This window comes from Oncorhynchus mykiss, chromosome 3, assembly GCF_013265735.2.
Source record: "Oncorhynchus mykiss isolate Arlee chromosome 3, USDA_OmykA_1.1, whole genome shotgun sequence".
Lineage (NCBI taxonomy): Eukaryota > Metazoa > Chordata > Actinopteri > Salmoniformes > Salmonidae > Oncorhynchus > Oncorhynchus mykiss.
Genome location: NC_048567.1, coordinates 45705100 through 45830602, shown reverse-complemented (window position 1 = coordinate 45830602; position 125503 = coordinate 45705100). Strand labels below are relative to the sequence as shown.

The following is a 125503-nucleotide window of genomic DNA, read 5'->3' as shown; positions in this document are numbered from 1 at the left end:
CATTTTACAATTGTTGAATGTTCGTGGACCCCTTTTTTTCGAGTACTCAAATAACCCAAATCCTAATTGCCCTATATATTAAAACAATAAAAATGGAAGTGCCATTTTAAAATTAATTTATTGAAGCCGTAATATCAACTGGTTATATTATATCATGGAACACAATCTTCAAAAAGGCAGTAACCTCCGCATTTGCGCTTGCTTGTTAATTTAGCAGACAATACGCACTTATTTCCCGAGCCCTTATCACAGTCAAAACACATATTTCATAGTTTAAAATACATTTTAAAAACGATGTAATATAACAGAATAAAATGGAACAGAATATTTTTCCAAATGGGAAAAAAAGTTGCCCGTGCAAAGTGATGCGCATTGCATGTCGAACAGTTATCACCAGTGATCATTTGACACGTTTCTTAATGGATGAACACTCCCATTGAACACTGCATGGTGATGCATTATGGCCACATCTGTTTGTCGAGTAGGCATATACTTGTTTATTCAGATGAAAATACGCTCTTTGTCATCAAACTAATGTTTTGCAGATGTTAAGTGTGGAACCTGTATGTTTAGGGGGGGTTATAGGCAAGGCTAACAAATTCTAAATGGCACCAACAGTTCGCAAAGTAACTTAAGCGGAAATAGTCAGGACACAACTATTCCAAAACTGCAGCTTGTTCCTGGAACACATTGTCCAACTTCAATCAACCAGTCCATTTAGAATTTGTAACTGTGTTCATTTGGCATGGAATGTAGCTTGTGTATCCAATCCGTTAGATACGTGTTTTATAGGCATTTGTTGCTGTGGGCCCAACGGGAGCTTGTGTGATCCCGCCACACACGAGACATGGAGGGGAAAGGGAATTTGGAGAAGAAATGTGTGACGCTTGGCTTGGTTTCTTTTTTTTTGTTGTACCCAGCAAATGCACATGTTCATATGGAACACAAGAGTCGAGGCAAATTTGAACGTTGTCTAAAGACAAAATGTCACTTGCCTTAGTTTTACAGTGGGCTATTTGGAGAGGAAAAAAAGTGATCTCTGGTTAAATATAGAGCTTTTACGTCCGTTGCAGTACTAATTTACTCATGCCTACTCGGTTAACTCGGTGGACTGGTGTCTTAAGATTTCCTGTCTCCAAGTCCTCTCAAACTTAATATAAACCATGATGTTAGCTATATTACTGTGCAACGTATGTTATATTTTTTCCCCCCGAGATTGCAAATAAATCTGTACATTGTAGTGCCCATCGGTTATGAATGTTTCAACCTCTGTGTCGAGAAGGGACACTCTAAAGTGATTTTCGTACCAGGTTAGGAGAGCATGTTCGCTAACCCGTCTCCTCAGGCTCCTTACTTGCTACCTTAAACCTCCCACCCTGCTGTGTAAGTTCTCCTAACCTGCTACGAAAAAGTAATCGAAGTGGCGTAAGAAGAATTGCCCGTGTTGAGAAGTTGTGTTTTTGCCGTCTGTTCCGGGTTTCAAAGATCACCAAAAACGACTAACCATGAGCCTTAGCGTTTCGGCCGCCACAGAAACAGACCCTGGGTCTGTTCTAACGTGACCAACAACCTGCGTGCCCATTTCTCCCGACAGGGGAATAATTGCTCTTACGCTCCATGAAACGGATACGCTCTTCACCCGTTCCGCGCCGAAAGAGCGGCAGAAAAGTCAGACGGAGTGGCAGGTAGCCTAGTGGTTAGAGCGTTGGGCCAGTAACCAAAAGGTTGCTTGATCGAATCCCCGAGCTGACAAGGTAAACATCTGTCGTTCTGCCCCTGAACAAGGCAGTTAACCCACTGTGCCTAGGCCCTCAATTACAATTAAGAATTTGTTCTTAACTGACTTTCCTTAAATTAAATAAAAACACAATTTCAGATGGTACTCCATGCCCGCTCTTCCATGGAGAAAGTGATGTATTTTTTTTGTGCACCGATAGAGCAGTGTTTGAACTTGGGCTAGCTGTGACTGGACTAGTTCACAGTAGTTGTTGGTTTCGGTGTGTTACACACATGTAATCTCAATATTTAAAGTAGGTATTTGAAATCAGTTGAACAAGACTGCAGTTATTAAAAATAAGAATTTGTTCTTACCTGACTTGCCTAGTTAAATAAAGGTCAAATAAATGTAATTGTGGTATGTACTGTAGAAGTTGGCAGTCAACATTGTTACATTACATTTCTATTACATCAGAATATACCTGAATATACACTACCAGTCAAAGTTTAGAACACTTACTCATTTGTACTATTTTCTACATTGTAGAATAATAGTGAACACATCAACTATGAAGTAACACACATGGAATCATGTTAAACAAATCAAAATATATTTGAGATTCTTCAAATACCCACCCTTTGCCTTGACAGTTTTGCACACTCTTGACTCTCTCAACCAGCTTCACGAGGTAGTCACCTGGAATGCATTTCAATTAACAGGTGTGCCTTTGTTAATTTGTGGAATTTCTTTCCTTAATGTGAGCCAATCAGTTGTGTTGTTGGGGGGGTGGTAATACAGAAGGTGGCCCTATTTGGTAAAAGAGCATTCCATGTTATGGCAAGAACAGCTCAAATAAGCAAAGATAAATAAACAGTCCATCATTGACTGACCTTCGTGTCTGAAAGTAATCTGGAAAATGTCAAGAACTTTGAAAGTTTCTTCAAGTCCAGTTGCAATAACCATCAAGCACTATGATGAAACTGGCTCATGAGGACTGGCAAAGGAATGTAAGACCCAGAGTTGGCTCTGCTGTAGAGGATAAGTTCATTAGTTACTAGCCTCCGAAATTGCAGCCCAAATACATGCTTCTGAGTTCAAGTAACAGACACATCTCATCTCACATCTCAACATCAGCTGTGAATCAGGCCTTTCATGGTCGAATTGAACACCAATAAGAAGAGACTTGCTTGGGCCAAGAAACACAAGCAATGGACATTAGACCGGTGGAAATTGGTCCTTTGGTCTGGAGTCCAAATTGGAGAATTCTAGTTCCAACCGCCTTATCTTTGTGAGACATGGTGTGGGTGAACGAATGATCTCAGCATGTGTATTTCCCACCATAAAGCATGATGGCGGAGGTGTTATGGTGTGAGAGTAGTTTGCAGGTGACACTCTGATATATTTAGAATTCAAGGTACACTTAACCAGCATGGCTCCCACAGCATTCTGCAGTGATACACCATCCCATCTGGTTTGCGCTTCGTGGGACTATAATTTTGTTTTTCAACAGGACAATGACCCAACAAACCTCCAGGCTGTGTAAGGGCTATTTGACCAAGGAGACTGATGGAGTGCTCCATCAGATGACCTGGCTTCCACAATCCCCCAACCTCAAACAAATTGAGACGGTTTGGGATGAGTTGCACTGCAGAGTGAAGGAAAAGCAGCCAACAAATGCTCAGCATATGTGGGACTCCTTCAAGACTGTTAAAATCATTCCAGGTGAAGCTGGTTGAGAAAATGCCAAGAGTGCAAAGCTGTCATCAAGGCAACGGTTGGCTACTTTGAAGAATCTCATATTTTTTAACACTTTTTTGGGGGGGTTACTAAGTGATTCCATATGTGTTATTTCATAGTTGTGATGTCTTCACTATTCTACAATGTAGAAAATAGTAAAAATTAAGAAAAACCCTTGAATGATTAGATGTTCTAAAAATGTTGACCGGTAGTGTACGTAGTTTGAAATTACATTTGATATTTCCCTGCAACATTTATGGAAGTTTTTTTAAATTTTTTATTTCATGTTGATAAGTATTATTATTATTATTATTATATGTATTTAAATTGTATCACATTGTAGCCCTCAATATTTAATGGTTTGCTATCAAGCACACCCCAATTCCCACTCAGTATTGTGCAACCAGAGGCCTTTTGAGTGGATGCAGCAGGTACTAGAAACCTGAGTTTGAAATGTGAGTTTAAGTAAAATATGTGCAATACTGTATAGATTACAACAAAAAAATTGACTGTCCAATCAAGAACAAGGATTACATTTTTGTGACGTGTTGCAAGTTGAATACATGCTCTAAATTATATTTATTTAAAACTTATACCAAGGAAATATCCTGTGTAACAACACTGAATGTGACATGAACTGCTTTGACTTAACTTGCATTACTGTTTTGTGTGTTAATACACCACATTAGATTTATATTGTATTATACTGACAAACAAAATGGACACAGTCTATCATGACATGAAAACCTACTTAAAATAAATAACGTAATTCCCTTAAGTCTTGATTTTTTTTCCCCCCCCAAGTGGTTTTGTAATTGCGTCCACAATTCTTAATGCGTGTCTACTTCACCAGAGACTGAGGTTACATTTATGCAAATTCAGAAGGCTGAAGCTCAAATAGAGATCTCAATTTGTTTGCTTTGTATCTCTGTGTGTGTGTGATATAATTTGTTCTGTTATTAGCTTTGTTTACACATGGTAATAGTGTGCGTGATCGACGTTTCCTATTTTGTATTTTACACAATGTATTTGCTTTTTACTGCCACTGTAATTCCAAGTATTGGATTCAGAGTTTGATCAATCCTTTTATTTACCAGCAATTTGAAGTGTCCAGTGCACTGTAGTATGTTTCTAATGGTAGTGTTAACCAAAGCCATTACTCATTGAATTGAGAAACTCTGGCAGGTTAGAAATTCAATCCATATCCTCCCTTTTTAAAGCAGCTGGCCCAATGCTATCCAGATATATATCAAAGGGTCCTATTTACAGTACAAACACTGATGTTTTGCCCCCATTTTAGGACATTTGTTACACAAATGCAGAACAGTTCTTCCCTACCAACAGAAAACCAAAATACTCATTGGTAAGTCTTCTGTTACAAAGATTTAGCATGTCATATTAATCCAAATGAGTCATTATGTAGATAAAACACTCAATGGTATACTGAAATCTTCAATGAACTGTGAATTATTGTAATTTTGAAATAAACTATTTCAGTATGAACATTTTGTCTTATTTCCTTTTTTAAAAATGTGTAGTTTGGTGATGACCTAGCGTGGATAAATAGTGAGCGGAACATCAGATTGAGGCAGTGGAGCCAACAAAGCCAAAGTTGTCCTTTAGGTGTCAGCAAAAGAGCACATAATCATTCAGCCACAGCCAAACGTTGGCTGTTTGTCAATATTGCGAAAAGTGTGTGAAATCACACTTTCAAACTTTGGCAGTACACTATATTATATTTGGTATATTCTCAATCTTATTTGTACTTTGTCTTGTATCACATGTTCTTTTAAAATTTGTTTGGGAAAAATGTGAAACGCTAAATTATATTTATGGTGGGTGTATTTCAAGGGCCCAATGCATACCACCCCCAGGCATGCTGTGGAACCACCTAACTACATGGCAGCTGGGATCAAATTGTATGTCATTATTGTTGCACTCCATTTTGGACTTTCTCCTCCCGCAAGGAAGGGTTCATTTGAAGAATTCAGACTTGAGGGTTCGTCCCAAATGGCAACCTATTACCTATATAGTTCATTACTTTTGACCAGAGCCTTATGGGTAGTGCAATACACGGGGAATAGGTTGGCCATATGGGATGCACCCTTTTTAGGTGAGCTGTTCAACTTTCACATTAGTTACACCAACTTGTTATCGAAAATGCTCGTTTGTTTCACGTTGATGCTTTGCAGAGAAACGGTTGAGTCACACTCAACCTGTTGTAAATGTATGAGCAACGTAAGTTGTCTTCTCCTTTCTCTCTGAAATTATTTTGACAACCGTCGCAGTGAGTATTAATACAAATGCCTGACGGCTGAAGCTCCTTAAAGCTCAAGAACAAAGTGACGAAGGCCAAGAAAAAGTGCATTTACAATAGATCATATGAGGCATTTTAATGTACCAATCTAAACTTTAATATTTGTACTTAACCATAACATTTATAAAATGTGTTCTAACAGAATAAACAGTTACAATAGCAGACTTCTGAACAAAACGTCTTCAGCATTCTCCTGTAAATCTTAGTGAATTTCCATTGGTGTCATACTGTTTGATAGAATTGCTCTGATCCGTTCTTCATCTTGAGCTGTCGACAGTGTAACGGTGCATGCCGCAATGCCATTTCACTCAATGAAACCCCTATTGCTGTCATGTGGAACATTCAGACCAAAATGAGAAATTTCGCAATACACAAATTTGTTATTACAGAGAATTGATTTTGATTGTGTGAATATACAATATGTCAACAGTATTGCGAACCTGAACAAGCAGAGAAGAGCGAAATTCAGTGAACGAACGAGCAGAGTGGCAAATTTAGTAATGGTAATGTACAGAATGCCGTCAACTGGGGAAATCAAGCAAGGTCAACTCCAGCTCCACAGCCACCATTTAGTTCCACTGTAATATGCACAGATGTCATTTGCAACTACTATTTGTAATATTACATACCAAATTATTTCAGAATTCTATGGACACATTCTCAGACGAGCCAAACATGTATGCTATACACACAGCAAATCACAGACCGACTCTGAGGCTTTCCTGTATCTATACATGCATGACCGCCTATGTGTGACTGCAACAAGCGAAGTCGAGCTTTACATTGATCCTTTGACCCCACATTCACCTTAGTACAGCATCTCCTCAGTGTGCGACCTGTCCTTCAGTGTTGTTGATGACAGAGGAGAAACCGGGTATAGGGTGCCATCAGGGACCATGATTGGGAACTTTTGAAAATGATGATGCTTGGCCCCCGTGATTACTTGACATGGGGCAAGAGTAGATTTTATTTACGCTGATGAATGGGTCATTTCATTGTGGACTTGTCAAACAAAGCACAGCACAGAGCACTCAACAGGGTTACAGATATTAAAGGCCCAGTGGGGTCAAAAATGAGAGTTTCCTGTGTTATATTTCCACACGGAGGCTGGAATAATACTGTGAAATTGTGAAAATGATGATGGTTCCCTTTTAGTGTAATAATAGCTGTTTGAAAAGTCCGCCTGAAACGTCAGCCTGTTTTGGTGGGATGGAGTTTTGCCCTGCCTGGTGACATCACCTACTTCATAGACTAATAAGAAAGAGTTCCAAACCTCTCTGCCAATAACAGCTAGTTTCCCCCTCTCCACTCCCAGACAGTCCTAGCTAAATTCTTGATTGAGAAATTTCTCTTTGCTAAGAACATTTTTTCTTCATTTTTGACCATTTTAATTTAAAACAATCACAGGAAGGTACTTCATTGTTATCCAAATTATTTGATATTGAGATAAAAAAGATCCATTGCGGCCGTTTCTAAGATCACAAGCAAAATAAAAAAATAACAAATAGTTATATTCAAACATATTTATCTATTTATGTGATTGTGTGCTGTAATGTGAGGTATAAATGAATAACCCAGCAAAATACAAAATCGTATACCTACAGTCGATTTTCAGACAGTAGTCAAAGTGATAGGTCTTTCACTGAGGCTGTTCTACACTGGAGTGGACAGCAGTTTTAGTCCAGGATAAACTTTTACTGTAACAAATTCACTATCTAAGCCAAGAGATTGTGCAGGAGACATAAAGCAATTATTTTGGAAGCAACTTTGCTTCCAACAGGGATTTATGGGAAAGGACTCTTCTGGCCCTTTCTTTAAATAGAGGCGCTCAGCTACTACAGACTGTGGAATGTGCTCAATTGTGTGTATTCTGATTCATCCATGTCAAGGGGATTCACAGCACAGCTTGTTGCTTGCTATTCATTGCCTTTTTGAATGATGACCCAATATGGACACCATAATTGTTGTAAGAACTTCACCCAAGTCAGTAAATAAAATACAAATAATGACAGTCATACTAACCATATCTATGTGCATTTTGTTGCTTGGATGGAGCAAGGCAATTCCAATCATCTTTCTGACTGGTTTTGCTAATAAACAATATGTCAGTGTGATTACTACAATCATAACAGCTATATATATATATATATATATATATATATGTATATATTTTTAAAATAATTTTCTCTAAAATATATAAATCAATTACAAAAATTAGTATTAGTGTTGAATTAAATTAATAATTATCCATTTAAAACAGTGCTTTCTCTTTGTGTTCAGGTTGAACCTATGTAAATGTATAATGCTACTCTCTAAAACACCTTTCCCATAAACCAGACATGTCAATCTCTCCTGGCTCAAAGTAGAGGAGAGATTGACCTCCTCACTGCTTGCCTCTGTGGGAGGTATTGACGTGTTGAAAGCACCAAACTGTCTGTTCAAACATCTAATACACAGCTCAGACACCCATACATACCCCACAAGAAATGCCACCAGGGGTCTCTTCACAGTCCCGAAGTCCAGAACAGACTCTGGGAAACTCAGTACTACATAGAGCCATAACTACATGGAACTCTCTTCCACACCAAATAACTCAAGCGAGCACTAAAATCAGATAAAACAACACCTCATGGCACAACGAGGACTGTGAAGAGACCCAAACACTTACACACAATCTAACACACTCACTCTCCACACACACACACACACACATTTGTAATGTGGTATTGTGGATTTTATATTGTACATTTGTAATAAAAGAGCAATAATGTAATATATTGTATGATGCGTTGTTTTATTTATGATTTCGGCTGTTGTGTTTGGTTGTGATGTAATTGTTTTAACCCTGCTTGGACCACAGGAAGAGTAGCTGCTACCTTGGCAGCAGCTAATGGGGATCCTAATAAATACTAAATAGTGTATAGCTGGTACGCAGTATGGGCCCTATCATCAAAGCGAGGATAGTATGGTTTTAACACGCCAAAAGATCAATGTAATTCCTCTGATTTTGTTTGATATCTCTGTATAATGGTTCGATTGAATATGACCACCTGTCTTATACTCATCTTGTATACAATATAAAGGGGAAATGATGTCTCATCAAATAATGACATATTTTACAATGATTCAAAAACAGTGAGCTGAGTGAGAACTTATTGAGAATAATAATAACAAATTAAGAAAGGTACACAAATCAAGATACTGGAGTTGAGTAGAAATGAATCAAGATGGCTCAAAATGACATGCAGTCCTTGTCTTGTTCCCATGTGGTGACCATGTACCAAAATAACCAGTATAGAAATCGCAGAGTGGCCAGCTGTCAATTGTAGGAAGATTGAAGGTGGGCGTCTCCAGCTGGACAGTAATGTGGGGTCCAATCTGTGCTTACATACAAGTGGTCTGTTTGCAGCACAGGTTTGGTGTTCAACTTTGGCTGTAGCTTTTTCACTGGTGACAGCAAGAAAGGTATAGAACTGAGGTCCCAGGGTCTGTTTTGATGCCCGATCCAGCCCAGAGAGGACACAACTTTTGTTGTCATCAGGATGGAAAGATGGCCGCCGGCTCTAGCAGGCAAAGTCCTCAAACACATGTGGCTGTCCTTGGTGGTGGGGGAGATGGTGGTTCGGTAGAATCGTATTGGCGTAAGCTCCTTCAGGATGACTTCTGATCATGGTCATATCACTGGACTCCTGGTGGCCACAAAGACCACAACACAATAAGATATACAAAATGGGCCAGTTTCCCAGACACAGATAAAGATTAGTCTTGGACTAAGGGCTCTATTCAATTCGTATCGCCGAAGTATCGCGGAAGATCAATGTATACATTTTAAGGTAATTTCCAATTGAGCCAAAATATGCAGCGCTTACTGTGAATGCAGTCTCAGCGACCGTGGGTACATTGAGCATCTCTACTGATCAGTGTCCCACCCACGGGACGGTTGAGCTAATGTGCGCTAATGTGATTAGCATGAGGTTGTAAGTAACAAGAACATTTCCAAGGACATAGACATATCTGATATTGGCAGAAAGCTTAAATTATAGTTAATCTCACTGAACTGTTCAATTTACAGTAGCTATTACAGTGAAATAATGCCATGATATTGTTTGAGGAGTGCACAGTTATAAACTCAAAGTTATTAATATTCCAATTAGGTACATTTGAGCAGTCTAGATACAAAATTTTGAACAGAAATGCAATGTTTCATTGGATCAGTCTAAAGCTTTGCACATACACTGCTGCTAACAAGTGGCCAAAAACTAAATTGTGCTTGGGCTGGAATAATACATTATAGCCTTTCTCTTGTATTTAATTTTTTTTTCTTTGTTATTATTTTTTACCAGATCTAATGTGTTATATTCTCCTACATTATTTTCACATTTCCACAAACTTCAGTGTTTCCTTCCAAATGGTGTCAAGAATTTGCATAACCTTGCTTCAGGTCCTGAGCTACAGGCAGGTAGATTCGGGTATGTCATTTTAGGCAAAAATTTAAAAAAGGGGAGGATCCTTAAGAGGATCAATCGCGCTACAAAGCAGATCTTCAGCGCTCAGGGTTGAATAGAGCCCTAAGAATGTTCAATGGAGGCTTAGTCTGTGTCCTGGAAACTGGCCCTAACTGATGTACAGTTTAACGTTGGCTCAATAAACCAAAATTACAATGCCTTTGAATAAACCAAAATGATAATACCTTTGATGTAATGGTAGATATTTCATGTAGATGATTTTTTTACATCTAGGGAAAATGGATGATTTTGGATGATTTTATATGAACTCGAGAAGTAAATTTGTTCCTCATGAGGGAGGGACCTGGGAATTGGAGTTGCCTCTGGGGGGATGTAATCCTGTACAGTGGGATAAAACAATATTTTTAACAAGAGACTACCCTGATGTCCTTGAGAAAGACATGCAGTGATATAACTTGTAGTGATATATAAAGATGTATAGTGATATAGCTTATAGTGATATATAAAGATGATACATAAAGATTTGTTGTGACACAAAGATTTATAGTGATATATAAAGATTTATAGGGATAGAGCTTATAGTGATATATAAAGATGTATAGTGATATAGCTTGTAGTGATATATAAAGATGCATAGTGATATAGCTTATCGTGATATATATAGATTTATAGTGATATATAAATATTTATAATGATATAGCTTGTAGTGATACATATTTATAGTGATTTATAAATATTTACATTGATACTTAAAGATTTATAGTGAGATAGCTTATAGCTTATATAAAGATGTATTGATACATAAAGATTTATAGTGATATATAAAGATGTATAGTGATATGTAAAGATTTATAGGGATAGAGCTTATAATGATAAATAAAGATGTATAGTGATATATAAAGATGTATAGTGATATAGCTTGTAGTAATGTATAACGATTTATAATGATATAGCTTGTAGTGATATTTAGATTGACAACCGTTGTGCCCAAATGGTACATCACGGCTAGAGTGAACTGAACAACCCCATTTTTAGGAGGTTCATTCTCCCTTCATGCACATACTGTGGATGTGTAGGCCCGCAACATGCCTGATGCAACATGCCTGCCCTCCACAAGCAACACGCTCACCTTACTGGCTTTCATATCTTGCAGATCCACAGTTGCAACTGTGGTCGTCTGTTGTTTCTTCTCATCCTTCTGTGGCCTCAGCAGACGCTGCAGCCTGTGCTTGATCACCTGCATGAAGGGAGGGAAGAGAGAAAGTCAGGAGTCCACTCCATCAGCACATCTGACATATCCCAGTGCTCAGCGAGCGGGGGCTATCCATATCATTAGCCTCGTATAACACGAGTGAAATCATTCACACTCATAATTGACACATAAGCAGTGATCGTAGTCCTCACGTAACAGTTGAAAAGGTCAAAGTCCCACTGACACTGATTAAGGCTGCCATTTTAGAATGTTGTCCTTGGGGTTTACAGATTATGAACAGCTGAAATGTGTGTAGGGTTGTAAAATTCCAGTAACTTTCCCAAAATGTACAGGTATTCCAGAAATCCCGGTTGGAATCAGGTGGGTATAAGCAGGAAATCCGGAATCCGCCAACTAGAATTTCTGAGGAAAACTAACAGAATTTTGCAACCCCGAATGTGTCCCCTTTTGTGAGCTTCATGCACATACACATATGAGACAATGTACCTCGTAAACATAATCCAAAATTTCTAAGATTGTCAAAATACTGGCTCCAATGAACAAGCCCATCTGGCCTCCAATGTCACCTGAAAAGGAAGACATCATATTAAGATTCCTCCTGGTATGGTTCCAGGTGATGTCAATGATAACTCATTATACTCATAGTTCAAAAACCCATTATCTCGAGTCCAAATTCCATTTAGTACCATTTATTACTAATTTACTACAAAGAACCACAGTCAGGCAGTTTCTATATTAAGACTCATCTTTAAACCACATGATTGTGGTTGAGAAACACCAATTGTTGAAAAAAACGTTGAATTGAATGTAAAAAATGGCGTAGAGAGAAAGGGGTCAGGGCCGAAAAGAGGAACACTCACCTAGTAAACCTGCAACATCGTACGCTTTTTTTTGTTCAATTGTTTCGTAGTTAAGAGCCTCGAAGAAGATGTCCAGCACCAGAAAGTTGTCTCTGGAGACGGAGGAAAATGTGAACATGAATAAAAGATAACTGCATGTGTTTATGATACGTTTGTTATAACCAATAGTGAAGTGTTACAGAGACAACAATACAACTTGCACTTTCCTTTTAAACTCAAAACACAGCACTGCAACGTCAACCGGATAAGACGTCAACACATATACCGTACCATGTCCTTTTTTTATGGTCATCATAAATTGTCACGGTGGCACATTCATGCCTTAAAAAGCAATTAAAAGTAATCAAGTTAATGACTGTCAGATTATGCGGCCTTTAAGATCTTAACAGCATTGAGCAGTGGACTTGAAAAGCACAGGCCGCATCTGAAAACGCAACCTAGTACACTACTTTTGACCAGGGTCCGTAGATCTCTGGTCAAAAAGTAGTGCACTATATATGAATAGGGTGACATTTTCTCATGATGTGTAGCCAACCCCTGAGGGTGTCTCCATTTTCCAGCGCTGATCTTTTCCAGGTCATAGTCATATAAGTCGTCAAGTTAGATCTACCTGATATACTCCTCAGACTTGTCGTACTTCCTGGACAGGTAGCGAGCGGAGCCCTTGCTGGGGATCTTGACCATGGAGAGTTCCTTGCCGTAGCGGGTCAGGTTGCATGGTGTCTCACAGGGACAGGTGTCCCCAGTGCTCTTCTGGAGAAGGGCTGGGAACACAGAGCAGATTGATACATCCTGGGTTTGCGACAGCCTGGAACACAGAGCAGAGTGTTATAGCCTGGGTCTGGAAGATAGCCTCGAACACAGAGCAGTGTTGTTAGCCTGGCTCTAGGACATAGCTTGGGTCAGTAAGGCCAGTCTAAAGCCAGGTGATCCTAAATGAGCTATAGACTCCAGTGACGATGGAACAGCTGCCATGCACAAAGTGAGGCCCTTGTTCTCCTGCATGGGCACCATCAAATAGGATACTGGTGTGTTTGGGTTCCATCTTTGCCTCCCTAATAACCACTGTTGATGGATTTCAGTTAGCAAGTTAAAGGGGAATTCTGTTACTGTTTTATCCCCATATTTATTATCTCCAGTGCCTATGTGCTGGAGATAATGAATATGAAAATTGGTGGGATTTCCCTTTCTTATAAATTCAATGTTTACTAGTTTCTAAGTTTTTATTGTCAAGTGCACTGTACTGGTGCCGTGAAATGCCTTTCACGCTCTCTCTTTCCCAACGATGCAGTAGTTCTAGAAAAAATAAAATAAAAAAGAAGTAGACCAAAAAAAGAAGTACACAAAAAAAGTAACTCATCTATTTACAGGGTTAGTTCCAGGGTCAGTGCTAATATCCTATTTACAATGGGCAGGGATACTGGAGTGATACGATTAGATATGTATAGGGGTAAGGTGACTTAGCATCAGCATATATGAGAAACAGAGAAGCAGCAGCGTGTATGATATTTGAACGTGAGCGTGTGTGCGTATGTAGAGTCAGTATGAATATATGTGTGTGAGTGTGTAGAATGTGCATAGAGACAGTGCAAAAAAATAAAAGAGTCCATGCAGATAGTCCGTGTAGCCATTTTGTTAGCTGTTTAGCAGTCTCATGGCTTGGGGATAGAAAGATGTTCACGAGCCTATTGGTGTCATACTTGATGTTCGGATACTGCTTGTCGTGCGGAAGCAGAGAGAACAGTATATGGTTGGGGTGGCTGGAGTCTTTAACAATTTTCCCAGAACTTCCTTTCAACACTGCCTGATATAGAGGTCCTCGATGTCAGCGAGGTCAGCCCCAGTGATGTACTGCCTGTCCGCACCACCCCTTGTAGTGCCATGCGATTGAGAGAAAGGTGCCGTTGCCATACCAAGCAGCGATGCAGCCAGTCAAGATGTTCTCAATGGTGCAGCTGTAGAACTTTTAAAGTATTTGATGGCCATTGCCAAATCTTTTCAAACTACTGAGGTGAAAGAGGCTTCTTCACGACTGTTTGCATGTGATATGTGGACCATTTTAAGTCCTTAGTGATTTGGACACAGAGGAACTTGAAGCGCTTGACCCGCTCCACTGCAGCCCTGTCGATGTGAATGGGGGTGTGCTCGCCCCACTTCCGTTTCCTGTAGTACACGATCAGCTCCTTGCTCTTACTGACATTGAGGTAGAGGTTGTTTTCCTGGCACCACACTGCCTGGTGCTGAGGGTCAGTGTGGCAGAGGTAATGTTACTACATGCTTAATATACTTACTGAAATCATGGCTATTTCATTGGGTGCACACACTAACACATACAGTGCATTGACTTTTTCCACATTTTGTTATTCTAAAATTGATTAAATTGTTCCCACTGTCAGGTTGGATGGGGAGCGTCGCTGCACAGCTGTTTTCAGGTCTCTCCAGAGATGTCTGCTTGGGTTGAAATCTGGGCTCTGGCTGGGCCACTCAAAGACATTCAGAGACTTGTCCTGAAGCCACTCCTGCATTGTCTTGGCTGTGTGCTTAGGGGTTGTTGTCGTGTTGGAAGGTGAACCTTCACCACAGTCTGAGTTCCTGAGCACTCTGGAGCAAGTTTTCATCGAGAAACTCTGTACTTTGCTCCGTTCATCTTTCCCTCGATCCTGACTAGTCTCCCAGTCCCTGCCGCTAAAAAACATCCCCACAGCATGATGTGGCCACCACCATGCTTCACCGTAGGGATGGTGCCAGGTTTCCTCCATATGTGATGCTTGGAATTCAGGTCAAATAGTTCAATCTTGGTTTCATCAGACCAGAGAATCTTGTTTCTCATGGTCTGAGAGTCTTTTAGGTGCCTTTTGGAAAACTCCAAGCGGGCTGTCATGCACCTTTTACTGAGGAGTGGCTTCCGTCTGACCACTCTACCATAAAGGCTTGATTGGTGGAGTGCTGCAGAGATGATTGTCCTTCTGGATGGTTCTCCCATCTCCACAGAGGAACTCTGGAGCTCTGTCAGAGTGACCATCAGGTTCTTGGTCACCTCCCTGACCAAGGCCCTTCTCCCCCGATTGCTTAGTTTGGCCGGGCGGCCAGCTCTAGAAAGAGTCTTGGTGGTTCCAAACATTTTCAATGTAAGAATGGCGATTGTGTTCTTGGGGACTTTTTTTTGGTACCCTTCTCCAGGTCCTGTATCGGAGCTCTACGGACCATTCCTTCGACCTCATGTCTTGGTTTTTGCTCTGACATTTACTGTCAACTGTAGGACCCTATATAGACAGGTTCGTGCCTTTCCAAATCATGTCCAATCAATTGAATTTACCACAGATGATGATCAAGGGAAATAGGATACACCTGAGCTCAACTTCGAGTCTCATAGCAAAAGGTCTGAATAGTAATGTAAATAAGATATTTCTGTTTTTCATTTTTAATACATTTGCACACAAAAAAAAAACCTTGTGTTTGCTTTGTCCTTATGGGGTATTATGTGTAGATTGATGAGAAAAAATAATAATTTAATCCTTTTTAGAATAAGGCTGTAACGTAAGAAAATGTGGAAAAAGTCAAGGGGCCTGAATACTTTCCAAATGCACTGTACATGCATAAACAATTTCTCATTCACAGCGATAAAAGCAAATATATGCACAATCAGAAAAAAAAACTCACATACTACATAAACATAGACCACAATACATGGCTTACTCAATCATCCCTCTTTTCAAGACAAATTTCAATTCAGTTGGACAAAATGGCCAGTGTCTATGACCTGATAACAGTAATTCCAATTTTATAACTCTTATAATGAGGTTATTTGTATGCAGGGGCAACACATAATCTATTCTTGGACTGAGGCACACAAAAAAAAATCAACTATATAATACAAATATATAAATAATGTTTTAAGTTATTACCTTTCACAATGGCTGAATTTATTCTGATTATTTGAGTGGAAAATGTAACCGATATAAATATGAACAGTTCTTGTAAGATATATCTACATTTAGCTCACCCACCCATTAAATGGGCTTGGATTCTTTTTGAAGAAGATGATAATTAAATGTCTGGCTTATTAGGCTTGAAAATCCTAATTGTACTAATATATCTCTCATCACATAATAAAGCGTTTCTTTTATGACCGTCATAGTATCTTTGAGACAAATCACCTCTGCACAGAGATAACCCGAACCAGACAGTGGGGAGTCGGCCGCACCGTATGGAGTTGGTTTGGTGAAGGAATATCAATGTACTGTGAAAGCTCCAACGTGAAGTCGAGTAAGGAGTTGGGTAACATCGTTGTCACTCACAGCATGCGCATTTCCTTCTCCTACAATTGACATATCAACATGGAGGCAATTTCATTTTGAAATCTTTACCCAGGCTATCTCCACCCATACACTGAAACTCAATATTTCCTTATAAAGTGAGTCAACATTCTGAGTTACTGATTTCACTGTCGTTTTACTCTATTATAATAGTAAATAAAAATGTTTCTTACCAAGCGCCTTGTCAACACACTTGATGTTACTGGGAGTGCAGATATCGGCAGTTCCTGGAGTACAAAACATGAAATGAGTTTGATCAATCAAAAACAAAATGGTCGCCGCCTGTATGTCTGCCAACATGGAAAACTCTCATTGAGAACAGAACACTAGCTTATCATTCATCTACGAACGCAGACATGGGAAGATGAGTTCCAGGGATAGGGTGTCCGCCTCTGATTGCATCGAGAAATGGAGCACCGGGGCCCCACCCCAAAGGCATATTTAGAAAGTCTAAAAACCAATCAACGATTTACCTTCTCACCGTGACAAACACAGAGCAGGGGGCACTAACGATAGGAATTCATCAGGAGCACAATTAATCGCGGGAAATATGTGTGGCAACGCAGACGACAAAATGTTCTTTGAGTTAATGTTTTGAGAACAGTCGCCTTTCCAATTTGCATTAGGGAAGATTGATTTGGGGACATTAAAGTCGGGGGCACAGAGGAGCAGAGTCGTCATTATGATCAGGGTAGCAGGAATGCACAGGAAATCTTTCACCATATTTCCAATGGAGAGAGGTCAGGTGTGTCTGTACAGGGGATTTTCATCAAGGAATGAAAAGAAGCAGATTGGTATACCACATAGGACTCCAGCCGTGCCGAGACGTACATATTGACAGTGTGAACATGAAATGGTTGAAACAGGGACAAAATGATCTAATATCAGTGAACCACTGGTTGAATCAACGTTGTTTCCACGTCATTTCAAGGAAATCAGGTTGAACCCACGTGGAATAGATGTCGGATGGATGTCTGTGCCATGTAGGGAGTGCGGTTTACAGTAGACTACTTACCTGGCATGTGCACCATCCTGCAGTTGCACTCCCGGAGCACCTCCCTGGTCTCGCAGCGCAGGCGGCAGGCACTGATGCTGTAGGTGTCGTATCCCGGGATCATCTGGTCGCTGGTGGAGCGGCAGTTCCCCCAGGGCTGGGGCAGGTAGGTCAGCTAAGCACAGAGTGATTGATTAGAGCCGTGTCTGAGCCACAGGGAGGAGAAGTGGGAAAAGTACTGAGGGGTTGCTAATCTGGGAGAAAGCAGTGCCGGGGCCTACCCTTTGTTCCTGACATGAAACAAAGGTCTGGAATCCCGGGGAGACTCCGAAGCCCAGCTGGTGGATGTAGGGAGGCTCATCCTGGCTGTGGATCTGCACGCGGATCCCTGCCTCTAACGACGTCTCATCTTCCGGGATAAAAGAGGCACGCGCAGGCAGTACAAAGACACACATACAGAGTGGATTCATTCAGCCTTTTATTCATCAATCCTAGGGGAGGGCTAATTTTCACTACGCCTATCTCAGTCATGAGAAAAATGAGACACTGACAATGTGTGTGTGTGTGTGTGTGTGTGTGTGTGTGTGTGTGTGTGTGTGTGTGTGTGTGTGTGTGTGTGTGTGTGTGTGTGTGTGTGTGTGTGTGTGTGTGTGTGTGTGTGTGTGTGTGTGTGTGTGTGTGTGTGTGTGTGTGTGTGTGTGTGTGTAGTATATGACTAACAGTGCTGTCAACAGATGTATCCCTTCCAGTAATCATTTTACAAAAACACTATTCAGGATGGTGATGCCATTGCAAAAATGTATCGCTAGGGTCCCCTCACAAACAAGATTCAGAGATTTATGACAACAGACACAGGAGCCCGCAACATCACGTAAGATTTATGGCTTACTTGTCTCTTTCCAGATGGGGAGATACTCGTCCTGTTGAATATCCAACATAATCTCCAGGCCATTTCCCATTCCACCTTGCTTGGTTTTCCTGGACGTCGACTTGTTCCCGTTGAAAGTGTAACATTTTCCGTATCTGGTGTAGACCTACAGGAGAATATGTTCGTATCAGAAATGTCATAATAAACATGACAATATCCATCTCCACTATGACAGACGTACTCGTGAGGTGTCGTAATGAAGTTGAAGATATGGCCTGGAAAATGAACAAGATTGTCTACGTGGTTTCACATTCTCTGTCTGTAATAAACATAGGAGATGTGTTTTGAGGGGAGAGTTACATACCAACAGTCTTGATCTTTACTGATAAAAACATATCAAAAACACAACTTGTAACATATATCTGTATTTGACATACTTACTGTATGACTACGATAAAATTATCCATTCAGGATTCCACAGATATCCCCCAAGATCTTTTTAATCTACGTTAATAAGAAAATATTTTAAAAAAAACAGAAGCATTTGAAACTGATGTACAATATCATTCGAAAGCTTGACAGCAGCCTTTTAAGGAAGTGAATTTTCTTTGTTTATGGGCCTTATCTCACTACAGTACAAGCCAAAGTGACACATGTCTATTATTTTGACTTGACACCATGAACCTTGTGAAATGAAAGAATGAAAGATGAGAAAATCACATGACAAACATAATGAGCAGATGAGACAGCGGGGTTGACAGTAAAATTACAACAGTGTCAAATCCAGAATGTTTCTGTAAAAACAAGCCTGTTTTTACTTCAATATCACCCCACTTAGAGTTGCATAATTCCAGTAACTTTCTCAAAATGGCCTGGTCTTCCAGAAATCGCAGATGGAAGATTCCCGGAACAGGTCGGAATAAGCAGGAAATCCAGAAATCCTGGGAATTATCAGAATTTTGCAACCCTAAGCACAAGCCTTAAGCCTTAATGACTGGTGTGACGGATAAATTAGGGACAAAAATGAGACAACATTGATAGTTACACACAAATTAAAGCCACGGTTGAGCTATAAAACCCGTACACTGTCATCTGGCTCTGCTGGCTGTTGTACACCGTCCATAACAGTCATTAAGACCAGTTTTGTTGTTGTTTGATTCCCAGATTGCCCCTTTAAGCCCAAATCAAATTGTTTTGGTTGCCTACACAGATTTGCAGATGTTATCGCAGGTGCAGCGAAATGCTTATACAGACGCTTACAGTTGAAGTCGGAAGTTTACATACACTTAGGTTGAAGTCATTAAAGCAAATTTTTCAACCACTCCACAAATTTCTTGTTAACAAACTATTGTTTTGGCAAGTCGGTTAGGACATCTACTTTGTGCATGACACAAGTAATTTTTCCAGCAATTGTTAACAGACAGATTATTTCACTTATAATTCACTGTATCACAATTCCATTGTGTCAAAAGTATACATACACTAAGTTGACTGTGCCTTTAAACAGCTTGGAAAATTCCAGAAAATGATGTCATGGCTTCAGATGCTTCTGATAAGCTAATTGACATTATTTGAGTCAATTGTAGGTGGACCTGTTGATGTATTTCAAGGCCTACCTCCAAACTCAGTGCCTCTTTGCTTGACATCATGGGAAAATCTAAAGAAATCTCAGAAAAATAATTGTAGACCTCCACAAGTCTGGTTCATCCTTGGGAGCAATTTCCAAATGCCTGAAAGGTACCACGTTCATCTGTACAAACAATAATACGCAAGTATAAACACCATGGGACCACGCAGCCGTCGTACTGCTCAGGAACGAGACGTGTTCTGTCTCCTAGAGATGAACGTTCTTTGGTGCAAAAAGTGAAAATTAATCCCAGAACAACAGCAAAGGACCTTGTGAAGATGCTGGAGGAAATAGGTACAAAAGTATCTAAATCCAGAGTAATACGGGTCCTATATATCAACATAACCTGAAAGGACTCTCAGCAAGGAAGAAGTCACTGCTCCAAAACTGCCATAAAAAGCCAGGCTACAGTTTGCAACTGCACATGGGGACAAAGATTGTACTTTTAGGAGAAATGTCCTCTGGTCTGATGAAACAAAAATAGAACTGTTTGGCCATTATGACCATTGTTATGTTTGGATGAAAAAGGGGGAGTCTTGCAAGCCGAAGAACACCATCCCAACCGTGAAGCACTGGGGTGGCAGCATCATGTTGTCCCCACAACAGGAAGGACTGGTGCACTTCACAAAATAGATGGCATCATGATGCTTGAAAATGATGTGGATATATTGAAGCAACATCTCAAGACATCAGTTAAAGTTAAAGCTTGGTCGCAAATGGGTCTTCCAAATGGACAATGACCCCAAGCATACTTCCAAAGTTGTGGCAAAATGGCTTAAGGACAACAAAGTCAAGGTATTGGAGTGGCCATCACAAAGCCCTGACCTCAATCCTATTGAAAATGTGTGGACAGAACTGAAAAAGCATGTGCTAGCAAGGAGGCCTACAAACCTGACTCAGTTACACCAGCTCTGTCAGGAGGAATGGGCCAAAATTCACCCAACTTATTGTGGGAAGCTTGTTGAAGGCTACCCGAAATGTTTGACCCCAGTTAAACAATTTAAAGGCAATACTACCAAATACTAATCGCGTGTATGTAAACGTCTTCCCCACTGGGAATGTGATGAAAGAAATAAAATCAGAAATAAATCATTCTCTCTACTATTATTCTGACATTTCACATTCTTAAAATAAAGTGGGGATCCTAACTGACCTAAGACAGGACATTTTTACTAGGATTAAATGTCAGGAATTATGAAAAACTGAGTTTAAATGTATTTGGATAAGGTGTATGTAAACTTCCGACTTCAACTGTTTTACCAAACTGGGATGTTTACTAAAACATAGTACACACCTGCAATAGGGTTCCTTTGACAGAAAAAAAAATAAACATTTCAAATCGACTGTGTGATCGTTCAGTAAATGGGTACAGAATATGTAGCCTAGTATGTAGGAACAAAACAATGTTGTCAAATGATTCAAAGGCCTACAGTATAATTGTGGCTAAACCAATAGCGTATGAAGAGGACAATGGTGTGCAAGCCGCACTCTTTGACTGACATGTGCTGTTAGTGTAAATTGGTTTAATCTGTGGAAGGCTGGCACAGAGCAAGCAGAGAAGGTAAGCTGTACCTGTCATTGATTTAGCCTGCTTCATTGACATACTTAAGCCTCCACCGCTGCACTCAATCTGATCCAGCAGGCTACAGCGGTAGAGGGATTCAAGTTTAGAAATGAAAACAAAAAAAAGGAAAGAATACTCTCTTACAGAGAGTCCCCGAGTTCTGCTCTAAAAGTTTGGCTGTTTTGAGAATGCCGGGGTGTTCACAAATGATGTCCCCAGAGAGCAGGGGAAGTTTTCCCATCATCTCAGCCTGGAAATCGTTGCTGGCAGAGCCTCCACTGATTCATTTCTCAGCTTTAGAGCCTCTCTCTCTCGTCGCTCCAGGAGTCTGTGTGATTGATGGTGCATTTTCTCTGCGTTTCATCTCGCACCAAATTTAGCAAAGTAACAGCTCTGACTTTGTCAATTCCAAGGAGGAACAAAGTATCCTCAAATCACACTAAGGGAGTTCTAGAAGAATCCCTCAAAGGCATCTATAGCTATACACCTTTCAGGTAAACCATGCTGTGGACTAGTGTTCTTGGTAACTTTTAATGAATGTAATAGATAGGTACATTCATGACAAAACTTCTACGATGTTCTCTGTCAAGGTATTGGTTATATTTAACAGGTAACCCGGTAAGCCAGATGTCCAGTGACACACATTTCCTAGGTGGCAAAGGTCCGGGTGGATATCGTCCTTTATCGGCGTTGTGGTACAGCGTAGGAACAAACACAGTCGTCTACGACTTAGGAAAGATGTTGTTATATAAAATGTACACTTAAAAACATGAAATCAGACAAGACACATTTGAATTAATTACAACGTTTTTCTTCAGAATGTTAACATGTGCATCATTGCGTCAACTTTGCTGAAGAACAAAAAGTGATAATTGAAAACGTGGCATAATTGTCTATGCAAAAAAAGTGTACTGTGAACCATTGCAGATGGTCCTTGAATAAAAAACAAACAAATGTAAATAAAATAAAACGCATGTTTTCTGGAGAACAAAGGAGAGTTTAACACAAATAACAATTTGAATGTCTCTGTGGGCCGTGCAAACTTAATGTAGAAGTCACTCTGGGCCTTGCCCTTGCATCAATGAGAGAAATTACACTTTTGGTCTCCTGCCAATGCCTTGAACTTTGGGACAAATGGTGTGAGAGCAACTCTGGGACACTGTTCATTGGTGAGCCTGGTGCATTATTTGTTTTTAATAAAGTTAACTGTGGAGAAAGCTGATTCACAGCTGTATGTGGAGCAAAACATGGTCAGGATGTGTAGTGCCAGTTTCTTGAGAACAGGGACATCAGCTGCAGGCACCATCTTTCCCCAGAAAGTAACAGGGTCACAGTCACCAGTCTGCTCCTTCAAGGACACATTTTCTTGCAGCTCAATCAACTCCATTTGCAGTGAGTCAACATCTACCCATCTGAAGATCTGTTTTGCTTCTTCTGACAACTTTGTCACATTTGTGACCAAGAAGGGGTTCTGAATGAGCAGCAGCAGTTCTCTCCCAACAGTGAAGTCATCAAAGCGAGCCTTGAAGTTATCCTTGAAGTTATCCATCAGCTTCTGGATGAAATCAACATGGTTGGGAACATCTTTGTCTCCCTGCGTTGCACCAGAAGATTGGGGAAGTGGACAAGTTCTCCCTGGAGATCATTCTTGAAAAGCTCCAATTTCTTCTGGAAAGCCTGGACTGCTGTTATCATATCACACACTGTGTTGTGCCATCCCTGCAGCTTAACATTCAGTTGATTAAGGTGTGATGTAATGTCTGTCAAAAATTCTACTTTTCACATTTTCTTCTTTATCTTCCAAAAACTCCAAAAACTGAGTTGGCTTGTCACTCTTTTGCTCTGATAACAAAGCTTTGATTTCTTCCTGAATGGCCCAAAAGTGTTCCAAAACCCTGCCTTTGCTGAGAAATCATACATTGTTGTGCAGTAGTAAGTCAGCAAAATTGGCATTGGCCTCTGTCAGAAAGCCTCATAGCAGGCAGTGTTGTAGGGATGATGTTGCTCTCCAAAAAAACTGATAAGTTTCATTATCATTGTCATGACCTCAGGATACTCTTTCTCTTTCAGACTGGCACACAGAACAGATTGATGGATGATGCAGTGGTATGATGTCAGGTCAGGGTGGTCCTCTTTTAAACGTGTAACCAGTCCCCTCCCTCTTCCTACCATGGCTGGATCTGTGATAATGGAGACCACAGACTTCAGATCTCTCCTGCTTTTTGTCAGCATCCCTTTGATGACCTCATGGGATATCCTCTCCCCGTGTGTGTGTGTGTGTGTGTGCTTCTAGATTTGTTAAGCCCAACATCTCCCCACAGAATTCCTTCCTTGTTTCATTGTAAAATATGAGAAACACCAGAAGCTGGGCATTATCAGTGTCTTCTGTTGATTCATCCACAGCAAATGAAATGCGTGGTGAATTCTGAATGGCCTCATCGAGTTGTGAAGTTACTAAATATTCAGCTAATATTTCAGATTGCTGTGGAATCTGACAGTGAGCTCTGTTTGATATTTTCCCTGAGCTCATGTTTATGTTAACCTTCAAGCAGAGTGTCAGCGACTTCACACATGTCTTCTTTAACCATCTCAGCATCAGATATTTTTTTTTGGGGGGGGGGGGGGGTTCTCCCAAAACCCAAGATATTCCTCAGTGAACACTCCATTGCACGTTGTTGGGCTGTCACGCAATTGACAAGGACTTTGGTGGGCCTCTCATATTGGGATTTGAGTTGATCTTGTTCGTTCTCACCTTCGTGTTCAGGGGATGCATCTCATCCAAATTTCTTGGGGACATAATCTCGTTTAAGGTATATGCACTTTTCACGAGGGCTATGGACTCGCTGCATACCAGGCACATTGGTTTTGTGCTAGTTGCGGTGAGAGTTAACGTATACTTTTCCGTCCACTCATCTTTGAATATACAGTTTTCAGCGTCAACTATTTGATTATTTATTTAAAAAAGATACTGGTAACTAAGCTCCCGCCATCTGTGACATTAACAGTTGAACCGCGGTCAAATCTTTCTGTTTCTTTCTGCCTGCTTGTCCCAAGTTTCTGCAGAGGATATTTGGATTGAAGTTATTGGCGTCTTTGTATTAGCATTTAACCATGCGATTGGATTTAGACGGGGTTGTGAGTTAGAAAGGCCGGTTGATTTTTAAAAGCTGTATAAAAATGATTTATTTACTTTTATATAACAAAATGAAATGTTGTCCAGTCCGTATTGACCTGTCTCTGGGTCTGGGCGAAGACAGCGGTCCGCCAGTTGAGTTTGGCTGCTGTTAGCCAATTATAGACAAGTACATAAACAGATGTAAAGGACACATTGCACCCAGAAGGTGCTGAATACTGACCTATGCAGCTGCTGCTGTGCTATGCATGATGTGACATGTCTATTTTCTCAATGAACAAGTGAACCTGGTCCCGGACGTTTGACATGCTGTCAGAAGCAGTCCGGTAAAATGGGAAGAAGCTGGACAAAATAATAGAATCCGGAGTTTAATCTGCCATAAAAAGTTGACTTTGAGCGTCCAGCGGACTGGCCCACGTGGCGCCAGCAATTTCACGTGTTACAGAATAGCTACCAAGCTAAGTGAAGAAAACAGTGGCATTTAAGTGAGCAGACTCACATACTCTATGCCCCCATAGGCCAAAAATATTTTGAAGACACTCACATTTGATGAAAATGAAAAAGAGGACTGGAATACAAATGCTAGCTAGGTTTGAAGAGTATTTAGTGGCTACGAAAAATGTCATACATGAGAAGGCATGCTTCTACTAGCGAGTCCAGCAACTGAGGGAAAAGCTGAAATGTTCATCAGGAGCACTCTACAATTTCACAAAGAACTGTGACTTCGGTGAGCAGAGAAATGAACACATCGGGGAACACACAGCGTGCAGGAGGTGTGCCACCGACGTTCGGCACGGAGGAATGACAGACTTCTGTAAAGAAAGAGACACGACAGAGGCAATAGGAGAGAGAATGCCTAGTCAGAGCACACGAGCAGCAGATGCGTAAAATGTGGTAAAGCTCAGCACAAGGTGGCATCTAGGTGCCCAATGGCAGTTTCGATGTGCAGGAGATGCAACAACAAGGGACACTGGGAGCCAACTGGGATGTTGCAAACGATTACGAGAGTGAGAATGCATACTACCTAGGTGCCGTTGATACAGAAAATAATGTGTGAAAACAACATAATTGAGAAAGTGACACAACCCACAGACTTGTTCGCACCGATGGTGACAGTGATGAAACCGAACGGTGAAGTACACATTGGTCTGCAGAAACCTAATGAGAATGTGAAAAGAGAGCGATTCAAAATGCCTACTACTGAGGAAACACTAGCCAAACGAACAGGTGCCATTGTGTTCTCATGAAAACCACGCAGCAAGTGGTTTTTGGCAAATACCATTACACAGCGAGATGCTAAACACAATGCTACAGCTCAATGGTGACAGCTGGAAACCTGTTGCATACTGTTTGGAGTTTGGGGCATGTGAACATTTCCAAAAGTTGGCATTGACACATGCAGTCTAATAACAGGCCGTAAACCCCCAATTTCTTTGATAGACAGCGAAGACTTAGATGCAGTGCCGATAAGATGTCAGAGACTTTTACTGAGATTGATGCGATTCGGGGCAACAGCAGAATATGCACCTGGTAAAACATTGGTAGTGGCAGACACACTATCACGCAGCCCACTGTGCAGGGAGCAGAGCACAACTGATGTCACTGGACACGACGAAACACTGTGATTGACAGCCTACCCTGTACAGAGACTAATAAGTCAAGGCTGTCCAGAACATTCTAAAAGCATACCAGCAACCGTGTTAGACTACTATCCGATGAAAGATGCTTTATCAGTCATAACTGAGGCACTGAGACTACTAGATTCTGTTCATGTTAGTCATGAGGGACTAAATGCAGAGAAAGAGCAAAAACCTCAGTGTGGTGGCCAGGTTTATCATCGGAGATATCAAAAGCAGAGTACTGTCATGCAAGTTTTGTTGTGAGACACGCAAAACACAACAGAAAGAGACACTCAGTCCGACCCCCACTCCCAGAGCGACCAGGCAGCCTATAGGCACAGACTTGTGTGAGTATAAAGGTCAAAACGACCTCGTAGTGTCAGACTAATATTCTCGCTACTTAGAGATACGGCGTCTTGTCTACCACAACAACAGGGCCGGTTATAGCGAAACTGAAAGTGACATTCGGCAGGTTCGAGGTTCCGACCCAAAGAGTCGGTGATAATGGACCCTGGTATACCAGTGAAGCCTGGAGAGTTTATTAAACAGTCAAACTTGGAGCACAACCTCACAACCTGCATTGGAATGGACATGCTGAACTTGCAGTCCAGACAGCAAAACAGATCTTACAGCAATATGACCCACTGTTGGCTCTCGTGTGCTACAGAGCGACCCCAGCTACATCTACAGGTGCAAGCCCTGCAGAGCTGCTGATGGGACGGAAAATCCACACAACACTACCTACACTGGAAAAATAACCTACATCCGAAATGGCAAAACAGAGCTGTTATCGGGCAATGAGATGCGGCAGCAGAACAACGCGCATTCTACTCTTAACAGACGTCACGGAGTACGAGACCTATCCACTTTGAGACCGGGGAATCCGGTACTGGTCAAGCTGGAAGGGGGGAAAGATATGGAAAGGCCCAGCGTTGGTAGTGAGAGAGAATGTGACCCAACGTTCTTACCTTCTGAGGTTGTGGGAGAGAAGAGGACAAATCGCCGGCATCTTCAAGCACTGCATGTGTCGGGCTCCCAAGAAATGGAACAGAGACTAGCTAGCCCTGAGCTAGGTTCGCAAGAGACGGTGGTGCGGTCAGCCCAACGCTTCACCCCTGGGGCACACTGCCTCCAGGACATCTACAGCACCAGGTGTCACATATTGGCCAAAAATATCATTACGGACCTCAGCCACCTGAGCCACGGCCTGTTCACCCATCTAGAAGGCGAAGACTGTACATGTGCATCAAAGCTGGGACTGAGAGACTGAAAAACAGCTTATATTTCAGGACATCAGACTGTTAAATAGTCACCACTAGCCGGGCTCCATGCAGTACCCTGCCTTGAACTTTAGTCACTGTTACGTTACTAGCCGGTGCTCTGCCCTGCACCTTAGAGACTGCTGCCCTGTGTACAGTGCCTTCGGAAATTATTCAGACCCCTTAACTTTTTCCACATACATTATATATTTTTTTCCCTTATCAATCTACACACAATACCCCATAATGTCAAAGCAAAAACTTTTAAAAAACATTTTTGCTAATTTATAACAAACAAATCAACTTAAATATTACATTTACATAAGTAGACCCTTTACTCAGTACTTTGTTGAACCACATTTTGGTAGTGATTACAGCCTCGAGTCTTCTTGGGTTTGATGCTACAAGCTTGGCACACTTGTATTTGGAGAGTTTCTCCCATTCTTCTCTGCAGATCCTCTCATGCTCTGTCAGGTTGGATGGTGTCGCTGCACAGCTATTTTCAGGTCTCTCCAGAGATGTTCGATCGAGTTCAAGTTTGTGCTCTGGCTGAGCCACTCAAGAACATTCAGAGACTTGTCTCGAAGCCACTCCTGCGTTGTCTTGGCTGTGTGCTTAGGGTTGTTTTCCTGTTAACAATTATTAGGTTACTACATGATTCCATATGTGTTATTTCATAGTTTTGTTGTCTTCACTATTATTCTACAATGTAGAAAATAGTAAAAGTAAAGAAAAACCCTGGAATGAGTAGGTGTTTCCAAACATTTGACTGGTACTGTATGTAATGGTGTGCATAGACAGTATGGACAGTATATATATAGAAAAGGTGAGTACAGCAGTAGTTATATGGGAGATGTCATGACTAGAATACAGCATATATATACAAAGTGGGTAAAACAGTATGTAGACATTATTAGAGTGACCAGTGTTCAATTACTTTATGTACATAAGGAAAAGCAGCCTAACAGGGTAGAGGGTAGGGTGCAGGGTAGAGTACCGGGTGGTAGCCAGCTAGTAACAGTGACTAAGGTTCAGGGCAGGGTACAGGGCGGAGGTTGGCTAGTGGGGACTGTTCAACAGTCTGAATAATAGTCTGAAAAATGGTGGAGCTACAAGCAGGCAATACAAACAAACAATGTACAAAACTGTTTATTGTGTTACAGTAGTTCAAGTTGATTTCAATGAATGATCCGCAGAGTATGGAGAGGTCAGTTAAACGAATAGAAAAATGTCTCATGCTGACAGGCTTGCTTATTTTGGAAGTTACTATAAGCGACTTGAAGTTCGAGTTGAGGTGATACCTCAATGTTGACATTACAGATTGCATAGTATGGTTGACAAAGCAGGAAAAGGGTAATTATCTTCAAGGAGGAGGTGTCAAGGTATTAGCCAAATCTATTAACAGACAACCCTGTAAGCCAATCATAGACAAGTATATGAACCGATGTAAGGGACACATTGCACGTGTAAACCAGAAGGTGCTGAATACTGACCTACAGTATGCAGCTGCTGCTGTGCTATGCATGACGTGACATGATCTATATTCTTAATAAACAAGTGAACCTTATCTCGGGTCATTAGTTCATTTGACATTCTCATCCTCTGCTGAGGGACAGAGGTTAGAAAGTAAAAAAGGATACAAATTCATAGGGCAACACCCGCATGAACAGCTGGATAGTTACATATTATCCACATTAAAATGCAACCCAAGTCCGTAGCAGTATCTTTGCTTTGGAAAGATGCCTAGCTACGTCTCATTTGCATAAATCTATCCTGTTCTAGCACCCAACTTAATTGGGCTTAATGTCAGGCCATTAACAGTGTTTTGGCATTGTTTTATCCTTAAATTGCTTTCTTTCTCCCCTTGTCTCTCCATTTTAAATACATTAAGAGGCTCACCACTTGCTTTATGACAGTCATCGGACACTTCCCGGGCGCTTTCCTTTTAAATAACCCAAAAAGAATCACTTGCTTCTCCAGAGGACATCCATTTCCTAGCATGTGGCCGTGTGTCAGCGGCCTCTTTTCGTGTATGGATGAGGAGGAGGATTGGAATTAATTTCAGAGGGTAGTGGAACATGCCGCATGGCTGATTGGCAGTTGAGTCCCATTAAGGGCAGCTCACGCAGGTTTAAGGGTGAGACGGAACGTTTTCTCGTTTAATGGCTTCATTACAGACCTCTGGCAAAGTGCTAGGGATCACACAGTGACATACATTTATGGAATACTTACATGAGAGCTGCACAACCCTCGGATACATATTTTGTCTTTTGGTTGGTTGCTCTCGTGTTAAATTGCAAATAAGGGTTGCAAAACACTGGTAACCTCCCAAAACTTTCCCCGGTTTTCCAGAAATCCCGCTCGGAAGATTCACGGAATCAGGAGGGAATAAGCAGGAAATCTGGAATCCTCCAACCAGGATTTCTGCGTAGCCTGGGAATTTTGGGATAATTTTGTGGAATTCTGCAACCCTGTTTGGAGACGTGTCCTGGTTGGTAGCTTTTGTGTTGAGTTGCAAGGCAGGGAGGATTAAGTAAGGACTATCTATGAAGTCTCACAACCGCCTGAATAGCACATACAGTAGCTAGGTGCCAGAGGAATTTAAGGAACTAAGGGAGACGGTTCTACCTCACTGCTCAAGGTGCAGTGGCTGCAGTTTAATCACTTAATTCTCAAATAATCCCGAATCAAAGTATGCTATTAGAGTCTATCAGAGGCAACATGAAACATATGAGATTTGTCATGGGTCAGACACCCAGACACTGGTTAAAAGGGAGGAGACATCGAAACATGAAGTCTAAACAGTGTGGATAGGAATGTGAGGCACGCAAGGTTCTGCACCATTAGCTCCTGTCTCAGGGGTAAGCCACTCCACTCGGCGTCTAGGGCACCACTTTGGCACACTATCAAACACATTACATTTATTGTATATCAATTCCTAACTTCATTAAACAACTGACTGGCAGCATCTCTTGAGTGGTGGCCTATCCCTCTCGCATTCACCGCAGTAAGTAAGACTTGTCATCAAGGACTTGTTTGCACCACTTTAAAATCAGAGTGGATTATGACGGTATTATAAATCGTTATTTGAATTGGATATTTGTAGTAAATTATGTAGTTTAAGGACAGACGCCACAGCGGTGAGATGATCCTTTATCAAACTATCGAGTCTATAATCACTGTTGAAGAGAACCAAGAGGAAAAACCATCTATATTCTCAAATGTTTCGTTATGTTTTCTTTTCACAGTTTGGTTAATCATCAATATCCTGGTAAATATACAGTATATTGGGGGGGGGGGGGGGGGGGGTTGGAGGTGGGTAATTACAAATATTTATATGTACTGAAATATCAATTACTGTATTGTTCAACAACAACAAAAATTCTGGGACTTTTGTTTTTTTCTTATCTCCCTCACTCAATCCCAAAAATAGAAATGAAGGGGGAAAAAATGCACTATACTCCTTAGAATACACATATTGGTAAAGGGCTATTTTCGGATTTTAGCAATATTAGGCCCTTTACTTACTTCCCCAGAGTCAGATAAACTTGTGTATACAATTTTTATGTCTCTCTGTCCAGAATGAACAAATTTAGAGTTAGTTTCGCAAGCCAATGCTAACTAGCGTTTAGAGCAATGACTGGAAGTCTATGGGTATCTGCTAGCATGTTAGCAGATACACATAGACCTCAGTTAGCAACTGCACTAGCGCTAGTTAGCAACTTCTTTCAAACTGCACGGCGGAGACAATAAAATGGTATCCACAACTTCATCAGAAACTAGCAGGCTGTATAGCCCTCCTTCCTCTCCTCATGTTGGATTATAACAGGCTAATGGAGCAGCACATGAGCACTTGACAAAGTCTGCGTCCCAAATGGCACCATAATGCTCTGATCAAAAGTAGTGCACTATGGAGGGAACAGGAGGTCATTTTGGGACGCAAGCAGCAGCTCAGACAGATGGGGGTAAATCTACCTTGACAGTGTTGACAGAGTGTGCCAACATCCAACAGCGTACACGGGCACACAAATGAGCCATTTGGAAATGTGATTAGATACCACTAATATAACGGAGATCTATTAATTTCTATCACCAGAGGCATACAATTCTCTAAGCAGTCTTTGCCGGTAATGGAAATGAGTCCTCCCTTGCTTGTAAAGCTTTGTTAAATGTCTTGGAGGACTGAAACAACTGATTGGGCACAGAAACGATGCCCCCTGATCTCCTCTATAAATCAAATGATTAAATCTTCCCACTTTTAAAAACACCCAAAGGCTTCTATAAATGTATCATCGGGAAGCATTTGATGCGGTATGCGCTTCATTTCTACGTACTTCTGTAGTCATATCATTCTTTCAGATCTGTATTTAAATTAGCACATTTGTTTACTGGATTATGCATCATGTGTCTAAACGACACTAACCGTTTGTGACAGTTGACTTGTGTGCCTTTTCTTGCCCACGGCATTATAGCTACAATCTCTGGCTCTTTTTTCCCCCACTTGGATGGTCAGGATCATAGAGTGGATGAAAGGACTGGGAAAGATTAGTACAGCAGCACTGCTGACTGCATGTTATCATAGGTCACAAGGGTCCTCACCAATATATAGAATCCACGTTTATCAAATATGTGCCCGGGCTATTCCCTTCGGGTCAATTTGCTCTTTGTTCTTATCAGTGATTCTGTTTGGTAATATTTGATAGAGCTTGAAGGGGAGAGGAGGAATCGGCCCTGGGCATAGTGCGCCGAAACGGCCCTGCCTGAGGCATTCGTCTAACTGTCGACTTTGTTTTCTTGCTGCGGTTTAGATTTTTCTGTTTTAATTAAGGCACCTCTCTCGTTAACATAGACCTTCATTCCCCCAGCTCTCAATCTTCCACCTCTCTCTCCTCCAGACTCCCCACCTCCCCGGTGCAAACGCTAGAAAACTACTCCCGCCACGGTCACATTTTGCCTGGCAAACGTTCTGTTTGGTGTTCATCAGGTGTGAGACGCTTTCACGTTTGTTTTAATTTCTCTGGGAAGGAAGTCTGGGGAAACAATATTTGTTAAGGACTGACAATTCCACGTTGGAAGAACGGCAACTATCAAATTACCACCTCATAACTCATCAGAATAAAATATATGGTGTTCGTGGGTTTAGAACGTGTTTTTTCCCGCTCATCAGTCAATGGTCCTTTTAGAGTCTACACCTAGACTGAACGCATTCATTATAAAACGTAAGGATTGTGATCATTAGGGGGAATTACCTCACCCAGCATTATTACACATCTATTGCAAATGTTGTGAAATATGTTATACATAGAATACTTTTAGATCACCATAGCCCATGTTGTGATATTCCAAATGAGACATGCAACACTACCTTTATTCACAAGGTGGTGCAATAAGCGCAACATATCAGGCTTACCCAAACCTCTTGTTTTGGTGGGCTTAACACGAACAAGGAAACAATGTTTACCTTGTAATATTGATGATCCTGGGGACCGGTGTGGTACATGGTCTGTGAGTCAGCAGTCTGTGCCTCCGAGCGGCGTCTTAACTCGGGCCTACACACTTGTTCTTAGAACGTGTGGAAGTTAGTGGAAGACACACACTCAAGCACACTTGAATTACTTTCTTTGGTTAGCATGATGGTGGGGATCAAGTGCTAGCCACCACTGTGATCTTTGTGAACACCATAAAGGTAGATGGAGGGCGCACTTTCCACGAAGCCTGGCCCAATCCCAAATGGACCCCTAGACCCTAAGAGGATTTGATTGGTATAAGCAATATGGTGGAACTTCAACCTATCAGAGGACAAGTTGGAGCTATTACCATATTGATTGCACTGGTCAAATCCTCTCAGATCTCCACAAGTGCATAGGGCGAAAGGTCTAGGTGTATATTGGGATTGGATTCCTGTTTTAGCATGGCCAGCGCCATTGATTACTTTCATCATTTTGAAGTAGACTGCTGGGTGGGACTTCCTCTGGGTTTAGCCATAATGCGAAAGATGCAAAGACATGCCCTCTATCCAACTCTATGGGCAACATATCAAAGAGTGGTGGAAGAGCTGTCCAATCCAACCAGGTCCAGATATATGATGGGCTATTATCAGCAGCTCTGGGTGCCATTCTCACAGATGTTTGGCATGTGGACTCTTGAGCTGCCAAATTGGGTCATGAGACACAAGGATATTTTCCAAGAGGCCTGTGATGCTCCCAAGATGCTCCCATCAAGGGTGAGTCTATGGTCAGTCAATAACACCCCAAGGCAGCTAAGATTCTGGGAAAAAATATACTACTTCTTACTGGTCAAGTCTCAGAAAGCTCACCCCAAAGCTGTTGGACTCAAATATAACCAATGCTGTTTGGTTTTCTGTGCCAGACTTCTCTGAAAGGATTAGTAAGGTAAATATGTGTGAACTCTGTATATTTTGTTGTAATGGCAACCCCATACTGGTATGAATGTTGCCACAAGTGAGTAGACTACTAATGTCAGGTGAAGGACTCGTTTGGTATACACAGGTCTACACATATTAGAATGGCTCCTGCGGTTACAGCGCTACCTGTCAATGTGGATTTGATCTCGCTGGTGTTGAGCAATGATGACACACATTTGCTTTTATTTACAGCCAAACTCAAGAGCTAGCGCTGATGTTATCCTGCTCTTGGGGGAAGATGAGTTGGAGGTCAAACTGATGCCAATGCATGGGTCAAGTGAGGGGAAATTACTTCTGAGTGAAAAGGATCCACTGTGTTGTACCAGAGATGATGATCAGTGATGATGATACAAACACATAAGCAGTGAGACACTGCATATAAGCAACAATTATTTTTACATTTATTTTTCTCCCCGTCGTTGGATAGTTCCCTCAAGGTAAATAGGTGTAACATTTTCCGTCAAATCCATTTTAAACAGGATATTAGGGTCGAACATTTTTGGTGAGCAGTGGAGATGCTATCAAATCCCATGCAGGGAATAAAACAAAATAGCCTTGTCAGAATAAGCATTCAAAACAAAAATGGTCAACGATTTTGTATTATTTACAGTATAATGTCATTGGCAAACCCATTTGTAAGCGGTTAGCCTCTGACTTAGACTACGTCCTGTGGATTCAGACGGCTGAATTTACATGAATTCCCTAGGAAATGCGAGTAGTCTAAATCCCTGAAATGTATTTTTCTATAATAGACACCAAGGCGAGAAGGACATTACTAAATAGCACTAGCGCAATTGCTAACTAGCGTTAGTGCAATGATTGAAAGTCTATGAGTATGTGTAGCTAGCTCTGCCTTCCTTCGTACTGGACACAGAGACATACAAATGGTATCCACAAGTTCATCTGACTCTGGGGAAGTAGATAAAGGGCATCATTGCCAAAATCCCAAAGTATCCCATTAAGAGGGTTCATGTCACATGTGACTTTCTCCCTCTCCCTCCCTCTCTTCCCTTTACTATTATCACATTGCTAGTCACCATAGGTCGAAAAGCAAAAGTCAAACATTGTTGTTGTTGCTAACATAGACCTACTATATGACCAATTTGGGTCCCAAACACCTTCCTTTAGTCTGAGGAAATCTACAATCACTCATTTACAAATCAAGATCATTTTAAAAGATGGAATGAAGAAGCCTGAACAAAGACAAACGACTTATGTTGGCCTTGACGCTTCATACGAGGATGGAAAGTCTTCAGCTGAACTTGTCTGAATAGCAGACAACTGATATTGAGGTTTGAAGGGTGTTGGGTATTAAGAAAGTCCCTTAGAAATGCAACGGTAATGGATTACGTAAGCGACCATGCCCCTCTGCTCAGTGAAACACTTCGGCTTCCTCCTTTGGTCTTGTTTAAACAAGGGTAAACAACAGTAAACATGCCGTCCCCCAAGGCGCATCATTCACCCAAGTCTCGTCAAAATTGGGCCAGTGGTGTCTGAGATATCGTGTATGACTGCCATACGCACAGTTGATTACTATATATGGCCCTTGGGCCAATCCGTGTAATTTTGTAAATGCCAGCTCTATCCAGCCAAGTTTCGTCAGAATCTGACCAGTGGAGGCTGTGATATAGCATGGGTAAGTTAGACTTATCCCAGAGTCAAACAGATCAAGCGATATAAACATGTGCCCGTTATAACGCCACCATAAGGTTGATATGAATGTTCTTGCATATGTTGAGCCTTGACAGTGTTTGGCTGAATGATGCATCTTGCCATAGAGATCTGGCATTTACAAAATACAATATGAATATCCTTGACTGACTTATATGCATCTATGTGCCAGACCACGCCCACGTGAATGTTTATTTGTCGATAGCGTCTATGCTGTTTTAGGTACTAGTCTGGCAAGACACGTCATTCACCCAAGTTTCGTCAAAATCGGGCCAGCGCTGTCTAAGATATCGTGTGACTAACAAAAAAACTTACTAACGGACAGAGGCAGATCCACAGTCCACATCGTCTGGGACAACAAAGCAAGGGATGGACAAACAAGCGGAGGAGCTGTCAATGACCATTCATTAAACTCACACTGTTACCAGGCACTCTATTTACTGGAAATCAGTGTGAGCTACACGTAGGGTATCTTAACTGTGTGTGATCAAGCAAAAAAAAAAAACTATTATAATTGAAGGAAAAAAATAGCCACAACTTCACAATGCAGATATAGGAACCGATTTTCAAAATGGCCACCGTACATTCAACCGATTTGCTGCACTTCAAGGCACGTTTTTGAATGTTGCCTTATTTCCACAATTAAATGAGAATAAGTGCTGTGTAATGGCTGATTAACAGGTGTCAGGTTAATAAAGTAATATTAATGCTTAGCGTAGGGTAAAGGCAGACGTTCATTTTTTAGAGGTCAAAACGCTTAATAAATCAATTAATCAACATGAGACAGACCACGACGGCCATGTGCAGTAGATCACCTGCTGGGTGTCAACGAACGTGTAGAATCGTCAGGAAATTAAGATACAATGAGGGCCGATGTTCTGTGGTTACAGGCGATATAGGACATGCCTGCTGTGTATGGCTGATGTTTGTGTTGGTCCTTCTTGACCCTAAAATCAACCCTGAACGTATGCTTCACAGCAAACATACTGTAGAGATCAAGAGGATAATTATACCTGATTATACAGTATGTAATTATTCCACACACACTTTCCTCCCACTATCATTCGAGTATTATCCTGAATGTTTCCCCACTTTTTGTGCTACGTTTTTTTATTTTTTAACTACCCACAAGCTTATTGTCTAACTTTTGCTCCAAATGTTTAAACTTTGCATAAGAATGAAGAGGTACCTGTGAAATGAGATGATGAAATCCAACGTCGGATGTCCCACGGACCAAAATATTAAATTAGCAGGGAATCCTTTGTGATGCAAGACATCAAAGAGAAAGGACAATGTGCCCCTCCCCCCAAAAAATATTTGTCCGAACCTTTTATGCTTTATTTTTTACTGTACCATCTTTCTTCATCTTATCACCTGAAGTTATTGCAACACACAAATCACTTATTGCACAACCCATGGGGGTGACCAGTCCCCAAAGTGGTGATCCTAAAAGTCTGAACATGCTTTAGGAGTTCTAACAAAGAACATAAACAGTTAGATATGAGAGCTTGACCCGTCCAAATTCCCAGTTTAATTAAAGACAAGCCCCTGTTCAGTCATTTGAAGTCTCCTTTATTAGAAAATGTAAAAAGTCTCCTCCCCAGAGAGTCCCCAAGTCATAGGGAAACTGTGCACAATATGATTTTAATTTCCCAGGAGACCACAGCACGGTAACTATTTAACAATGGGAGGTGCGGCTCTACTGAACGAAACAAAAAGGGGGCGCTTTCTTTTCTTTGTCATCAAATGTGTCCTCCTCTTCACGAAATGTTTGACTCATTTAGCTGACATTCAATTGCCCTTTAACTATCATTCAACTCCAACCTGGGCCTCATTGCATTCATCACCTAACTCAGATATAGTACAGTGTTGGGTGGGGGTGGGCACTGGGTTTGGCACCGTAGGCCTATTACTGAAAGTTCAAATGGACAAACCTTATCTGTCACCATAAACGTTTGTCTAAAAAATATATAATTTGCCATTCCTCCAGAAATAATCCATTAAGTACTCTTCTTGCGGGACTAAAATGTCTATTGAAGGGTAGCATGTAGGGGAAAATGCTGGAGGGTGGAGGCATAGAAGACCAGCAGTCTGCCAGTGGTACCAGGGATTCATTTTCCTATAAGAAAAGTTGTGGGACTGATAAAGTAATCACCAGCATAGTACATCTAACTGTTAAGCACCTGGAGAACCCCAAGCCTATGCTAGACTGTTATTTATTGATTTCAGTTCAGCATTTAACTCGCTACAGCCACATGTCCTACTCAGTCAGCTAAAGCAAATGGGTGTTAAGCCGTACACCATTAGGTGGTACCACTCATTCCTGATTAGCCAAACTCAGCAGGTTAGAGTTAACGGTACACTTGCTGAGTGTAGAGACATTAGCACTGGTGGCCCCGCAGGGTTCTGTGAGTTATCCCATCTTATTCATACATTTTACACAAATGAATGCACCAGCAGTAATCCTGATAACTATATTGTCAAGTTTTCAGATGATTCCGCCACTCTTGGTCTGCTGTATAATGATGCTGATACTATCGTGTACAGGTCAGAGATCCAGAGGTTTGTCCAGTGGTGAGATGAAAATGACAACGCGCCTGTGGTTGTCCGCTATTCCAACATAGCACAGGTTTGTCCAACACCGCCTCTATTTCCTACGTAAACTCAGGGTTTTTGGAGATGGACAGAAAAGTATGCTACTGTTCAACCATGTGGTCATAGAGAGATATGGCATCACAGTCTGGTTTGGTAATGTATCCGTCCAACTAAAATCTCAAATTGCCCACCTAACACAAACTGCCATGAAGGTTATGGGTGTCAGGCAGGAGTGGAGGATCCTCAGAGGAGGAAGTGGAGGACCAGCCTCCCCAGTGAATTTCAAGAAAAAATGCAATACGTGAAAAATGAAAAAAGTTATCCTTTTTAAATAAAACTATACTAATTATATTCACTTAACTACACAATTGATTAAAACAGATTATTTTGCAACGAAGGTCTGCAGTAGCCTCAGCAGCACTCTGAAGGGTAGCTGGAGGACAGCTAACTTCTGTCCTCCTCTGGGCACATTGACTTCAATACAAAACCTAGGAGGCTCATGGTTCTCACTGCTTTCTTTAGACTTACACATTAATTATGACATCCTCCAATTTATCAGAGCTCTTGCAGCATGAACTGACATGTTGTCCACCCAGCACTGCAGAGCATAAAATGTGCTGAGTAGTTGAATCAAAGAGAGAGATAGAAAATAGTTAATGCCAGAGAGAGAGACATCTAGCTATATTTCGTAGTAAATATACTTTCATGTACTTAGCTAGCGTCTAATGCAGCTAGCTAGTTTAGCCTACTCAAACACCCGACTCAAGTAGAGAGGAAGCCTATGTTAGCTAGCTGGCTATAACTATCCAACACTGGAACTCTTCCAAGTCAAGGTAAGCTTTTTATTGCCATTGGAGCCCTCCGGTGTAACTGCTAAACTGCTTTCCGCTGACTGTACACTGTGTGGCATTATTATAGCGGGACTGCTAAAGCGTTAGTTCTAGTATCTACACTACATGGCCGAAGGTATGTGGACACGCCTTCAAATTAGTGAATTCGGCTATTTCAGCCACACCCTTTGCTGACAGGTGTATAAAAGTAGTAGAGTACACAGCCATGCAATCTCCACAGACGAACATTGGCAGCAGAATGGCCCGTACTGACTTTCAACGTGGCACCGTCATAGGATGCCACCTTTCCAACAACTCAGTTCGTAAATTTTCTGCCCTGCTGCCCTGGTCAACTGTAAGTGCTGTTGTTGTGAAGTGGAAACGTCTCGGAGCAACAACAGCTCAGCCGCGAGGTGGTATGCCACACAAGCTCACAGAACGGGAGGTAATATTTGAGGCAATATGTACATGTACTGTAGGTAGAGTTAGTGACTATGCATAGATGATAACAACAGAGAGTGGCAGCGGTGTAAAAGAGGGGGAACGGGGCAATGCAAATAGTCTGGGTAACCATTTGATTAGGTGTTCAGACAGAACAGTCTATGAACAGGGTGGCTGGAGTCTTTGACAATTTTTAGGGCCTTCCTCTGACACCGCCTGGTATAGAGGTCCTGGATGGCAGGAAGCTTGGCCCCAGTGATGTACTGGGCCGTTCGCACTACCCTCTGTAGTGCCTTGCGGTCGGAGGCCGAGCAGCTGCCATACCAGGCAGTGATGCAACCAGTCAGGGTGCTCTCGATGGTGGAGCTGTAGAACCTTTTGAGGATCTGAGGACCCATGCCAAATCTTTTAGTCTTGTTAGTTGTTGGTGATGTGGACACCAAGGAACTTGAAGCTCTCAACCTGCTTCACTGCAGCCCCATCTATGAGAATGCGGGGATACTCGGTCGTCTTTCTCCTGTTGTCCACATTCATCTCCTTTGTCTTGATCATGTTGAGGGAGAGGTTGTTGTCCTGGCACCACACGGCCAGGTCTCTGACCTCCTCCCTATAGGCTGTCTCATCATTGTCGGTGATCAGGCCCACCTCTGTTGTGTCATCTGCAAACTTAATGATGGTGTTGGAGTCATGCCTGGCCGTGCAGTCATGAGTGGACAGGGAGTACAGGACGGGACTGAGCACCCATTCCCGAGGGGCACCCACCCCTGAGGGGCCCCTGTGTTGAGGATCAGCATGGCGGATATGTTGTTACGTACTGCTCCCACCTGGGGGCGGCCCGTCATGAAGTCCAGGATCCAGTTGCAGAAGGAGGTGTTCAGTCCCAGCGTCCTTAGCTTAGTGATGAGCTTTGAGGGCACTATGGTGTAGAACGCTGAGCTGTAGTCAATGAATAGCATTCTCACATAGGTGTTCCTTTTGTCCAGGTGGGAAAGGGCAGTGTGGAGTGCAATAGAGATTGCATCATCTGTGGATCTGATGGGGCATTATGCAAATTTGAGAGGGTATAGGGTTTCTGGGATAACGGTGTGAGGAATGACCAGCCTTTCAAAGCACTTCATGGCTACAGATGTGAGTGCTACGGGTCGGTAGTCATTTAGGCAGGTTGCCTTAGTGTTCTCGGGCAGAGACACTATGATGGTCTGCTTAAAACATGTTAGTATTACAGACTCGGACAGGGAGAGGTTGAAAATCTCAGTGAAGACAATTGCCAGTTGGTCAGCGCATGCTCGCAGTACACGTCCTGGTAATCTGTCTGTCCCTGCGGCCTTGTGAATGTTGACCTTTTTAAAGGTCTTACTCACATCGGCTGCGGAAAGCGTGATCACACAGTCTTCCAGAACAGCTGGTGCTCTCATGCATGTTTCAGTGTTATTTGCCTCGAAGCGAGCATAGAAGTAGTTTAGCCCATCTGGTAGGCTCATGTCACTGGGCAGCTCTCGGCTGTGCTTCCCTTTGTAGTCTGTAATGGTTTGCAACCCCTGCCACAAGCGATGAGCGTTAGAGCCGGTGTAGTATGATTTGATCTTAGTCCTGTATTGACGCTTTGCCTGTTTGATGGTTCGTCAGAGGGCATAGCGGGATTTCTTATACGCTTCAGGGTTAGAGTCACGCTCCTTGAAAATGGCAGCTCTAGCCTTTAGCTCAGTGCGGATGTTGCCTGTAATCCATGGCTTCTGGTTGTGGTATGTACGTACGGTCACTGTGGGGACGACGTCATCGATGCACTTATTGATGAAGCCAATGGTTGATGTGGTGTACTCCTCAATGCCATCGGAGGAATCCCGGAACATATTCCAGTCTGTGCTAGCAAAACAGTCCTGTAGCTTAGCATCTGCTTCATCTGACCACTTTTTTATTGATCTAGTCACTGCTGCTCCCTGCTTGAATTTTTGCTTGTCAGCAGGAATCAGGAGGATAGAATTATGGTCAGATTTGCCAAATGGAGGGTGAGGGAGAGCTTTGTAAACAAGCTCTGTGTGTGGAGTAAAGGTGGTCCAGAGTTGTTTCCCCTCTGGTTGCACATTTAGCATGCTGATAGAAATTTGGTAAAACAGATTTAAGTTTCTTGTTTGCTTATGGCGGAATACAGCTCATTCAATGCTGTCTTAGTGCCAGCCTCTGACTGTGGTGGTATGTAAACAGCTACGAAAAATACAGATGAAAACTCTCTATGTAGATAGTGTGGTCTACAGCTTATCATGAGATACTCTACCTGAGGAGAGCAATAGCTTGAGACTTCCTTAGATATCGTGCACCAGCTTTTATATCGCCGCCCCTTGTCTTACTAGACTCCACTGTTCTATCCTGCCAGTACAGCGTACAACAAGCCAGCTGTATGTTGAATGTGTCGTGGCTGGCCACGACTCCATAAGTGGGAGTTTATTCGATTGCCTACGAATTCTCAGAAGGCAGTCCACCCTCTGGCCCCTTTTTCTCCTCCTCCTCCACGTAAATCACAGGGATCTGGGCCTGTTCCCGAGAAAGCAGTATATAGTTCGTGTCGAGTTCGTCAGACTCGTTAGAGGGGAAAAAAGGATTCTGCCAGTCTGTGGTGAGTAATCGCAGTCATGATGTCCAAAAGTATTTTCGGTAAAAGAGACGGTAGCGGCAACATTATGTACAAAATAAGTTTTAAAAATAAGTTGCAAACAAAGCAAATAAACAAACAAAAAAACACAACCGGTTGGGGACACGTAAAACGTCTGCCTTCTTCTCCGACGCCATTCACTACCGGGTTACAAATTGACTTTGGAAGCAACATCAGCACAATCTTAAGGATTAGCCCCTTTTTTAAAACGTTTTGCCTAAAATGACATACCAAAATCTAACTGCCTGAAGCTCAGGCCCTGAAGCAAGGATATGCACATTCTTGATACCATTTGAAAGGAAACACTTTGAAGTTTATGGAAATGTGAAAGGAATGTAGTAGAATATAACACAATAGATCTGTTAAAAGATAATACAAAGAAAAAAAACAGTTCTTTTGTATGTTCAAAATGCAAGAGAAAGTCCATAATGTACTATTCCAGCCCAGGTGCAATTTAAATCAGTGTATGTGCAACGTTTTAGACTGATCCAATGAACCATTGCATTTCTGTTCCAAATTTTGTATCAAGACTGCCCAAACGTGCCTCATTTGTTTATTAATAACTTTTCATGTTCAAAATGGTGCACTCTCCTCAAACAATAGCATGGTATTCTTTCACTGTAATAGCTACTGTAAATTGGACAGTGCAGTTAGATTAACAAGAATGGAAGCTTTCTGCCAATATCAGATATGTCTATGTCATGGGAAATTGTCTTGTTACTTTCAACCTCATGCTAATCGCGTTAGCCTACGTTAGCTCAACCGTCCTATGGAAAGGACACCGATCCCGAAGAAGTTTTAATGAAAGTCTAAACGCTTTGCACAATCTTCACATTTTGGTGCCTTAAAATGACATCCACATAACCTACTCCACATTTTTTAAGTCTAAGACAAATTATAGAACATTCATGAACATGTATTGATTGCATATGTCTTCACACCCCAGAGTTACTACTTGGTGGAAACACCTTTTGCAGCCATTACAGCTGTCAATCATTTTGAATATAATTCGTCCAACCTTGCACAACTCTTAGGGCAACATATATCCATTGTTTTTGTCAAAATTGCTCAAGCTAAGTACATTTGGTTGGGAATAATTGATGAACATCAATATTCAAACCTTGTCTCTGATTTTTCAAGCAGATTTAAGTCAGGACTATGACTGGACCATTCTGGAATACTTAACACCTCTTGGAATGCCATTCTGGTGTGTCTTTGGCATCACAATTTGTGTAATTGTCCTGCAGTGTTAGGTTTTTAGAAGACTGAGGTGGGTTTTACTTTGATCCTGACAAAAGTCCCCAGCCCCTACCAGTGACAAGCATACCCATAACATTATCCTGCCAGCACAATACTTGAAAATACAGAGGATCAACAACATTGCATTCATGTCACATTACTGGCCTGTATGACAAAGTGAAAAGGTAGCCTGTGTTAAAAAAATCCACTCCAAATCATAATTTCAATCATCCATTATGATAGCAACAAGGCCGTTAAGTAATACTGCAAGACTACCCAGCAAAAACGTTAACTTTTTGGCCTAAATGAAAAACTACAGGTTTGGGTCCAATCCAAAACAACACATCACAGAGTGAAACCTTCTGCATTTTCAAGTATTGTGGTGGCATAATCAGGTTATGGGTATGCTTATCACCGGCAGGGACGGGGGAGTTTGTCAGGATCTGAAAATAGGAAAGAAGCAAAGCCCAGGTAAAAAGTTAGAGTGAAACCCCGCCTGAGTCTTCTGAAAACCTAACCCTGGGATAGAAAAAAAAATGAAACGGGACAATTACACAAATTGAAACGCCAAAGACACAGCAGAATGGCTTTCCAAGAGGTGTTGAGTGTTCCAGTCTCAGTCCTGACTTAAATTTGCTTGAAAATCAGAGACGTGGTTTGAATAAAAATCCCTTTTTTAGATTTAACTTTAAGGAATCATGTGAAGACTTTCACTAGGCAATTACTATGTTGCATGTGTAATATATAGCAGTGTTTAGACCACCTAAAACGAGACCGATTCAAGACCAACACTGGAGCATTTCGACTAGTTTGCAGCATCTGCAGCAGGTGTTATCAAAGAGGATGTTGTTGCTAATTTGTTAGCATCTCCCTTTTCAAGAATACCTTTCAACAAGAAGTTATGCTTCAAATGATCACCATCTGGTGAGTGGAACTGCCTTTTTTATTGCAGCGCGCTTGCTGTTGTTAGCCATCTCTTTGAAAATAACTTATGTGTGTGAAACATTGTTGCATTTAAAGTGGAACTGACCTCATTATAGAAACATGAAATCATATTCAAATCTGTTCATTTAGACCCCCAGAAAGTATATTACACTTAGATATGGTCATTTTCACGTTTTCATAAATTCTTAGAATGTTTGTGAATTACGCATACTAAGGCATTTGTGAAAATTCTATAGCAATATGGAATGGAAAAGCGGCCGTGTGTTTGGACAATTCATAGACACTGCAGTAAATAAAACCGAATAAAAACATCTGTCTTGTCCAGGACTGGAGTCTACACAGACCGGCGCGCTATAGCCAATCAGAGCTCCAGTATGCCTTTATACAAACAGCCAATCAGAGCTACAGTAGGCCTTTATACAAACAAGCCATTTGCCACACGGCCCTAACATCATTCACTTTGAACTGGACTGTGTGTTTACAGGAAGTTGTGACTGCGTGACTTTAGATCATTAGAACGCATTCGCCAAAAGCCACAAAATATTATACAATCCTATTGATCAAATAACCATGAAAAGGCTCTCTCTCCCACAGTTATGCACATCAACAACAAAAAGATCAACAACTAATGCTATCCAGAGCAAGATGAGCTAAAATCTAACATTAGATAAAACCTCTCAAACTTTTTAAGCTAGTTGGCTGTCAAAATTGCACTGATAATCGATGGGGAATTATAGTGTCTTCGACCTTCTGCAGCTTGCTTGCCAACACATGCCTTGTCCCAACCAAGCACCCGAGCTGACTGGCTAAAGTTGGCTAGCTTGCTAGCTTGCTACTTCCAGACACAAATGAGAGAACACCCCACTCTGACCATTTTACTCGCCGTAGCGGAGCTAGTTGGGCTGTTTACATGTTATCCAGAGCTTACTTGACAAACTCATACTTTTTTTGCCTACGTTTACTGACACGGGTCACATTCAGCGAGTGTTGCGCGTTCGTAAATTCATCAGTTGTTCTGCGCTCTGGCACAGTCAGACAAGAGTGCTCTGAAATAGGAGTAGATAGCCAGAGTGAATTTGCGAACGCAAGAGAAACAGTGCCTTCGGGAAAGTATTCAGACCACTTGACTTTTTCCATATTTTGTTACGTTGCAGCCTTATTCTAAAATGTATTCAAAAACATCCTCAGCAATCTACACACAATAACCCATAACGACAAGGCCATTTTTTTTATGTGCATATTTATAAAACATTAAAAACAGAAATACCTTATTTACATAAGTATTCAGACCCTTTGCTATGAGATTCGAAATTCCGCTCAGGTGCTTCTTGTTTCCATTGATCATGCTTGAGATGTTCCTACAACTTGATTGGAGTCCACTTGTGGTAAATTCAATATATTGGACATGATTTGGAAAGGCACACACCTGTCTATATAAGGTCCCACAGTTGAAAGTGCAAACCATGAGGTCAAAGGAATTGTCCGTAGAGCTCTGAGACAGGACTGTGTCAATACACAGATCTGGGGAAGGGTACCATAAAATGTCTGCAGCACTGAAGTTCCCCAAGAACACAGTGGCCTCCATCATTCTTGAATGGAATACATTTGGAACCACCAAGACTCTTCCTAGAGCTGGCCGCCCTGCCAAACTGAGCAATCGGGGGAGAAGGGTCTTGGTCAGGGAGGTGACCGACAACCTGATGGTCACTCTGACAGAGCTCTATAGTTCCTCTGTGGAGATGGAAGAACCTTTCAAAAGGACAACCATCTCGGCAGCACTCTACCAATCTGGCCTTTATAGTTGAGTGACCAGACGGAAGCAACTCCTCAGCAAAAGGCACATCACCACTCGCTTGGAGTTTGCCAAAAGGCACCTAAAGACTCTCAGACCATGAGAAACAAGATTCAAGATTGAACTCTTTGGCCTGAATGCTAAGCATCACGTCTGGAGAAGTCCTGGCACATCCCTACGGTGAAGCATGGTAGTGGCAGCATCATGATGTGGGTATGTTTTTCAGTGGCAGGGACTGGAAGACTCCTCAGGATCGAGGCAAAGATGTACGGAGCAAAGTGCAGAGAGATCCTTGCTCCAGAGTGCTCAGGACCTCAGACTGGATTGAAGGTTCACCTTCCAGGACAACAACACTAAGCAGACAGCCAATACAACGCAGGGGTGGCTTCGGGACAAGTCTCTGAATTTCCTTGAGTGGCCCAGCCAGAGCCTGGACTTGAACCCGATCGAACTTCACTGGAGAGACCTGAAAATAGCTGTGCAGCGACGCTCCTAATCCAACCTGACAGAACTTGAGAAGATCTGCAGAGAAGAATGGGAGAAACTCCTCAAATACAGGTGTGCCAAGCTTGTAGCGTCATACCCAAGAAGACTCGGGGCTGTAATTCAACAAAGTACCGAGTACAGGGTCTGAATACTTATGTAAATGTAATATTTAATTTATTATTTGCTGGTAGATATAAGTTGAAACATATTTCCTACCGATGTCATTCGTCTGTGAGATGCTCCATTCCAAAACCAGTTGAGAGCTGCACGCTCTTGCTGCCTGCAGATGATATTCTGCTGAAACTAAGCTATCTGTGTGACGTGCATGTGAATATATTTCACGTACTTTGTGCATGATTTCTCTGTTGTACTACATAATTGATAAGTCGTATACCTCCACGACACTACTTTGATACGAATCAGTAGGGATTAAGAAGTGAGTACGCGCAATCCCCACTGAAAAAAAACTGGGTACACAGTCTATACCTGCATATACCCTCCACTACACCACTGGCCCTTTGTGTTTGACAAAAAGTGCAATCTCCCACAGGAGTGCGCTGGTAATTTGGTTGCTGTCCTTTCAGAATCAGAAACCTGTCACACACTGAAAGCCTATACTGTAGGTTCGCCACTGGACAAAATGTCTATAATAGATAATGCTGTTAAGATATTCATATTTCAAGAAAGGAGTGTATATATTTGGCCTGGCGAAGCAGTTTTATGCGATGACTGAATGGAAGCTGAAAATTACGATTTTTTTTACTCCGCTGGTCTCGTCTGGTCTCAGGAAGAAATGATGAGTCCTCACTGTCCGAGTCAAGACCGAGATACTCAACATGTGGTCTCGAGTACTACACACTGATATATAGTGTCTACTTTGTATTCAGCAGTACTCTGTGTCTAAGACAATTTTCCCCTTGGGGGTTAAAGTTCATCCTATCCAATCCTATCAACTGCATCATGGTAGTCTACCTTTGATACTGTTTGGCATGTGTGGCACCTGTACTGCGCTTCACTGAGACAGACAGACGGACCTGAGAACGCCTTGGTCGCTCTGCATGGGACAAGTTGTCAGCACTTTGTCAGGTCTCATGATTTCCAATCCCCTACAGGGCCACGGAGAGGACACAGAGTGTGCTGGGGTCTCCAGGACAGGTGGGACTCCATTTGAAGTCAAATCACCCTGACAATTATTGTCATGCATTTCTCATTTCAAAGAGCCTACTAGGAAAAGGCAGAGTGGCTTTCAGTATGTAGTGTCATGAGTGAGACGGTCAAGTTTTTGATCTTTGCTTACGAAACAAAGTGGGAAATTCCTATTAGAGATCTGTGAAATCGATCAATGTAAATGTATAACAACAAAACACTGTTTAATTAATACCTGATTTCCTTTAGAAAGAAACAATTTCAGATCCCTGTTCATCAAACTGAAATAACATCTGCTCAGAGGCAATACATCTCAGAGTAGAATATATTTAGCATTGCCCTGGATTTACCCATGTTTTTTTCTATAGGGCAAGGTCAGGTGGGGGGCAAATCTACCCCCTGACTTCCAAGAAGCCTCCTGTTTGAAGCAGCTGTTTGAGAGACATGCAAGTCCTTGACCACCCTCTTTGCCTTTCATTTAAATGTTGACAGATACTGTCTAACTAATCTGCCTATAATACACTGCATGTAGCTGGTGATGACAGAAATCAATAGACACTTAAAGGACGTTCTAATCCTATTGTATCCAGTCGGGCAGTCTTTTATCCTTGCGGATTTTCACACACTAACTTAAAATCTGTTGAGTGGTCTTCAGGGCGGAATTCTTATTCCTGTCAGCAATGGGGGGGGGATTATGGGTAAGATTTAAAGCTTCTACCTCCAACTTTTGCCAGGAAAGGTGGGCGAAAAAACAAAGGAGAAATGAGGTTTACATTTTGAGTGAGCCGACACCCCCGGTGCATGGCGTAAAGAAACAAACAAAAATCACCCATCAAAGTGGCAGATGAAAAACCATCTGCTATCCTTTATCCCAGACATGTTTCAGTCATGAAAATATAAAATTGTTCTCCCGTGGAGAAGAAGCTTATTCTCCTGTTTCAGGATTCACAACAATCTACGGCGGGATGTACCTTTGACAATAAAATGGAACACCTGCCTTTTTGCCCAAGGATCGCTTGAGACAACATATGCACGTTTGGTGGTGCCAGTGTGATCTGCTGGGTGTGTTTGCATTATTCTGAAGCAATTCAATTAGCCCCAGTCCCCATTACACCTGGCTAATAGCAAGATTCTGCATGCAGGTGATGAACTGGAAAGGCTTTAGAATGCTCAGTCAATTTGGACAGTTACAGAGTACAAGCTATACATGTGGGAGTGTGGCTTTCTGTTAAAATCAGAACTTGCCATTACATTTTCATTGTTTTACGATAAACGTTCCCACTTCCCATTAAATAGTGGGCTACTTTGATTTGTTTAACACTTTTGGGGGGGGGGGGGGGGGGGTTATTACTACATGATTCCATATGTGTTATTTCATAGTTTTGATGTCTTCACGGTTCTCTACGATGTAGAGATAAAATAGTCCGAATTAAAGAAAAACCCTGGAATGAGTAGGTGTATCCAAACATTTGACAGGTACTGTATGCTGAGACCTTCTTTCTGCTCTTTAATGGCATGATAATAATACGTAATAATGACAGAATATGTGTGGTATAATCCACTACTGTGTTTGCCCTAGTGATCCTCTTAGCTAGACTTACTCCACATTAGGGCTATTGTTGTGTCAAAATGTCCCTGCCTGCTCCCTCTTCACATCAATCCCCAGCTCAAACGCTGGTCTTGGCTGCTATTTTTAGGATGAAGCAAACTGGGTAAAAAAAAATAAACATGATTGACGTTAAGTTATTCCCCAATCCTTGAACTGTGTAGCAAGGCATGGAGTTATGACTCAAATCACAACTAAGAGAGGATCAGATTGGCACAGTGGAAAGTGTTGGTGGGTAATTGAATTGAAAAGCACAAAGCCGCTGTAGATCACACTCAAAATTCCTCAAGCCCTCGAATTCAAAACCAAGTCACGACCCTGGTCGCCATAAGTGCAATCCAAGTCAAATCCCAGTTGGTTGCATGTGTGTCTCTCTGTCACGAGCAATCCAAATTCCCCCATCAATCGGGCAGCGGAAGACACGATCCCTGACAACTTTTCACATCAGCCGGGGATTAGGAAGAGGGGTTTACGCTAGCCTTGCCAGAATCACGGATAACATTTTTTGAATCAGCAATTTAAACTAATTTCAAGGCTGGCTCCGCAGCAATTTTCTGGATCAATGGAACGTCATAGCTCACTTGGTCACTAGCCCTCTTATCGCAGGTACCTACAGCAACGGGTTGTAGGGGGGCCTATGCTAATCACGGAGTCTGGAGGGGTGCAGGGGGCATGTTCCTCCAACAGGGCATCTCTGCCCCTTTCCTGCCAGTTCAAAATCCTAAACACATTTGATGTTTCTCTAATTCAGAGTTAACAGCAGCTATTTTATCCTAAAAAGTGGCATTTAGAGACAGAAATATAAACATTTTGCAAACACTAAATGTATAAATTAAAATGTACAAATCCATTTGCTTTATTTTGAACAAAAAATGTGTGCATTTGATCTTTCATTGAAATGAAGGTACTCTTAAATGAGACTTGTAAGAACATTACAGCTACCACTCTCCTTAACAATCTTTGTTAGTCGAAAGTCAAACAATCAGATTATACCACAACTCCTAGCCTTTCCATCCTTGAGCCAGACACTTAAGTGGGTATTGGTTAAAGCCTCCCTGGGCCATCTCAGAATATAAATGATGTAAATACAAACCATTCCATTTTACAGGACGCATTTAACATATATTATTGTGATTGCCATTAAACTAAGCACATCTGAGGGCTGGAGACATACTGTATACTTTGTAGAATATGGTTACGGTGGGGGGGGGTAAAAGTAAGTATCTACAAATAATTTCTGTTGTGTGGCTTCAGGGTGGCACAGCTGAGGACAGCATTATCACAGCCACTATTCATTGGTGCTGCTGGCGCCCCTATTCCATTGAACACGAATAACTCAGATGTGCGACTGAATTTCCAAAGTTATTAAATCTGGCAGAGTGAAAAAAGAAAATCAACAAAGATCATTCCATTGTAATCTGTGGATTACTCTGCAGTGCTTGCACTTTTTCCAATGTCCCCATGTCAAGTTTGGGCCAACGGGAGGGAAAAAGGGGAAATAAAACACAATGAAAGATACTTTGAACTCTCCAAGACTAGCACACCATGCTACTGTTGTGTTTAGTCAGTGTCAGTTCCATTTGTTTCTATGCTTCAATTACCAGAGAGGGAGTGCCGCAAGGGGTTAAAAAGCAATTTCCCCCATCATGACATCTGTACAAATAATGGTGCCAAATGTTGGAGGAAAAAGGGGGCCAGATAAGGGGTAAAAAAAGCAGTGGTGTTGGAGGAGAGAGGTTAATCCGCCTGTTTAATCTGTGGAGGTATGGGGAGGCCTTATCTCTGCCTCCTGCTGCCTCTGCACACTCCTTCAGCACCCAGGCAGTCTGACTGTCTGAGATCACTCAGTACTGAGAGGCGGGTGGGCCGGGGGGAGCTAGGGGGGAACCAGGGACAGCATCCGGGGTACTGCCATCCCAGCCCTGCCTAACTCAGCCCAGACATCCCCCATCCAGCTTTGTAAGGGCCATAGAGACGGAGCGGAGAGTACCATACCACTGATTCTATCGGACACCCAGGGGTTGGCCACTCATTCTTTCCTTCCTTCCTCTCACTGTTTGTTTTATAGAGGGGGTGATGAATCTGGGCCACCGGAGCCTTGGCACTACACTCCAGCTCATTCGCCTGGTTCAGTGGGCTGCAAAAAGACTGCAAATTGTGTTTGTAAACTCAGCAGCTGTCAACTACCAAGAGGCTTAGTACAATGTGGGAAAAGCGAACAAACATAAATATCACTACAGTGATAAAAAAAAAGGCTATGGGCTATATTTTAACAAACCTAACACAATGGTAAATCTTATAGTGGTAGCTATACTGTAGTTCCCGGGGGTGTGTCAGAAATATTTGAGCTATTTTCACAGAGAGAATTGTGTGTGCAATAGTGGGCGGTGGCGTGAAAAAAATTGGGTTTTGATTCATAAATAAGTTGTAGGTATGACGAGGGCTTGACCATTCACTGGCCAATCAGCGTGTTCCATGACGTAATACTTGATGATGTTGTCTCGATGTGTTGTCATCAACTCCAATTCGGCTTGGGGTGCACAAAATATTTGCGTCCTAGTCCATTGTATATTGTTACTGTTTATTAAATATGTTATAGTGACAAATAAGTGACAAATCAAATTGTTTTTGTCACATGCTTCCTAAAATATAGGTGTAGACTAACACTGAAATGCCTACTTCCGGGTCCTTTTCCAACAATGCAGAACGAACTCATTACCAAGGTGTTCCTAATGTTTGTAGGTAGGGGTAAAGTGACTAAGCAACATGATAGATAATAGACAGAAGCAGTAGCGTATGTGGTGAGTGTGAAAGTGTGTGTGTGTGTGTGTGTATGTGGCATCAGTATGCATGTGTGCACGTGTTATGTGTGTGTAGGCGTGGGCGTGGGCGTGTGTGTGTGTGTGTGTGTGTGTGTGTGTGTGTGTGTGTGTGTGTGTGTGTGTGTGTGTGTGTGTGTGTGTGTGTGTGTGTGTGTGTGTGTGTGTGTGTGTGTGTGTCAAGATGATCTCAATGATGCAGCTGGATAACTTTTTGAGGTTCTGAGGGTCCACGCCAAATCTTTTCAGCCTCCTGAGGAATGTTAATTCCTTAGTGATGTGGACACCGAGGAAGTTGAAGCTCTCGACCCGCTCTGCGATGGCCCCGTCAAATGTGGATGGGGGAGTGCTGGCAATAGTAAAATAGATACAGTTTTTTTCTCGAAATAAGTTTGGAGTGTTGCTAGTGAACATTGTTGTAGTTGCTTTAGTTGTAGTTGCCATACATGTCTCATGTGCATCGCACTTCTCCTAAAATAAAAATGTCTGAGGCTCCCCTTAAAATGTAATGTGCTGTGTGTATGAGGCACGTTTGCAATATCCACTGTAGATATGACATTATAGGACTAAATAATTTGAATACGTTTGGAGGAGCACGTCTTTGGTAACCAGACAAGAGGTGGGGATGGATACAAGCGAAATGGAGTAGCCTCTGCAGGTTAGCACATGTGAACTGTGAATAATGCAAAAGCATGAAGGCAAAAGCCTCACAAGTAGACCATTTAGAAAACCGTTTGCAGGTAGGCCACTTTGCTAATGCATAGCCAGGATTAGACAGACACCCAAAGCACTGCTGTTCAGCCACCTTTGTTATATCAAGGTAAGCTACTGAGGGCTCGGTTTTTAATAGAATGAAACGGACAACAAGCAATTGTTACAGAAAAACGACTTGAATGTTTCTAAATATGAGGGTCACAGGCATCATGTCATCTGTCGTTCCATGATTGGTATATATGACATGTAGCCAACATGGAGGGAGTTTTACGCAACATCCAAAATAATAACAGGAGCCGGCTAAAATAATGTTCAACACATGGATACGAGGTTCATGGGGCACAAAAAGCACGTATTTTGTTCCTGTGCAAATGGACACTGTGCGTCACGGCTTGATAAGCTGCACTTCCACTGTCAAAATCTATGGCTTAACCAACCGCGTTACCTCTAAGAGCTGCTTTTGGTGAGTCTAACATCTCCCCATTTGCACTGAATGGAATTGACACATTTGCACTTGTTTTAAGGACACACCTGAAATATTAACACCCCTCCCACTTCAGCGATAGTGCGTTGACGTTAGACAGACACATTCCCGAACCTGTCGCAAGGGATGGAGCGCCAGTTTTAACATGCTGAAATTGACAAATAACGTGCATTTGACACTTGTGCCGCCTTATCGCCAGCCGAAAAATAGAGCCTTACGTCTATTCACAGCCTTTGCATTCTATTTTATTTTATTACAGTCAGGCTCAGTCTTCATTTGTCAAGCATTGACTTTTGAAGAGAGATAAACTGTCGAGTGTAGTGCACTATGTAGGGAATAGGGTGCCATTTGGAATGCAAGCTAGATCTGCCCTCACTCAGAAAAAGCCCAGCCCGCTGAATCAGGAACAGGACTAATGACTATATGATTCAAAAACCTTTGTTTCTTGTCGTTCCTCACTTGACCTTAACATGAGCACTCTGTTTCAGCCTTGGATCGAATGGGTCTTTCTAGTGGCATACTTGCTAAGTGTCATGTCAGAATGCTCCGTATAGCACAGCTTGAGACTGACTTCGCTTACTGCACAGCAGGGGAAACTAGTCAATTACCAAAAATGTTTATCCCAATTATTTTGCAAATGCTCAGAACAGCAACATGATTGTGCAGACATTGATGATAACATCTTATTAAACAATCTAGTCCGCGGGTTATCCATGATGAAACCATACACAGAAGGGCATCACTTCTAGGTAGACACTCATTTAATTCATCAATAGTGTAGATATTTACTAGCTAGCTTGTCTTCTGTTTCATGAGCTGTATCCCAATTGTTCATCAAAGTCTTATAACAACCAAGGGCTAAGTGATCAGCCGTAGAATTGACTGAGCATGACACTGCACCGGGATGGGCTGTATTTGAAATATGTCATTGGTATTTGAAAGGCTTGGAAAAATAGGTTTGTTGTTTTGAAGACGCAGTCTGCCCATCCCCGACCAAGCAGAGCAGAGGAGAGAAAAAGAGGTGACAGGAAATGATTGACAGGTGTTCCTTCTTCCAGAGAGAAGGATAGGCTGTGTTTCCGCTGTCAAATCCCATGCCTTAACCAACCGCGTTGCCGCTAAGACCGACTTTTGGTGACTCTTAAATCGACCTATTTGCACTGAATGAAATGGTCACTTTTGCGCTTGTTTTTAAGGACACGTCTCAACTATTGCCACCGCTCCCACTTCAGTGCAAGTGAGTGGATGTCGGCCAGGTACTTTTCCGAACATGTCGCAAGGGGTGTAGCGGCAGTTTTTACATGCCGAAATTGACAACTAAGGTACATTTGACCGGTGACACCTTATCGGCAGCCGAAGAATAGAGACTTACGTCTTATTCACAACATATGTCATTTAATTGAGCGAATATTACAGTCAGGCTCAGTCTTCATTGGTCAAGCATTGACTTTTGAAAATAGAGAAATTGTGGGATGTAGTGCACTATGTAGGGAATAGGGTGCCATTTGGAATGCAAGCTAGATCTGCCCTCACTCAGAAAAAAAGCACAGTCCGCTGAATCAGGAACAGGACTAATGACTATGTGATTTAAAAACCTTTTGCTTCTTTTCGTCCCTCACTTGACCTTACCATGAGCACTTTGTTTTAAACCTTGGATCAAATGGGTCTTTCTAGTGGCACATTTGCTAAGTGTCATGTCCAAATGCTCCGTATAGCACAGCTTGAGACTGCCTTTGCTTACTGCACAGCAGGGGAAACTAGTCAATTAGCAAAAATGTTTATCCCAATTATTTTGCAAATGCTCAGAACAGCAACATGATTGTGCAGACATTGTTCAATAAGATGTTATCATCAATCTAGTCCGCGGGATCACTTCTAGGTAGACATTCATTTAATTCATCAATAGTGTAGATATTTACTAGCTAGGTTGTCTGCTGTTTTATCAGCTGTATCCCAATTGTTCATCAAAGTCTTATAACAACCAAAGGCTAAGTGATCAGCCGTAGAATTTACTGAGCATGACACTGCGGCGGGATGGGCTGTACAGTACAATCGAAAAGTATTCAGACACCTTCAGTTTTTTCCACATTTTGTTACCTTACAGCCTTATTCTAAAATTGACTTCATCGTTTTTTCCCCCTTCATCAATCTACACACAATACCCCATAACGACAACAGGTTTTTAGATTTTTTTTTGCAAAAAAGTACTTTCTTGAAGCACGTTTAGCAGCGATTACAGCCTCGAGTCTTATTGGGTTTAATCCTACAAGCTTGGCACACCTGTATTTGAGGAGTTTCTCCCATTCTTCTCTTCAGATAATCTCATGCTCTGTCAGGTTGGATGGGGAGTGTCGCTGCACAGCTGTTTTCACTTCTGGCTGGGCCACTCAAGGACATTCAGAGACTTGTCCCGAAGCCACTTCTGTGTTTTCTTGGCTGTGTGGTTAAGGATGTTGTCCTGTTGGAAGGTGAACCTTTGCCCCAGTCTGAGGTCCTGAGCACTGAATTTTCATCAAGGATCTCTCTACTTTGCTCCGTTCATCTTTGCCTCTATCCTGACTAGTCTCCCAGTCCCTGTCGCTGAAAAACATCCCCACAGCATGATGCTGCTACCCCCATGCTTCACCGTAGGGATGGTATTGGCCAGGTGATGAGTGGTGCCTGCTTTCCGCCAGAGGTGACGCTTGGCATTCAGGCCAAAGAGTTCATACTTGGTTTCATCAGACCAGATAATGTTGTTTCTTATGGTCTGAGAGTCCTTAGGTGCCTTTTGGCAAACTCCAAGCGTGCTTCAATGCTGCAGATTTTTTTTGGTAATTTTCCCCTCGACACAATCCTGTCTCGGAGCTCTACGGACCATTTTTCCGACCTCATGACTCATGTTTTTGCTCTGACATGCACTGTCAGACCTTATATACTGTAGATAGGTGTGTGTGCCAACTCATGTCCAATCAATTACATTTACAACAGGTGGACTCCAATCAAGTTGTAGAAACATCTCAAGGATGATCAATGGGAACATGATGCACCACAATTTTGAGTCTCATAGCAAAAGGTCTGAATAATTATGTAAATGAGGTATTTCTGTGTTTTATTTTTAATACATTTGCAAACATTTCTCAAAACCTGTTTTCACTCTGTCATTATGGGGTATTGTGTGTAGAGTGTAGAGTTTTTTTATTTTTTTTTATTTAATCCATTTTAGAACAAGGCTGTAACATAACAAAATGTGTAAAAAGTGAAGGGGTCTGAATACTTTCCGAAAGCCACTGTATATGAAATATGTAATGTGTTTGTTGTTTTGAAGATGCAGGTTGTCCATCCCTGACCAAGCAGAGCAGAGGAGAGAAAATGAGGTGACAGAAAAGGATTGACGTGCTCCTTCGTCCAAAGAGTAACTTCACATTTCAGTTTGGTCTAGTCTAATTAAAGTGGCAGAAGGAACCGGTCTTTTCAAACGATATGCTGAAATGGGCTACCTTTCTCTTTGATATTCAGAGAAATAAACAGTCCTACTAAACGATTCCGCATCTCTGGCCTCCAGCTACAAAAACAATTACCAGAAAATCAATTTCTACATACAGCTACCTATTTTTTTACGAGTCTGTTAATGAGAACATTCCATTGACTTGCCATGGTCCTAACAACACCGAGTGCCATTTTTTTGTTTTGTTTATTGTCCTTAGCTTCAGAGTTGGTCAGAAGAAAATAGATTTTTGTCTTGCCAAAGGTAAGTGTGAGATCCTTAAAAATAGCCATTTTCAATTCCCATTTATTCACACATTGCCTTAACTTGCCTCAAAGTTTCAAACATATTGTAATAAAAATCTGAGGTGTGGCCTATTGTGTTGGATCTCTGAAGCAGGCTTTTGAGGCTGCGGGTGCGTCCCAATACCACCTTCTTTCTCCTAAGATGTACACGCGTTCACTGCTTACCTCACATTTAAACCCATTGGATTGGTGGAGGCGTGGGCTAGCTAGAGGGAGTTTTCACCTTCTCTTACACCAGTAACTTCCTTTAAAATCAGTGAAGGGAAGTGAACAAGTGCACACTTTGGGAGGAAGGAGAGATAATTGGGATGTAGCTGAGGTTTCTATTAAGTTCTGTATTCTCCTGGAGCAAGGGCCCGATGATTTGCACTGTTAATGGACAGCCGATGGCTAATGACAGGTGTATTAAGTGATCATAGGATTTTAATGGGCACTTAGCCCCGACCCTTGAAGACAGAGTCAACACAGAGCTGCTGAGAACCATCGGAGCAGCTGTCGCACTGTCAAACAGAGGGAGCTCACTCAAATGATCTACGTCCACTCTTTTTCAAGTTGTCTTTTGCACTCTTTTCGCTCTAGACTCAAACTTCAAACATTGACGCAATGTGACATTTCTTTCAAAACAAATGTGACATTTAACAACATGACTGCATCGTGTGCATCATGTGCATCATGTATCTACTGTATCTACGGAGTTTCATTTTACAACTGCAAATGTCATTGGCGTCATCATGGATGTTGCACAACTAGAGGATGGGAGTAATATGAATTTATATTCCATTTTGACTCTACTGCCAATCACTGTAATATAAGGTCTGTCAAAATGGACGTCCAAAAAGGTAATGGATCTACTGTACCTTTTTACGTTCACAATCTCGCTCCTCTAAGACGAATCATTTTTGATGCAAACCAAACATCAGGGATGAAATTTCAACGTGATAACAGAACAGAATGGGCAGAGTTGAACACTTTTTTACTTTTTTAAACTTTTTTTAAACTTTTCACATATTTCAAATCAAACAAAGAACATGTTGTGCCCGAATATTAATATGTTTCTCACATAAACATTGAGGACAAATGTTGTGGGCACGCAACAGAAAGAGATTCACAGTAAACATGATTTCCTCTTTGATTGAGTTCTCACACATTTGTATTGAAATTGTCACATCTACCCCCCCCGCTCCGGCGCTCGACGTCACTGGTTTACTAACCAGCGGTCATGGGAACCCGCATTACGCACACCTGGCAACCCTCATTACACACACCTGGCAACCCTCATTAAGCACACCTGGACTTCACCACTACCCTGATTACTTCCCCTTTATCTAGCACTCCCAGGTATCACTCTTTAGGCAGCATTGGTTCAGCTCATGTCCAGACGCTTCTCTTGTTTTGTAACTCTTCATGTTCGTTATTATTAAACTCACCATCTGCACCTGCTTCCGGACTCCCTGCGTCTACTTTACAGAAACATGATGAACACATTCACCAGAAACAAAACACTCTAGGCAATCTACCCTAAATTACCAGGGCATTTTGGCATTGATAGGTAGAGCTAGACATTTCCTATCATCTTTTATTAATTTTGTACTGGAAATTTCAACTCCTACGGGTGGCTCAGCAAGAGACGGCACATGTTTTAAGACGTGACAGGAGCAGGCTGCTTTAGACTAGACTGCAGTAGCGTCATTTGGAGACTTAAACCTGCACCTATCAATCATATTAAAACTTTATTTATACCATCTGCAAAAAAAACTGCACCTCAGGTAAACTACAGGATCCTCTCTCGGCGAATGCTGTTACCACAGCCAAAGGGGATCTCAGTCTGAAAGGTAAACAGTTTAATACCCTGCCATAAAACAATTAGCTAGATTGACATTGCAACACATCACTCTTGTACTTTATACAATAGTTATAAAATGGGGGAAGGTCATTTGCATTGAATTGTATGCTTGAGAGAACAGAGGTAAACTGTGTCGCTTGTCACTCCCTATCTCTCTTCTTGCACTGCTTCACAGGCAGACAGTATTATGTGACTGTCATTTGTCTTAATATAGTGCATTCATCTTCTAAGGTTTTAGCCAGGCACCTTAGGGCAGCGTCTCAAATGGGACCCTATTCGCTTTTATATGTACCTACTTTTGTAGTCAAAAGTAGTGCATTAAATAAGGAATTGGGTGGGCCCCGGGCAAAAGTAGTGCACTATATGCGACAATGGAGTGCCGTTTGGGATGCAAACCAGGTTCCTTTGGACAGCAGTGAGGTAAAGCCTAGGTCACAGAACCAGGAGTCCCACAGAGTAAGCACAACAAGCAGGGCCACGCTGTGACGTTCAGCCGTCAGTGGTCTTACTCTCCCGATCATTCAATTTCCTTTTCTCTTGGCCACTTCACACATTTCATCAAGCCACATTTTAAATGCCAGCGGTTTCATTGATTTCCATTAGAGCAGCTCACATCTCTTGGCTGAGGCCACGGCAGGGATATTTTAGCATTCCACTTTAGCACACTCCGCAGCCTCTGGATATCACTTGCCACAGCCTTCTCCGCCTTACTGAACAGTGTAAGTTGTGTTTAATTGAACAGCTGAAAATGTTCAAATCACATGAAATAGGGCAGAGGGCAACAACAACAACAACAACAACAACAACAACAAAAATCGAACAATTGGATACAGGAGAATAATGACCTGTGTTCCTGCTTCATTCCCCCGTTGACATTTTCACACACCTTTCAGTGCACTCCTCCGCTGAGGTTTAAGCAGTACTCAGTCCCTCTGTCTCGCCCCGGGGCTCGCCCTGAGACCAGCAGACCACTGGTTCAATCCCTGTCTCACAGGCTGTAGCACAGACCAGAGAGAGATGCATCTCTGTTCCCAAACAGGCACTAAAGAGCAGGCCTTCGATCCAGGGGACATACTTGAATGTCACCTTAGATCCCATCACAAAAATCTGCAGAGAAGGTCAGCATCCATGAGCTATTATGAAGAATTCCATACAAGCAGCGCTGGAAATAACATGAGGGTGCATTAGGAACCCAGAGGTTATGTGCCAAATGGCACACTATTCCCGATCTAGTGCACTACTTTTGACCATATGGACCCTGGTCAAAAGTAGGGCACTATGTAGGGAATAGGGGCTCTGATCAAAAGTAATGCACCATCTAAGGAATAGGGTGCAATTTGAGATGCAGGCAGTGACAGAGGCAACCCATTTGTTTCCAGTATGCTTTGCAGGGAGGGAAATGTGTGTGCTTGACTACAGAGGCCACCCAAGGAGAGGCAAACTCAGCCTGTTGCAACTAGTGTAATTCTCAGAGTGAGGGCTTTACCATAATTGGCCTTGGCATTAATAACAAAACAAAAAACTAATCAGAACTGGTGATTAACATGGCATGGTCAAACGTATTCCTCCGCCACGAGTGACCGAAATACTCTCCGACGCAACACCGTCTCCATGGCAACGGACAAAACAGGGCGATAGTGGCCAGCCTCACGAGTCTAGTTTTAATGGGGTCAATATATGGAATATGTACTCGGCTCGGAATTTTGACAAACAATTGCCCATAGCATTGGCCTGATGAGAACACGAACACAGTGAAGGAGCAAATGTTTGTCACACAGAAAACACAAATGTAGAATCATTTCCAAAATCAATGTCTCATTCAGATCGAGGTCTGAACATGTCCGAATCCAAATTAAAGTTAGGAGTTGACCGTAAAAAAAAATATAAAAAAAGAAAAAAACGTTTTTCTTTGGCCTATATCAATGTCGACGGGAGAAAGCAAGCATTGATGTACACTTTAGCAACGTTATCAAAATGGTGAATCAAAAAAAAAAACGTGCTCTGTCAACATAAAACCCTGCTGGATGCCTTTATCTCACCTGCGAGCTCCCACTGACCGCTCATGTGACAGCATTTGTGATGATGCCTCAGAGCTGCACAGATCAAGCGAAACCTTGCCTTGGCTGTGCTACCTTACCTTCCCTATATTAGTGCACTACTTTTGACCGGAGCTCTATGGCCCCTGTTAAAAAAAAAAATAGTGCGCTACATATGAAATAGGTTGTGCCATTTGTGATGCAGACCGTTTTTACAAAATGTCAGCTAACAAAGCTGTTTTCAGCAGACATGCACAATCTCAAAACAAGCTCATTAAGGTGTGCTGTGCTCAAGTATTATCTCCCGGCCCTGCTGCATGCCTCCAGGTCTATCAGTAGATATTGTTATTGGAAGAATTTGGACGTTCGTGAGCGAGAAGGTCAATGAGCTGATGATGAAAATGAGTCCCCTGCTGCAGCTGATAAACTGCTATTGATTTGACCATGAGAAATGGTAAACGGAGGGGAAAACATGGCTGCCTGTGTGAGAGAAACTGTTTACGGTATGGGCCAGGTATATTTCCAGGTGGCAAATGTAGAAAAACCTTTACTCCGTTGTAAAGCTCTGATATCATACAGTATATTTTGAAAAAGGAACTCCGGTGCACTGGTATTCTGATGGAGCAAAACGTTGAACGCAACATTGTAGAGACTGAGAAAAATTGTAGGCTAAACTTAAAGGATATTATAGACCATCCCAAAAATACAGAGTCGTTGCATCCATGTAGGAAGATTGAGACATTGTAGAGAACGAGCATGCTGGAGAATCTTTTACCTCTATGAACTGGGTACTACACCAGGTGTGCCGACAACCCTCTAGTGTACAACACACGTTAACATAGATGCTTGTTAAAAACACCAAAGAGATACTGTAAATGGAGAGGTGTGGTGACCAATGTTCCCTAAAACAAAATTGGGCACTGAGCAAATTTCACAGTTCCGCTGAGCGCAAACTTGAACATTGTGAAAGTTCTGTGCAACTTCCAACGTGCGTTTACTGGGAACACTGAGGCTGAACCCACTTTAGATGACAGTTTTAACAGTGGCCAAGTAGGCTACTGTGGCTATTTGATCGTAATATAGTCCTACCAGAGTGGCCTACCATCAAAGACAATGGAGAAAATGCATCCCATGACATTTTCACAGCTGTTCTACCTTTCAGCCACATTGGCAGTGTAAGGGTTTTCCTGTGGTGAAGGAGAGGCGGACCAAAATGCAGCGTGGTGTTTATTCATGTTCTTTAATAAAGGAACTATACATGAAATAACTAACAAAACAATGAATGTGCGAAAACCTAAACAGTCCTATCTGGTGCAAACACAGAGACAGGAACAATCACCCACAAACACACAGTGAAACCCAGGCTACCTAAGTATGATTCTCAATCAGAGACAACTAATGACACCTGCCTCTGAGAACCATACTAGGCCGAAACATAGAAATACCCCAAAACATAGAAAAACAAACATAGACTGCCCACCCAACTCACGCCCTGACCATACTAAATAAATACAAAACAAAGGAAATAAAGGTCAGAACGTGACAAGCAGCCAATGTGTGGTGTTCAATATAGTTCTACATTCCATGAGAATTTTGAAAAAAAAACATGCAGGGCTTGATATTAACCTATTTTATCCAGTTGACTGAACATATTGTTGTGTTGATTGATGCAAGAAAGCACTTTACAAAATAAAATGCATTATTATTCCGATACATTTACCACAGAGAATCAGACAAATTATGCTACCCTCTGCCTATTGGCTACTTAGCTTATTCAAGCCTGTCTCAAAATACAACACTGCCCCTTTAAGAAGAAAAAAAAAAGCTCTTTACCTGACTCACTTTTCAAAGAGGTCAAGAAGTGTACATGTTCTGTGCTCTTGTAGGAAGCAATCAGTCCCCTATTGCTGACTACAAATGATGCATAACTGGGCTAATAACTCACTAACTAGCAAAGGATATAAACAAAATGTGCACACGTGGCTACATAAAGCTCTCGCTTTGATCTCAAAACAAGCGCATCTACTCACAACCACTCATGCTGTAAACACAGTCCAGTTCAAAGTAAATGGCACAGATTCATATATGGTTACGGTCTATTTGCATATAGGTCTACTGCAGCTCTGATTGGTTATGCTGCATTGGTCTGTGTAGAGTTGTCGTGCGTGTCAATGCAATAGAATCCTAATCCAATGCATTCTTCCTCCAACAAAATATCTTGCATAGTTCATTTTGTTTTGGTATGTTGCATTGAAAGTGGTTAATATTGCGTTGATTAGATCACAATTGCCACAGTATAGGGAAACGTTGATAGTGAAAATGGAAGCCAAGATCTACCTCACAAACTTAAAAAAAACATGAGCCTATGCAACATTAACCAATTAAAAACAGCACTGTAGCAGTGAGGTTTGTGCATTAAGCTATAGGCCAATACATTACCACTGCATATTGGTTTGAATTGCACTGCCAATGCATTGTTGTTCGGGCCATTATATATTTTTAAATGTGAGGTAAGCTGTACAGTATGATCACACAGGTAATAGATCCGTTGTTGTATTACTTGTGAGGCACAGCAGAGTGAACATTCATTAAAAAAAAATTTAAAAGCGTTTTATTTTTATTTTACTGGGCTGATGGTGCCTGCAATCTGATGGTCAGTCTCAGCCTGGGGGTCTGCCTCTCAACATCACTCCATTCTCCCTTTCCTCCACTGACACGGACTAAAAAGGGACACCGCCTTCCAGCTGATGGTGAAACTCGAGGTGCACCACATTATTTTTGCCTCATGTTGTTACTCCTGTGAACAAAGGAAAGTTAAATATTCCTCTATATTAAAAAGGCCCATGCCGCTAATAATAACAACGCAAGCCTATAGATACACTTTCCTACTCTTTCATTACTCTGCAGTGCTTGTTGTGGCGCTGAGTGAAAATAGGAATAACGCTCATTTTATGGCTTATACAAGTGTTGAATACAAAGTGTTGACAGTGCTGAGTAAGAACTTAAACATGAACTCACTCATAGAAACAGCAGCTCTTTCTTGTATTCATTGACAGTCTCTCTCTAGTCATGGTTTTAAACATTTTGAAATCTCACAGCATGAACTCTGCTGTAGCTTTCTTTTATGTCTGCTACATAAAAGTCTTCCGATTGGCCAGCGGTAGGCCTATAGTGCACTTGATTTGGTCTTCGGGCTGGGGGAATGCAGATTTTGTACCTTCAGGACACAGGAATTGGTTCAAAATGGCAACAGTTGCCTACTGGGTTGTTTTTTTTACAGGAATGTTTGGCGATCGACTAGGAATGACCCATTGTTGGCCACTGCTCTTGATCTGTTGAGCTTCTGCGCGGCTGCACGGAAGTCTCGGGCGCAGCATAGAGGCAACTACCACCCCTGCAACATCAAGAAATAACATACATTTTTGTAATTTAGCAGGCGCTCTTATCCAGAGCGACTTACAGTAGTGAATACATACTGTACATTTTCATACTGGTCCCCCGTGGGAATCAAATCCACAACCCTGGCATTGCAAGCACTATGCTCTACCAACTGAACTACACAGGACTAGAGAGCTGAGCCACTCTCCATATTTAGTAATATGTATGAGCAGCTGGCCAGTTTATTTTTCACACGAGTAGGAGAAAGAGAGGGCTGAGGCCAGGGTGTTAGCCGATGAACTGATGGCCTTTGCTGTGTTCTACAGGACCTCAGTCAGTTCACGAGCATCGTTTACCTCCTCCCAGAAGACACCGGTCCATTGCTGCTGCAGGCTAATATTAATTAGTGCTTGTCAGCAGAGCACTCCTTTAAAACAGGTCATGCGCAAGGTCAATGTGTTACATTATAATTACCTTCCATGTTGAAACAAGATCTTCCCTTTGAAATTGGCTGGTACACATACAGTGGGGAGTACAATTATTTGATCACTGCCGATTTTGCAGGTTTTCCTACTTACAAAGCATGTAGGGGTCTGTGATTTTTATCATAGGTACACTTCAACTGTGAGAGACGGAATCTAAAACAAAAATCCAGAAAATCACATTGTATGATTTTTAAGTAATTCATTCGCCTGTCGTCGGAAGGAGTGGACCAAAGCGCAGCTTGAAAAGTGTTCATGATTACTTTAATATAAATTAAAAAAAACACTTGAACAAAGTAAGAAAGCGAACAGTTCTGTCAGGTAACAGAGACTAACAGAAAAGAACTACCCACAAAACACAGGTGGGGAAAAACGCTACCTAAGTATGAATCCAAATCAGAGACAGCGATAGACAGCTGCCTCTGATTGGGAACCACACTCGGCCAAAAACAAAGAAATAGGAAACATAGAATTCCCACCCTAATCACACCCTGACCTAACCAAATAGAGAAATAAAACAGCTCTCCAAGGTCAGGGCGTGACAGAGGGAAACAGTGCCCCTCTGTCTCAGTACGTGTATTCCATGTATGCTGTCTGGACCAAAGAGTATAACATGTTGCCACTGTTGCCACCTACCTTGATAAAAAAATAAATACAAATAATTAGCCAATCAGAGTTGAGGTGAACTCAACTGGGGGTTGTCCTGGTGCAGCAAAACACCCCCCAAGGGATGCCAGTTTGGATTTGACTTCACACAAATCAAATCACTTCTTAAGCAAAACTAAATTTTTCATTAAAACTCCAGAAAAAATGTTCTGAGACTCTGTTTCTGGTCTGGTTGTGTTGATGTGTTGATGTCCTGCAGTAGCTAAATCTGCCATTTCTTAAGCCATGGATGGAGACGGGGATTTGAACTTGTGGTTTTACATGAATTTTCTGGACAAGCCAATGATTATGACGCTGATTCTGATCTAAACATAAATTCATATGTTGTGCCACTGAGACGATTGATGTTCAAAATGTAGCCTAGAACTTTTAGGTTCATGCTAACTAGCTAGCTAACTTAGATGGTTCATTGTTGCCCATGCGCTGAAGTTAGGCTAGCAAGCATTTTAGCTAGGTAGCCTATGGCAACAAAAACTAAAGATTTACTGTATGACAGAGCCATTGACCGTTTTGCCAACATGAAAGAGAGAATGACATTGACGTTCAACTAGTCTACTTTTAAGGTGAGTCAACATTTTTTGTTTTACTTGAGGGTGGACGCACACACACACACACACACACACACACACACACACACACACACACACACACACACACACAGAGAGAGAGAGACAGAAATCAGTAACATGGACAGCCACATGATATTTACAGTGCCTTGCGAAAGTATTCGGCCCCCTTGAACTTTGCGACCTTTTGCCACATTTCAGGCTTCAAACATAAAGACATAAAACTGTATTTTTTTGTGAAGAATCAACAACAAGTGGGACACAATCATGAAGTGGAACGACATTTATTGGATATTTCAAACTGTTTTAACAAATCAAAACTGAAAAATTGGGCGTGCAAAATTATTCAGCCCCCTTAAGTTAATACTTTGTAGCGCCACCTTTTGCTGCGATTACAGCTGTAAGTCGCTTGGGGTATGTCTCTATCAGTTTTGCACATCGAGAGACTGAAATTTGTTCTCATTCCTCCTTGCAAAACAGCTCAAGCTCAGTGAGGTTGGATGGAGAGCATTTGTGAACAGCAGTTTTCAGTTCTTTCCACAGATTCTCGATTGGATTCAGGTCTGGACTTTGACTTGGCTATTCTAACACCTGGATATGTTTATTTTTGAACCATTCCATTGTAGATTTTGCTTTATGTTTTGGATCATTGTCTTGTTGGAAGACAAATCTCCGTCCCAGTCTCAGGTCTTTTGCAGACTCCATCAGGTTTTCTTCCAGAATGGTCCTTTATTTGGCTCCATCCATCTTCCCATCAATTTTAACCATCTTCCCTGTCCCTGCTGAAGAAAAGCAGGCCCAAACCATGATGCTGCCACCACCATGTTTGACAGTGGGGATGGTGTGTTCAGCTGTGTTGCTTTTACGCCAAACATAACGTTTTGCATTGTTGCCAAAGAGTTCAATTTTGGTTTCATCTGACCAGAGCACCTTCTTCCACATGTTTGGTGTGTCTCCCAGGTGGCTTGTGGCAAACTTTAAACAACACTTTTTATGGATATCTTTAAGAAATGGCTTTCTTCTTGCCACTCTTCCATAAAGGCCAGATTTGTGCAATATACGACTGATTGTTGTCCTATGGACAGAGTCTCCCACCTCAGCTGTAGATTTCTGCAGTTCATCCAGAGTGATCATGAGCCTCTTGGCTGCATCTCTGATCAGTCTTCTCCTTGTATGAGCTGAAAGTTTAGAGGGACGGCCAGGTCTTGGTAGATTTGGAGTGGTCTGATACTCCTTCCATTTCAATATTATCGCTTGCACAGTGCTCCTTGGGATGTTTAAAGCTTGGGAAATCTTTTTGTATCCAAATTCGGCTTTAAACTTCTTCACAACAGTATCTCGGACCTGCCTGGTGTGTTCCTTGTTCTTCATGATGCTCTCTGCGCTTTTAACGGACCTCTGAGACTATCACAGTGCAGGTGCATTTATACGGAGACTTGATTACACACAGGTGGATTGTATTTATCATCATTAGTCATTTAGGTCAACATTGGATCATTCAGAGATCCTCACTGGACTTCTGGAGAGAGTTTGCTGCACTGAAAGTAAAGGGGCTGAATAATTTTGCACGCCCAATTTTTCAGTTTTTGATTTGTTAAAAAAGTTTGAAATATCCAATAAATGTCGTTCCACTTCATGATTGTGTCCCACTTGTTGTTGATTCTTCACAAAAAAATACAGTTTTATATCTTTATGTTTGAAGCCTGAAATGTGGCAAAAGGTCGCAAAGTTCAAGGGGGCCGAATACTTTCGCAAGGCACTGTAGCAACACTGATTGGACTAAATAGTTTTTGGTATCCTTAAGTTGTTTTCAGTGTATTAAGCAAGTCAGCCGTATCAGCTATGTTTTTTAAAAGGCAGTAAATGAGGCTGAGTTAACTGTTTCGCTGCCAGACAAGGCTCCGCTGATAGCCAGGTGTAGCAGTGGTAAGGTGTGGGGACTACTGTTGGGACTCTGCTGTTGGGACAGCTTTATGTAGGCCCTTACAGTTTGTGGAAACCGTTTGTCACAGTTATAGTGCAATTAATGTATTGTTTAGTGTTGTAACGTGTGCGCTGGGAGTCGGGAAGCAAGTTCAGGGAGTGCATAATTGAATAAACCAAACAAGTAACACGAACAACGCACAGACCAGAAACAGAAACAGAAACAATGACGCCTGGGGAAGGAACCAAAGGGAGTGACATATATAGGGCAGGTAATCAAGGAGGTGATAGAGTCCAGGTGAGTGTCATAATGCGCGTAACAATGGTGACAGGTGTGCACCATAATGAGCAGCCTGGTGACCTAGAAGCCGGAGAGGGAGCACACGTGACAAGTGTTGTGTTGTGTAGTGGCTTTGCCGGCATGCGTCCCCAATGTGTTTTGTTTCTTTGCCCCACCAAGATGTAAAATCACCACTGTCTCCATATAATGTCACACCCTGCAATAACATTTTCCCGCATGACTTCGGTTTTATGACTCACTCGAAAAATAGAAAAGTGAGGTGCTACTTTGCATTGGGACTTTAGATGGGTATGCTATTGAGTTCACTCTTTTACAACTTGATATTAGATGGTTCCTCACTCTGAAAGTAGTCTATGGGCCAGGAGAAACTGGAATCCTTGCTTCGGTTTTCTTTAAAACATCCTCAACAGACTTCAGCTCACTTTAGCCACCACAATCTAACAATCAATGGAAATGATGGGGGCATGTGAGCATGCTTTTTTTATGGCCAAATCACCTTTAAGTAACATCTAACCAAATAGCTGATTTGAAAAGATTTCAGGTGATTTGGACATAGTTTTTTTTAAACATGCCCCCCCCCATCACTTCCATTGATTGTTAGCTTGTGGTGGCTAAGGTTAGCTGAAGTCTGTAGTGGCTGTTTAAAGAAAACTGAATCATGGATTACAGTTTTTCTTGGCCCATCAAGTTGTAAAATAGTGAACTAATCCTTTAACCTCTTGAATCTAGGGGGCACTATTTTTATGTTTGGAAAAATAACGTTCCCAAAGTAAACGGCCTATTTCTCAGGACCAGATGCTAGAATATGCATATAATTGACAGCTTACGATAGAAAACACTCTAAAGTTTCCAAAACTGTAAAAATATTGTCTGTGAGTATAACAGAACTGATATTGCAGTGCCTCTTATTTTGAAACCCTTCTCTTCCTATGCATGTCTATCCTCCATTTAAAGGGATATCGACCAGATTCGTTTTTCTCTGGCTTCCCTAAGGTGTCAACAGTCTTTAGACATAGTTTCAGGCTTTTATTTTGAAAAATGAGCGTGAAAGATCACATTGCGTAAGTGGATAGGTGGGGGCTCTCAGAGTGAGTTTTTGCGCTACAGAGTAAAGCCTCCATTGTTCCTCCCGCTGTTATTGAAAAACCTACACACTCGGTTGATATTATCGACTATATATTTTAAAAACAACCTGAGGAATGATTATAAAAAACGTTTGACATGTTTCTGTGGACATTATGAAGACTATTTGGAATTTCCGTGTGCGTTGTCGTGACCGCTCTTTCCTGTGGATTTCTGAACATAACGCGACAAACAAATGACGGTATTTTGGGTATAAAAATAATCTTTATGGAACAAAAGGAACATTTGTTGTGTAACTGGGAGTCTCGTGAGTGAAAACATCCGAAGATCATCAAAGGTAAACGGTTAATTTGATTGCTTTTCTGATTTTTGTGACCAAGCTTCCTGACGCTAAGTATACATAATGCTATGCTAGGCTATCGATAAACTTACACAAACGCTTGGATTGCTTTCGCTATAAAGCATAATTTCTAAATCTGAGACGACAGGTGGATTAACAAAAGGCTTAGCTGTGTATTGCAATATTGCACTTGTGATTTCATGAATATGAATATTTTTGTGTAATATTATTTGACTGTGCTATGCTATTCAGCGGTTGCTGACGAAAATGATCCCGTGACAGGGATGGGTAGCGTCAAGAAGTTAATAGCATTGGGCCAGTAACCGAAAGGTCGCTAGTTGAAAAATCAGTCAATATGACCTTGAGAAAAGCACTTAACCCTCATTGCTCCTAAGTATCTCTGGATAACAGTGTCTGCTAAATGACTGAAATGTAAATGTCATATATCTCTACATTACAGCAAAGTTACAGTGTATTACCATGTCTGATCTCTAAGGTATACAGTATGACAGCAGTTGTTACATCCTGTGACTGTGGAGGCTGCTGTGGCCTACACCCTAGTGGCACACAGCTGCCTGTCCCTGTATTGACCTTCTAAATGTGTGTGTCCCTGTTCTAGTTCATCTTCCCTTGCAGTGGCAGACATAACTCTCCAGAGGCCAAACACCGAGCAACGAGTGCATCCGCCTCGTCTCTGATCAAACATCCCTCCTAATGTAACCATCTGAAACCACAGCTCTCTTCTTCCCTCTGGTAAAGCCCCACAGACAGGTAGACAGGTAGGACGTGTGTCCCGCTGCAGGACATTCATCACATTTGCTGTGGATCTGCTAAACAAAAGTCCAAGAAAATAAAGCATTTGTGTCCTCACCATCATTGTGACATTTTGTTACGCCTCAGAGGGACAGGCGCTGATCCAGCCCATGTTTCAACATCACGTCTGCAATCTGTGTAAATGAGTCAAAGGCCAGTGTGGTTTAGGAGTGGTGAAGGGGCATTACTCAGACAAAGACACAGAGGGGAATAGGGGAATATAGTGTATTCTGGAGATGATAGTGTATTGCCATATCATCAGGAAGCAAAACAGTCCTGCCCTCTATTTGCATGTACCTCTACTGAGAGTGCATCCCAAATGGCACCTTATTCCCTATGTAGTGCACTACTAAGGGTATAGAATGACATTTGGGACTTGGTCTAAGCCTTGACAATGCATAATCCAAGACGAGAGTCCTTCTGAAACGAGAAGAGCCCAGTTCAGATCCTCAATCATGGGCCATATATCGCGAAACAGTGTGTGACGTTTGAAAATGACATTTTTAATCTGCAGTCCGTTGCCCCCTGATGTGATCTACAGTACCATCGCCAAGGACTAAGACAAGCCCCGTAAATCTGACATATATTTTACACAGCATCAAGACACCAGATCGATTTGTATCCCTTCCCCTTGAAACCAATAATGAATTCCTGATAACTCATTACCGGTTGGTGGCAATTTACAGCACAAATATCAAAGTGGAAGTTAAATTCAAAGTTACTGTATATTAACGACATGTCACAGGCCGCTGGTTGTAATTTCAAGATGTAAGAGACAACACGCGTCTCTATGGTTCAATCATACAATTGCACAGCTGTTAGGAAAAGATAGAGAAAAACAGTGAAATGATCTGTGAAAAATAGGTACATAAGTAATCTGACTCCATTTCTCTGGAGACTTCCAAGGCGTAATTTATTTAAATCAAAGTCAAAATGGTTTAATCATCCATGCAAGGCTTAATTGAATAATTACGAATGTGACTAAATGGAAAAAAATAACTGTGGAAAATAAATGTTTCCACAGACAATTCAACGTGCAGTAGAGATTTATTTATGCAACTTCATACTCAGACTTAGACACGCTAACAAAACAGCAAAAACATCCAAGCATGATGTCCAAGTTACAGTTGTTCATATTTCTTTGTCCAGACTGAGAAAAATATTGACATACATAATAATATATCCTCTGTACTGCGCTTTCAGAAGTGCGTTTGATTTGTGCGGCCCGGGACAAAACACCATCTAACCATATTGAATTCTGAGTTGAAACAGATTGCCAGTGCAGAAAGAAAGGGCGTTATTGTCCTTACTGCACATGATGTGCCAATGCAGTTCTCAAAATATGTGCATAACGAGGTCGTCGGAAACTTCATGTTCTCATACGCAGAGGGAGACGGAAGAGTCAAGGTATAAAAAAAATCCCTGAGGGCTTTAACATGAAAGTCATTCACTCCCACACCTCAACCTCTACCGCGCTGAGAAGAACACATACACACAATCAGCATCTCTTCTTCAAAAGCAGTCCGCGTGATCTTGTCGCATAGCCCGATCACAATGAGTTTCGGTCCTGAATGGCCCAAACTAGCTACTTTTAGCGATCTTATTGAGCTCTTATGAAGTACTCTTCCAAAAGCACAAAAAATGCCTTCGCCCAGAGAGGAAAATACAACATGCACACAACTTCTCTCTTTTGAGACAGAATTTATGAGCTGCAATATTATTTGCATGGTTTGAAAAGGTCAGGGAACCTACATTTATCAGGCACTTTTCATCTGTCTCTTTGGCAATCGTTGTTCAAAATGGCCTAATTATGGTGATGACAACATCAAGTGTCCCCCTGAGCCCAATGTTCATTCCTCCTAAATTGTGTGAGCACCCTACTTATGCAGAGTCACAGTTGTCCACCGCTGGGCGTGTTCGATCAGATGGGAGACATAGGTCACAGAACACTGGAGCTTAGCCTTGACAGTGAGCTTCTTAATTAATCTCAACCCTCTCCAGGTCCAACATTTCCATGACGACAACAGGTTATAGCTCACACAAGTTGACAGGTCTCCAGAGTGCAATAGCCATGGTGGGTGTAGTTTTATGTGATACTTCTCCATTGAGAGTTCCTCATATTGGTCCATACATCAGAAATCAAATCAAAAATCTTCGTAAACAACAGGTGTAGACTGACAGTTAAACACTTACTTAGGGATCCCTTTCCAACAATTCAGAGTTAAAGATAAAGAGACAACAATGTAAATATAAATAGTGACACAAGGAACAAATACACATGAATGACAATAATGGTTAAAAAATAACCCGGCTATATACAGGAAGTAACAGTACAGAGTCAGTGTGCAAGGGTACGAGGTATTTGAGGCAGCTATGCACACTGCGAAAACATATAAACGCAGCATGCAACAATGTCAACGATTTTAATGAGTTACAGTTCATACAAGGAAATCAGTGAATTGAAATGGATTCATTGTGCCCTAATCTATGGGTTTCACATGACTGGGAATACAGATATGCATCTGATGGTCACAGAAACCTTAAAGAAAAAGGTAGGTGCGTGAATCAGAAAACCAGTCAGTATCTGGTGTGACCACCGTTTGCCTCATGTAGCGCAACACATATCCTTCACATACAGTGCCTTGGGAAAGTATTCGGCCCCCTTGAACTTCGCAACCTTTTGCCACATTTCAGGCTTCAAACATAAAGATATAAAACTGTATTTTTTTGTGAAGAATCAACAACAAGTGGGACACAATCATGAAGTGGAACGACATTTATTGGATATTTCAAACTTTTTTAACAAATCAAAAACTGAAAAATTGGGCGTGCAAAATTTATTATTTTACAAATAGGACAAAAAAATATCAAGTCTCTCTCTCTCTCTCTCTCTCTCTCTCTCTCATATATATATATATAAACTATTCATTAGATGTAGGCCTATGTATTTGCTAACTCTGACTAATCATATGCACACAGTGTACAAACACTAATTACACAGTGCAGTTAAAGCAGCAGCTAAAACCAATACGGGTCCTAGAAGTTATCAGTGTATGTTGATAACCACCCAGACAATTCCGACCATCATTAACCTCTCGACGACCCCAGTTCAGCTCCACAATCCCTGGGATTCTGGGGGATTAATGCTACATTTACATAACTAGGGTCAGGAACGGACAAACAGCGTATTAATAACAACGGGGCTGACATGATCCTCATTGAACTTAATCGAAGTCTCCCGCTACGATTAGCTGTCATCATAATACAAAGCTGGTTCGGAAACAATGTGATAATAACCTCAACAAGCAGTCGACAATGTTGATTATTATGTAGAGAGGCACGTGATATGACACGGGAGTAAAACATGCAGCGCTATTTAGATACAAATTTGATCAACTGTGTACATTGCAGCAACTCAACCGGCACTATAGTTTTCACCACCGAAGAACACGCAAAGGATGCAAAAATCCAACGCCTCATTGATTGAAGCACCACTAAATGTCACATACGTTCTCAAATGCATCTGCGGGGTTGCTTACATTGGTCAAACTGAACCAGCATTGAAACTCTGCATCACAGAACACAAGGCTGCTATTTGCAGTAAAAACACGGACTATGCTGTTGAGCGCCACTGCATAGAAGCCACTGGTGTAATACAGTTTCTCTGGTCACCCGCAGAGTCAGAGTTGCAGACACCCAATTATCACCTATGTATATACTTTATTTGGATATGGCCTATTAGATGAATGAGAAAGATGGTTCATCTTATTATCAGTATTATTTTGTGCTATAATATGCCATTCCATATAATATGCCTTTTCTTACATTGGTGTGTCTCAATGGGCTACTAGGCTATAAATAGGAGCTAAGTGCAATGGTCAGGTCACTGAGGAAGACGTCAGCTTGATGTCGAAACGTCAGTCACCTGTTGTAATCCTGTACAATGGATTAAAGTGAGCTAAAAGAAATCAATCTCTGCCTTTTTTGTTGAGTGCTTTTACTCCTTTCGGCCTCGAATAAGTCCTTTTTGAGGTTTTTCTTGGACAGCCCTTCGCATGACTTTTGTCATTGTTGTTGAGCACCCCTCCTTTCCTTTGTTTTCTGACGTGAGAAGGCCCACCGGAACTCTGTGCATAAGTACATTGAATTTGAGCGTTAGCGAATGGAGTGCAAGACAAATCAAAAACATGAGTCATTTAAACCCAGGATTTTATTCAATTGTGTTACTTGACTGGCCAATGGCCAAAAGTCCTGTGTTAGATGTACTTTTTTGAACATGAAATCACAGCACCTGCTTATGCAAGTCATGTCACTTTTCTTCACCTTGCCTCTGGTGTTTCTTTACACTGCATCTGTTTAACACCTGCCAGTCCCACATTGGCAAGGCATTAGTCAAATGAGAAATGTCAACATTCATATCAAGCCTGAAGCCCTATCCCTGCTTGCAAATAAAGTGCTATTCTTCTTACTAAATTGCCTATTTAGCCAAAAAGGATGGAAAGTGTAGAGTAATTCCACGGGAACGGAATCGTGCTGAAACTCAGACTTTTCACTTAATTAACATGTATGCCAAACAAAAACGATTGATTTCAAAGTTTAAGGCCAGGCACCACTTACTAATAGGGATTCCCCCCCCCCCCCCTTAATTATATCACAATCAACTTTTACCGGTTGACGTAGACACAAATATAATACTGTTTTGTATTACAATTTTTCGCAAATATTGTATTCAAATATCAAAATGAGACTATACATTTTTCAAATACATTTTTCAAGACACTGGATTCAGTCAGCCTAAATGTTTTGGTTATATTTTGTTAAGATAGACCAGGACTGAATTTACTCAGAAATATTTTTTTAAAGTATTTTGGCAAATATTTCAAAAGAAAATGTTATCTAGAATTTTAAAAAATTATAACATATCAACAATTCCCTCTGGGGCTAGTCTAGAGAATATATCTAAAGATAATCACACCATATTTGATGAATGTGGCTGCTTCTGAAGCTAAGGAAATTTAGTTGGCATGTGAGAAGAATCTGACTTTTGGGAAATGGCAGTTAAAGATCCTGAAGTACACTGACTTTAGATTACCAAATGCCAAACACCTATTTAGACCCAATCACAATCTCGTCAGAGTAAGTTACTACATATAGTCCAGTTTGTTACATTTTCTATGAAGTGGGCTTTAGAATGATGTGTAATTCAATGTAGTGAGCTTTGAAATGATGGATGTACTGTAGGTCCATTTTAAAGTGGTTAAAATGAATGAAATATGACAAACTATAGTATGACAAACTAATAAAATACATTTTACATTTTGACACTTACTTTTTTAAAATACTAATGTTAATGGACCAAACGTTTTGTTTTTTGCCCTAGCACTACACAGCTGATTCAAATAACCATCTCATCACCTACCTTTGATTATTTGAATCAGCTGTGTAGTGCTAGAGTAAAAAACATATTAAATACTGTATATGGTTATATATATATATATATATCATTTTATTTACCGTTGGCACTGTGCTGTCCAAACTTGTGAAACATAGACATCTATGATTGGTTCAGATTTGATCCTGTCCGGACAATTGTGGCCTGGACCAAATCTGAACCAATCATGGACGTCTATGTTTGGGCCAAATTAAGTCCAGTCCAGACTTTTGGGGACATTGAAATCAAGGCTGGTCTGGACCAAAAAATGATGTTGTGGACGTTGAAATCAAGGCCAGGGCGGACTGACCACATTTCAACTACTTTTCAACACCCATTGACATCAGGTGTCATTCTGTGCTCGGTGGTTGAGGATGCCGGTTACAGTAAATGGAAATAGAAGGAGAGGGATGGAGGGATGGAGGGATGGAGGGAGGGAGGGGTTTTCCAGACTTTTCAAACTCTTGCTTTGACCACCAGATGACAAAAAGAGAAAGAAAACAGTTATGAGCTGAACATAACAGCATGCCAGTGGAAGGGAGGACAGTAGCAGGTGACCACTCTGTGGTTTATGACTATTATGATTTCCCATTGGAGAAATTCCGTTACCAATTGTTCGGAAATTCTGTTACCGATTTGGTAACAGCATTTTGAGTTTTGATCACTTAATAATTCATAAAAAAATTGCTATAAGTAAAAACACTAACTAATTGATAGGTCTATCTTTACTTGTAACTTCTGTGAACTTTCACTATCCCTCCCTCTTCATGAGGGAGAGAAATTAGGAAATATCTTACAGATATGTGTTTTTTTGGTCATGGTATATTAAGGCACAAGGCAATGTTTCTTCAATTTACAAAAATGTGCAAAAGCATGAGATGAGATATATAACAGCAGCAACAACAAAAATCTCAAAAGTGTAGAATTGCAGGAAATTAGCTTTAAATCTGCAACATTTTCTCTTGGCCTCATGACAAATTGTGTAGAATAGCATTATAAAACTCTCTGCTCTCTGCACATTGCCAAAATTGCCAAAATTTGTTCAAATAAAGGAAGTTAGCCAATTTCCCTAAAATAAAAAATGAGGAAGTCCGGCCCTGAATACAAAAACTCCTTTCTGGCTTAATAATTAATGATCTGCTTAATGTGGACAGCTTTTGGGCGGAGTAAACCCTCTCGCTTCGCCTCTTCCTCTCTGCCTGTAGTAATCTGTTGTTGGGTTAAGACAAAATGATAGCCGGTGCAAAAGAAGATAAGAAAGATAAGTTATACAGTTCCTTCGGAAAGTATTCAGACCCCTTGAACTTTTTCCACATTTTGTTACGTTAAAGCCTTATTCTAAAATGGATTTAAAAATTTTTAATCCTCAGCAATCTACACACAATACCCCATAATTACAAAGCGAAAATAAGTTTAGACATTTTTGCAAATCTATAAAAAATAAGAAATCAGAAATACCGAATTTACATAGGTATTCAGACCTTTTGCTATGAGAATTGAAATTTAGCTCAGGTGCATCCTGTTTCCATTGAACATCCTTGAGATGTTTCTACAACTTGATTGGAGTCCACCTGTGGTAAATTCAATTGATTGGACATGATTTGGAAAGGCACACACGGATCTATAAGGTTCCACAATTGGCAATGCATGTCAGATCAAAAACCCAGTGTATCAAGGCACAGATCTAGGGAAGGGTACCAAAAAAAATAGAGCTGGCTGCCCTGCCAAACTCAGCAATCGGGGAGAAGGACCTTGGTCAGGGATGTGACCAAGAACCAAATGGTCACTCTGACAGAGCTCCAAAGTTCCTCTGTGGAGATGGGAGAACCTTCCAGAAGGACAACCATCTCTGCAGCACTCCACCAATCAGGCCTTTATGGTAGAGTGGTCAGACGGAAGCCACTCCTCAATAAAAGGCACTTGACAGCCCGCTTGGAGTTTGCCAAAAGGAACCTAAAGACTCTCAGACCATGAGAAACAAGATTCTAGTCTGATGAAACCATGATTGAACTGCTGAATGCCAAGCGTCATGTCTGGAGGTGAAACATGGTGAAGCATGGTGGTGGCAGCATCATGCTGTGGGGATGTTTTTCAGCGGCAGGGACAGGGAGACTAGTCAGGATAGAGACAAAGATGAACGGAGCAAAGTACAAAGAGATCCTTGATGAAAGCCTGCTCCAGAGCGCTCAAGACCTCAGACTGGGGCGAAGGTTCACCTTCCAACAGGACATTGACCCTAAGCACACACCCGAGACAATGCAGGAATGGCTTCGGGACAAGTCTCTGAATTTCCTTGAGTGGCCCAGCCAGAGTCTGGACTTGAACCCAATCTAACATCTCTGGAGAGACCTGAAAATAGCTGTGCAGCGATGCTTCCCATCCAACCTGACAGAGCTTTAGAGTATCTGCATAGAATAATGGGAGAAACTCCCCAAATACAGGTGTGCCAAGCTTGTTGCATCATACCCAAGAAGACTCGCTGCCAAAGGTGCTTCAAGAACGTACTGAGTAAAGGGTCTGAATACTTACGTAAATGTGATATTTCCATTTTAAATGTTGAATTTTTTTGCAAAAATGTCAAAAAAACTTTTTTTTTGCTTGTCATTATGGGGTATTGTGTGTAGATTGATGAGGAAAAAAATACTATTTAATCAATTTTAGAATAAGGCTTTAAATGTGGAAAAAGTCAAGGGGTCTGAATACTTTCCGAAGGTACTGTGTATATATATATATATATATATATATATATATATATATATATATATATATATATTTATACTCTGACATTGCTCGTCCTAATATTTCTATATTTCTTAATTCCATTTTTAACTTTTGTGTATTGATGTGCATTATTAGATCTTACTGCACTGCTGGAGCTACATAGGACGACAAGCATTTTGCAGCACCCGCAATAACATCTGCTAAATATGTGTATGCGACCAATAAGATTTGTTTTTAATCATATACTTTTTTCTCCAGGGGAGATTACTTTCATAAACTGACTGGCTGAGCTGTGGGACAGTGGCTGCGCATTGATAAATATAAAGGAATTCTTAACAGGCATTACCCGGAAAATGTGGGGATTGTGGTGAATAATTCCCTGCTATCAACCAATTGGCATCCAGGATGTAAAAAAAAAACTGTTTTATAAATATATACAGTATATCTACACAGTATATAAGTAGGCAACAAAACAAAATCAAGATAACTTGCTATCTTTTCACGTCTTCCTAAAGAACATGGTGGATACTGCTGATGCACAGCAAAAATAAGCAGTGGGAAGCAGTGGGTTAGGGCTGAACCTACACATGTCCCTGGGAGACTCAGGAGCCTTCATTAGCAAGTTACAGGGTGAGAGTTACTGTAGCGTTATTAAGTAAGACACTTCAAACAGCCAATTGATCAGTGAGGTTGAAAATATAATCTCAAACTCTGATGACTACTTTGGGATGCTTTAGATGTGCTAATTAGGATTATTGATCCCATATCATGTCACAGTTTAAGATGATTAAGGAAAACTCCCACATAATTTACTGGGAGTGCAAGGTGTGCAACTTTGCAACTTTCATGAAGGGCACTTCTAAAAAAAAAAATAAAAAAAAAAATTTCTCTGACGGATGCATTTTAATGGCTCGAGAGGAAACAATGAGAGAGAAAAAATACTCTCACTGTAGGATAACCCTATATCATTGGGAGTGGAAGCAAACGAGAGAAAAAATGATCATGATCGGAGAACCTTACATCCTTTACTTTTAGGGAGATAGTCTGGCCACTGTAGAAGTGTCTGAGGTTTAAAATCAGGGCTGCCTCCTAACTTCAGTGCCAAGTGAGTGACAGAGCAGTGACAGAATACAAATGTGAACCTTCATTGCACTGGGCATCCACATAAACATTCGCAACCCCCGGGCCGCACTTTGAATTGCTAATTTAGTTGTGATGAAGCTGACGGGAATGTGTTTGGAGAGGGAACCATGGGATATACAAGCGATCCCGCCTCCCTTTACAAAGTCATCCATTTAGTACGTTTTTCACCTCCCCACAGCTCCCAGACAGAATGGACAGTCCACTATTTTCAACGACATTGATCAGCCGGGGTGTGAAGCCGGGCCTGGGATATTAGAGGGGAAAATGATCAGTTAGGGCCGGAGAAATGACTTACTGCAGGGAGACTTTGATTGACTTCCCTCCGGGAAGACACTGCGTTAGGACTCCATTGGGGTGGGAGGCCGTGGTTTACCAGGCTGTTGAATGGACAGCAGGAGAGTGGAGCTAAGTTCAGTAGAGGGATGTTGTTGTTGTTGTTGTTGTTGAAAAGAGAGTGAAGTCACAAAAGGGAGCAACAACGGACAAGGCCAAAGAGGGAAAGGTGAAGATATGTCTAACCGCTCTCTGTTTGAGATGCACAGGGTTGGAATAATGTATTACATTTCACACACACACACACAGATCCTGACCTATCGCCCTCTCTAAGGAGGCAGCATGAAGGCTTATGTTAGAGCAGGTCACATAAAGACATTTGTAAGGGGTTAACAGATAGTCAACTCCTTGGCATACTTAATCAACGCAATTACATCCGTCTCTTTTTTAAGTAGACTTACACAATCAATGCCATGCAGTGCTCTTACAAAATGATGCAGATAATAAGAGAGGAAAGTGTTTGTGTTCATCTGGTGAAAGTCCTAATGCAACACATCGATAATGAGATATGAACCGCAAATGCAATCAAGGACAACAAAATCCAATTTTGCTGAAGTTATCCATTATCACGTTGACTCCCCCCCCCATCAATTTCTACACACCACCTTTCTTATTCTGCGCTAATGTTAGAGGATCCCTTGAGGTTGAATGTCTTTTCCATCTCTTGGCCAATTGTGTTGAGTATCGTTCACATCTTCTGTACTGCCAGTGTCCCTTATGAGTTGCTGAGGAAAGCTTACTAAATGTGTGTGAATCTCCAGATAAGTCCCTGAACACACTTCTTAAGTGGAAAAACTGGTATGTTGTCTGTATAGAACTGTATATTTCTTGTGCAAAAAATATTTGAACATTAATAAATAAAAAGGACTGGAACTGATTTTTAGTTTGATGGGTGGAATATTAAATACGTATCCATCTGTTCATTTAAGGATATTTTCTGTGTTCTGCATTGGTCACTATCAACACGACGTAATATGAAAGCTTGGTTGAATTTGGGGGGTGGACTGTATTCCTGTAAACATATAGAATATTCCTGCAAATGCACAAGTACAGTGAAATGCCTTTCTTGCGAGCTCTAACGACAACAATGCAGTAATCAAGGTAGCCAGGTGGTTAGAGCGTTGGGCCAGTAACCGAAAGGTTGCTAGATTGAATCCCTGAGCTGACGAGGTAAAAAACTGTCGTTCTTCCCCTGGACAAGGCAAGTTAACCCACTGTTCCTAGGCCGTCATTGTAAATAAGAATTTGTTCTGACTTGCCTAGTGAAATAAAGTTTAAAAATATCAATTAAGAATCATAATGCATGACTCACTTTTACATATTTGGTGTAAAACCCAAGAAGCTTAGTAGTACCTGCATTAAAATAATGTTGTTTTTTTGGTACAATTTTTTGTACCAGTATTTGACCTCCACCGCCCTCAAAATGCCATAATAGCCTGTGGGAAGAAGTATTCCTTTTTGCAGAGGGCTTCTCAGTAGAGACAACATTGCCCCGAATCTTCTAGATCTCATTACCAATGGAGATTATGGGAAAGTGGCCAGGCTGATGTGGTAAAAAGCAATAGAGGTACCCGAGGATGGAGTAGAAAGCTACGTTAAAGAGATTCCGACAGGCATTTCAAGTCTTCTAAGCAACTCCAGGCATGGTGGGGAGAACCAAACAGAATGCTAAATAATCAACTATCCACCCTCTTTCTAATCTCCATGACTTTTCATGCCAAAGCTGCTAAATAGCTTTAGACTGAACTTAATACATTGAGGCCTGACACACGCACAGCCAGTATGCAGCCTCTGAAGTTCAGGCGTTGCAGTTTAACCCAAACAAAGGTTGAAAGGAGGAACTGAACTCTAAAGATAGGCGGAACACACCGATCAGGTAGTTTTATAACATAGGGTGAATTCAGAAAAAGTGGGATGTCATATATACTGGGACAGCTTAATCCTGATGTGTTCAGTTCTTGATCTGACAAGTGAGAATCAAAACTATTGTTACTAAGCCCTTGCAGAGAAATCACATGATAAAAATCACATTACTTCATTGGTGTGTCATCATAGAGGTGGGCAGAACAAGGTTCTAACAGGGAGCTCACGCTGCGAAGCAGACGATAAGGTCAGTGACAAAGTTTCATTTAGCATCAAAACAGGACAAAGCTGTCATAAATAGTGCACAATGAAAAATGGTGATGTAAATGTACACATGTACTAGATACGTACTGGTGCATCAAAATAAAACATTTAAAAACAAAAAATGTATGAATGTATTTTGTAATTCAGTCATTTTTTGTTGTTGTTGTCCCACTTCATAGCTACAGTTGAAGTCAGAAGTTTAAATACAACTTAGCCAAATACATTTAAACTCAGTTTCAAAATTCCTGACATTTAATCCTAGTAAAAATTCCCTATCTTAGTTCAGGTAGGATCACCACTTTATTTTAGGAATGTGAAATGTTAGAATAATAGTAGAGATTTCAGATTTGATTTATTTCATCACATTCCCAGTGGGTCAGAAGTTTACATGCACTCAATTAGTATTTGGTAGCACTGCCTTTAAATTGTTTAACTTGGGTCAAATGTTTTGGGTAGCCTTCCACAAGCTTCCCACAATAAGTTGGGTGAATTTTGGCCCATTACTCCTGACAGAGCTGGTGTAACTGAGTCAGGTTTGTAGGCTTCCTTGCTCACACACGCTTTTTCAGTTCTGCCCACAAATTTTCTATAGGATTGAGGAGAGGGCTTTGTGATGGCCACTGCAATACCTTGACTTCGTTGTCCTTAAGCCATTTTGCCACAACTTTGGAAGTATGCTTGGGGTTATTGTCCATTTGGAAGACTCATTTGCGACCAAACTTTAACCTGACTGATGTCTTGAGATGTTGCTTCAATATATCCACATAATTTTCCTGCCTCGTGATGCCATCTATTTTGTGAAATGCACCAGTCCCTACTGCAGCAAAGCATCCTCACAACATGATGCTGCCACCCCTGTGCTTCACGGTTGGGATGGTGGCCTTTGGCTTGCAAGCATCCCCCTTTTTCCTCCAAACATAACGATGGTCATTATGGCCAAACAGTTCTATTTTTGTTTCATCAGACCAGAGGACATTTCTCCAAAAAGTAAGATCTTTGTCCCCATGTGCAGTTGCAAACCGTAGTCTGACTTTTTATTGGCGGTTTTGGAGCAGTGGCATCTTCCTTGCTGAGCGGCCTTTCAGGTTGTCGATATAGGACTCGTTTTACTGTGGATATAGATACTTTTGTACCTGTTTCCTCCAGCATCTTCACAAGGTCCTTTGCTGTTGTTCTGGGATTGATTTGCACTTTTCGCACCAAAGTATGTTCATCTCTAGGAGACAGAGGTTGTCTCCTTCCTGAGCGGTATGACGGCTGCATGGTCCCATGGTGATTTTACTTGCATACTATTGTTTGTACAGATGAATGTGGTACCTTCAGCCGTTTGGAAATTCCTCCCAAGGATGAACCAGACTTGTGGAGGTCTACAAAAAAAATTCTGAGAACTTGGCTAATTTCTTTTGATTTCCCCATGATGTCAAGCAAAGAGGCACTGAGTTTGAAGGTAAACCTTGAGATACATCCGCAGGTACACCTCCAATTTACTAAAATGATGTAAATTTGCCTATCAGAAGCTTCTAAAGCCATGACATAATTTTCTGGAATTTTCCAAGCTTTTAAAGGCACAACTTAGTGTATGTAATCTTCTGACCCACTGGAATTGTGATGGAGTGAATTATAAGTGGAATAATCTGTCTGTTAACAATTGTTGGAAAAATGACTTGTGTCATCCACAAAGTAGACGTCCTAACCGACTTGCCAAAACTATAGTTTGTTAACAAGAAATGTGTAGAGTGGTTGAAAAATGAGTTTTAAATGACTCCAACATAAGTGTATGTAAACTGCTGACTTCAACTGTAGCTAAAGTAGGACATCACTGAGTAGCTAAGGTGGTGATAATCTTATAGGTTTTTCCAATGGAAAGAGATCCCGTTTACATTAAGGACCCCCTGTACTTAGGTTAGGCAGGGCTCTGGTTATTTTAGTACTGTTATCATGTTCATTTTTGGCACCAATGGCACCAAGCAGAATTTTCTGCGTTTCTGTATTCTGTAACCTCTTTCAACATCCATCCAACATATTAGCCCAACACATGATCACGATGTTTCCTAATCACACACAATGTAATTGAATTATCGTTAGGGTACAATTAAGGCTATCCCATTTTATCCAACCTGCTGTCCCAATTGACCAAATGCAAACTGAAAATATGGTTTTGACTCAGTGTGCCCAAATGGGTGTGAATATAATATCAACATTAGTCCTTTTTGTGTGATTAGGAAAAAAAATCTTGAGGATTTCAGAAATGTATCATGTGTTGGGCTAATATGCTGGATAGATGTCGTAAGAGGTTGCAAAAAGTGTCCCACTTATTCTTAATTCACCCTACTCTATTTGACATTCAGATCAACTAATATCCATTCCACTAACAAGAGACTACCTTTCTGTCTATTCCATCTTCATTTCTGCCATTGATTCAAATTGCACATTCTATGAGTCATAGAACATTCTAGAAAACCAAAGTCCTCTGACATACTATAAAAATGTATGCAAAATATAAACAAATGAATAATACGGATGGATTCAAAACATGCATCTCTGCATTCACAGGTGTGTAATTCAAAGTATGCCTCTCCCACTAGTTACTACCTGGAGTTGAGCGGGACTCTGGTTAACATTCAAATCATGAGGCTGCTGGCTAGTTAAAAAAAAAAAAAAAAAATGTCAGGTCATTATAGATTGCAATTTTTGCCAGAGTAAAATGAATACATTAAATCTTTATTACCCGCAAGACGATGTGAGAGAGGCAGGAAAGACACCTTCAGAATATTTCAGGCTTTTCCTGGTTTACCCGTCAGATCAGAAGAAATGTTTTTTTTTTTCCTTCTTTTTTTTCTTCTTCTTTTAAAACTTTCTGGGGCCTGTCATGTCAGGGTCAGCGTCTAATCACATAAGGGCTTGATCAAAGTTCCAGTATCTAGAGGGAGAACACAAGACCTGATTTCTCAGTGTGGGAGATTAATTCCACCATCAACTAAACCAGCAGCACCCCGCCCACACTACCCACCTCCGCAAACCCACCCACCCCCACAAAGCCTTCTGCTGACTGCTGGCAAGGCCAGACAGACAGCTCTGGAACCTGTTGTAATCAGGAAGATAGAATAAACAGGCAGAATCCAGACTCCATATCCTAGCATAAGATAGATGATCGTAGGGATGATAAAAAAAGGAGGGTAAATCACGAGTTGGACGTCTCCTAGGTTGGGTGATCAAAAGATCTTAAAGTTGAGAGCGTGGGGAGAATGCTGGAGTAATATTCCTCACAAATCCCATCGTCAATATTTTTAAAAGGAGCAGTTGCCCGTCTTTCATACCTCATCAGTCTTTGGGATCTAAAGCCCTCATCGTCGAAATCTAGTCTAGACCTAACCAGGGCTGTAACTACATATGAAGACACTGAGGTCCGGACCGCTGTAATGTTTTCATATAAAATAAACTATATACATATATATATATATATATATATATATATATATATATACACACACTGAACCAAAGTTACAGTATATAATATATATATATATATATATATATATATATATATTAATTAGGTCCTAATCTATGGATTTCACATGATTGGGAATACAGGTATGCATCCTAAAACCAGCCAGTATCTGGTGTGACCACCATTTACCTCATGCAGCACGACATCTCCTTCAGATAGAGTTGATCAGGCTGTTGATTGTGGCATGTGAAATGTTGTCCCACTCCTCTTCAATGGATGTGCGAAGTTGATGGATTTTGGCAAAAATTGGAACATGATGTTATACACGTCGATCCAGAGCATCCCAAACATGCACAATGGAGTGACGTGTCTGGTGAGTATGCAGGCCATCGAAGAACTGGGACATTTTCAGCTTCCAGGAATTGTGTACAGATCCTTGCCACATGGGGCTGTGCATTATCATGCTGAAACATGGGGTGATGGAGGCAGATGAATGGCATGACAACGGGACTCTTGTCACGGTATCTCTGTGCATTCAAATTGCCATCGATAAAATTACATTGTGTTCGTTGTCTGTAGCTTATGCTTTCCCATACCATAACCCCACTGTCATCATGGGGCAGTCTGTTACAAACGTTGACATTAGCAAACCGCTCTCCAGCACGACGCCTTACATGCTGTCTGCCATCTGGCCGGTACAGTTGAAACCGGAATTCATCCGTGAAGAGCACACTTCTCCAGTGTGCCAGCGGGCATTGGAGGTGAGCATTTGCCCACTGAAGTCGGTTATGACGCCAAACTGCAGTCAGGTCAAGACCCTGGAGAGGACAACGAGCACACAGATGAGCTTCCATGAGACGGTTTCTGACAGGTTGTGTAGACATTTTAGGTTGTGCAAACCCACAGTTTCATCAGCTGTCCGGGTGGCTGGTCTCAAACGATCCCGCAGGTGAAGAAGCCGGATGTGGAGGTCCTAGGCGAATGTGGTTACACGCGGTCTGTGGTTGTGAGGCCGGTTGAACTTACTGCCAAATTCTCTAAAACAACGTTAGATTGTACGCTCCCCAAAAACTTGAGACATCTGTGGCATTGTGTTGTGTGACAAAACTGTACATTTTGGAGTGGCCTTTTATTGTCCCCAACACAATGTGCATCTATGTAATGATCATTCTGTTTAATCAGCTTCTTGATATGCCACACCTGTCAGGTGGATTATCTTGGCAAAGGATAAATGCTCACTAACAGACAAATGTATGCTCCAAATTTGAGAGAAATAAGCTTTATGTGCATATGGAAAACACTTTACATGTTGCATTCATAATTTTTGTCCAGTGTATATATATATATATATATATATATATAGAGAGAGAGATTTTCTTTATTTTTACTATATATATATATATATATATATATATATATATATATATATATATATATATATATATATATATATATATATATATACACACACTGTATATGTAAATAGTACAAAATAGAGAAAATCAATTAGCCTACGGGTCAACATCTAAATAGTGCTCCCAGCGTTGTTCGATGCTCAGAACGTTTATATTCTTGATCTCATCGCATATGCCTCTTTGTGAACGAGTGGATTCATGAACAGTAGTTTGTTCGTTATGTTCGCCTGCGTTCCCCGGATTTGCCTTTTTAGCAGCACCTACACCACTCTCTCAAATGGCTAACTCCACCCTTTCGCGGCGCAGACCTCGAGGGCCTGAGACATGAAACGAACTACCAGTTCAGAGCGGGCTCAAGTAGGCAACTAGAGACGCTGACAGTTTGCGAAACGTCGGACAAAAGGCAATTTTTAAACCGTCCCTCGACTTTCTCCTTGTCTACAGCCATTCCTTCAAACCAACAAAAAATACATTCGGAGAAGGAGTGCACAACTAGTAAATAGTCGCTTACAGTCAGGTGGGTATCAGCCGGCAGAGACTTCTATTGCAATATCTTTGAAGGGCTCTGGCTAGTATTACTTAGCCTCTGACGTCCTCCTTCTAGCTGGCTCATGTTAAACAAAGCCTATTTTAGCTGGAGCAAAAAAAATAGGCTGCTAAATAATAATAATAACTTTGCTTTACAGAGAGTAGGTTACAGACATGAATGTGGCGCTCAGTGGTGAGGCTGAGGCAGGCTGCATGCAGGAGGAAGCAGAGGAGACAGATATCCTTTTCATACACCGACCGAAATCCCACTAATGTACTATGCCTGTTTCTTTTTGCCTGTTTTTTTTTTATTTATCTGAAAGGGGAAGGTGGTAAAAAAAACTGTTTGAAAATAAGACCAACCTAAAGACCTAGTCATGATTCCTGCATTTTCACAGGCCCTTTAACCAAAATACTGGTTTCAGGTCTATGTGAATGATTCTCTGCTTTTTTTGCAGGTAAATTCATTAACATTTCCATTGTTTCTCCCTAATTTGAAATGCAAATAGCCCTCTTGGTTAAACAACGCCCCCTGCCCCCAACCAATCATAATGTGACTGTTACCTACTGATATGTATAAAAGGGATATACCTGCAAGAACGTGGCAAATAAGGGGCTGTTTGAAAGGGGATCATTTAAACATTGCCGTAAAACATTTTTACAGGTAATAATACCACACCTTCTGTCCGAAATGGGTAATAGAGAGAGGAAGCAAGCAGAGAGAGAGAGAGAGAACGGTGGTTCCCAAACTTCGGGTCAGGGCCCTCCTGTGTGGGGTCCTCAGAGAAAATATGTAGGCCTACTAATCTTATCAAACGAGTTAGGAACACATTTTGTTTGTTGATGCTTCAATATGAACATCTCCACACGGCCTATGTTCCCTTTAGGCCTACATTAAAATGCAAACGATACAGTTGTAAGAATGTCATACGTTTTTGTTTATATCGGTGGTTGTTTGGCTCATCTCAATCGCCCACTGGAGTTTATAATTTACCCATTACCCACCTTTGACTACTACATCGCTTCCTTTGAGCTCTCGAGTGACGCAGCGGTCTAAGGCACTGCATCTCAGTGCAAGGGGCGTCACTACAGTCCCTGGTGGGATTCCAGGCTGAATCACATCCGGCCGTGATTGAGAGTCTCATAGGGCGGCGCACAACTGGCCCAGCGTCGTCCGGGTTTGGCCGGGGTAGGCCGTCATTGTAAATAACAATTTATTCTTAACGGACTTGCCTAGTTAAATAAAGGTTAAACTAAAAACAAATATATGTATATATATTTTTTAAATAAAATATATTACAGAATTGTAAGTCATATTCTAACAATAATCTGTGTACTCCATTAATTAGTAATGCCTAGGAATACAAATGTGAACGCTATGTAATTTGACAAAAGAGATATGTATGTAAAGAGTTAAGGATTTTATGCAATTCATCATTACAACTGACTGAACAGTAGCTACATGCCAGTGTGAATCATTTCTCATATTTCCCATCTTTCAGGGGTATAACATTACAAATGTGTAGCTAATAGGCTATGCGTTTGTAGATTGACGGAGGTGAATTAACCCACAGCAGCCAAGGTGATAATGGCTGGGGTAATTTAAATAATACAATCTCGACTGACTTCAGCAATATTAATAAAAAAGTGTATCCTGTCAGTGTTTACCAAGGTCATCACCAATATTCTGCATTCCCACACACTAAATGCTAGTGGATTGTCGGGGGATTAAGGAATTATCCACCACTGCAGGTGAACATGTTGCTAGAATGGGAGTTGCTATGGGGAGGAAATTTAAGATGTACAGTGCCTTCGGAAAGTATTCAGACCCCTTGACTTTTTCCACATTTTGTTAGGTTACAGCCTTATTCTAAAATGGATTACATTGTTTTTTCCCCCTCATCAAACTACATACAATACTCCATAATGACGAAGCAAAAACAGTTTGACATTTTTGCTAATTAATAAAATATAAAAAAATGAAATATCACATTTACATAAGTATTCAGACCCTTTACTCAGTACTTTGTTGAAGCATCTTTAGCAGCGATTACAGCCTCAAGTCTTCTTGGGTATGACACTACAAGCTTGGCACACCTGTATTTGGGGAGTTTCTCCCATTCTTCTCTGCAGATCCTCTCAAGTTCTGTCAGGTTGGATGGGGAGCGTCGCTGCACAGTTATTTTCAGGTCTCTCCAGAGATGTTCTATCGGGTTCAAGTCCGGGCTCTGGCTGGGCCACTCAAGGAGACTCCTGTGTTGACTTGGCTGTGTGCTTAGAGTCGTTGGTTTGTTGGAAGGTGAAGCGTTGACCCAGTCTGAGGTCCTGAGCACTCTGGAGCAGGTTTTCATCAAGGATCTCTCTGTACTTTGCTCTGTTCATCTTTCCCTCTATCCTGACTAGTCTCCCAGTCCCTGCCGCTGAAGAACATCCCCACAGCATGATGCTGCCACCACCATGCTTCACCGTAGGGATGGTAATGGTCAAGTGATGAGCGGTGCCTGATTTCCTCCAGACATGACGCTTGACGTTCAAGTCAAAGAGGTCAATCTTGGTTTCATCAGACCAGAGAATCTTGTTTCTCGTGGTCTGAGAGTCTTTAAGTACCTTTTGGCAAACTCCAATCAGGCTTTCATCTGCCTTTCATTGAGTATTGGCTTCCGTCTGGCCACATTACCATAAAGGCCTGATTGGTGGAGTGCTGCAGAGATGGATGTCCTTCTGGAAGGTTCTCACATCTCCACAGAGGAACTCTAGATCTCTGTCAGAGTGACCATCGGGTTCTTGGTCAACTCCCTGACCAATGCCCTTCTCCCACGATTGCTCAATTTGGCCTTCCTCCTGGCTTGGCTTTTGCTCTGACATGTACTGTCAACTGTGGGACTTAGACATATAGACAGGTGTGTGCCTTTCCAAATCAAGTCCAATTAATTGAATTTACCACAGGTGGACTCCAATGAAGTTGAAGAAACATCTCAAGGATGATCAATGGAAACAGGATGCACCTGAGCTCAATTTCGAGTCTCATAGCAAAGGGTCTTATGTAAATATGGTATTTCTGTTTTTCGTTTTTAATACATTTGCGTACATTTCTAAGAACCTGTTTTTGTTTTGTTTAATCCATTTTAGAATAAGGCTGTAACGTAACAAAATGTGGAAAAAGTCAAGGGGTCTGAATACTTTCCGAAGGCTCTGTATACAACAGCAGATAAGTACAGCAAGGTAAGCCATCATAGGGAGAAGACAGACACGGACATATTCCTACATCTCCAATTCTGCAGCTTTGTGGGAGAAAACTCACCCTTACTCTAGTGGTGTATTCTGATCCATACATTATAATTGATGTATCACAGTTACTGATATACCCTGGTTCCATTGTGTACTGGTCAACACAAATATGAGTTGTGTGAATCACAACTCACTCCCCATTCAATGGTGAAAAGAAATTGCTTCGAGTTTTTCAGATGCAAGTGTAACGTCACGTGACCATGCAATTTAACTCACTTTTGTGAAGATCCTGTTTGTATCACTTGAAGTGGTGCAATGGGACGCCGTCTGTCACTGAGGCCATCTAGGATTTCACTCCTACCCTTCCCACACACTGCCCTGAGACATCTGCCTACCAAATCAGCCAGTATACAGGCTAGTGTAGCTCTCATGGGGAGTGGAGCAGCGGAGTCTGAGCAGACCCACTTCCAAGTTTCATCAAACAGTTGAGAGGAATACAGACTGGACGTTTTCCCATAAGCAACTTGAAAATAAGATAGAACTGCATCATTGGGCTGCTTTATCCAACTAACCATAAACACAACACACTACAATATCCAAATTAGGGAGAGCGTATTCGTTGTCCTTCAGAATCAGATGCAGCGTAGCTACTGTCAACGAGTCTTTGCTGCACGACTGAGCGTGTACACTTATCAGTGGGGAGTGGAATCAAGGGCAATTGCATGCTCATGGCACAGAACGCAGACTGGCCAGCAGCAGGAGACTTGTAAGCTTTTTCCAATATATCTCTGTGGCAAACTGTCTCGCCCAAGATAGTGTTTACTCAAACAGCTCACACAGTTTAGGTTGGGAGTTATTGCTGTGAAATGTCCAACCTGGATGCACCACCTCGGACGGAACTAAAGCAGGGAGTGTAATCATGTCTCATAGCAAGTTTGCCGCAATAACAGAACCATTTTTGGCACATTTTCTCTGTTGCGGTGTCAATCCATAGTCAATGCATGTTTATCCAGCGCTCCCGGGAGGAACCCAGCGTCCACGACCTCTTTCGTATTCAGAGAGGGAACTCTCCCAGTCCCCTTTTTTTTGCTCCCTCACGCCCCTTTGTCCACAATTCACAGCACTCCTTTGTAATGAGATGCTAATCCTCTGTAACTTATTCCAGTGTTTGGGAGAAAGAAGGCCTTTATTTATTCAGTGTCTATCTGTGTACATGTTTCGTGTGAAGAGGTCTCAGGTCTTCATCCGACATTATCTGCATTTGAACGAGGCGCGTGGTTAAAGGTGACTTCTCCTGAGCATCATTTTACCTACTTGATACGATGCTGGTTTCAGATTGATTTTCCTTCCTTAACTCAATTGATCCAGCGGGACGTTTAATTATTCAAGCAAAAAGTACATGATGTTAATCTTGTGGACGGCTGAATAATTCATTTTTGATTCGTTGTTCGTTTGCGATCCAAATCTAAAATAAATATTATGCTCCCAAATGTATAGTTTTTAAACATTTGTTTATGAACAGACGTTACATGCCACAAACAGGCCCGTTTTTTCCCCCCTGAAAGATGCCATGCACCTTAACACAGAGATAGAGAGCAGTGACTGGCAGTCCAGTTCTGTCGGTGCCTTGTGATTTCTACCTTACTAAAGGGTGAATCCATTGTGTAAAGGTGCTCTTTCTGAGTAGGAAATCTGCTTGACTTCAATACAAGCGGAGTCAGAGGGGCAGGAAAGGAAAGGCAGATAACGCCCCCCGTTTGGAACACTCCAATAGCATATGGAAAGTTGGCACACGGGGTGGCTCCAATTTAGCTCCCGAACCAACTGGTCCAGCACAGAAGTGGACAGCAAGGGACAAGCGCAATCTCGCTGACCACTCTGTTTCCCACTGAGCACCGCTTTGGGAAGAAAAAGCTGTGCCAAGGGGCGTGGCGCTCATTCAAATCAGCCGTTCTCCTCTCCTTTCTACTATAGCTGGAGTGTATAATCATAACATAGTCATGTATAGTACTCCGCTGATATCGATCCATAGCTGTTGCGCTTCCTCAGGAGCTGTCAAATAATACCCCAAGCTCTCTACAGAAAGTATGATAATAGCTATTAGATCATCAATATTCCAGAATAAAATGGATTCACGAGCATAAATGATATTGTCAAGGCCTCTTTCGGGCACAAGGAGCCGACAATTTTTTTTTTACAATGACAAGTCTCGTTCAATATATCTCCATCTCACTCCTATATCTCAGGTCCTATTGCACATTATCTTCCCTGATGTCCCTCAATGTCGTGGTGATTATTTATATATTAGCGTATTACCTCAACTTGCTAATTAACTGTCAGTTAAGAGATATTATAGCTAATATGGGAAAGAATACACAAGCAGTCTCAGGGGAGAACTTTCATTATGGTACACCTACTAATGAAACATTAGCATCCTGTTCATTTCCCATAGAACTGAGTCGACGGTGAAGGTCACAGACAAAATGAAAAAAGTGTGGTGATTTGTGAGTGAAGCGGCGTGGCATTTATTTCTTCCCTGGACATTGGAGATCTGTTTCCGAAGCATGCTATTATACCGTCCTTCCTTTACTCTAACGCTCTGTAACCAAATGGCAACCTAATCCATGTATGGTGCACTACTTTTGACTACAGCCCTATGGCAAAGGCCATGGGGCCCTGGTCAAAAGTAGTGCACTACCATATAGGGAATAGGTTGCTATTTGGGGATGCTGCCTCAGAGAGAATGTCAAGGACACACGTAAACATGGACAGAAAGGGATGCCATACCTCATTAATGGCCATATTTATTCTAAGTGACGCCCTTATCACGGTGTTTGTTATGAAATGGATGAGATCACAAATTTGAAAAGATCTATCTTTTTTTTGGTGTGTCCCGAGGGCATTTAGAGGAAAAGCGATTTACATTCTTCTCCCAGGAAAGGACATATGATCTTAACTTATCTTTAGATGAGAAAATCACAAACGGAGAAGCTCTAATTAGAGTATTTACATTCAAGTGCTCCTATCAGCTGCACACACACACCCACACACACACACCCACACACGTGCACGTGCACATGCACACACGCACACACACACACACACACACACACACACACACACACACACACACACACACACACACACACACACACACACACACACACACACACACACACACACACACACACACACACACACACACACACACACACACACACACAGTGCTGATCGTCAAAAGTGCTGTGAATTTTGCTGTTAAAATAAGTGCTTCGTTTTATGCATCTCACCATCAACAAAATACAAGGTGCTTTTTCACAGATTCTGCTCTGATTTTTTAAAAGAAAAGTCAGGCAGTCATGTGTATTGGATTTCACCGACAGTATCTAACAGGTGTGATGTTGATATTAAAAGGTGAAAAATATATGATAAAGATGTGAGCCGAGACAAACCAGTAAGCTCTTCAGTTGGCATACGTTTTCAGAAACAGTGTTTGGTGGTGGGCAGGACTCTCCCATGTCCAAGTATCTCTTTTCCCCCTTTTAGACTTCCAACTTAGGTCCTCATGAAGAAGAATGTTCCTATGGTCATGAGGGGAACCCAGGACATGAGGACAGTGTTGCTATCAATGGCCAAAGGGACTTCCCTCTAGGGACAGCAGTGTTAATCGGAGCCACTAGGTCCTCACCCCACTGGATCAATGTCAGCAGACATTTCCTGGTGCGTGCCAAGTTATCTGTGTTTCAACTTTAATAGGTTATTGAACGGAGACGTCATTTAGGGAGCAGGGCCGTATTTCACGTTATTGACAATGAGATGCGCAAAACCTTCTCAACAGCATACATTAGGATAAACAGAGTAAATCTTGACAACACTCTCAGGGAGGAGGAGTACAATAACAAAGACAACAAATAGCCCATCAAACACTGCTGTTAAAGCGAGGAATGCCGCTTATCTGACTCATTAAGACAACAAAAAATGTACAATCAGAAAAATGTGGTACAATTAGTTTAGGTAATAACATACGGGGAGGATGATTAGCAGAACTGAAAAACAATTTCTGAAGGACATGTCCTCCTACTTCAGCCGGGTTCATGTGAGTTCAATCTAAATCATTTCTGAACGTCAACACTGAATTAAAGGCCATCCTCCTAAATGCTGCTGGATGCCCTTGCTCCATCACATACGGTCACAACCTTGGATCCAGACATGATCAACAGCATATCAACAAAAGTCACTTCAAGAGACGGTAATCCAGGAGCAGCATCCTAAATGACACACTATTTCCCATATACTGCACTTCTTTTGACCAGGGCCCATAGGGGCCTATAGGGCTCTTGTCAAATGTCGGGCACGGTTCAGGGAACATGGTGCCATTTGAGACGCACACAAGGTGAAAGCCCTGTGTCAGGCAGATGACGAAAAGGCCAGGAAGAGTAGATCCGACCATCCCACCACAGCCCAGAGGGACACGGTCCGGGCCCTGTCCGGCCAACCCAGGAACCAACCAAGCACAGTAATGGTCTTGGCTCCAGTCGTGTAATCTGCTGCAGCACCAGAATTAAACGGTTTGTTTACTTTAAGTTGTGTAAATGTGTGTATATCCACAACAAAAAGCATTTATTAATATCATATTGGAATCTAACAAGAAGTCATTTGGTTGCTTTTTTAGTGCAGTTCCTTCCACTGTAATGTATTTCCTGCACCTCAAGCACTTCATAAGTGAAATGTACTAGCAGGATGACAAAATGAGAGGTGGGAAATCAAGCACGGAGATAAATCAGGTGGCATTTTTGTGCGTCTGAAGGTCGAGTGGTTTGTCAACATCACATCTCCACATCTGGCACATGGGGAAATTGTCTGTCTGGAAAGATTAGCCTATGTACAGAAATAGAAATATGCCAACGATCGTGAAAATCGTGTGGGCATAACTTTATTCAAGGTACTATAAAAACCTTGTTCAAGTAACTACCTTCAGAAATTCTCTCTTTACTTTGTTTGAATGTATTAAATCCCTTTTTTCATTTTTTTAAAATTATTGTTAGGTATTAGTAACTAAAATACCTTCAAAAGGTTATTTCCATCTTTACTTTGTTGAAATATAATCCCTCTTTTTCCACTCAACGTAACGGATATCAATTTACAGTTACCGTGCACCACCATATAAATCTGATGTTCTAAGTTAGGGGAGGAAGGGACAAAGCTGATGTTAGGGGAGGAAGGGACAAAGCTGATGTTAGGGGAGGAAGGGACAAAGCTAAATTCCCTTCGGAAACTAAAAAAGGGCGCAAACTTTGCACTATAGTGTAAATGCTTATTAAATCAGGCCGTAGTGGTTTCCAGAGTCTAGCCTATATTGCACTATACGCAATTACAAGGAATATTTCAGGCACACATTTTGATCACATCTCTTAGCAAAGGATTGCTACGATGGCAACTGGGAGGCATCCGCGTTACCGTACTGGCATTCTCCATCACGCTCAGAAAGCTTTGACATGACTCAAAAGGGATTTCTATGATTACACAAGACGTCTGTGCGGGGTCAACCCCAGGCAGTGTATTTGCAGTTGGCTCAAATGTAACCGTCGTGAACCATTCCACAATCCGTTAACAGCCATTTCAAATGTAGCCATAACACTATGGTTTTACCAAACCTCTCTCACGGGGGAAGGGGTTCTAGGTTCCGTGTTGTCTTCGGGACACTGTTAGGGTTTAATAGATCGGAGACAGAATGTCACACCTGGCACCCAACGGCACTGCGGGTCAATAGAGGGCATACCTGGTTTGCGGCAATCTTTTGAGCAATAGTGGAAAATATGCAAAGAATGATATACACTCGGCACAGCAATTGAGATCAAATGTTTGCGAAATCCCGCATCGATAATGTATTGCAAGTGTGGGGCCAGGCCACACGCGAAAGATCAGCGAGGGGGCCGAGCCAAGTGACATTAGACATAATTCAGGACGCAAGCCAATTCTCCAGCCAGGCAGATACACCAGGCACGGGCAGTTCCTCATGCAGACACAGATAGCGCTGGGGGTAGATATGCTACCGTGACATTTGTGCTCCTTGCTATTTCCTGCCGCTGAATGGTAGTCCGAGTGATCAATGACATTTCCAATGCAAATCGCAGCCACAATGGTTTCTACAGTTGAAATCTCTTTGAAATGTTCAAATGTGCTGCCTCCTTCAAGGTAATTAAGTGATACTGGTAAAAGGAAATGAGAGGCACACATCCATTATCTGGTCTAAAAGCAGGCTTGATTCGTTTTTCACACGCATTTCCACTAATGTATTTCGGGGACTCTCACGGCTTGCTCCCCTGAAGAAAGGAAAGAGTTTACAGTGCATCTTTGGTCAGCAGCTTTCGTCATCATCACCTAGGCTGCCACCCAAATGACGCCCTATTCTCTATATCGCGCATTACTTAGTGCACTATTCCCTATATAGTGGACTACTGCTCACACAAAGGGAATAGGGAGCAACTTGGAATGCAGCCTTACTGTATTCACGATGGAGACTGTAAGCACGGTTTTTGAAAACATACATAGAGAATGCAGAGTGTATTTTCAGCCCACTATTGTATGAGGTGTGGAAATGGCTGCTCATGGTTCAATGGGTAGCAGTACTAGACCATTGGAGCACCCTTTACATGTAAATGAGGAAAGGTCTGGCGTATTGACCGAGTTTGGCCAACCACTCTGTGTTTCTTCCAATAGAAATGTTCACATCTAACTCGAACATGGGCTCTGGCAGCACTAACAAATGCAGCAGAGGCTCGGCCCAAAACACAGCAACCAGATAATTAGTCACACCAGGCTTAAGGGCTGGGAAGCAATCTGACTGAAGGATTTATCGATCCATTGGAAGGGGGAGGGCCACAAAGTTAGGGGTTATTATCAATCTTGTTGAATCAAGTCCTTCAGCCGGTGATGAAACACACACACACACACACACACACACACACACACACACACACACACACACACACACACACACACACACACACACACACACACACACACACACACACACACGCACACACACATACACACACAACCAACAGCTTGGTGTACTAGTTATCAAAAGGAGACATGTGTATGTGAGTAAAGACTCCCAGAGGTTAGAGGGGGTTAACTGCACCAGAGCATTAGAAGCCTTTATCGTGGAGTTAAAAGCCATCCCTAAGCTCTAGCTTCATCTGATATACAGCCTAGTGCTCCAAACATTGCAGAGGTAAGACGATTTAAATGTGATCAGAAATGATTTAAAAAAAGCCAAATCCCCCCCTTAAAAAATAAACTGTTTGATTTTGTATCATACAATAACTGGTCACAGGTGGGATTTATCTGATTAGATGTTGATGATGCATATCGAGTAAAGCAGCCGACCAATTTTACTGTAATTCATCTCCAGCGAGTGTGGCAGCGTGGAGGAGGACAGTATGTGGGACAGGGCTGGAATAGGTTCCACCGACTGTACTCTTCACATATCCCCCATCAGAGCAGCATGATGTGGGATCAACTGGGGTATTCTTTACACGTGTAGGAGCAATAACTACCCAGACTGTGCATTGGTCTGGCGAGCTGCTCATATCCCAACCGAAGACGGGCTCTGAATTCAGAGTGAGTCTGTACATCAAATGTGGAGTAGCATGGTAAGCTGCGAAGACTGGAGGGAAAGAGGCCCACAGCAGTGGAACTGGATTGGCTAATTGACAGGCTGTTTCAGATGGAGCTCCAGAAAAGCGGTCACTTTCCCTGGTCCCCAGTCCTCTGTCTCTATCAGGGGGCTGGAGGGATGCGGGGAGGGGCGCGGGGGGGGGCAGACGCTGAACCCACTGGGGAGAACTGTCATTCACATACTCCTGCGCGTCATGTGCAGCACTCACTCCAAGACAAAAGAGACATGCCACCCCGGGAGAGAGTGGGTGCCAGCCACACAGAGACACAACACAGAGCACCTGTTCATGGGAAAACTTCTCACAGGACGACACAAAGGAATCAGATCTAGAGAGTGCCTTTTGTTGTTGACTGGGAGTTTTTGCCTATAGGAAATTCACTGGAGCTCGTGTGAACAAAGCCCCCAGATCTCAAGTTAGGCAGTTGTCAGCCTCGGTAAGGATCAACAACAGCATCACCATTACATGCTTGCCGAACACTTCTGCATACTATTGATTTGAATCATCCTTGTTCCAACCCTTAGAATATGATCAAAATAGATGAGGTGGAGATCAAGAATAGTCAACCATTCAGGTTCACGTCGTTACATTTTTTATTGTCTACTAAAACACAGCAGCCACTCAACATAGACTTAACACGCAGGAATGACAAACTGCAGACGGGGGACCTTTAATGGCGACTGCGTTAACCCAGGTTTCATAGGTTGCTGCACACCATTACAAGTCCAACGCCACTTAGTTAACCCCGTGAACATATGCAGAAGGGTTCTGTCCTGGCTGAGAGATAAATCTGATAATGCAGCTGCAAACAGAGCCGACAGAGAGCAAACAAATGCAAAATATCCTGTTTAAAAAGCCAAAGGCTCTCTGCCAGATCCACACGATAGCGCCACACAATGAATGAACAATTATCCTGAGGTTACAAAAATGAACAACAAAGCGTCAAGGCATGTTGAGTTAGCTCTATCTGGTGCTGATGAATTCATCTGAGTCAATAATATGACTTTTTTTATTATAAAAAAATGGCAGAAAATGCTAGTCAAACAATGCTACCAATCAGCAAAGGTATCGAAGGGAAACAAATCATTTTGATGCATAATTATGTACGATCGCATCCTAAAATCGATCATCTTTTTGTTTTTCTATTTGTTGACCAGTCAACACATTCTTAGATTCAATATGAAACAACATGACCTCTATGGAAAACAGGTTGGTGAATTGAATATGGACTGGGAATGGCTAACATTGGGTATCTGTACAAATAAAACAATACGACTATGCTAGTAGCTGCCTTTTTCTTTGCATTTTTCCTTTCAATGCAGAAGAACCGCTCCTAAAAATACACCTATCAATCTTCTGAGAAATAACAACAGGTCTTTGATAGTCCACTTTCATCCAAGGTGTTTCTGACGATACGGTTCCATGGAGCTACTGTGTTTGGATGACAAAGACACAGGTTTTGAACTATGCCTATTTTCCTTCAACAATCATTTCACCAGAATGTATAATAAATTGCTATGTATCTCTATCTTGGTAGGGTCTTGAGTGCCTCGAGCGCAAATGCATGGTTTGAATTCCTTTTTCCCTTTCCAATTATTGCTTTTCAAAGCACACGATTCCGACGCACAGTGACACACTTATTTTTCAATAAAATGTTGTGTTTGTGTCTAACTTGTGACCATTCAAGTGTTGTGAGAGACCATTTCTTAAAAACAGTAGAAAAAGATCAAAACAAAATGGCAGTTTCAAGGTAGTATCTCTTTCCTGCAATCAAATGACCTAGTGGCTTCATGGGTGGAATGTATTCGTATTTTTCATTGTTTCATAATTAATCAACATTATTTCAAAAAATTGCGCTGAAAATCCAATGTTTCTACGTCAAACGGTTTTGTTATATTTCAGTCTTCTTTGATGTATATACTGTAATGTGTAATATGGGGATGCAAACTCAAAATTGAATACATTTCAACTCCATATCTGACATGGCACAGGTTAGCCCATAACCATGTGTGTGAGTTGAGTACACTTTTGTTTCAAAGTAGATTTGCTGGTGATTTGTGCGTGACCCTGATTTACCCGACTGCAGTAAAAGGATAAAGACAGACGGAATGTTTCTTGAGGTAAAAAAAAAAACGAAACGACAAAGGCCTTGTGATGAGACTATTCATCAGACTCTTCTCCTGAGCACCATCTTAGTCATTACCGGAACAAAACATCTGGAGACCTCCAAACGATCCACTGACACTCACGACGCTGTGCAACTAGGCAATCCCGCTAAATGCAAATCAATGAGAAGAAGAAGAATGAATGCGTGTACAGAGAGAGATGGAGAGCGCACGTGTGTGTGTGTGTGTGTGTGTGTGTGTGTGTGTGTGTGTGTGTGTGTGTGTGTGTGTGCGTGTGCGTGTGCATGCGTGTTAGTGTATTAGTGTGCTTGTGATTAATAGCATTTCAACTGTAATAACCATGCTTCCATTGAGTTAGTTTAATATTCAGCCTTAGCTACTGTGGTGCACACTTCTGTTGCTCCACGCACCTCAGAGGCACGCACACATGAAAAGTGGAGTAAATGCCATGTGAAAGAAACTCTGTGGCTGGGCTTAACATCTGTTAGCTAGCTAGAGCACATCCCTCACATCCAATCCCTGTCTGCCCTCACTCAGAGCTCCCAACCCAGGCTGACTGGCTCCTCACACGGACGCTCCCTCCAAGTTCTGCTGCCCTTGGGGGTGCAGTAAATGACATGTCATGCGTGGAAGAAGTAGGAAGCCTGTAACAAATCTAACTGACAGCCCCCCCCCCCCCCCCCCCCAAATGCCGACCACAGAGCTATACAGAGAAAGAACAGCAACTTAAGGAACTTTCTATGGGATCTTACATCTGTGCTGAAGTCACTCCCCACCCAAGAGAACTAGCAAGGTTTCAACAGCTGACACGGGACAGCCCCGTTCCTGGACGTCGCGATCCTCCCCTAATTAATGTACCGCGCGAGAAGTGACTGTCAACGTGTCAGAGGACGTTCTCATCAGCTGGTGTAGAAATACTGTAGCTTGAACCCGAGTGCATAACAAACTGTTGGAATCACATCTCCACAGCTGCCAGTGTTTTGCCATCTTTACCCATCTTTTTGCACCCCTAGGATGCATGGCATTTTCCTTGGCATGTCAAAATGTAAAATGTAAAATCTTACTAAATGTACATGTCAGTCGGTAGTAAAATGTCTATGTGAGTGATTCTTTAGGATCAGAAATACTACGAAGAGGAAAAAGCTGCCTATACATTGCAACAGCCACTGAAATCAGGGAGGACACGTCATTATTTCCTTGGTCCGTAACTTGGCATATCAAAGGTTAAAACGGTGTAATACCACGATAAGAGAGAATCCTTGGGTCTCAGGAAGGTGAGCATATCAATGTTCAACAGACCCTATTAACACTTGACACCAGTACTTTATCATCACTAAAGCAATTGCATATTCCTGTTCCTCCTTGAGAGAGGGAGAAAAAAAATCCATCTCCTATCAGGACTGTGGCTTTAATAAATAGTGCACAACACACACATGCACAACACACACACAGAGAGAGAGAGAGAGAGAGAGAGAGAGAGAGAGAGAGAGAGAGAGAGAGAGAGAGAGAGAGAGAGAGAGAGAGAGAGAGAGAGAGAGAGAGAGAGAGAGAGAGAGAGAGAGAGAGAGAGAGAGAGAGAGAGAGAGAGAGAGAGAGAGAGAGAGAGAGAGAGAGAGAGAGAGAGAGAGAGAGAGAGAGAGAGAGAGAGAGAGAGAGAGAGAGAGAGAGAGAGAGAGAGAGAGAGAGAGAGAGAGAGGACATGACTGGATGTGAGAGAAGCTTATGGAAATGGTTTAATTCCTTTTAGTCAATCTGGCTAATGCAAAAATCATGTCTGTCTCTAAATATTTCATCTTAACAGCAGCGAGATTGAAATACAACATTGGTGGAACATTACTCCTTCCCTCCTGAAAGGTACAAGAGCTGTGAGAGCTAGGGAGCCACAATCCCAGACAGAGAAAGAGAGAGAGGGCGTGAGGGAGAGAGAAGTTAGCTTTTAAAAGGTAATTTTGTGGCCGTGTTCTCTCTCAGTTGCAAACCATTTTTCTCTTGAGAGCAGCCAGAGCCGTTGTTCCATGCCGTTACATTCTCAAACGCTAGGAAATCATTAGAGAACTGTTGCTCCCCTGTATATGACGAAAGATAACAGAGACACAGAGCTCTGAATCCTATTTATTTAAGCTTTTCCCAGTAAAAAGCACATGGCTCTTGAAGTAACACTAAAACACAGAGAATTTAAATTACACTGCCTTTAAAGTATATAGCCGACTCCAACATTATCTTTCATGCCTCCAGGTGCTTTGCAAAAACAAGAAAAGTGTCCAAGGATCCGTGTTTTTGATCAAATTGCAGAATATTTAACTTCCAAACACATGTGTACTTATTTTTCTAATGCCCTGTGTTTTCAGTATCTGTAATGTTTTTTTAGTTCAGAAGAACCCGGAATGAAATGTTCTTTCTCAGAACAAGACACAGGTATGTCAGCTACTTTGGGAAACTTTTCAACTTACCACAGAGAAGTCCTCAGCAGAGCAGTTCTGTCCACTGAAGTTGCAGCTCTTCAGCATCTCGTCCAGCTGATGTCCTGTCCGGTTGAAGATGTCCTGCATGTCCGGCGCAGGATAGTCCAAATCGGTGGGCTTGTGGCCATCCCGGTTTTTTGGTGGTAGACCTGTGAGGTTAGCCAGGTGGTAGATGTCGGCGTCGGTGAGAGCGGAGAAGCGGAAGCGGTTGATGTTGCAGATGGTCACAGCGGGAAAGACCATCTCAGGGCTCGCTTCCTCATTCAGAGCGGTGACGTGAGGGTGCTCCAGGTAAGAGATGGCACACTTTGCCGCCTGGTACAGAAAGAGTGCCAGAGAAGCCAAAAAGGCAAGTGCCCAGAGGGTCTGCCGAATGCCCAGGCGCCCCGAGACAAAGATGTGGTTAATCCCGTGGAGAGAGCTGGAGTTGGCGAAGCCGACCAGGTCCTTAGCTGGAGGTGAGCAGCTCTCCTCAATCAGGCTCTCCTTGTCCCCATCCTGCTTGCCTTTCTGCTTCTCATCCTCCTCTGCAAATTTGATTTTGCAAACAAATTCGATCGGCATGTGGGCAGCCAGCTCTGCGTTTGGGGTTGTTTTGATGACAGCTGTCAGCCCTGATCCACTTGTCCCGTCTTCTCTGGCTGTTGTCCTCAGAACAGATTACAACTCCACAAAGAAGAAGAAAAAGGCACGAGAGAGTTGCTGTTGCTGCTGCTGCTGTTAGTGCTGCTGCTGCTCCTGCTGCTGCTACTGACTGCCACTGCTCGTAGTGAATAGTGCTGCTGTGCTGCTGTTCTGGATGCGTGTCTCAGTACTTGATCATCTCGCAGAGTCTTGCTTATCAGCAGTAATACAGCTGTCAAAAAAAACACCCTTGCTCTCCGCTTCAGACCCACAGATGAAAATGCAGCATTTTGAGTCAAGCTAAAAGAGGCAGGGGGCTACTTAATAATTCATGAGAAGGGAACACTGTGATTATTTCCTCCTCACTGGCGCGGGCTGCAACTTCCCCCGTTGTACGTCACTCTGCTTCCCACAGCCCGCTCCTGCTTAATCCACTTGTTTGAAACGGTCTTACTCCTTGACCGTAATAAGTTAGGGTCGAAGGTTGTTCTGCCAAACATCCGGTGCTTTATGAGAATTGCAGGGTGTCACTAGTTTTTAATGCCCCCCCCCCCCCCCCCACCTCCTCAGATCCCCAGAGAATGCCTAATTAGAACAATGATGAGGAGTGAGAGAAGTGAAAAGGAGCACCAGGCAACTCCTAGCAATCAATCTCCTCTTTGGAACAAAAAAAAAGTGAAAGACTATCGATCCGGCTGAAGCATCTGTCAGAGATTAAGGAAGGCAGTACAACGGTCCTTTCTTATCAGGAATTAATGGCATAGTCACAGGCTCCAGCAAGAATTTGAATTCGGGGATGCCTTCTGATCTGGGACCGTGATGACGCTGGAGATGTTGAAATAAAGTATGGATTTCCACCCACTCCTCCTCTTTGACAGTATGCGCCTTCATGTTATTAACGGCCATTATCAGATTGCCAAACAAAATGATGTGAATGGGAGGCACCAAAGTGGGCTCCCTAATGCATGTTATTCCCCTTTAAATTGGATTAGTCATGTGATTCACATCACACATGGCTGGGACCTTTAGAGGAAAAAGGCATGTTTGAAGATGAATTTAAAACGCATTCAACATACAGTACGTGCCAAGTCCTCTCAAGTGGAGATGGTGAGAGGGTAGAGGATATAGGATGATTACAGATTGAACCAGGAACTACTGGGGCAATGAGGCTTTTAAAAGCTTCATCAAATAGATATTTCCCGCTGACCCTCCCCTTTCTTACTCACTCACTATGTAGACTGGGGGGACTAAATAAAACTGGGAAACAGCAGGAAAGTTTACTTTTGACTTCTGAAAGTTAATAACCGAATAGCATGAAATCTTGTCAAATTATAGAAAGAAGAAATGATCAAGAATGCAGATATTGATTGAAAAGACAAGAACAATCGATATACGCTTAGTTTGCGCAAGCCAAGGAAATTCCCATCCACAGTGAGAGCTGACAAAGTGCCCTCAAGTAGCTGCTGAAGCCATACCCTTGACCCTTCTCCCTTGATCAATGTCATGGTAGTCACTTCAACGAGGGTTTTTACTCCGTCAAACAGAAAGGGATGGACCCTTGATCATAATTCCGCACAGATACATTGAGACACCGTGTCTAAGGAATATTACATTAACTTGGTGGTAATGATGTTTAGATGGATTAACCATGCTTCTGGCAGTGAGGTCTGCTGTACATGAAGTATTTTGTTGAGAGATACCCAGAAGATGCTGAGGTTCTTTACAACAGCCACACAGGGCTGGGCAGGGCAGACCGTCATCCCGGGGGAGGGGGTACAGCTCTCATTCCTGCCTACAAAAAATATAGCAGCCACATCTGGCAAATTCAACAATTCCTCATAATGGAGGGAATTATATTTGCATTTAGCCAAGACAGGTTTATTTCATCTTTACAACCCAAAAAACACAGTACACTAACGGATCAAATATATAAACCGCAACAGTTTAAACGATGTCAATGAGTTACAGTTCATACAAGGAAACTATGCACAAATCTATGGATTCCACAACTGGGAATATAGATACGCATCTGTTGGTCACAGATACCTTAAAAAAAAAGTAGGGGCGTGGATCAGAAAACCGGTCAGTATTTGGTGTGACCACCGTTTGCCTCATGCAGCCAACACATCTCCTTTGCATAGAGTGAATCAGGCTGTCGATTGTGGCCTGTGGAATGTCGCCCCACTCCTCTTCAATGGCTGTGCGAAGTTGCCGGATATTTGCGGGAACTGGAACATGCTGTCGCACACATTGATCCAGAGCATCCCTAACATGCTCAATGGGTGATATGTCTGGTGAGTATGCAGGTCATGGAAGAACTTGGACATTTTCAGCATCCAGGAAGTGTGTACAGATCCTTGCGACATGGGGCTGTGCATTTTCATGCTGAAACATGAGGTGATGGCAGCGGATGAACAACGGGTCTCAGGATCTCATCACAGTATCTCTGTGCATTGAAATTGCCATCGATTTAATTAAATTGCGTTTGTTGTCTGTAGCTTATGCCTGCCTATACCATAACCAACCCACCACCATGGGGCACTCTGTTCACAACGTTGACATCAGCAAACCGCTCACCCACACGGCGATATACACGCTGTCTGCCATATGCCCGGTACAGTTGAAAACGTGATTCATCCGTGAGGACCACACTACTCCAGCGTGCCAGTGGCCATCAAAGATGAGCATTTACCCACTGTAGTTGGTTACGACGCCGAACTGCAGTCAGGTCAAGACCCTGGTGAAGATGACAACCACGCAGATGAGTTTCCTTGTTTCTCACAGTTTGTGCAGAAAATCTTTGGTTGTGCAAACCCACAGTTTCATCATCTGTCCAGGTGGCTGGTCTCAGACGATCCCGCAGGTGAAGAAGCCGGATGTGGAGGTCCTGGGATGGAGTGGTTACACGTGATCTGCGTTTGTGAGGCTGGTTGGAGCTATTGCCAAATTCTCTAAAACGACGTTGAAGGCGGCTTATGGTAGAGAATTGAATATGAAATTCTCCGGCAACAGCTCTGATGGACATTCCTGCAGTCAGCATGCACAACATTTTAGGGAAATAAGCTTTTTGTGCATATGTAAAATGTTTGGGATCATTTCATCTCATTAAACATGGGACCTTTACATGCTGAATGACATTTTTGTTGAGCCTAGATTATAAACAACTTTTTTTGCTGTTTCTATCAAATTATTAAAATATTTTGAGAGTTCAAAAATGAGGAATGGGCTCATCCAGCGGTACTGTAGCTCTAGTATTTGATAGCAGCTAGTAGCTGTAGTCTTTTTATCCCAGTGAAAAGGAAAATGGTGCTACTGATAAGCTGTGAAAGGAAGCACTTGCCACTCCCAGTAGCATGGTAATTCCCTGCCGTGTGTTGTACCTTAGTTCAGCATTTTTGTGCTTTTTGTCATACCCTTCTTTATGTTGAGATGCAAAAAAGACAAACCTTTCAGCAGCCATTGTTCACGCAAAAAGCACACATGGAATATAGGGTATTTCTGATTGGTTGGTGTATTTCAAAGACGTGGGGAGAAAAATCATAACATCTTAAAGAAAGATATTGTGATGATAGGATTCAATAGACCTCCAGTGAAGTGACTGAGTGAACCCTAGAGACACATTTAAAAAAAATCTACACATTAAGACATCACAATATTATTTTTGGACAATATTATATAGATTCTTTGACTCCAAGTATAATTATTTTTAGATTGCATGAGCTAGCGCTAGTCAGCTGTATATGTCCCAAAACTCCGGTGTTCTTCATTCTATAGCTTGTTCTCCATCTACTTTTTAAATAGTGGGCCAACACGTTTTCAGCTCTTTCATTTCCATGACAGATCAAAACCCATTTCCTCATGCGCTCTCTGCAGCAGACATAAAGTGAACAATATGATTGGAACACCAAATATCAATCAAATTGCAGTATCGAATCGCAATACCTATAGAATCGTACGAATCACAGTACATATCGCATCGGCACTTAAGTATCATGATAAGATGGTATCGTGAGGTTCCTGGCAATTCTCAGCCCTGGTAAAAATCATATTACATTTAATATCATATTTTGGTAGCAGCAGCCGAGCAAATGTCACTCGTTGGCTTCAGGCTGTTCAACACCTTTGTCCATTTAAAAAACTATAGTGATGGAAGGGATTACTTGATACTGTATGTGTGACGGATGTGAAACGGCTAGCTTAGTTAGCAGTGTGCGCTAAATAGCGTTTCAATCGGTGACGTCACTTGCTCTGAGACCATGAAGTAGTAGTTCCCCTTGCTCTGCAAGGGCTGCGGCTTTTGTGGAGCGATGCTTCGTGGGTGACTGTTGTTGATGTGTGCCGAGGGTCCCTGGTTCGCGCCCGGGTATGGGCGAGGGGACGGTTTAAACTTACACTGTTACATTGGTGCCATGACCCGGATCACTGGTTGCTGCGGAAAAAAGGAGGAGGTCAAAAGGGGGGTGAGTGAAACGGCTAGCTTAGTTAGCAGTGTGCGCTAAATAGCGTTTCAATCGGTGACGTCACTTGCTCTGAGACCTTGAAGTTGTAGTTCCCCTTGCTCTGCAAGGGCCGCGGCTTTTGTGGAGTGATGGGTAACGATGCTTCGTGGGTGACTGTTGTTGATGTGTGCCGAGGGTCCCTGGTTCGCGCCCGGGTATGGGCGAGGGGACGGTTTAAACTTATACTGTTACATATGCAACATACAAAATCAACAACATGTAAGTACACTGAACAAAAATATGAACACAACATGTAGAGTGTTAGTCGCATGTTTCATGAGCTGAAATAAAACATCCCAGAAATGTTCCATACGCACAAAGAGCTTATGTATCTAAAATGTTGTGCACAAATTTGTTTACATCCCTGTTTGTGAGCATTTCTCCTTTGCCAAGATAATCCATACACCTGACAGGTGTAGCATGTCAAGAAACTAATTAAATAGCATGATCATTACACAGGTGCACCTTGTGTTGGTGACAATAAAAGGCCACTCTAAAATGTGCAGTTTTGTCACACAACTCAATGCCACAGATGTCTCAAGCTTTGAGGGAGCGTGCAATTGGCATGCTGACTGCAGGAATGTCCACCAGACCAGTTGCCAGAGAATTGAATGTTAATTGATCAACCATAAGCTGCCTCCAAAGTAATTTTTGAGAATTTGGCAGTGCATCTAACCGGCCACACAAACTCAGACCACGTGTAACCATGCCAGCCCAGGACCTCAACATCTGACTTCTTCACCTGCTGGATCATCTGAGACCATCCAAATCAAACAAAATTTTATTTGTCACATTCACATGGTTAGCAGATGTTAATGCGAGTGTAGCGAAATGCTGTGCCTCTAGTTCCAACCATGCAGTAATATATAACAAGTAATCTAACAATTTCACAAAAACTACCTTTTACACACAAGTGTAGAGGAATGAATAAGAATATGTACATAAAAATATATGGATGAGCGATGGCCGAACGGCATAGGCAAGATGCAGTAGATGGTATAGAGTACAGTATATACATATGAGATGAGTAAAGTAGGGTATGTAAACATTATATAAAGTGCCATTGTTTAAAGTGGCTAGTGATACATTTATTACATCCAATTTTTAATTATTAAAGTGGCTAGAGATTTGAGTCAGTATGTTGGCAGCAGCCACTCAATTTTAGTGATGGCTGTTTAACAGTCTGATGGCCTTGAGGTAGAAGCTGTTTTTCAGTCTCTCGGTCCCAGCTTTGATGCACCTGTTGTCCTTGATTATCTTTTTGGCCTTCCTGTGACATCGGGTGGTGTAGGTGTCCTGGAGGGCAGGTAGTTTGCCACCGGTGATGCGTTGTGCAGACCTCACTACCTTCTGGAGAGCCTTGCGGTTGTGGGCAGGGCAGTTACCATACCAGGCGGTGGTACAGCCAGACAAGATTCTCTCAATTGTGCATCTGTAAAAGTTTGTGAGTGTTTTTGGTGACAAGCCACATTTCTTCAGCCTCCTGAGGTTGAAGAGGCACTGTCTGTGTGGGTGGACCATTTCAGTTTGTCCGTGATGTGTACGCCGAGGAACTTAAAACTTTCCACCTTCTCCACTACTGTCCCGTCGATGTGGATAGGGGGCTGCTCCCTCTGCTGTTTCCTGAAGTCCACGATCATCTCCTTTGTTTTGTTGACATTGATTATGAGGTTGTTTTCCTGACACCACACTCCGAGGGCCCTCACCTCCTCCCAGTAGGCAGTGTCGTTGTTGTTGGTAATCAAGCCTACCACTGTAGTGTCGTCGGCAAACTTGATGATTGAGTTGGAGAAGTGCATGGCCATGCAGTCATGGGTGAACAGGGAGTACAGGAGAGGGCTGAGAATGCACCCTTGTAGGGCCTCAGTGTTGAGGATCAGCGGGGTGGAGATGTTGTTTCCTACCCTCACCACCTGGGGGCGGCCCGTCAGGAAGTCCAGAACCCAGTTGCACAGGGCGGGGTCGAGACCCAGGTTCTCGAGCTTAATGTTGAGTTTGGAGGGTACTATGGTGTTAAATGCTGAGCCGTAGTCGATGAGCAGCATTCTTACATAGGTATTCCTCTTGTCCAGATGGGTTATGGCAGTGTGCAGTGTGATTGTGATTGCGTCGTCTGTGGACCTATTGGGGCGGTAAACAAATTGAAGTGGTTCTAGGGTGTCAGGTAGGGTGGTGGTGATATGCTCCTTGACTAGTCTCTCAAATCACTCCATGATGACGGAAGTGAGTGCTAAGGGGCGATAGTCATTTAACTCTGTTACCTTAGCTTTCTTGGGAACAGGAACAATGGTGGCCCTCTTGAAGCATGTGGGAACAGCAGACTGGGATAAGGATTGATTGAATATGTCTGTAAACACACCAGCCAGCAGGTCTGCGCATGCTCTGAGGATGCGGCGGGGGTTGCCGTCTGGGCCGGCAGCCTTGCGAGGGTTAACACATTTAAATGTTTTACTTACGTTGGCTGCAGTGAAGGAGAGCCCGCAGGTTTTGGTAGCGGGCCATGTCGGTGGCACTGTATTGTCCTCAATGCGAGCAAAGAAGTTGTCCACCCAGACAGCTGATGAAACTGTGGGCATGCACAACCGAAGAATGTCTGCATAAACTGTCAAAAACTGTCTCCAGGAAGCCCATCTACAGGTGGAAAACAGCGTGTATGGCATCGTGTGGGCGAACGGTTTGCTGAGGTCAACGTTGTGAACAGAGTGTCCCATGGTGGTGGTGGGGTTAGGGTATGGACAGTCATAATCTACAGACAACAAACACAATTGCATTTTATCGATGGCAATTTGAATGCACAGATATACCGTGACGAGATCATGAGGCCCATTTTCGTGCCGTTCATCCACCGCCATCACCTCATGTTTCAGAATGAAAACGCACGGCCCCATGTCGCAAGGATCTGTGCACACTTCCTGGATGCTGAAAATGTCCCAGTTCCTCCATTGCCTGCATACAAAGACATGTAACCCATCAAGCATGTTTGGGATGCTCTGGATCGATGTGTATGACAACGTGTCCCAGTTCCCACCAATATCCAGCAACTTCACACAGCCATTGAAGAAGAGTGGGACAACATTCCACAGGCCACAATCAACAGCCTGATTAACTCTATGCAAAGGAGATGTGTCACGCTGCATGAGGCAAGTGGTCATCACACCAGATACTGACTGGTTTTCTGATTCACACCTCTACCTTTTTTTAATGGAATCTCTTACCAACAGATGCATTTATATATTCCCAGTCATGTGAAAGCCATAGATTAGGGCCTAATGAATACATTTAAATTTACTGATTTCCTTATATGAACTGTAACCCAGCAAAATCTTAAAAATTGTTGAATGTTGCGTTCATATCTCTGTTCAGCATGGAACTGGAGAATTATCTTCACTTTTCAGTTTTGTGCTACATAATAAATCCAGAATGTTGCGCTTCAGTTTTGCTGTTCAATATATTTTTGATTTATCTTGGGAAGAAATATATTTTATTTTATCTCTGCTGAAAGAATTGTTCCTTGGGGTGAATGTTTTCCACACAGGCATATCTATTCATTCCCAAGAGTGCAACTATGAGATAGGAAGTTTGACATTCTGACAGACCCTAGCCAGCCTTGCTGCTACACAAGCAAATGAACTTTGAGACTCTGAGGCTATGTAATTGTTGATAGAGAGGTATTAATTCTCTGACAGTTGTTAAAAAATGTTCATTGGATGCAGGTGAGGTAACAAGTAGTAACAAAGGTGTTTATCTGCACCAAACAGACAATCCAACTGCCTGAAACCGACCAGGGAAATGTCAGATTTACATTTAAGCAAAACAATATTGTATTTCTAGTTGGTTTTCCTCATTTGAGGATAGGGGACTGAGAGAAATGGAAGGATGTGTTGATATAAAAAATAAAAAAATTAAGTAATAAATAGCATAGATCCCAGTTTGGGATATTTAAGTGTAAAATTAAGGTAAGATAACAATAACAACAAAAATATGTCCCTAAAGCTGTGTTTACACATACAGCCCAATTCTGATAATTTTCCCACTAATTGGTCTTTTGACAAATCACGTCAGATCTTTTCACGTCCGATCTTTTTTAGAGCTGATCTGATTTGTCAAAATAACTGAAGTGTCTGTCCTATATCTGAGAGTTATAAGAAAGATCAGGAAATGATATATATATATATATATTGTACATGTATTTTACACCTCCATATATCCTTCCATAAACTTTTTAAACTGGTACTGGGGAACCTTCAGACAAGTCTTGTGAGGCTTGTGGTTGTCCTAGAGCAAAACAACCGACATGTACCTGTTTGGAGCCCAAACTGTTTCGACGCTACAGACAGAAGTTGTCAGTACAGCTGATCTGCCGAGTCCCAAGACGCTTGTGGGGGCTCGTAGCAAAACGTCTCATCTTTCCATAGAGGGGTCATAATACACTGCTCAAAAAAATAAAAGGAACACTAAAATAACACATCCTAGATCTGAATGAATGAAATATTCTTATTAAATACGTTTTTCTTTACATAGTTGAAAGTGCTGACAACAAAATCACACAAAAATTATCAATGGAAATCAAATTTATCAACCGATAGAGGTCTGGATTTGGAGTCACACTCAAAATTAAAGTGGAAAACCACACTACAGGCTGATCCTGGCTGACTTTGATGTAATGTCCTTAAAACAAGTCAAAATGAGGCTCAGTAGTGTGTGTGGCCTCTACGTGCCTGTATGACCTCCCTACAACGCCTGGGCATGCTCCTGATGAGGTGGCGGATGGTGTCCTGAGGGATCTCCTCCCAGACCTGGACTAAAGCACCCGCCAACTCCTGGACAGTCTGTGGTGCAATGTGGCGTTGGTGGATGGAGCGAGACATGATGTCCCAGATGTGCTCAATTGGATTCAGGTCTGGGGAACGGGCGAGCCAGTCCATAGCATCAATGCCTTCCTCTTGCAGGAACTGCTGACACACTCCAGCCACATGAGGTCTAGCATTGTCTTGCATTAGGAGGAGCCCAGGGCCAACCGCACCAGCATATGGTCTCACAAGGGGTCTGAGGATCTCATCTCGGTACCTAATGGCAGTCAGGCTACCTCTGGCGAGCACATGGAGGGCTGTGCTGCCCCCCAAAGAAATGCCACCCCACACCATGACTGACCCACCATCAAACCGGTCATGCTGGAGGATGTTGCAGGCAGCAGAACGTTCTCCACGGCGTCTCCAGACTGTCACGTCTGTCACATGTGCTCAGTGTGAACCTGCTTTCATCTGTGAAGAGCACAGGGCGCCAGTGGCGAATTTGCCAATATTGGTGTTCTCTGGCAAATGCCAAACGTCCTGCACGGTGTTGGGCTGTAAGCACAACCCCCACCTGTGGACGTCGAGCCCTCATACCACCCTCATGGAGTCTGTTTCTGACTGTTTGAGCAGACACATGCACATTTGTGGCCTGCTGGAGGTCATTTTGCAGGGCTCTGGCAGTGCTCCTCCTTGCACAAAGGCGGAGGTAGCGGTCCTGCCGCTGGGTTGTTGCCCTCCTATGGCCTCCTCCACGTCTCCTGATGTACTGGCCTGTCTCCTGGTAGCGCCTCCATGCTCTGGACACTACGCTGACAGACACAGCAAACCTTCTTGCCACAGCTCGCATTGATGTGCCATCTTGGATGAGCTGCACTACTTGAGCCACTTGTGTGGGTTGTAGACTCCGTCTCATGCTACCACTAGAGTGAAAGCACCGCCAGCATTCAAAATTTACCAAAACATCAGCCAGGAAGCATAGGAACTGAGAAGTGGTCTGTGGTCACAGACTGCAGAACCACTCCTTTATTGGGGGTGTCTTGCTAATTGCCTATAATTTCCACCTGTTGTCTATTCCATTTGCACAACAGCATGTGAAATGTATTGTCAATCAGTGTTGCTTCCTAAGTGGACAGTTTGATTTCACAGAAGTGTGATTGACTTGGAGTTACATTGTGTTGTTTAAGTGTTCCCTTGATTTTTTGGAGCAGTGTAGTTTGTATGCCAAACTGTTCACACGCTACAGATGGTTTCGTGAGAAAAAAACAAACATTTTCATGATGCCTCATGGTCTGACAAACGCTGCTCTAGCTCTGCCACCTTTCACAGAAGCTGCAGATGTGGAACCTTGGTGGAGGCGCCGTATTGAGACGCATCCATTGCAACAACAAAAAACGACGGACATCTCTAGTTTAAACCGACGGATCGTTGTGGGGATTTTTTTCTCACGCTAGCCTGCTAGTTTTTATTTTATTTGAGAGATTACGTCATGCGTCGCAGTGCTTGAGGCGTTGCCACAGATCCGGGTTCAATCGCGGGCTGTGTCGCAGCTGTCCCGAGACCGGGAGACCCATGAGGCCGGCTGGGATATCCTTGTCCCATCGCGCTCTAGCGACTCCTGTGGCGGGCCGGGCGCAGTGCACCCTGACCCTGTTGCCAGTTGTACGGAGTTTCCTCCAACACAATGGTACAGCTGGCTTCCGGGTTAAGCGAGTATTGTGTCAAGAAGCAGTGTGGCTTGGCGGGGTCATGTTTCGGAGGACGAATGGCTCTCAACCTTTGCCTCTCCCGAGTCCGTACGGGAGTTGCAGAGAAGGGACAAGACTGTAACTATCAATTGGATATCCCGAAATTGGGGAGAAAAATGGGTAAAAAAAAATAAAAAAATAAAAGAGGTAATATTATTACACCAGGTAATAATGGAACAGCGGGAGGGGACACACACAGACAGACACACTAACACATGATTTTGTTGTATTGTTTGTATATCGTTGTATTTTATATTTCTGTGACTGTCTTTGTCTAGCAGTGTATCAGTGTTTTGTTATACGTCATGTTTTGTGTGTTTTTGTGGACCCCAGGAACAGTAGATACTGCTGGGGATTCAAATCAAATAAAAACCCTGCAGTGAATGTATTAACATGTTGCCCTGATATATGTACTGAGGCCAACCTTGCTGCTAAGTATAGAATTGGAATTTCGGCTTTACATCCGGTTCACAATTCATTACAGATTGAGACTTTTTTTTTCTTTTAATTCCCCTGAAATTGCTAAAATAACTGGTATGACATTGAAAGCCACACACCAGACTTTCCCCCCCATTTATGCTGAGATTGGACACGGTACGGATCAGTCGCATAGTTCAGCCTTGGCCAGCACAAATCCTGCTCCCATGGTCTAATACTACATGAAAGTCCAAAGTGCCAGGGCCTAGTGAGAGCTCTCATTATTAAGGTTAGACTATCTACTGAAGGACCATATGGATACTCATTTTGCTGTATGTATGAATGGAGCCCATTGCCCAAGGGAGAAAAAGAAAGAGTGTAGCCAACGCAGTGGACTGAGGAATTGACATGCTCTGCACACATGAGCAGAAAGCTCAAGGTTCACTGATTATTTTCAGAGCCCCGAGGATCATTTTTATTCAAGAAGCAGTACACTGCTTTATTTAAAAATGCACAATGTCTTACTCATGTACACTACTGTTCAAAAGTTTGGGGTACTTAGAAATGTCCTTGTTTTCCATGAATACATACATGAAATGAGTTGCAAAATGAACAGGAAATATAGTCAAGACGTTGACAAGGTCATAAATAATGATTTTTAATATATTTTTTTTCTGTGTCCTTCAACCTTTGCTTTCGTCAAAGAATCCTCCATTTGCAGCAATTACAGCCTTGCAGACCTTTGGTATTCCAGTCGTCAATTTATTGATGTAAACTGAAGAGATTTCACCCCATGCTTCCTGAAGTACCCCTCACAAGTTGAATTGGCTTGATGGGCACTTCTTACTTATCTGAAACTGCTCCCACAACAGCTCAATAGGGTTCAGATCCGGTGACCGGTGACTGTGCTGGCCACTCCATTATAGACAGAATAACAGCTGACTGCTTCTTCCCTAAATAGTTCTTGCATAGTTTGGAGCTGTACGTTGGATCATTGTCCTGTTGTAGGAGGAAATTGGCTCCAATTAAGCGCCATCCAAAGGGTATGGCATCTTTAAATTTTTTCTGCATGTGTTCTTTTGCCCATCTTAATCTTTTCATTTTATTGGCAAGTCTGAGATATGGCTTTTTCTTTGCAACTCTGCCTAGAAGGCCAGCATCCCGGAGTCGCCTCTTCACTGTTGACATTGAAACTGGTGTTTTGCTTGTACTATTTAATGAAGCTGCCAGTTGAGGACTTGTGAGGCGTCTGTTTCTCAAACTAGACACTCGAATGTACTTGTCCTCTCGCTCAGTTGTGCATCGGCGCCTCCCACTCCTCTTTTTATTTTAGTTAGAGCCAGTTTGTGCTGTTCTGTGAAGGGAGTAGTACACAGCGATGTATGAGATCTTCAGTTTCTTGCCAATTTCTCGCATGGAATAGCCTTCACTTCTCAGAGCAAGAATAGACTGACTGGGTTTCAGAAGAAAGGTCTTTGTTTCTGCCCATTTTGTGCCTGTAATCGAACACATAAATGCTGATGCTCCAGATACTCTACTAGTATAAAGAAGGCCAGTTTTATTGCTTCTTTAATCAGGACAACAATTTTCAGCTGGGCTAACATAATTGCAAAAGGGTTATCTAATGATCAATTAGCCTTTTAAAATTATAAACTTGGATTAGCTAACACAACGTGCCATTGGAACACAGGAGTGATGGTTGCTGATAATGGGCCTCAGTACGCCTATGTAAAATCAGCCTTTTCCAGCTACAATAGGCGGCAGGTAGCCTAGTGGTTAGAGCGTTGGACTAGTAACCAAACGGTTGCAAGATTGATTCCCCCAGCTGAAAAGGTAAAAATCTGTCGTTCAGCACCTGAACAAGGCAGTTAACCCGCTGTTCCTAGGCCGTCATTGAAAATAAGAATTTGTTCTTAACTGACTTACCTACTTAAATAAAGGTCAAATAAAAATGTACAACATTAACAATGTCTACACTGTATTTCTGATCAATTTGATGTGATTTTAATGGACAGAGAAGGTGCTTTTCTTTCAAAAACAAGGACACTTCTAAGTGACCCCAAACTTTTGAACGGTACTGTATGTCTTCAATGTTTCAGTCCATAAAATCCATAGATATGTGAATAACATGGGGAGAGATCACGGAAAGTGCACATCCCTTCCGAGTAGTGCTCTCACAGAGAATGTTGAGGACCACAGTATATTAGTCCCCTGGTAGTGTATTGCTGCCAATCAGCTGCTCTCAGCCACAGTTCAGATGAAAGACTACTATTCTTTAAGGGAACTAAAAATAGACCGAGGCTAACAAATGCAACATTATTGACAAATCCTCAAATAAAGAAAACAGAGGTTATTGACAATATGCAGGGTTTTCAAGTATTGACAAGCAAAATGGCAGAGCTCTGCATCTACAGTTAGTGAAGGACACAGCCAGAGTAGAGCAGACTAACTTCCCAACAGTATGATATTTTTGTGTCCTCACCCTTTCCCCTCCCCACACCCTTCCCCCAAGAAGAAGAAAGAAAGGCACTCTCTCCCATAAGCAAGTGGAACAAAAGCTAAATGTCACAGGCTGAATCTCCTTTCACAGAAATCATTCATGCGCAATTTCTACAACACATGGCTTTTTGTAAATAATACATGCACTTTCTTTTTAAGAGCTTCTTAATAAAAATCCCTCTCCCTCTTCGAGAGTTCATGGGAGTGTCAGGTTTTCTGTGGAGGCCGGCCAAAATAGCGATGGCCTGTAATGCCAGGGGAGAACATTGACTGACTGAACCTGATACGTTTGCATCCGACACACAGAATAACAGTCCAGTTGAAAACAATGGATGACAGAAGACAGTAGGAGGAAAAACATGATAAATGTGAGGGGGGGAACAGATTTACAAATGAAAGATTTTTTTGGGGGGGGTTTACAAAACAAAGTTTACACTGATAAAGCCAAGTTGTGTGTGTTGTAAAATGAATAGCAAGGCGCTCCGAGCCATCTTGCGATAATTGCTTACTTTGTACTTGGAGACATTGTGATTAAGTGGACTGATACGGCTATATTTCACATGGGACACCTCTCCCCCTGCCTTGATTATCTATATGTTTGTGTTTGATGTCTTGATGCAGAGCGGGAAGCCTCATTAGAGGACAGATGCTGACTTGTTATTGGGCTCACAGGCTGTCAGTGCAGGACAGATGGGATGTGGAGGGAAGCCTGGGAGGGACCGCTGACCCTCTTCCCCTCCCCATCAGCATTACAAACAAGACGGGCATCACACTCCCAATCTTTCCCCTGCTCTGACAGAGCCTCACCTGCCCTCCAGCCCAAACAACAACAGGGCATGTTCTGCCGCCAGCTGTGTACCTCACCACCACGCACGCCTCGGTAGAGTCTGTGAAAACTCACTCCAGCCCTGTGAGGCTCACTAGGATTTCACACAACAGAGAGTCAGTGACGATGATAATGATTCTGTTCTGTTTTGGGGGAGGGTGGTGGTGGTGGTGGGAAGAGAGTTAAAAGTTGAAAACTGTCTCTCTGGCTGGATCTTATCGCTAATCCAGTTATTTTGAGAGGTAGAATCATTGTGTTTGTTTGTGCCGTCTTGGCTTTCAGAGGTGGGGAAACAGCTCATTAAATTGCCTTAACATAGCAACTACCGAATGCAAGACAAACAAACGGCTGTTCGGTGTAAGAGAAAGGGAGAAGAAGAAAAAAACAGTCCTAGAACAACAACTTATTAAATATAAATGACGACAATTTCGAGACGGTGTAAAAATTCATCAAAACAGCCCGGGCTCCCCGCTAAGTGAAGAGTGTCGCAGCCACATCCTGCAAGAAAAGTTGAGGTTGCATTCTGTAAAGAGGTTCTGATCCTCCCGACGATGAAAGAACAACATGCTTGAAGAACAGCATCCTTAGGGAGAGGCCCTGACACCGGGTATTAGAGGCAGAATAAATCACGTAATGTTGCTGTATCATCTCTGGCCTGATCAATCTACTCCAATCAATGAGCCCGTCTCCAGCCATGATATCTGAGAGACAGGAGAGCGGGCACCTAAGCTGCTCATTAGCATTGGGGAGTGATTGGATAGCTAAAGGAGGTACAAGGGGAGCATGGATGGATCAGCCAGGGGGCAGAGAGGGGTGAACTGAATAAATATTGCAGAAGAGTCACCCGATAATGGGATCCTCACAAAGGCAATGAAAGACAGATCAATTTGACACAATTTGGCAAGGTCTTGCTTCAAAACATCTGTTGGGCACAAATGTGTCGATGTGGTTGTAAAAGCTGTGGACGTTTATTACCTTCCAGAACAAGACACACTTCTAGTTCAAATGTGTTCAGTTGTTCCAAACTAAATTGGATTGACGGTACACTTGAAGCCATTCAGAGCGCGCTGGTGCGATCTTACATGAGCCAGAACTTCATGTTGTTCAGTCACTATGAATGGGAGTCGATTTTATTTCATTTCTTTGATTTCTTCTGTTCATGAAAACAGATGAAGAAAGTTAGAACCCACTCTATTGAAAGTATATCAACGGCGTTGTGTACTTTCAAAAGGAACATGTAATACAGTATAACAGTACAATGTGCAGCTTGTTGATTTACCATTGTTCACATTGTACGTGACTTTCATTCTCACCAAGGAAAGTCCCCATTCTGCCCAAACAGATCCAAAATGTCTTTATCATCAGCGGGGGGGAGGAATCTATTATGATGTGAAATGTACTGCAATGCTGTCATTTGATCTCTTAATAGGTGCATTTTGGTCAAGTACCAAGGTTGCAAATGAAAGAAGTCCAATGCGAATCAGGCATCAGTGTAAAACATAACCAAGCTGTGAACATTAGGTAACCTTCGTGGCTCTGAGATGACCTTTTGCGTCTGACCATAACACAGAGAATTCAAACATTTGCATGAGAGGAAAGCAAATGAATCAAGTCTGCATGGCATTGCTATTACGATGTAATTGGTGTCTTCAAAGAACTAATGACAAAACAGCAATCCACCACAATAAAGCAGTTTTTTATTTATTATACATAGACATTAAAATACAAAGCATGTCAACAAGTGCTGGGGCTACATAAAAATACATTTTCAAACAGAGACCAAAATAGCTGCTTTCAGGGGACACTAATGCCCATTAACTCACTTCTTTTTTTTTTAAAGAGAGATTTTTTTTCACTTAAAAAAAAAAAGGTTTTCGACAGAGTAAAAAAATAATAATATGACCACATCCAAGAAATATTTTGGAATTTGAATTAATGGAGGTCCTTGTGAGGGATGGTAGCAATAATTAGATCAGCAGCGGAACACGTAATGGTGTCTGACCTTTCCTAGTGCTCCTGGCTTCAACCTCCAGATTGGGACATTTAGCTGTCGCTGTGGACAATTATCTCTCAGGTACTTCCTGCTGTGTTGGATAATAATACTTAATTAGCCAAAGAGCACAAAACATGGGGAGGACTCTCTCGATCTGTTAGAACTGCAACTCTCGGCCAGAGTGTGCAGCGTAGTCAATCAGGTCCACTCTATTGCCTCCTCTCTCACCTGCACAGTGGGTTTTCCAGGCCCCATGCAGGCTGCGCTGGTCTTAATCAGAGCCCTTGGTGGTATCATGCTTTCAGGGGACACAGAGGTCAGGCCATCAGGGGAGAGGGAAAGATGAGGGCCCATCTGCCTCTCCAGCCCCAAAACCACTCTCATCCCCTAACATGGGTGGAAAAGGAGCAGCCTTGCCAAAAGCTATTGAAATATGTGTGTTCTCTACTGAGAAATGGTGAGAAAGGTGACTTTCAACAACTCTGATGCATATGCATGCATGCGCCACACGTGACATGATCAGTGAATGGAAAATTATCACCACGGTTTTAGGAGATCATGCAGTTTTAGTTAGATCTACATCTTGTCATTAAATGAATTGATCATTTAAAATACTTGCTATTACATGCTATTTACGGTAGTTAACATAGCTTGAGGCGTATTTGCACATTGTTTGGGCCATTCCATTCTGTCCATGATGAGCATAAGACAGAGCAGAATTCAATCCCTTCTTCCCTTATGCAGGATAGAGTGTGCCTGCTCTCCTTTGTAGCATATTGTCCAAGATACCAAAATGGCATGAGCGAAAGTACTTTTAGATTTGTTTGTGTTCCATACCCACTTTCCCATATCTTAGAAAAACATATTAACCACTCTATCTCTGGCCATATCTGTACTACTGTCCCCATGTACTATGCAAATGTACATGCATCTGCATGCATCAAATAAAGATCTCACAACTGGTTGTGAAAGCTGCAATCAGTAGAAAAAGTTGCCCGTAGTGTAAAGGGGAGTTACGAAAAGAAGAGTCCAGAGGAATGGCTGACAACACATAATTTAATGTGAATACATATCCTTCATAGTGCTTTTTAAAAGGTCAGGGAGTCCACGCTTCAATATGATGTAGGCATTTGTGCACCGAAAATGACATTTGTCATCCATCTCCTGCCTCCATATTTGTTCCGAGATGCTGCAGGGGAGTCTATCAAATCTGTACGGCCATACTGGATAAAAAACTAAACAAATACAGAATATACTTTGAATTAAGCACAAAAACAACCTTCTAAGTGAGAAGTTAGGCTGGTCTGACAAGCAACACAAGGTCTAACTTCACACATGCACTACTATTGGTCTATTGTACTGCAAACAACATGTACTGTAGGCTACTCACCACAGGGCAGACTCAAACCTTCTAGCTGTATCTTGCTGGCTTACCTTAGCTAACCGAAGCTTGTTTGATAATGGAGTAGATAGCTATCTAGTAGCTACATACGTAGCAAGCTAGTAAGTTAAGCAGTGCTGCAGTTTCCCAAAGTTTGCTTTTAGCTTTGAACTTAGCTATCTACAGTATGTTTTGTGGAAAATGTGGGATATCGTCAATATTTATGGTCACAGTTATGGTGCACAACATGTCCATATATACAGTCGTGGCCAAAAGTTTTGAGAATGATACAAATATTAATTTTCACAAAGTCTGCTGCCTCAGTTTGTATAATGGCAATTTGCATATATTCCAGAATGTTATGAAGAGTGATCAGATGAATTGCAATTAATTGCAAAGTCCTTCTTTGCCATGCAAATGAACTGAATCCCCCAAAAACATTTCCACTGCATTTCAGCCCTGCCACAAAAGGACCAGCTGACATCGTGTCAGTGATTCTCTCATTAACACAGGTGTGAGTGTCGACGAGGACAAGGCTGGAGATCACTCTGTCATGCTGATTGAGTTCGAATAACAGACTGGAAGCTTCAAAAGGAGGGTGGTGCTTGGAATCATTGTTCTTCCTCTGTCAACCTTTGTTACCTGCAAGGAAGCATGTGCCATCATCATTGGTTTGCACAAAAAGGGGTTCACAGGCAAGGATATTGCTGCCAGTAAGATTACACCTAAATCAACCATTTATCGGATCATCAAGAACTTCAAGGAGAGCGGTTCAATTGTTGTGAAGAAGACTTCAGGGCGCCCAAGAAAGTCCAGCAAGTGCCAGAACCATCTCCTAAAGTTGATTCAGCTGCGGGATCGGGGCACCACCAGAACTTGCTCAGGAATGGCAGCAGGCAAGTGTAAGTGCATCTGCACACACAGTGAGGCAAAGACTTTTGGAGGATGGCCTGGTGTCAAGAAGGGCAGCAAATAAGACAGGGACAGACTGATATTGTAACGGTTCTCCTCGTCATCTGAGGAAGAGTAGTCAAGATCGGACCAATGCGCAGCGTGGTATGTGTCCATGTTAATATTTAATAAATCAACTGAACACTGAATAACAAAACAACAAAGAGCGTGAATGAAACAGTCCTGTAAGGTGCAACAACACAAAACAACTACCCACAACTCAATTGGGAAAAACAGGCTGCCTAAGTATGGTTCTCAATCAGAGACAACGATTGACAGCTGCCTCTGATTGGGAACCACACCAGGCCAAACACATAGAAAAATACAAACATAGAACAAAACATAGAATGCCCACCCCAACTCACGCCCTGACCAACCTAAAATAGAGATAAACAAAGGAACTAAGCTCAGGACGTGACTGATATTCTGCAAAAGGTACAGGCATTGGACTGCTGAGGACTGCTGAGAGACCATTCATGTGTGGGGTTGCTTCGCAGCCATGGGAGTGGGCTCACTCACAATTTTGCCTAAGAACACAGGCATGAATAAAGAATGGTACCAACACATCCTCAGAGAGCAACTTCTCCCAACCATCCAGGAACAGTTTGGTGACGAACAATGCCTTTTCCAGCCTGATGGAGCACCTTGCCATAAGGCAAAAGTGATAACTAAGTGGCTCGGGGAACAAAACATCGATATTTTGGGTCCATGGCCAGGAATCTCCCCAGACCTTAATCCCATTGAGAACTTGTGGTCAATCCTCCAGAGGCGGGTGGACAAACAAAAGCCCACAAATTCTGACAAACCCCAAGCATTGATTATGCAAGAATGGGCTGCCATCAGTCAGGATGTGGCCCAGAAGTTAATTGACAGCATGCCAGGGCAGATTGCAGAGGTCTTGAAAAAGAAGGGTCAACACTGCAAATATTGACTCTTTGCATCAACTTCATGTAATTGTCAATATACGCCTTTGACACTTATGAAATGCTTGTAATTATACTTCAGTGTTCCATGGTAACATCTGACAAAAAATATCTAAAGACACTGAAGCAGCAAACTTAGTGGAAATTAATATTTGTGTCATTCTCAAAACTTTTGGCCACGACTGTACACTCTTGTTTGGGTAATTCTGGCTAGCTAGCATTACGAGATGCAGAGAGTTGATTGTGGACCTCCATCCAAGTAGATTTGCTACGTGTTATCGAAATTGGTTATACTGGCTTAGATGCGATAGTAGGACGATTTGGTTTTAACATTGATTGGTGTGTAACTAAGAATATCGCAGAATTCTTAATATATACTATTATAGGACAGAATATAGATAAACCCCTCATGTGACACAATGTTTTCCAGCACAATATGGGCCCAAATTCAGAGCAAAAAGGAGGAGTGAAATAGCGAATTGCTGTGTTTGCGATCAATCCCTGTAAAATGGCATGTGCCACTGCCTGGAATCAGAACAATAGCACAGACACACACTAAATGGCTTCAGTCACTCATCAATTACTAGGGGACAGTGCGGAACATTACAAAAGCTCCCTAATTACATTTAATCTTCACTCTAGATGTAGAACAGGAGGTTAACATAATATCACTTAACCAATCTTCATGGTTCAATAGCTCTAAATGACTGATATAATGAAAGCCAGTCTGCTTCACTAACACTTTCTGACTGGTCATTTTTTTGCAAGACAAGGCATTCTCTAAAATCCAATTTTCCCCAAGCTTGGTTTCTTTGTTATGTCTGTTAACTTGACATGTCGTATGTCTGGGAGATTTCCATTTTTTTTTTTGCCATTTTGTCAAATCTCTCCAAATCTATTATTTACTGCAGGCACAATGGTTGGATAGGGTAAATCCCTTCGGCATGAGCTCCCCTCTGTGCCAAGGACTTGAAAAGGGATTCTAGTTCAGAATGAGTGAGTTCTGAGATTTAAATATGTCATTTGGCTTCCTATTCTCAAGAGGTGGTGCAGAGTAAACGTTGACATTTAAGTGTCTAATGCTGCACCTCAAATGGCAACCTATACCCTACTGCACAACTTTTAACTACTCTGTTTAAGAGTAGCGCACTATATAAGGAATAGGGAACCATGTGGGATGCAGCCTAAGTTATTGGGAATAGTAAAATCCTTTGCAAAAAAACTTTGACGAAGTAAACAAACAGATCCACCAGCCAAATGGGACCTCAATTTACCCCCAGCCCTCATACTGTAACTACAGCTGACGTCGGAAGTTAACATACATTTAGGTTGGAGTCATTAAAACTTGTTTTTCAACCACTCCACAAAAAGTTTTGGCAAGTCGGTTAGGACATCTACTTCCTGCATGACACAAGTAATTTTCCCAACAATTGTTAACAGACAGATTATTCCACTTATAATTCACTGTATCACAATT

The 125503-nt window shown here is 42.1% G+C and overlaps 1 protein-coding gene across 3 annotated transcripts; it reads right to left on the bottom strand.

Annotated features, from left to right (window-relative positions):
* Window positions 1-7301: 7301 nt before the first annotated feature.
* On the bottom strand, window positions 7302-104366 carry asic4a (acid-sensing (proton-gated) ion channel family member 4a). 3 transcript variants are annotated; one of them, XM_021596999.2, is made up of 11 exons: window positions 103364-104366; window positions 18510-18654; window positions 17902-18029; window positions 17642-17795; window positions 16800-16853; window positions 12921-13074; window positions 12311-12402; window positions 11937-12016; window positions 11367-11474; window positions 10581-10615; window positions 9312-9460 (listed from the first exon to the last, which is right to left on the bottom strand). In XM_021596999.2, the coding sequence occupies exons 1-11, from the start codon at window positions 103937-103939 to the stop codon at window positions 9445-9447; spliced, it is 1542 nt and encodes a 513-aa protein (XP_021452674.1). In that variant the 5' UTR covers window positions 103940-104366; the 3' UTR covers window positions 9312-9444. The 3 variants fall into 3 exon arrangements, with proteins under 3 accessions (XP_021452673.1, XP_021452674.1, XP_036830171.1); XM_036974276.1 differs by having other exon boundaries at window positions 9328-9460; window positions 10462-10615; XM_021596998.2 differs by lacking the exon at window positions 10581-10615 and having other exon boundaries at window positions 7302-9460; window positions 103364-104364.
* Window positions 104367-125503: the final 21137 nt, after the last annotated feature.

What these genes read in the sequence shown, in the direction of transcription:
- asic4a (XM_036974276.1), bottom strand. Translation starts at nt 103,939, where the DNA reads ATGCCGATCGAATTTGTTTGCAAAATCAAATTTGCAGAGGAGGATGAG. An exon ending in CGATGTTGCAGGTTTACTAG is followed by an intron (nt 12,017 to 12,310) that starts GTGAGTGTTCCT and finishes CTTCCTTTTCAG; the next exon opens with GTGACATTGGAGGCCAGATG. An exon ending in TTTTGGATTATGTTTACGAG is followed by an intron (nt 11,475 to 11,936) that starts GTACATTGTCTC and finishes CCCTTCATGCAG; the next exon opens with GTGATCAAGCACAGGCTGCA.